This window comes from Gigantopelta aegis, chromosome 11, assembly GCF_016097555.1.
Source record: "Gigantopelta aegis isolate Gae_Host chromosome 11, Gae_host_genome, whole genome shotgun sequence".
In the NCBI taxonomy this organism is placed as follows: domain Eukaryota; kingdom Metazoa; phylum Mollusca; class Gastropoda; order Neomphalida; family Peltospiridae; genus Gigantopelta; species Gigantopelta aegis.
In genome coordinates, this window is record NC_054709.1 from 17,349,129 (window position 1) to 17,493,307 (window position 144,179).

Genomic DNA, 144,179 nt, shown 5'->3' on the forward strand with positions numbered 1-144,179 from the left:
ATCGACTAGTTAGAGAAACTTTTTGGATACACCAACTGAGAACCAAAACGCCACATGGACTTAATGATAACGTTATATTTCATGTAAACACATCTTAGGCATTCAGTAATGTTATAAATATCCAATGCAGTACAGTGACATTACTTTGTGTTTCCATGTTCCATAATTAATTAAATAATCTTGTCTTTATAGTAAAAGAACAAAATTGCTATAAAATGCATTTATACACTTATTATTACCTTTTTCTATTTAAAATGTGACATTGTTCTTTAAAATTTCAATATGTTCAGTTAGTGGTCTAATGTCTGTTTTGACGGCTACTTTTCAATGCATTAACCTGCTGTTTTTAGACTACTGTTGTATCTACGCAGATCCTGTACAAATTGATAAAACAATATTACAATAATGAAAATGAGAGTGTATAAAAAATAAAAAATACTCTGTTTGACCAAAAAATTGGTTCGTTTTAACAGTTAATTCGTTCTATCCATTAAAATTTATTAATACTATATAGGGGAAAATCGGGACTTTACAATCAGTTCGTTCTACCCGGTAGTTTGTTGTAAGCGTATTCGTTGTAAAAGTACTTTACTATACTTAAAAACAGGCGTTTAAAGGAAGCTATCACGCTTGCTCCTCTTCACTCCCCATCACTCCCCCATCACCCCATCACTCCCCCATCAATCCCCACCACTACCCCATCACTCCCCCATCATCCCATCACTCCCCCATCAATCCCCACCACTACCCCATCACTCCCCCATCACCCCATCACTCCTCATCACTACCCCATCACTCACCCATCACTCCCCATTACTACCCCATCACTCCCCCATCACCCCCATCACTCTCCATTACTACCCTCAGACCAGTTCAAGGAGAGTAATTTGTAGCTCCCCTTAGCATGTAAAATTTAAACAGTATCAATATAAAAGATTAAAGTTTGTTTTGTTTAACGACACCACTAGACATTTATTAATAATCGGCTACTGGAAAAGAAAGAAATGCTTTATTTAACGACGCACTCAGCACATTTTATTTACGGTTATATGGCGTCAGACATATGGTTAAGGACCACACAGATTTTGTCGCCACTATATGGGCTACTCTTCCGATTAGCAGCAAGGGATCTTTTATTTGCGCTTCCCACAGGCAGGATAGCACAAACCATGGCCTTTGTTGAACCAGTTATGGATCACTGGTCGGTGCAAGTGGTTTACACCTACCCATTGAGCCTTGCGTAGCACTCACTCAGGGTTTGGAGTCGGTATCTGGATTAAAAATCCCATGCCTCGACTGGGATCCGAACCCAGTACCTACCAGCCTGTAGACCGATGGCCTACCACGACGCCACCGAGGCCAGTTCGGCTACTGGATGTCAAACAGATGGTTATTTTGGCACAGTCATAGAGAGGAAACCTGCTACATTTTTCCATTAGTAGCAAGGAATATTTTATATGCACCATCCCACAGACATGATAGCACATACCACGGCTTTTGATATACCAGTCGTGGTGCACTGGCTGGAACGAGAAATAGCCCAATGGGCCTACCGACGGGGATCGATCCCAGACCGACCCTGGTATCAATATGGTGATATCTTAAGTGGCTCTCCATAACCTATGCTTGGGGAGCAATTAATCACTTTTCTTGTTTATCATGTCGACTGTTTCTTTTAACGCCACCACTAGAGCAAATTGATTTATTAATGGGCTGTTGGATGTCAAACATTTGGTAATTTTCACACATAGTTTTAAAAAGGAAACCCGCTACATTTTTTTCATTACTAGCAAGCAGAACACATCAAATGATGGTTGTCTGTATTTATATAGGCTCCTTATATATGATGATTATGATGAATTAATTGTTTATTAAAGAGTGAAATGACAATATACATAAAATTATACAATACAAACACAAAATATATTTCCACCTAGCCTAAATAAGCTTATTCGACACCTAAAACATTTTATTATATGAATATAAAAATATTGTTACGATATAAAACTCTAAAGAAAACAAAATAATATACAAATATATATATATATATATATATATATATATATATACACACACACATATACATATACACACACACATATACATATACATATACATATACATACACACACACACACACACACACACACACACATACACACACAGACACATATATATATATATATATATATATATATATACACACACACACATTCAAGCGATGATAAACACCAAAACCGTTTTACATACTGCATGAATGGCGTATTTTAATAAAGATTTTAAAATATCTAAAAATTAATAACGGTGCTTTTTTTTAATGTGATCCCCTATATTGGGATAACATTTCTGTTTTCTGTTTTGTTTTTGCAAAGGCGGTGTTCATATAATTTGGCGCCCAAAATAAATGCTTTTAATGATGAACCCTACAACTTCCGTTGTTTTTATAAGCGGTGATACCCCCCAAAATTAAAAGTTTCTAATAGTTTATAAAGAATTGCCGATAAAACAAATGACAGTAATTAAAAATCATCAGTTACGACCAACTAGATCTGCAATTGAGAACAAAATATCAGACGAGTTAGTGGACACAAAAGACAGAATGACCGTTCTGATCACGTGAAAAATTTGACGTCAAATAAGTGTTTTTTTTCAGTCGGAGATTGCCGAAATGATGAAAATAAAGTGTTGTTATTTTATTTTATTTTTTATTTTTTATTTTTTCACCACCAAATTTACAGCATACATAAAGCAAATAATAAACATACATATAAGAGAAGCATACATAAATAATAAAAGCAAAAACAAAACAAAAAACATGTTATAATAATGGTCTCCCATTTATAGATACTAGTATACGTATATCAATATATTTCCTGTGGAAAAGAAAAAAGATATATACCGATGATCAACTTGTAATTAGTTATAAACTAAAAACATATACAATAATATATATTTTATACAATTAATTTTGTCCAAATATTCCATTTTTCCTCAAATTTAGTTGTCCTGTTATTTATTGTAGCAATATATTTATCTATATAATAATACATGTTCAGATTGTTCAGGAAACCAGTTAACGTTAGTTATTGACTTTTGCATTTTGACTTATATATGTATTGTTTCGCAATTAAAAGTATTAAATTGACAATATTATCTTTTTTAGAATAATTAGGATTGCCTAAAATAATTGTTTATGCATTTATTTGGAGTCTAATTTTAGTTTTCAAGAATATCCAGTTGATAACAGTATTCCAGAATGCTTGAACATGTTTACATAACCAAAAAAAGTGCATTAAATCTTCACTAAACGTATGACAAAATTCACATTTATCTGATTTGTTAATACCATATATAACCAAATGCTTATTTGTTGTTAAAATAAATAAAAATATCTTGTACTGAAAGTAACGGAGCCCTGTGTCGGTGGTTAGCTTGATAGGGATAAGATATACATTTTCCCACCATTTGTCACAGAGGTCAATATCAAAAATATGATTCCATTTTATTTGTGCGTTTATTTTGTATTTAGATGTGTGTTCATTTATGTACTCTTTGTAGAAATTTTTACAAACGTTTGTTTTAAGAAGTTCTTTCAAACAATTAGGTATTATTGGCATTTGTAATGTTACTAATTCTGTATATATAACCAATTTATAATATTTTTTGATTGCTAAAATCAAACCGTTGTAGACTGTAAATGGCGGTATGAGGTCATATTTCATACAAAATTCATCATATGTGAGCCAACTGGTATTATTAAACAGATATTTTAAAAACAAAATTCCTTTATTTGCCCATGTCTTGTAATAAACATATTTATTATTGATTTTAATAAAAGAGTTATACCAAATTGGTAAGTTTAGTATGTTTGTTTTATCACTTGTAGATTCACATTTTTCTAAAAATATTGACCATATAAATAATAAATTTTTCCAAAACGGATTTGTGCATACCTCTGCTTTTGCCTTGCTGTAAGCTGACCCAAAAGTTAAAAGTAATTCCGCTTTCGACTGTAAACAATTACTCAATAAACAGGCAATGTTTTGGTTTAGATATACACTTTTCTATTGCTCTTAAGCCACCATTTTGATAATCTCGAATTGATGGTTTTCTAGCAATTTTATCAGGCTTTTTATTCCAAATAAACTGAAAGAAATAAGTTTCTAGTTTTTTAAAGAAAGCATCTGTTGGGTTTGGGAGTGAAGAAAATAGATAAACAAATTTTGATAAAGCCAGACTTTTGATTACAGCAATTTTTCCTAATGCTGATAAAGAACGTTTTGACCATTGTTCGAGTAACTTTTTAACTTCTTTTAGCTTTCTATTATAATTCAGTTCTTGCATTTGATACAGATTAGTAGAAGAGAAATGGACACCAAGAACTGTAAATTCAGTAGTCCATTTTAATTTATATATTGGACACATTTTTCTGTGATAATTACGATCATTGCTTAATGTTATTATATTTGTTTTATCAATGTTTACTTTTAGACCTGATATATTTGTAAAATATTGTAGTATTTCCATAGATGCTGTAAGGTTTTTTTCACACCAGTCAAGTAGTAATGTTGTGTCATCGGCAAACTGTGATATTTTAAATTCATTACCACATATCTCAATTCCTTTTATATTTTTGTTTTTTCTTACCAAGATCCCAAGAATTTCAACACATAGAATAAAAATATAGGGGGATAAAGGATCACCTTGTCTACATCCTCGGCCAAGTTTAAAACGTTCAGTAATAGTACCATTTATGGATAGACATGATTCGCATTCATTAAGTGTTGTTATTGCTCAAATAAAATATAACTTTAATTGTTTCTATCAAACATACAAATAAATACTGGTATGGGATACAACAGAGGCTGTTAAAATGGTGTTAAATTACGTTACGGTAACTATCAATAAGCTACCGACGTTTTTTTCACACCGCGGCTTGTTTTCTTTGATGTCGATATAAAAAAAATTCAGTGTGAAAGAAAAGTGTGCAATATGAAGTAGCGAAGCTGGGTACTGTAAAATATAGTTGGATGTGGGAAAAGAAAGTGGGGTGGAGAAAAATAAAGAGGGCGGCAAAACACGGTAGCGGAACGGCAAAATGCAATAGCGGGCCGCCCGCCCCGCTTAAATGGAGCAGCGAGAACACAACAGAAACGAAACTATATATAAAACCATTCGACCCTTTGTCCGCCCCAAGTACCTGATTATAACAATGCCCTTACCAACCGAAGAATGAAACGATATTGTTCGACAGTACGACATCAACAAAATATGAAATTACTCCATGGTGGATACAGGAATCTGAATAAAGTGGGGTGGGGTGCAATATATAACAGGAATTTGAAAAAAAAAGTGCGAAATGTTGTAGTTAGATAAATTTCATATCTGTCACTCATTAGTATTACATTTATGTACTGGATCTGTAGATTTATTTTTGTAAAAATCGGAATATATCGCTTAAATTAATAAATAAATAAAATCAGAATACATAGCTTAAAATACTGGGTAAACAGAAAATAAAAAGGTACCGATTCCAAATCAATTGATTTCATTGAAATTGGGCGGGAAGAAACCTAGAATAAGGTAATAACGTTGAAAATTCATTTTGACGTCGTCTACTTTGAGGTTAAAGAAGTGACGTCATTAATGCTGTATTTTTACAAGATATAATTAAGATAGAGCCCAAATATCTGATATTAATTTTTTTAAGGTTATTACACATGTACCTGTTATTTACCCCAAAATAAGAAAAAAACTCAAGTTGTCAGTTTTTGTATGTGACGGCTCATATATATACTCTTCAAAAAAAGAAACGCAAAAGGGTACAAATGGGTTATAACTCCGATTTTATGTTTCCTACCGGTTCATGCTGAATATAAGGTCATTGCATGTCCCAAACACATTCCCACGGTTACATTCGATAAAACGCAGCTACTGTACAATAAAGTTCCAAAATGTGAATATTCGCAAAAACGCAGCCACGTGCAAACCATGTCACCACTGCACGTGCGTTGTCTGCACGTGCAACATGAACACCGACAGTATAAAGGTGCAGGGTGTTCGATTGCCTGGCCTCTGTATCTGGCCGACAGTTGACAATCCAGGACATGCCACGTCTCAGTGAACCGCAGAGAAACAATGCCATCGGCCGACTAGACGCAGGCGAATCCAGAACGGCCGTTGCCAGGGCATTCCATGTGTCCCCAAGCACCATCTCCAGACTGTGGGACCGTTACCAGCAACATGGATCAACACGTGACCTCCCTAGATCCGGTCGACCACGGGTCACTACCCCCGGGCAGGACCGCTACATCCGGGTACGCCACCTTCGGGAACGATTGACTACTGCCACCTCCACAGCCGCAGCAATACCAGGTTTGCGCAGGATATCCGACCAGACCGTACGGAACCGCCTACGTGAGGTAGGAATTCGTGCCAGACGTCCAGTTCGAGGTGTCATCTTAACACCACAACACCGTCGACTCCGACTGCAGTGGTGCCAGATTCATCGACAATGGCCTCAACTGCGATGGAGACAGGTGTGGTTCAGTGACGAGTCCCGATTTCTGCTCCGACGTCATGATGGAAGATGTCGCGTGTATAGGCGTCGTGGTGAACGTTATGCGGCAAACTGCGTGCAGGAAGTGGACAGATTCGGCGGGGGTAGTGTCATGGTGTGGGCAGCCATATCACGCACTGGCAGAACTGACCTGGTCCACGTGCAGGGCAACCTGAATGCACAGGGCTACATTGACCAGATCCTCCGGCCACACATCGTTCCAGTTATGGCCAACGCCAACGCAGTGTTCCAACATGACAACGCCAGGCCTCACACAGCACGTCTCACAACGGCTTTCCTACAGAACAACAACATTAATGTCCTTCCTTGGCCATCGATATCACCGGATTTGAACCCAATTGAGCATCTATGGGACGAGTTGGACCGACGCCTCCGACAGCGACAACCACAGCCCCAGACCCTGCCCGAGCTGGCAGCAGCCTTGCAGGCCGAGTGGGCCACCATCCCCCGGGACGTCATCCGTACTCTGGTTGCTTCAATGGGCAGGCGGTGCCAGGCAGTTGTCAACACACGCGGAGGCCACACCCGGTATTGACTTCAGATGACCTTGACCTTGGTGGTGTGTCCTATCACTTACTCACAATGGACTAGAGTGAATTGTGAACAATCCTGCAACATTTGGTAATTATTGGACTCACCATTCAATAATTAAATCAATTATCCAAACGTTACGACAATGTGGTTTTGCGTTTCTTCTTTTGAAGAGTATATATATATATATATATATATATATATATATATATATATATATATATATATATATATAGGGTGAGAGAACCACATACATATACCACGTATATATAAACATGCTTTAACGCGTAAATGGATCTCTATCACTAATCCAGATATCCACCGTCTAATCAGAAGCATGAGCCGACGTTATACAGCTGTCAACATGCAATGCGCAAGGTGCTCAGACACGTTACTGACAGTTTTCAGATGTTCTATTATGGACACCCAGTTACCATTTAACGACGTGACACTCAGACATTTCATTTTGTATTGAAAATCTCCTGTTACTTATACTGACAAATGATGTCCCAATTTTATTTTGTAAGTCACGAGTTTTCTTTTATTTAAGCACATTTAGCAAATTGCTAAACCTTGTTTGGGTACGTATATGCAATGTAAATCTTCATATAAAGGAAACGAAGAAAAGAAAAAAAGGTAAAATAAATGCGACTGACCAATCACTGCGTGGATCTTCTGCGATGACGTCTGCATCTTGTGGGTGACCATCTCGACAAACGTGTAGAGCCCATATCCACGGTCACACCTCGTGTCGTTAATTTGGTAATCTATCGTGTGGTTCCCACTAGTCAAAACTGTCGTAAAAAAAAAGAAAAAAAAAAGGGGGTAGAGAATATGTTTAAAGCATAAGCACATAACAAAACAAACAACACCTCCAAAACATCCCCCCCCCCCCAAAAAAAAAAACCCCACAACAACAACAAAAAACAACAACAACAACAAAACAACAACAAACAAACAAAAAACCCCAACAAACAAACAAAAACAACAACAACAACAAAAACAACATTCCCAAAGAAACAAGCCCCTCAACCCCCCCCCCCCCCCCAAAAAAAAAAAAAAAAATACAAACAAACAAACTCAGCCAAAACCCCCAAATAACAGTCACAACCAGCACCACCCCAAAAGAGAGAAGAAATAACACAACCCACCTACCCCACAAGCCCCCAAAAGCCCACAAGAATAACACACACAAGCAATATTATTATACATTTGAGGTCTAACATACTGTTAACGACGGATGCGAATGCAGAATTTTTCTAAGTAGAGCGGATTCAACAAAGGATATAGTACTGCAGACAATGTATTTGTTTTGTTTTAATAGAATATTTCTTGTCGATAGATAAAAAACGTACTGTATTTTGACTAAAAAAGAGATTTAACACTGTGGATAGAGGACTAATGGCAAACAGTAGTATAGAGTAGCATTCGTAGGAAATATCGCATACTTATTTACAATGTGTATTCTAGAATAAAATCGTGTATATCGTTTGACAATTCAAAAGCAGAGTATTTTATGTGTAACATCTGTGTCAGACAGGGTGGACACATTAATTATTTCCTATTTTTGTAATGACTTTATAAAAAAATCTGTGTTAATGGCTTATAAGAATGTACAGAGGATAGTCTGGGATTGTACATAAAGTTGTTTTTATTGTTTAATGCTGATGACAAGGTAATCATGACTGGAAATGTTGACTCCATTCAACAGGCACTTGGTATTTTTAGTTTATATTACAATGAATGGAAGCTCGGTAAAAATACCGACAAGAGCAAGATAATTTTATTTTGTAAACATAAACATAACATAATACCCAAATTTGCATTGCATGGCGAAGCTAAAGAAGTGGTTATTAGAAACTCATATTTGTATATTACATTTAGTTATAACGGTACATTTTGTACAACAAAGAAGCAGTTAATAGAACAAATAACTAAAGTTATAAATCGAGTATTTATAAAAGCAAGAAGACTTAGTAGATATACAAATTAAATTATTTGATAGTCTGGTGTTACTGATTTTACTGTATTGTTGTGAAAGCTGCGGCTATGGATAATTAGAAGATACTGAAAAGGTGCATTTAACATTATGCAAAATAACTCAACCCCAAATCTATGATATATGGTAAATTTGGGAGGTTTTCAATAAAATACAACATATATAAAATGGAAGAAAACTATTGAAAGGAAAGAAAGGAAAGGAAGGAAATGTTTTATTTAACGACACACTCAACACATTTTATTTACGGTTATATGGCGTTGGACATACATGTATGGTTAAGGACCACACATATATTGAGGGAGGAAACCCGCTGTCGCCACTTCATTGGCTACTCTTTTCGATTAGCAGCAAATGATCTTTTATATGCACCATCTCATAGACAGGATAACACATACCACGGTCATTGATGTACCAGTCGTGGTGCACTGGCTGGAGCGAATGAAAGGAAATAACTATACATGTTTTTATTAAGTATGCATGGAAATTATATTTTAAATCAATATGGATTTATTTGGTTATGCCAGTTTGATACAAGTGTAAATAGAAAATGGTTGTCACAAAAGACAGAATATTTTAAATTATGATTTCTATATACAAGTGTGGAACAGTTGTCTTCAAACCTCACCAAAGGCAATTATTTATATATTATTTGTAACTGAACATATATATTATGAGACATACCTGGATACTCTTCTTTTGAAATACAGAAATATATTTGCAAGATTTAGGCTATGTGATCATAATCCACCAGTTGAAACAGAAATATGGTGGAATTTAACAAGATACTAACTGTATGCTGTATCTTTAGCAAACGTTGTTTGAATGCAATACATTAAATGACCGTAGAAAACACTATTTATCTAACTACTACTGTAAAAATCCTAGTGCTACTAAAATGAAGATATCGTTTAACAGACACAGTTAGAAATAGTAATAAATATTTGTCAGTATATAAAACAAGGTCTTGAAATGATGTGACAAAAACATGATTATTTTACAAATGTATGTGCATGTACATGTACATATATATCAATTTGTCTGACTGAATGTATTTAAGATATACTTATGAGTAGCCTATATTCAAAGGTAAGTTTTAAACACGATATATACGCGAAGACAAACTAGTAGAAAATGCAGATGTGTCCTGTTTGTTGGCGTGTGTATCCACGTTTAGGTCCTACATGAATGTATAGACTAGACGAACGTTCCAAAAAGTCACATAGAAATGAAGCATTAGACAGTTTTTGGTAGAAGTTGGTAACAAGCAGATTCTATATGATTTGGATGTACCAAACTTTCTTTTGTGATTTTAACCCCATAATTAATGAAATTCAAAATGGCGTCAAACTGTAGTTTTCTTGTAATTTGTTGTTGTAGAAAGCCACGTTTGCCAATGTTGTTGCATCTACATACACGTTTCTAGTGTTATTGACATGCTTGATAATCTTAACAGTTAACTGACTTCACAAACAGTATCAGATTAGTTCAGTTTCTCAACTCAACATTGTCTGTTCCAGATTTTAAGAATAGTAGTTCAAGGACGTCTCTAACTGGTAAATGCAGATGGCATATTTAGTCACATACATGGACTACACCATTGGTTTGAGATGCCCAGATATATACAGTTATATTGGATTACCATTGACACAATTATCTTGATCAGAGAAAGTTGCTGCATCTGCATACTGCAGTGCAGATTAGTTTGGCTTTCCGACATCTACAGTGGAGAGTCCTGTATGCCGTTTGACATGAACAATATATGACCTCGTGACAGGCTTCTGGGATGACAGCTAATGTCATCAGGATTATCTGTAGCGTCCCTCCCTGCCTTTTCCAACCCATCTCTTCTATTTCAGGTAGATCTCGTCCTGGGCAGTGGGCCTGATTCCAGATAAGGGTCTGATTGTACACACGCATAATATGAAATCGGAAAGCATGGCATAGCCTCAGGTTTTCCTGCTTTGGAGAACAGAATAACAGCGAGCCATGTCTACAGATCCACACTGTACACCATGCACACAAAGTTCTCTGTTGTGACAATCTTCTCGTCTGTTAGTTTTCCCTCACCTAAGCCAGAAAAAAAGGGTGTAGGTTTTCCAGAAACACTTTCCAGGCAGATCGTTTTGTGTGGTTGCACATAAAGGTAGTGTCATACCCAGTGAGTGCATGAAAAGGCAAGAGAGATGCTATGGCTTCAGTGGGTAACTGGTCGAAGATGTCCTTGATATGAATATATTTTCGATTATTAGCTGTGCCTATCATCCAAAGTTTTTGACATAAAAAAACAAGTAAAATGTGACACAAGCAAAATACAACACAATTGCTGCAGTTATTATTGGTTCCATGCAGTACAAGTCTGAGGTCAGCTTCTTTGTGTGTTGCAATACGAGTCTATAGATCAGTGGTGGTTATATCTAATGACAGCTCTTTTCTTTCATCAGAAAACCCTCAGGCAACGATAATCGTCTTATCAGGTGGTACATTTGTAATGAGCTGTTCTGATAAAAAAAAAAAAAAAAAAAAACATTGCCAAATTAGCCTTGTTATCGTTAAAACTTGGAAGTTTTGTCCGCTAATGTAAAGAGGCACAAAATAACACGACGAATTGGGCGAATGGTCTTGGTGCGTCGCTTTGTGGTGCCGGTTTTATGGATTCTTGCCAATATCTGTCAAAAACAACATCTATTCCCTTGTATGGTGACCTCATATGCAACACTGACGTTTTTGCTCCAGCAGGCTTGCCAAGAGCTACAAGTGCCTGTCCATCTATTACTAGACATGGTGGCATTCCTCCAAGATCGAGAGTTTGTGGGCAATTAATATATGCTGTGAGCAAGTCAGCCAGGAAATATTTTGTGACCTTGAAACTGAATAAAATTAAATGTCACCTTTGTAAGTTGTAATACCGTGATTAAAGTCCTATTATTTAATATACAACATATACACCAGTCACAACCACAATTCATCAAAATACGGTAACATCGTGTAAATATAAGCGAAATACAGCATTTTTGGTGCTATGACCGTGACCTTGAAATATGACCTTGAAAATATTTAGGAAAAAAAATGGCACCAAAACTTTTCAGAATGCTACTGTAATAAGCTTTAAAATGATTTATGTTGCCAACTTTCTTCATTAAATCCCCACGGAATTACAACTGGCCAACTAAAAGGTATGTGACCTTAGTGATACGGTACATATTATGAGACATTACAAAAACTGGGATCATATTTTGACTGAAAATTCAGCTTGTTAACAACCATTTTTAGATCCAGCATACTCGAATTATGTAAAATAGCTACAGCCGTTACTTTTACCAAAAATTGCTTCAAGCTTTCACATTTTGGGAAAACTCGTCCAGTCTAGTAATGTGTTGCGCTCGCTTGATATGCGGTCGGTGTGGGATCGATCCCCGTCGGTGGGCCCATTGGGCAATTTCTCGATCCAGCCAGTGCACCACGACTGGTATATCAAAGGCCGTGGTATGTGCTATCCTGTGTGGGAAAATGCATATAAAATATCCCTTGCTGCATTAGGAAAGATGTAGCGGATTTCCTCTGATGACTATGAGTCAGAATGACCAAATGTTTGACACCCAATAGCCGATGATTGATTAATCAATGTGCTCTAGTGGTGTTGTTAAACAAAACAAACGTCTTTTTCATAAGTTGAAATGATCGAGTTAACAAAGTCTGGGTGAAAGCCTGCAAATCATTGAAATGTACATAGATGTAATCTAAGTCGATGAAGAAACAAGCAAAACACTATTTTACTAAACCGATAACAGATTTAATAGTCATTTCCTACCCTGCATTTTTGCAATGTTTGGCCATAGTTAAGGTATGTAGGTAGGTACAAAAAACAAATCTAGTTGTTATGCCGAAATTTTCTGTAATTTGAAGCATTTAAGGACACTTCAAAAATAAAGAGAGAAAGAAAGGAGAATTGAGAAAGGAGTGGGGAAGTCAATTTTCCAGTGCTGCTGGTAGTACTAAACCAAATAACTTCCGACTGGGTCAAAGTTCGAGGTTGATAGAGAAGTGAACACCACAAGTCTTGTGATTGGTGATAAATGTGAGTGTGTTGGTTGTAAACAAATTACTTTCATCTGGATAAAAAAATAATGCAATTTTATTTCATCTAGTACCACTGAGTCAAGTAGCATTGTGCTTGAAACATGTATGGGGTATCTGTAAAAAAAAGTACTCGAATTTTGTGCAGAACTAGGGTAGTCATAGACTCTACCCGTTATCTCAGAAATGAGCAGCTTCAACCCCATTTCTTTTCTGATTCACTTTAATGGTGAGAAGTAGTAGTATTTATATCTGTGGCATTTATGTCGATTGATACACTGCAGGTAGGAGTTGTAGCCACATATGTTACTATTGTCGTCTATGGGATTTGATTTGGTAGTATACCCCCATGCTAGGATAGGCTGGGACAGGCAAAGATAAAAAGCGAACAACCGTGGCGTTCTGTAGAATGTTCATCGTATGAGTCGCCGAACAAATCGACCAAAATCAGCTGCAACTTGACGTGGAAGCAAGGAATCATGCTAGAAAAGAATCCACCCAGGTGGTGCAGGCTGTCGAAAGGAGAAACGCCTTTACATTCACTCAGTCCTAATGGCCGCATACATCCACTTAGAAAACTCAATTTCACTGACAAAAAACAACATGGAGGACTCCCAAGTCGAGCACGACAAAAGTACAAGGCACGTGTGCATCGCATTTTCTCTTTCTCTCTCTCTATCTGTGTGGTCCCTAACCATATGTCCGACGCCATAAAACCGTAAATAAAATGTGCTGAGTGCGTCATTAAATGAAACATTTCGTTCGTTCGTGTGCAGGACATTACAATGAGGGGATGTCTGTATTTTGGTGAGTGACGTTTTCAAGGATTTGGGTTAAGATACCCTAGAAAATATATTAAAATAAAATTCTCTTGGAGCAGGGGGGGGGGGGGGGGGGTCGATCCCTGATACCTCCCCTCCCCGCACACGCCTGAGTACGTGCAGTGGCAGAGATCAAACTGAAATGTCTTACTGCTGCGAGCTGTAGACTGGGAACCTAATTCTGGATAAATACTATTGAATATAATGGTCAAAACCTCTTACATATATGTATGGTAATTATGTGGTCAATCTTGGGAGATGGGGCGGGTGGTGGTGGCGGCTGTGGGCCACTAGGGGCGCTGTTCAGTTGGTACTATATTAGAAAATCTTCAGTTACCCAATACACGCAAAACATGCACAATCCTGTCTTTTTAGTCATTCTGACTCGTAGTCATCAGAGGAAACCCGCTACATTGTTCCTAAAGCAGCTAGGGATATTTTATATGCACTTTCCCACAGACAGGAAAGCACATACCACGGACAGACAGGCAGACACACAGAGAGAGAGAGAGAGAGAGAGAGAGAGAGAGAGAGAGAGAGAGAGAGAGAGAGAGAGAGAGAGAGAGAGAGAGAGAGAGAGAGAGAGAGAGAGAGAGAGAGCTTGTAATGAGATACATTCTGATTTACCTGATAACGATTCGTTCTTTATTGTTTTTTCCAAAGTAATATTAATGGCTGCCTCGACTTCCACTCTACTCATCCGTCGAGATCCCGTGAACGGCGCCAGTACCGCTATTGTGAAAATGTACCCGGAAACGCACGGCAGGAGGAGTATCACAGTGAAGAACCATAGCATGACTGCAACAAACAACAACAAATTACCAAAATTGTCCAGCAATACGCGTATCCTATATGTTTCACTATTTAACAATTTAAAGTAGATCATCCGCGTTTATTAAACGAGTGGATTGTTATTTTTTTATGAACAGAGGTATTTGTGTGTGTATAAGAGAGAGAGAGAGAGATAGAGAGAGAGAGAGAGAGAGAGAGAGAGAGAGAGAGAGAGAGAGAGAGAGAGAGAGAGAGAGAGAGAGAGAGAGAGAGAGAGAGCAAGAGAGAGAGAGAGAGAGAGAGAGAGAGAGAGAGAGATAGAGAGAGAGAGAGAGACAGACAGAGAGAGATAGAAACATATCGACAGAGACAGATAGACAGAGAGACAGATAGATAGAGAGATAGATAGAGATAGAGACAGACAGAGAAAGAGAAACAGAGACAGATAGACAGAGACAGAGAGGCAGTTAGAGAGACAGACAGACAGAGAGAGAGAGAGAGAGAGAGAGAGAGAGAGAGAGAGAGAGAGAGAGAGAGAGAGAGAGAGAGAGAGAGACAGAGACAGAGATAGAGCGAGAGAGAGAGGATAAAATAGTTAAACTGGAAAAAACCCCTCAATAACTACTTTTGATAGGTAACCGTCAATATTCAATTATGATACAGTATTTTACCCCATCTTGAACCTAATTACAGTTTGACCCTATAATCATAATATTATATACATGACTGCAGATCATAGTAGACGTAATTTGATGACAATTAAAAACAGTTTTATTGATACAGTCATTTCAAGTTAATTGTAAAATTACTTCTAAATTTTTCATCGAAGAGCAATACAATGATTTAAATTTCGTTTTGTATGCCGGAAGATTCTAGAAACCCCATAAATGATTGAACAGCAGTTTTCACAGTATAATATCAAAAAGAAGAAATGGTTTTACTAAGAAAACTCTAATACATGTATAACGTCTAAGTATTGACTGCTGTCGTTTGATCTTGCTTCATCCTAGTCAGGGGCGGTTCCATAAAATATTTTTGGGATGGGCACTAAAAGAAAAGGGCATATGGCCAAAACGAAACCCATACAAGAACCCCCCCCCCCCCCCACACTACACACACATATATAAATACAAAACCCAGAAAACGTAGGCACTTAAATATATTTAGGGGTAGTGTGTGTGTATGTGTGTGTGGGTGTGGGTGGGGGGAGGGGGGTCCCATGGTCTCCGCTACTGTATCCGCCTATGCTATTTATTATTATAAAACATATCGGCCCGAATTTACGAAAGGTGATCATCGCTCGTTTATCTTAGATGCGTGTAAGTCTTAAAGGGACATTCCTGAGTTTGCTGGAATGTTTAAGATGTTATCGACTAACAGAGACGTTTTGACGACTGTAAAATATTAGTGGCTGTATATTAAACGTGTTTCTGATCGTCCTAATATTTGTAGTAGGTTAAATTCATTTTATTTCCTAAAAACGATTTTTTCGTACGTACGAAATTATTTTAAGACAAACTCCAGTTTGGGCTTCTTACAAATATTAAGACGACCAGAAACACATAGAATATACAGACACTTATATTCTAAACAAGAAAATATATTTAATATGTATGTCTAATCGTAGAAATATTTTATTAGTCGGAAACATCTTACAATGCAGCAAACTCGGGAATGTCCCTTTAAACGCGGCTAAAATCACATTTGTACGCGTGTGGCTAAACACCTGCGTTTATCGTATATTATGAAACTAAGACGACGTGTAGTTTGCTATCCGCGTGTAACTTGTACGGGTCATTATTTAATTGGAGGCACAAATGCCATCCGAAAGTTTTGATTGGTATAAAATGATAAAACAAATTAATAATTAAAAACAAATGTGTTGTTGTTGTATTATTGTTTATATTAACTATCTTAATAAGACTCTTTAAACATTAAAAACATAGTTAAACTATTTTTATGTGTCCGAATTCAAGGTTAATAAATTTCAATGTCTCTTAAAATTTTAATAAACGATTTTATGTTAATTACATACATTTAAAGTAATGCAAATTTAATAAGCAATGTATTTGTGATTGGAAATAATTATTTTGTATCTTTATATTTGACAAAAAAACAAATAAACATTTCCCAAATATAATTGTCATTACCGTTACAACCTCTCTAAATATTGTAATAATTTTCCCAAATATAATTGTCATTACCGTTACAACCTCTCTAAATATTGTAATCATTTAAGAAAGACGGATAACTCTCAATACAAAATCACTATTTTGCACGATAACATGTTGGCAATATTTGTGTTACTGCCAAATATAAGCGTACGAGACAGGGGGCAGGGGACAACTCCCCTCCACTAGTGATGGAGCAAAACCTCAAATTCGGGCAAAAATGTGCTAACTTGAGACCTTTTTACCACGTATTTTAATCATTCTACCTTCAAAATTAGTTGTATTCACTGTAAAAATGCGTTGTGGTCGTTTTCAACCATATATAGCTGTTTGACAGTTATGCTAATATGAAAAAAAAATTGTTATCCAGATTCGGGCATTTTGTTTAATTCGGAGAAACGTCGGCCTGCCCTCTACAAATATGGGAGCCCATACGTCTATGCTGCCAAACGGCTATATAGGGCTGCAAACGAATCATTACGCATTCTTGCAACTAATTTTGTGGGAAGATTCATTTAAATAGATGGTAAACATGCCTCAGTTTATTACATTTTTCTCGAATATTTCTATAAGTTTTGCCCATATTTAAGGATTAACTCCAGCGCTGTGGGGGGTGGGCAGTTTCACCCCCAACACACACACACACACACACACACACACACACACACGCACATACACTGCCTCTTCTTACCCCTGTCTTGTACGTTTATGTGCTCGTCTTTAGACATAATTTCTTGACATCTTCCTGAGCACTCGTAATGCATCCATCAGCACGGTTCAGTTCGTTTTGTTAATGACAAGTGCCGATTACTTTGACTTAAACAACCCCTTTCGTGCGTTTAAGTATTTCAATACATTTTAAACGCAGGTGTATAAATTGGTGATCTTCATTGTACGCGCGTAACATAAACGTGCTTCGTAATTTGGTTACTTAGATATACACTTCTGTTTTAGATAGTTACACGTGGTTAAGGGATAAACACCTTTCGTAAATTCGGCCCAGAATGTTTAACCTTTCTCAGTAATATTTTCGGATTTTCGTATAGTGTTTAAAACATATATTGCGATATGTGTGTTTCAAAACACGGACATGATAATTAGTAAGATATAGAAGATATTTCATGTTTTTGTCAAATATGATTTATATCTCGTCGAGTGAAGTTTGCAGACATATTTCACGAGTCACGCTTGCGCGACGAGTATGATATAATTGCAAACTTCACGAGATGAGATATAAATCATATTTGACAAAAAACATGAAATTTTCTATTTATTATATAACTTTTGGCAATTGATCTTTATTTTCAAAATGCCAGCAGCAAAATAGTTCCGGCTTTCTTACAATGAAGATAACACTTTCTACAGTGACGATAACACATTTTAGAGTGAAATAGTAGAATGTTTACTCTAAAATGTGTTATCGTCACTGAGTAACTGATAACACTTTTATTTCACTGATATTTTAAGATATTTCACTAAATGTTATATAATAAAATACAATATTTAATTAACAGTTAAACTTATACACCTTTATGCTTAGTTTATAAGAAGAAGAAGAAGAAGAAGAAGAAGAAGAAGAAGAAGAAGAAGAAGAAAAAATATAGAATGTAATTAACAAAAAGAATGAAAAACACCTTCACTCAAACTCACCCCATAATACATAGATTATAAACATACAAGCAACGTAACCGTAAGTTTCAGGTAACCGAAAAGTGAAAATTGACGCGAACCATTTTTGGGTTACGTAAAACCAAATTCAGGTAACCGATTCCGTTTCTACGTAACCCGTCATGACCATATATATATATATATGACGTACTAAATTTAATGCGCGAACGAAAAATAAATGGGTTACACAAAACTAGATTTACGCGAGCGACGCGCGAACGAAACAATCGTTCTCGCAATTCTCAGAGGCCTGCATTTTGTACTTGTACCTGTATTGTTCTGTAACTTCATCGTTCCATTCATTCTTCTGGTTGGAGAAGGTATGCACAAGTCAGCATTATTCCTTTGTTGAACGCATACAAATGAAAAACACAGGGCCAACAATTTTCCAAATTGTTCGAGCGAATAATTAGATTTTGAAAGCGACCAATGAATATCCTTAATTAAGCAAATCTAGTTTAACCTAACGTTCGTTTTAATAAACGAAGCTAAATAAGTATAATCGATCGCGTTAGATTTTTTTTGATTTTTTTTTAATGCAAAAAAATATACAGAATAAAGAAATTAGAAAACAAATGCGAACACCATCCGAGAAATAAAATGTAACAATGTATGTTGATTTAATTTTAATAGCACACGTAATAACGTGTGTGTGTGTGTGTGTGTGTGTGTGTGTGTGTGTGTGTGTGTGTGTGTGTGTGTGTGTATATATATATATATATATATATACACACACACACACATACATACACACAGACAGGAGACAGACAGACAGACAGACAGACACACACACACACACACACACACACACACACACACACGCACATATACATACACACGTCGATAAATTTAGCGCATGTTAACATTAATAACGGGGGGGCGGGGGGACGTAGCCCAGTAGTACAGCGCTTGCTCGATGCGCGGTCGGTATGGGATCGATACTCGTCGGTGGGCCCATTGGACTATTTCTCTTTCCAGCCAGTGCACTTCTTCTTTTTTTTACCGGATTAATAATAATAATAATGTTAATAATGTTAATAATAATAATAATAATAATAATAATAATAATGTTAATAATGTTAATACTAATAATAATGATCACGATCATCATCATAATATTTTTGTTACTAATAACAATAAAATAATGTTTTGAGGAAAAAAGTCTTTATTATTGTAATAAATGTATTTGGGTATGTTTTCCCTAGGATGCGTTACTTTACGTCTAATACACAAAATACTACTTAGGAAAAATGGGTCAACCTATCCCTCTGTGCCTCTCTGGTTTGGTCTATTATTATTGATTCGCCTGCACCCTAAGATTTTAGCTTCATGTTAATTAACGCCGTTTAACGCTAGAGAAAGACCTGTAATCGGTTTAGAAGTGACGAGGACGTTACTCTAGTTGAAATAAATAAATTCTACGCTTGGCCGCTCGTCTATGTTTATTTGATTGTGAAAATTATATTTGTTATGCATAATCCATTAAGCCAATGACGTTAGCGTTGACAAATCGTGTTAGGGTGAACTCAACCAATTAGAAACACGTTTGATCAATATTTGAATTTGCTGAATGCATAAACATATTTTATATTTTGTAGTTTTATATGATCATCTCTCTCTCTCTCTCTCTCTCTCTCTCTCTCTCTCTCTCTCTCTCTCTCTCTCTCTCTCTCTCTCTCTCCCCCCCCTCTCTCCCCCATTTTGTCGTTCTCGTTATCTCTCCCCCTACCTCTCGTTACAGCCAGTGCTCCACAACTGGTGTAACAAAGGTCGAGGTATGTCTGTGGGTTGGTTTCTCTCTCTCTCTCTCTGTCTGTCTGTCTGTCTGTCTGTCTGTCTGTCTGTCTCTGTCTCTCTCTGTCTGTCTGTCTCTCTGTCTGTCTGTCTGTCTGTCTGTCTCTCTCTCTCTCTCTCTCTCTCTCTCTCTCTCTCTCTCTCTCTCTCTCTCTCTCTCTCTCTCTCTCTCTCTCTCTCTCCCAACTAATGCCCCACGACTGGCACATCAAAGTGCATACCACCGCCTTTGTTACGCCAGTTGTGGAGCACTGGTTATAACCAGAAATAGTCCAATGTGCCCACAGAGGGTCACCACTTGAGCGAGGCCGATGACCAGATAAATGTAAGTATCAGAAATGACCCCAAAAGGAAAGTTTCCTTTATTTTCTGCTAGTTTAACATGCATCTGACTAATAGAGATTCTTTTGTGTTTATAGATATTTTAAAAGGTTTTCGGCATTTTCTTTCTCATGTTAGTCTCAGACTACCAACTATCAGCACAAAGCTGGCCAACTTTTTGATGTCACGACTTCTATGTCTGTCTAGTTGGTAGTATTAGCGCTCTTACAACTCGATTCTCGTCGTATATAACAACTCGTCGTAAATCGGGAGTTGGAGAACCTACAACGCAAGTGTCGAGTTGGTCAACTTCGTCGTGACAGTTGACAGTGTGACCCTAGGATTAGATTATGAATATCTCTATAACCAATGCATTTTTGAACATCATAATGATTTGTAGTATCTCAATATCGATTTTTGTCTAAAACATTTTCGTACGTACGAATCTATCATTTTTTCCAACGGCCAAGCAAATTTGAAATAAATTGGCTGAAGGATATTCCTAATGTATTTATCCGTATATTGCTCTATATTTAAAACGTGTTAAGGTAAGATAGTATTTTTAAAAACCGGAAAAAAAAGAATTTTTGTGTATTTTGTTGAAGGAACAGACAGAAGACTTGTAAGGATTGAGGGTGCGGGACGTAACACAGTGGCAAATAGCTCGCCTGATGTGCTGTCGGTCTAGGATCGATCCCCGCCAGTGGGACCATTGAACTATTTCTCGTTCCAACCAGTGCACCACGACTCGTACATCAGAGACCGTGGTATGTGATGTCCTGTCTGTGGAATGGTGCATATAAAAGATCCCTTGCTACTAATGGTAAAATGTAGCGGGGTTTCTCTCTAGAATTATACGTCACAGTTAACAAATGTTTGACATCCAATAGCCGATGAATGAATACATCAATGTGCTCTAGTGGTGTCGTTAAAACAATTAGTTTTTTTGCTAGAATTGAAAACAACTCAGGATAATCCCTTTAATATCGACTCAAATTGTTTTAGAATAAGATTATCTCTGTATTCAACACCGTCCTCGGTGGTGTAGTGGTTAGCCCATCGGACATAAAAAAAAGAAGAAGAAATATTTTATTTAACGACGCACTCAGCACATTTTATTTACGGTTATATGGCGTCGGACATATGGTTAAGGACCACACAGATATTGAGAGAGGAAACTCGCAGTCGCCACTTCATAGGCTACTCTTTTCGATTAGCAGCAATGGATCTTTTATATGCACCATCCCACAGACAGGGTAGTACATACCACGGCCTTTGATATACCAGTCGTGGAACGCACTGGCTGGAACGAGAAATAGCCCAATGGGCCCACATACGGGGATCGATCCCAGACCGAACGCGCATCGAGCGAACGCTGTACCACTGGGCTACGTCCCGCCCCTCCCATCGGACATATAGCTGGTAGGTTCTCGGTTCGCAACCCGGTACCCGCTCCCTCTCACGACTCAGTGGATAGGTGTAAGTACTCTTACTACCCACTAATCCACTGTCCTGAACAGACAACCCAGATAGCTGATGTATGCTCAGGACAGCGTGCTTGAACCTTCGATATAAGCACGAAAATAAGCATAAATGAATGGATGGATGGATGGATGGATGAATGAATGGATGAATGAATGAATGAATGAATGAATGAATGAATGAATGAATGAATATATCCAATATGCTGTTTTCCGGTTTTGGTGGGGTTTTATAAAATAATTTGAATGTTTTATAATTTCTTAATTTGTGTTTGTGTTTTGTTTTGTGTTTTTCTTTTTGTAAATTAGTTTTGTTGTTATTGTTTTTTGTTGGTCTAGTAGCTCAATTTGTTAGTTGGAACTACACGCACCGTGCATTAACAGCACAAATACAGTAAAAGTCTCTTTAATGTCGTAAACTGATTATAATGGCTGCTTGTTTATTATCCTCTTTGTTCCTCGTTAGTATTGAAAATAATTGCGAATTTGTTTTTCGCATAAGCTGTTCAACAGACTGTAACTAATAAAAAAGAAATCTCATAGCTTGACATAATTATTTACACGAGGTAAATAAATGACACGAGGTATTGTTATTAAAAGTGCAAAAATACAAGACAGAGTTATTGGATATAATGAGAGGCGGACCCAGTGGGGACCAGGGGACCCGTTCCCCTATCCAAGTGCATTTTTATACCACCCTCCCCCCAAAAAACAACAACCCAACAAAAAAACCCCAAAAACCCCCACCCACTAACTCAACACTTTCCAATGGGTTTCCCTTTTCACGAGTTGACCTGTATGCTCCTTTCACCTTAGCCCCCCCCCCCCCCCCCCCCCCCCCCCCATGTTGCCTTACCATAAATTTATCACCCAGGTGACAAATCGTGCAGGCAATGCTACACAATTTGTCACCCAAGCAAGGGAGACAAATTGTGTAGCGACTGGGATAGGATCAAACCTCCTCGGCAAACACATTGGATTTCCCCGTCCCAACCAATACCCCACGACTGGTATGTGCTGTCCTGTCTGTAAGAAGGTACATATAACATACCCCTGACTGCTAATGGAAAATGTTGCGGGTTTCCTCTTAAACCCACGAGATAGAATTACCAAACGTTTGACTCCCAATAGCTGAGCCAGTGCACCACGACTGGTACATTAAAGGCCGTGGTATGTGCTGTCCTGTCTATGGGATGGTGCATATAAAAGATCTCTTGCTGCTAAATCGAAAAAGAGTAGCCCATGAAGTTGCGACAGCGGGTTTCCTCGTTCAATATTTGTATGGTTCTTAACCATATGTCCGACGCCATATAACCGTTAATAAAATGTGTTGAGTGCGTCGTTAAACAAAACAAACTTTAAATTCGATTTGGCGTTGACATATATGGTTAGGGACCACACGTATAAGAAAGAAAAGGAAAGAAAGAAATGTGTTATTTAACGACGCACTCATCACATTTTATTTACGGTTATATGGCATATGGTTAATGACCACATAGATAATGCCAGAGGAAACCCGCTGTCGCCACTTCATGGGTTACTCTTTTCGATTAGCAGAAAGGGATCTTTTATATACACCATCCCACATACAGGTTAGTACATACCACGGCCTTTGATATACCAGTCGTGGTGCACTGGCTGGAACGAGATATTGGGCCCACCGACGGGGATCGATCCCAGACCGACCGCACATCGAGAGCTGTACCACCGGGCTACGTCCCGCCCACGTATAAGAAAAAACACGTACTGCCGCAAATTCATGCCATACGTTTGTTTTAAATATTTGTATTATCATTATTTTGTAGTGACACCACTAGAGAACATTCATTTATTACTCATCGGTTAGTTCTTGTTCCAGCCAGTGCACCACGACTGGTATATTAAAGGCTGTGGTATGTGCTATCCTGTCTGTGGGGTGGTGCATGTAAAAGATCCCTGGCTGCATTAGGAAAAATGTAGCGGGTTTCATCTGATGACTACGAGACAAAATTACCAAATATTTGACATCCAATAGCCGATGACCGCGACTGGTATATCAAAGGCCGTGGTATGTGCTATCCTGTCTGTGGGATGGTGCATATAAAAGATCCCTTGCTGCTAATCGAAAAGAGTAGCCCATGAAGTGGCGACAGCGGGTTTCCTGTCTCAATATTTGTGTGGTCCTTAACCAAATGTCCGACGCCATATAACCGTAAATAAAATGTGTTGAGTGCGTCGTTAAATAAAACATTTCCAATAGCCGATGATTAAAAAAATCAATGTGTTCTAGTTATGTCGTTAAACAAAATAACCGTCTTCCTTAAAGTCAAGTTGTGAGTGTATTTGGGGTGTGAATGTTAGATGTAAAATAAAAACAATATATCTATTCGGTTTATCCCAATCTTTATTACAATACTTATATAATTTAATCAGTAATGAATTCGAACAAAATACTGGCATACAATCTTAATCAATTAACATTTAAAAAAATTAATACTGCTGGTCGGGACTTTTAAACAGGTTTTTCGTCAATGTGATCAAACTCTTTAACATGAATCTTATAATCCCACCAATCCAAAGAGATTCAAACACTGTGTTGTTGCAGATGTATTGATATTATATTATATTTCAATCTAATTAAAATTAGCTCATCTATTACATGTGGATCTAACAGCAGCCCGTTGGAGCTCATGTCCAGTTGACCTTTCATTCGACCAATCAAAATCTTACTTGCAAAATCATGCCAGTGATTTGAAAAGAATTTGAAAACATTCGGGATTATGCCGATGGTATACCAAAAATGATTCGGGCGAATTACAAAGTATGCCAGAAACTAATTTCAATATAAAATTTTATATAAAATTCGTTTCAAGACGAACAAAACAAAAACCGTGATGGTATAGCCATCAAATCTGTTTATACTAGTATACAATCCAGAGTTTATTACTGCACTTTTCCCCCCTGTTTTTTCAATGTTGAAATAGACCAACAAGTTCGACTATTGCATAAATAGTCTCGACCGATATTTTTAGAATTTGTTATAACGTTATAAAAGGCGAGTGTAATTGGTCGATATTTAAATTGTTATTTATAGATGAAATGTTACCTGGACATGGGAGTCCACGCAATGCTGTTAGATCTACTGGTGAGACCAGTAGAGCTAATTTTAATCAGATTGATTATATTTTAAGTCATAATTTCACCGAAATAGCTAAATACTAATAACAGCACAAATCCAGGTAATTTAATTGCATAACGCTTACCACCATATAAATATAAATATAAACAGCTATAAAAACCAAAAACATAAACAATATCAAGTTACTCAATTTTCTTCGTGTTGTTTGTAAAAATAAAAGTATAATATATATAGAGGTTATTACCAGAGTGTTTTTCGGTATCGTCAATATCATATATTAGGAATAAAAATTGTATTATGCGAGCCTTTGGCGAGCATAATACATTATTTTTATTCCTAATATATGATATTGACGATACCGAAATACACGAGGGTAATAATCTCTTTATCATATAATCTCAAGCTTAATACAACATGTTTTTGTAAACTGTACACGCAACTTTAATTCCAGTCCACCATTACTAGATATTCAAATGACGTAAGAATACATAGCGCGGTGTATTTTTGAATGGAAATGACGTCAAACTCGAATGACGTCATTTTGGATGTCCTTACATCAAAATAAAGTTATGCTTAACGTTTTTTTGTTTTCTGAACGCTGGGCAGCTTTCAGTGTCAAATTGCCATTGAAATCTTTTTATTTGATGACTATGAATGCATACGTCAATCATGGAGTGTCACCCAAGTACGTTTTTTGCTTAAATGTTAATAAACCTAGTGCCGTGACCTCGATTAATTTACATCTAATTTGCAAAGTTATCAAATTCTTAAAGTATGTGATCTGAAAAATATCACATACTTTGATTGCACTGAAAATGTAAGATATTATATGATAAATAAATAAATAAATAAATAAATAAATAAATAAATAAATATATATATATATATATATATATATATATATATATACACGTGTGTATATATATATATAGATATATATATGTGTGTATATATATATGTGTGTGTGTATATATATATATATATATGTGTGTGTGTGTGTGTGTATATATATATGTGTGTGTATATATATATATATATATATATATATATATATATATATGTGTGTGTGTGTGTGTGTGTGTATATATTATCACAGGCCAAGAAATACAAATACAATAGCATTATTATGTTTTAAGTAATGTTATTAAATTGCTTGTACGTAAACAATAATTACAATATAAAAATACAAAATATATATACTTTAGTAATCATATAGTCACAATAAAGCCAACACCAAGAACCTAAATATTTCTAAAATAATAACATCAACACTTAACAAGTATGTTTAAAGTAAATTAAGACCATAATTATACCTTTAAATACCTATTCGATATCTATATTTTTTTTTTTTTTACATGTGCATGGAAATCAGTACAAATCTTAGATTTTTCATCATCCAAATTACCAAAAATATATAGTCATTTAAAGGGACATTCCCGAGTTTGCTGCATTGTGAGATGTTTCCGACTAATAAAATATTTGTACGATTAAACTTACATATTAAATATATTTTCTTGTTTAGAATATCAGTGTCTGTATATTCAATGTGTTTCTGGTCGTCTTAAAGGGACATTCCCGAGTTTGCTGCAATTTTAAAGATGTTATCGACTAACAGAAACTTTTTACCGACTGTAATTACAGGATTTTGTCTTCAAATAATTTCGTACGTACGAAAAAATAGTTTTTAGGAAATAAAATGAAATTTAACCTAGAACAAATATTAGAACGATCAGAAACACGTTTAATATACAGCCACTAAGATTTTATGCAGAAAAATATATTTGATATGTAATTACAATCATCAAAAAGTCTCTGTTAGTCGATAACAACATTAAAAAGTCCAGTAAACTCAGGAATGTCCCTTTAACACCTAAGCTCGTCTCACTTTACAATAATATAATTCACTGAAAATGCAAAATGCAAACACAACTACGATTTTGATGACTAAAATTATATACGAAATGTCTGTATATGGGATGTGTTTGCGATTGTGTCCTGATATTTGTAGCAGTCATTATTGATTTTTTCCCTTATATATATATTTTTCAAACATACGACATTATTCGAAGGTAAAATCTGATTTGGGATACAACGAACATTAGGACAACGACAAACACCTTGTTTATACCGACATTGATATTCTAAACAGGGCAATATCTTTAATATGTAATTTTAGTCATCAAAAGGGATCAGGGCCAATATTTTCGAAGCTATCTTAGCGTAGACCTGTTCGTCGTAAATGTTTTACCTTGGCGGCAAACTCAGGATAGTCCCTTTAATACTTTGTAATACACACCAGTGAAATAGTAACTCATCCTTCTTCATAATTCACTTAACTACAGAATACAAACATAACTACAGTTTTAATAAACTAGTGTGATATCACAATAAACCGTTTTCACCAACGGCGTTCATACAACATAGACGTCTGCCGCCATATATTTCCATATTTTGTAATAAAAACCATCTAACCAGTAATTTCCTATAATTTACTTTGAACCAGTATACACAGATGTCATCTGCCATTGAAACCCATGTTAAATTGCCCAACTTCAAAGGAGATTGTCAATAGAACGGGTTTTCGTTGGCACTAACAACATATACCATTGCGAATATACATGTACATTATATAAGCATTTATTTTCACTCCGAAATTGAGAACATTTCAGTCTCCGTTTTTTTTTAGCTATATGGCCGCATCTGGCTGTAGTACCGGTTCGAACAGGTGGTTCATTAACCGATTCACTCCGGCTGTCTCTTGCGCTATACACCCATGTCCCAAAAGGTCAATGCACAATATTTCAAAATAACATGAGCAAAATAGAGCCAGAAGTCTTACCATTAAACATATACTAGCATATTGTTTTAATTCTTCACAATTTCCTAGAAGTGAATATGTGAACCACAGCATGTGTCACAATTAGGACTACAGTGGGCCGTCATCAATGAACTCCAGTGTTTACAATTGTCGCAAATGAAAATAATGATAATGGGATGACAAAAAAGAATTTCCCCTTCGTGTCTTGTGATATCATAATTTATCATAAGCAAGCCTCGGATTTTATACTTTTATCAACTCGTGCTAATAAATTGTGATATCACAAGACATCCAGGGAGTATCCTCTATATACATAGTGTATAATATACTGATTGAATCTGAACGACAAAACCGTTATCCACGATCTAGACCGTATCTCTGCACCATGCAGAGACCAGTGGGTGTTTGGCAACACAGTAATTGATTCCATGAATCTCCATCTAGTGCCTCGTCTACAGGAAATGTTGTGTGTCGCAGTTCCAGCCACACATGCTACTAGTGTTATGATGTCTAATGCGATTTGATTTGGTGGTTTACAGCCTATAGTTTTTAACAAGGGCTGGACGTAGCCCAGTGGAAAAACACTCGCTTGATGCACGGTCGCCCTAGCCAGTGCACCACGACTGGCATATCAATGGCCGTGGTATGTGCTATACTGTCTGCGGGATGGTGCACATAAAAAATCTCTTGCTACTAATGGAAAAATGTAGCGGGTTTCCTCTCTATGACTGTGTCAAAATGACCAAATGTTTGACATCCAATAGCCGATTATTAATACATCAGTGTGCTCTATTGATGTCGTTTTTTTTAGAACGGGTATAAACCAGATACACTAGATTTAATATGATTTAAAGTTAAAGTTTGTTTTGTTAACGACACCTCTAGAGCACATTGATTTATTAATCATCGGCTATTGGATTTCAAACATTTGGTACTTTTGACACATAGTCTTAGAGAGGAAACCGCTACATTTTAGGATTACTAGCAAGGGATATTTTATATGCACCATCCCACAGAGAGGATAGCACATACCACGGCCTTTGACACCGGTGTCGTGGTGCACTGGCTGGAAAGAGAAATAGCCCAAAGGGCCCATTAACTTGGATCGATCCCACACCGACCGCGCACCTAGCGAGCGTTTTAAGCAGGGGACTAATAAATCCAATATGACGGGCAAGAAGAAAGTCAGGCTGGTGTTAATTATGACGTCATCTATCGAAGCTCATCTTCATAAATCAAGGCTAATATTCGTTCCTCGTATTCAGCCTTGATACATGTAGTCAAGAAATCGTGCCACAAAATGCTTAAATTTCATTGGATGCGATGAGATCTGATTGCAACGAATCGCAACGCTCCTTATAGATTCCCTTGTTATTGTAAACAAAGATGGCAGCGTCAGTGTCCGGTGTTTAATTTTTGATATTGCTTTCAAGATTGTCACATGTTACCGATTCTGTGATTGGTCAGCGATGTCATCGTGTAAGGGACATAATCGGTGTTGCAAATTTTCTTCCAATAGAGGGCGCTAGTAGTGGATATCAGTAATCTTGACTACATGTATCAAGGCTGAATACGAGGAACGAATTTATGAAGATGACAGAAGCTAGGATCTGTCAAACTTTATGCGAATTCGTGATCTTCAGTTGATGCTGGAAAATCCACGTTCGGTAGAGGTTCCGTGAAGCCTTTCTTACCTTGAAGGAAAAACGTTGTGATTGTTCCAAGTCCCTGAAAAGAGAAAAACACTGTTTTGACGGAATCTGGACTTGATGCAGATTTAAATAGAAAAATTAATAACAATGTAATCGCAGTTACAATCAGTAAAACAAGTCAACGTTTTTTTATGTATATTTAGTGGATATGAATCTACTGTACATATAATTAAGTACAATAGTGAATCAGTGGCTAATTGATCGTAACTAAAATCGGTAACATACGCAAGCCTAATTTTTATGTATATTGATATAAACATCTTGTGCATAAAACTACAAAAATGAATAACAACGTGATCGTATTTAAAATCAGTAAATCAGACAAAGTTGTTTTGAGTGGTTCTGAACATACAACTACGAACATAAATGACCCAGTAATCGTAGATAAATTAGTAACAGGCAGTGAGCAATGTTTTTACGTATATTGATTGGGTCCACTGGCGTAGCCATGGTTTTATATTGGGGGGGGGGGGGGGGACCAACACTATGCATGCATGTATGTATGTATGTATGTATGTATGTATGTATGTATGTATGATTTTATAAAATTTAATACAGTGAAAACAATGAAAAAAGGTTTGATAGGGGGAGGGGCACTACCACCATGCCCCCTCAATATGCCACTGCTTGGGTCTGAATCTACGCTACACGTAACTACAACAATGATTGACCTATTAATCATAATTAAATCAGTAAAACTGGCAAAGTTGATATGGATTTTGTGATTTATATTGTATGTTGCATTTTGGACGATCGCTTTGTTAGGTTTGTTTCCACCGCAGTATTATTAAGTAATTATTAATTTAACTGTCATTAAATAATGGCTAATTTTGTTTGAAATTTCTTTCATAAAGCCCATGGTCAAGTAAAGTTAATGGCTAATTTTGTTTGAAATTTCTTTCATAAAGCCCATGGTCAAGTAAAGTTAATGGCTAATTTTGATTGAAATTTCTTTCATAAAGCCCATGGTCAAGTAAAGTTAATGGCTAATTTTGATTGAAATTTCTTTCATAAAGCCCATGGTCAAGTAAAGTTAATGGCTAATTTTGATTGAAATTTCTTTCATAAAGCCTATGGTCAAGTTAAGTTAATGGCTAATTTTGATTGAAATTTCGTTCATAAAGCCCATGGTCAAGTTAAGTTAATGGCTAATTTTGATTGAAATTTCTTTCATAAAGCCCATGGTCAAGTTAAGTTAATGGCTAATTTTGATTGATTGAATTTCTTTCATAAAGCCTATGGTCAAGTTAAGTTAATGGCTAATTTTGATTGAAATTTCTTTCATAAAGCCCATGGTCAAGTAAAGTTAATGGCTAATTTTGATTGAAATTTCTTTCATAAAGCCCATGGTCAAGTTAAGTTAATGGCTAATTTTGATTGAAATTTCGTTCATAAAGCCCATGGTCAAGTTAAGTTAATGGCTAATTTTGATTGAAATTTCTTTCATAAAGCCCATGGTCAAGTTAAGTTAATGGCTAATTTTGATTGAAATTTCTTTCATAAAGCCTATGGTCAAGTTAAGTTAATGGCTAATTTTGATTGAAATTTCGTTCATAAAGCCCATGGTCAAGTAAAGTTAATGGCTAATTTTGATTGAAATTTCTTTCATAAAGCCCATGGTCAAGTAAAGTTAATGGCTAATTTTGATTGAAATTTCTTTCATAAAGCCTATGGTCAAGTAAAGTTAATGGCTAATTTTGTTTGAAATTTCGTTCATAAAGCCCATGGTCAAGTAAAGTTAATGGCTAATTTTGTTTGAAATTTCGTTCATAAAGCCCATGGTCAAGTTAAGTTAATGGCTAATTTTGATTGAAATTTCTTTCATAAAGCCCATGGTCAAGTAAAGTTAATGGCTAATTTTGATTGAAATTTCTTTCATAAAGCCTATGGTCAAGTTAAGTTAATGGCTAATTTTGATTGAAATTTCGTTCATAAAGCCCATGGTCAAGTAAAGTTAATGACTAATTTTGATTGAAATTTCTTTCATAAAGCCCATGGTCAAGTTAAGTTAATGGCTAATTTTGATTGAAATTTCGTTCATAAAGCCCATGGTCAAGTAAAGTTAATGGCTAATTTTGATTGAAATTTCTTTCATAAAGCCTATGGTCAAGTTAAGTTAATGGCTAATTTTGATTGAAATTTCGTTCATAAAGCCCATGGTCAAGTTAAGTTAATGGCTAATTTTGATTGAAATTTCTTTCATAAAGCCCATGGTCAAGTTAAGTTAATGGCTAATTTTGATTGAAATTTCTTTCATAAAGCCCATGGTCAAGTTAAGTTAATGGCTAATTTTGACTGCAAACTTTCAACCAGCACTAAATGTATCTTTTTCTTATAGTATTTGTTTGTTTTTGGTTGTTGTTTCCCCCCAAAGATTAGGACTGATAATAAACAGACAATTTCGAATACAGTGACACCCTTCTAAACTGGTCACCCTTGGGACCAAAACAAATGTCCAGTTTAAATAGGGATCAGGTTTAGAGAAGTTAAATTCTGTTCTGGGTTTTAAAAAGGGACTCTGTAAAATGTCTGGTTTTGAGGGAATTCCGGTTTACAGAGGGTCCGGTTTTGAGGGAATTCCGGTTTACAGAGGGTCTGGTCTTGAGAGGTTTCACTGTAATATGATATACACACTAACTCCTGATGTGTAAAAACTTAATTTTTTTCGTTGCAATTCATGAAAATATGGTTTTCACACAATGTATTAAAAAAACCCTCTATATATATTAAATTAAAAATATAACATGTAATTTAAAGAATTAAGATAGAAATACTCATTAGGTACTCGGTATCCCACTACGAATATGTCCTGCTTCATTGCCCCAAGTATAACGAATTGATGAATATTTTATTTATTAAATGTGTAGAATTATGGGATGGTTTTATAACTGCTAAAGATCCGGGAAAAAAATGTCATATATCTAATCCAGTCATACTTTGTACTGATTAAGTGCCAAAACCTGCTAATTAATTTGAGACAAGCGTCATGATGTTTTATTCATTAACTGAATAAATTTATATATATATATATCATATGTGTATGCTACTGTATTATTAAATGCATTTAGGGGTTTTAGTTAGATAATCTTTTATATAATTGTATTCCATGTTAAATATTTTAACTGTCTTTTAATGTAATATTTATATATTTTACCTGTGTCGATTATTAATATATATTTTTACATTTTTATTTAAAAAAAATATATTTTATAGTCTCTCATAACTCCATATGGAGCATCTCAGTGCTATTTTAGATTTTATGGTGCTTAGTGATAATTTATATTTTAAATGAGATGATACCTTAATAAACAATTTGTCTGTCTGCCTTGTTTGTTTATCTTGTTTGCCTGCACATTAAAAATGTTTTTAAATTATTATAAAACAAGTCGGAAGCGAACAAACAGAGATGTCAGTTTGAAGAATAAAGATAAAACACTGCCCACCCCCCCCCCCCCCCCGACACACAGAATCTCCCGACACCTATGTTAATTATAAATCTTTTATTACTTACCTTCAAAACGACATCCCCTCTTACTTTGAGATAGTATCCACCGAGTTCATCCAGTAACGTTTTTGTGTCAGGGCTTACGTGAATTCTCAGTGCTGAACAGGAAAAACATACACAGTGTCATAAATATGTAAATAGATACCAGTAAACCAATAAATCAATAAATCAATCAGTCAGTCAATCAGTCAGTGAGTCAGTCAATCAGTCAGTGAGTCAGTAAGTCAGTCAACCAATCAGTGAGTCAGTCAACCAGTCAGTGAATCAATCAGTGAGTCAATCAGTCAGTGAGTCAGTGAGTCAATCAGTCAGTGAGTCAATCAGTGAGTCAATCAGTGAGTGAGTCAGTCAGTCAATCAATCAAAATTTAATAACTAATAAATAAATAAATAAATAAATAGGAGATCCGTAACAGGATGTTATCACTCTTGAACCATGTGCAGGAGGACTGCCACTCCTATAGAAGATCCTTAACAGGATGTTGTATCACTCTTGAACCATGCGTAGGAGGACCGCCACTCCCCTAGGAGATCCCTAACAGGGTGTATCACTCTTGAACCATGTGCAGGAGGACTGCCACTACCAAGACAAGCTTAGAAAACCCAAACTTGCACATGATAGCTAGAGCTCAACGTAATAGCATGCACTCATAGATTACTGTAACTCAGTGATGCTATCAGGTATATGCTAAAGCTGGGCATAGCCTGCCCCGAATTACCTTAACACAGTGATGCTATCAGGTATACACTAAAGCAGGGCATAGCCTGCCCCGAATTACCTTAACACAGTGATGCTATCAGGTAATATATGCTAAAGCAGGGCATATCTTGCCCCGAATTACCGTAACACAGTAATGCTATCACGTATACGCTAAAACAGGGCATATCTTGCCCCGAATTACCGTAACACAGTAATGCTACCAGGTATACACTAAAGCAGGGCATATCCTTCCCGAATTACCGTAAAACAGTAATGCTACCAGGTATACACTAAAATAGGGCATATCTTGCCCCGAATTACCGTAACACAGTAATGCTACCAGGTATACACTAAAGCAGGGAATATCCTTCCCCGAATTACTGTAACTCAGTGATGCTGTCGGGTGACCATTCTCTGGCTAAGATGTTTTGACGATTGATTTGACTTCTATGGACCTTTTATGAACAAGTTAGCCCCCATGTCCCTCCCAAAAATTCTGGCATTTTTCATCAGAGGGGCAAATCCAACATAGCTGCTGGCGCCGTCTTGAAAAATTAACTTTTGAACCAAAGCATCTAGAATCATGTATGAAGACACTTGTTCAATTAAGTCGACCACAAGGAGAATGGAAACGGAATTGAGGTTCTGGGTCTTGTTCCACGAAGCAATCTTAGCTCTAAGATCACCTTAAGTGCATAATTACCTTATGCACTTAAGATGATGGTAGCGCTAAGATCGCTTCGTGGAACGGGGCCCAGGACCCTAGCTACTACATGTTACATATAGCAAATAGACGTTACATACCCGGTAACCTTAATCTGAAAATAATGTAACATACTGACACCAGAAAGAAAGAAATAGAGCAATTACAAAGTGAAAAGAAAATATAGACTAAATAAAGATATACGGGCAGGATAACAGACAAGTAGATATATATATACTTCCCAAGCTGTATTTATGATTAACCCTCCCCCCCACCCCCACCCCCCAAAAAAAGACAAAAAACCCCAAAAAGACAAAAAAAAAAAAAAAAGTAATAAAAGTACTAATTGCTTCAACTGTAGCGTTCTAGAATTCTCAACCAAGGTTCCCAGTTGTATTTTGTATGCAAACAGTTTTCATAATATATGTAGCATGTAAGGTATAAGCAAGCCAGTGTTCGACCTTAGCAGTAACCCGAAGTGTTATGGCTACCAATTCTCACTCGGGCTAGCTACCAGATATCTAAATCCGATAGTCCGCCGGGCTACTCAATATTTGTTTGCACATCCAGTTACTCTGCGATCAACAAGACGCTTAAACACTAAAAAACAAAAAAACCTAAAACATGTTTAAATAAAAATAAAAGATTTTGCCGTCTCTATTTTTAAATTTATTAAAATTATGGGGTTATCAGTTTTTACTGAGGGTTACCAGATTTCATAACTTGGTAGCAAGTGTTTAACAAACTCACATAGTCCAGAAGACTCCATTCTGGATGCGTAGTTGACGGTGTTCCCAAACAGACAGTATCGCGGCATAGTTAGTCCAACAACACCGGCCACCACGGGACCTGTAAAACAATAGACACAAATATACTGGAAGGAAGGAAATGTGACGCCAGTAAAACTCAGCTTAATACATACACATTGTACCCGTGTGTACACCAATTCTCAACTGAGGTTTACTACATATTATAAGTGTCATGCCAATAAAACCCGCTTTAATGCATACCAGTTTGTACAGCAATTCTCATCTGAAGTTAACTGCATATCACAATATGTTCACTGCTAGTGAAACCAGGTTTAATGAACATAATGTACACGCCTATAAAACCCAGCTTTAATACATATCAACATGTACACCAATTCTTATCTGAAGTACGTTGCATCATATCACTATATGTACATGCCAACAAAACCCAGTGGAATGTATACCAGCTAGGGTCTTCATGAGTACTCGAATACTCGGGCCCGGGCCGAGTCTACATGTAGCTAGACTCGAGTCCTTTCACAGGACTTGAGTACTCATGCAAGGAAGAGCGCACTCATTTATTTATTTACTTATTTACGTCATATATGATCTGAGTGGCAGATAAACCACTCACTGCTTGATTGGACTTTGGTTTTAATCTTAGCTTATGGTCTCATACCTCTGTAGTTTTATTGACTGGTTAACTATATACTTGAGTTTTAGCCAAGCACACATGTTACACTACACCTTTTATACCTGTGAGTTTTCTGTTTCTCCTAATACTCTTGAAAAAGTCTGTATTATACAGACGAAACGTCGAGTTTTAACTCTGTGTTGTGTTTTTTTTTTGAAAGTGGATGGTTTTAGACAAAGACTTTTGGTTTTAATTTACGTCATTTTGCCATATATACATGTATGCTTGCCGTGAACGCTCCGGAAATAATTTAGTGGCTAATTGGGGCCGCTTAGCGCTATGCAAATCAAGGGCAGACAAATATATTTCTAATAGAGGCTATAGGGATAAGAGATAATGAGATATGGAGAAAAAACAAAATTCGAATGTATGGAATGCAATACAATGGCATGATTTGCCATCCATGTTAAGTAAATCCATGAAAAGAGTTTTGATCATAGATTTAACAAGGTGTTGTTATGACTTAAAATTAAAAAAACATTATTGTAAAACATACAAGAAGGTATATAATAAATACAGACCTTCGCATATTTATTGCACAAATTATGGTATATATTCTTGTGCAAAATAAATTTGTGCAATAAATATGAAGCGGAAACAACAGTTCTGTGTGTATGTATGTGTGTATATATATATATATATATATATATATATATATATATATATATATATATATATATATATATATACTAGTGGAAAAAAGTAACTGTGTATGGTTATCATGTTGATAAAAACATAATTTCAAGACATGAAACGATAAAGTGATCATATAGCATTATTTATTAGGCAATTAAGCAAAACGTCAATTCATTTAAAATGTCACAGCATCCGTCATTTCATCGGTATTGGGGATGAAAGACATGGGGGGTAAAAAAAACAGTTCACAAAGTTAATAGCGCGTATGGCCACCGTTTGCGTCGATGCAGGCCTGGCACCGTCGCCTCATAGAGCCTACCAAATTGTTGAAGAATGCGTGGGGAATGCCGTTCCAGATCTGTACTAACGTCTGACCAAGCGCTCTCAACGTCAGCGGCTGGTTAGGCAGTGCACGTACACGACGATGCATCTCATCCCAGACGTGCTCGATTGGTGCAAGATCGGGTGAGACCGCAGGCCACTGCAACACATCGATGTTCTGCTGTGCTAGAAAATCCATTACCACCCGGGCGACGTGAGGTCTAGCATTGTCATGCTGAAGCGTGATGTGACGTTGCTGTCCTTGCACAAATGGGATGACGTGAGCCTGAATAATGTCGTCACGGTAGCGTACAGCGTTCAAAATTGCCATCGATGACCACAAGAGGTGTTCGTCCAGTTGACGTGATGCCACCCCAAACCATGACACTGCCTCCGCCAAATGCACGTCGCTCCACAACACAGGCGTCACTAAAACGTTCTCCAACACGACGATACACTCTTGAACGGCCGTCACTGCTGTCCAAGTGAAACCTGGACTCGTCCGTAAACAGTATACCCGCCCAGTCACGGCGATTAAAGTGCAAGTGTCTTCTACACCAAGCCAAACGTGCTACACGATGACGTCTTAGCAAAACTGAACGGACAGCCGGGCGTCGCGGACGGATACCATGTTCACGTAATCGATTCCGTACAGTTCTGGGATTAATGGCACGCAATCCAGGAATGGTCCGCGCTGTCAGACTTGCCGTTTGGAATCGATTCCTGAGGTGCACGAGTCTGATGTGGTTGTCCTGCTGTCGTGACGTCACGCGTGGACGGCCTGCACGTTGTTGGTCTCTGATATTACCAACATGTTGATAACGTCTCCACAAAGCCTGAATACTGTTTATGTGTACACCAAATTGCGTAGCGACAGCGTGATGGCGCATACCAGCCTGGATCATGCCAATTGCGCGAAGGCGGTCATTTTCGTTTAGCCTGGGCATTGCTCTGCTACAATTTTCAACAGAAATAACCTGCTTTTCTGTACCCCCGGTTGGCATGCAATGACCCGACAGTTGAAAAGTCGACAAAAACTTGAAAAGTAACATGTTGGGAGAAAAAAATGGGAAAAACATGTTCATGTCCCAGAAGCAAAACTGCACGTGCAAATACGGCATTGACCCAGCTATTGTGTGGCGGTGCGTTCACTGGTAACATGTACAAAACATCAGGCTAAAATATTGAGCGGTTTTATTTTCATCAGATTTTTTAGGTTACACAGTTATTTTTTTCCACTAGTATATATATATATATATATATATATATATTTAGGATTCGTCACAAGTATTTTTTAATATGGAAAATATCATCCGAGTCTATGTTAACGATTAACTAGACGAGGTTGATGTTTTACATATTAAAAAACACGAGTAGCGAATTCTATTTATCCTATAACACTTCTAAAATAACAATTTAATTAGTTGTTTAGTAAATCACAGTACTAAAGTCGCCGCCATCGATAATATGATGTCATCACGATTAGCAGATTAGTTTGACGTCACGCATTTTAAACAAATCTTTGAAAACGTTACGCTCAGGTACACGGGTCTTGTTGGCTTGTAAGCAAATGACCCATCCACAGCAACACATTACCTAGAGACCTTACAAATTTGCATACCATTATTAACCGGGTTAATAAAGTAAATTATCACATGGGTTTATGCCATGGATATCATGGCTAAGTTATAGGATAAATATATATATATATATATATATATATATATATATATATATATACATATATATATCAATAAAACCAGGTTTAATGCATACCTGTGTGTACACCGATTCTCAGCTGAAGTTGCTTGTTGGATCTGTGAGCTATCTTGAAGTTCACTATGGAACTGAGCAGTTTGAGCGCCATGGAACAAATCTCCCCTGCATGTAAAATCCCGTTTCTGATAGGAAGACCACTGGCAACCATGTATGCATCGCCGATCGTTTCTACCTACAGGTAAGAAACAGAGAAAAACAAGCATTCTTAGAGTGCGTACTGCTAAAGCATTACATTTACATTTCAACTTATTTTCATGCTTATATCCAATTCAGGATCAAGTACGCTATCCTGGGCCCACACCTCAGCTATCTGGGCTGTATGTCCAGGACAGTGGGTATTTTAGTTGCTAGTTGGTTAGTGGTTAGTGAGAGAGAAGAAGGTGTAGTGGCCTTGCACCTACCCATTGTGCCCTTAAATTAAGAACTTGCTCTAGGTTGGAGCCGGCACAGGGCTGCGAACCCTGTACCTACCAGCCTGTAGTCCGATGGCTTAACCACTGCACCACCGAGGCCGGTTCTGCTAAAGCAACACATGTCCTCTACTTAGCCCCACACATTTTTATGTCTCCAAAGTTCATGAAACATAACTCTATGAAAAGTGGGTAAATTGCCATGAAAGTCAAACTTGATTTGCAAGAGAACATGGTAAGGCTATAAACTAAATGTCAGCTCAATATCTTGAGGCATTGCAAAACAAAAGTTCGGAAAACTAATTTTTGTATCTCCATGACTCTGTCAAAAATGTCTGTGTGGTCCTTAACCATATGTCTGGCGCCATATAACCGTAAATAAAATGTGTCGAGTGCATCGTTAAATAAAACATTTCTTTCTGTCAAAAATGGGTAAATCGTCATGAAAGTCAAACTTGATCTGTAATAGTATATGATAAAGTAATACACAAAATGACAGCTGAATAGTGTGAGGCATTGTGGAAAAAACCCCATCGGAAAACTATATGTGGGATATACAGACGGACAGACAGACAGACAAACAGACAGACAGACAGACAGAAAGACAGATATGAAACCTATACTGTAGCAGATCCAGAAACCCAATGGTATGAGGAGGAATGCCAAGGGAACTTTGGGGGAGGTTTGGAGAGGGATCGTATAAAAAGAAGAAAATATAATAAAATTATAACTGTCGCAAAATTTAGGGCCCCCCCTCTAGATCCGCCTCTGCTATAGTCCTCTCTGGTTGAACCGGTAGGGGACTATATAATACTGTTTATCATTGGTAGCTGCATTGTGTTGTCATGCTCCCTCCCTAATCGCATCCCCTTTTGTAAACCACCCCCTGTTATACCGGTATTTGTCTCTAATAAGGAAAATATTTAGTACAGGTGAATACAATTTGAGATCGGTTAAAGCAAGAAGATAGTTAAATGTTGTAAATGTTACTTATTTATAGGATATTAAACAAGCTTCCATTTTGTATCACGTTGATGTCCTAAGTAAAACAATTTTTAAATTTTCAAATTATTTCATGAAGGACATAAACATGTCCTATTTATTACTCATAATCGATCTTAATTGATATCACTCAACTCATTTGACTGACATTCCTGTAAGGTTGTAGTGCACCAATCGATGACGTCAAAGTGTTATACCCCACTACAGGCGTAACGCCAAGTGGGATGTATCACTTTTTTTTTTTTTTTTTTTTTTTTTCTTGTCCCCAGGTCATTTTGACGATGCCAGGGTTGGGGTGCCCTGATTCATCGCCTCACAGAATATGAATTAGATTATACACGCTAAATACTGTAAGTACATACACTTTGTGGTAGTGTGCTGATTATAGTAATCGTAATACTTATACAAATAATGTACCTGGTGATATATTTAATATTAATGCATATGTACATGTAGATAGTAGTATTATAAATGACTAGTTAATAGAAATATATTTAAATAGGCTGGTTGATGTAATGAGGACATAAAATAAATATATAAGTTTAGAAAGAAAGAATGTTAAAAAGAGAAGTTATAGTAGGTAATTATAGTGATAAGTGATAATGTCAAAATTCGCGTCAAGCGCTCGCTTGATAATTGTTTCTATTATCTTCCATCAAATTACTTTCTTGACTGAAGAGTCGTTTCCATGGTGCCCAGATTGTATTATACTCTTCATATTTACAGTTTTTAAAAAGAATATATTTTTCTATTTCGTATTTATTTTAAAAAAAAAATTTGAGCAGATATTATATTTATTTCATTTTTTTCCATTTTCGTCTTGTATATATAATATTTAATGTTTATTAACAGCCAGTTTATAAATATGTCTTTTATATCGCCTATTTGTCCAAACAAAATAATTGTTTTATTTAATTTTATTCGAATTCCTTTTTTGCTTAAAATCCAATTTACAACAGCATGCCACAGATCAGTCACTTTATTACAATAGTAAAATAAATGTGTTAATGTTTCTGGTGAATTGCCACAGAACGTACATTCATTAGTATCTATGTATTTAATTTTATGTAAAAAAGTATTAGTTGTTAGTATCTGGTGTATAATTCTGTATTGAAACCATATCAAAGTTGTATCTTTGAGACTTATAAAAGGCACTCTATAATAGTTTCCCCATTCTTTTGAGTCAAACGCAAAACCTTGGTTTCTACATCTTATTTGTGATGTTGGTGTAATAATTTCGTGATTTAATAGTTTATACATGTCTTTAATACCTGTTTGACTTTTAAGAATAATATTAAATTTTACCGGAAATACAGGATTAGTTAGCAATGTAAAGTGACCATTTCTAACGTTGTCTGCTTTATTTATAAATGCCTTAATGCCGTTTATAAGCGATGAATATTCTAAAAAGTGTGAATTTACGTTATATATATTTTTTAATTTCTCAAATGTAAAGAAATTTCCATCTTCATCAAGTAGATCGTTTATAAATATTATTCCCTTATCTAAATATTTTTTATAACAGAATGTTTTGTATTTATTGTTATATTGCTGTTGTACCAAATATTTGAGCTTAAACTGTCTTCTATTTTTTCCAAAATTTGTTTTTGTTGAATTAACTCCCAACTGTAAAAGACATCTTTCCAAAACATGTTTTTTAATTTCTTTCTTTTTATATTCAAATAATAATCTCCATTTATTACAAGGTCTCTATTGGATAAGTTAGTAGTAGATTCAAACAGTTTAATCCATTTTGAGTTACCTAAAAATAGTCTCCTGAGCCATGAAGCTTTTAAAGCCATCATGAAATTATATATATTTAACATTTGTAATTCACCATCTTTGAATTCTTGAGCTAATAAGACTCGTTTTATTTTATCGGGTTTATTTTGCCAAATGAATTTATGAAATAATCTATTCAAATTTTTGGATGGGTTTGGTAGTGAAATTAGTAAATATGTAATTTTAGGTATTATTAGTGTTTTTAATACGGTTATTCTTCCTAAGACAGTTAACTTCCTTATTGACCATAATTTTATCAATAGTTTAATTTCATTAATTTTTGTGGGGTAATTCGCTTTAACAATTAATTGTAAATTTACTGTAAACGTTATTCCGAGCATCTTAAATTCTGTTGTATTCCATTCCAATTTCCATCTTGAATGGTGATAAACATCTTTTGAGGTGTTTTTTTACTGCCTATCCAAATAGGTTTTGATTTTGTATAATTTATTTTTAATCCAGATACTGTGGCATAATATTCTAATATTGTTAAAGTATTAAACAGAGACCCAGGAGTTCCATCCAATATAAAAGTTGTATCGTCTGCGTATTGGGATATTAGATATTGTTCACCATCCATTGTTATTCCATTTATGTTTTCGTTATTTTTTATTAATATAGCTAGAATTTTAGCGCAAATAATAAAAATATAAGGAGAAAGTGGATCACCTTGTCTACATCCTCTTTCTAATTTAAATGTCTCTGACAGAAAGCCACTTTGAATCACCCTCGACATTGAATTATTATACAGAGTTTTAATCCAGTTTTTAATTGAGGCTTTGAAAATAAAAATGGCTAATGATTTTTCAATAAATGTCCATGATACAGAGTCGAAAGCTTTTTCAAAATCTACCAAAAGCAGGAGACCTGGTATATCGAGGACGTCCGTGTATTGCATGATATCATATATTAATCGAATGTTTTCACCAATATATCTACCTTTAATGAAACCAGTTTGATCGTTGCTAATTATTTTTTCTAGCACTGTTTTTATTCTATTGGCAATGCAGCCTGAAGCTAGTTTATAAGTACAGTTAAGCAATGTTAAAGGCCTCCAATTTTTTAAAAACTGTTTTGGTTTATTTGGTTTGGGAATACAGGTAATAATACCCAACTTTTGGACTTCAGACATTTCTTTGACCATATAACTATAATTTATTGATCTAATGATAAAATAATCTAAATCAATCCAAAAGAACTTGAAGAATTCAGCAGTGAATCCATCAGACCCAGGACTTTTTTAATTTTTCATATTTATTAAAAATGATAGCACTTCTAAATATTTTATTTCTCCTTCCAGTGCATTTGCTTCCTCGTTAGTTAGCTTATTGTAATTAAGTCCATTTAATTTATCTATAATCTCGTCACTTACTTCACTTGAGGGCGCAGAGTACAGTTTTTTTTATAAAATGTTTGGGTTTCTAAAATAATTTGTTTCTGCTCTGTTATTTCTACACCATTTTCTAACTCTAGTCTTGATACTAACTTGCTGTAATAATTTCTTGATTCCATATTGCAGAAGTATTTCGTTGGCTTTTCTCCCTCTTCAACCCATTTCGCTCTTGATCTTATATAATGTCCCTTTAATTTTTCTTCTCTTAATTTCTCTAGTTGTAGTTTTTTTTCTTCTATTATATTTATATTAGTCATTTCTTCGTTGCATTCTAATATTCAAATTTCATCACATATTTGTTTTTCTAATTCATTTTGTTTCTTTTTTCTGTAAGCAGAATATGAAATCGTTTTGCCTCTTATTTCCATTAATAAAGTTTCATAAAAAAGTTGGTCATTTATTACGAATTGTATCGCTTCATTGGGTATTGTACTTATACTTTCTCTTAAATAGACAGGAACTGCGTATTGCGTTTTAACATTTTCAATTGTATTTTTAATAACTTTTACATATTCTTTATCTCTTAACAATGCGTTGTTAAATTTCCAAAGTCCACTTCCTTTTTCAACCTCATTTATTTTCAAGTGGGCAACTACACAAGAATGGTCAGATCGGTAACTATTTTCGATTACAATTTTTTGTACGTATGGTATTAAATTATTTGAAAGTAAAAAGAAGTCTAGTCTGGCTTGTTTTGCTGGATTTTTCTTCCTCCATGTATATCGTTTTAAATGTGGATAAAATTCTCTAAACGGATCTTTTAAATCTAACATTTCTGCCGTTTCTATAATTGTATTACGTGAATTAGGATTATTAATATATTTATAGTGTTTGGTATCTAAATTCTGATTCAGTACTAATTTAAAATCTCCGCAAACTATATATTTATCAGTTTAGAAGTCTTCTAAATTGTTAAAAATATTTTCATAAAATTTAAGATTATCTCTGTTTGGTCCGTATAAGGTCGTAAGAATAATTCTCTCTCCTTCTATAGTGATATCTATCAATATGAAGTTGCCCGAATTGTCTTTTTCTATTTTGTGTATTTCGTATTCAAAGTTATTATTAAACATAATGGCTACTCCTCTTGCATTTCCAACGTAAGAATTAAACACACATTTATATCCCCATTGTGTTTTTATATATGGTTCTAGTTCTACTCTGAACTGGGTATCTTGCAGACAATAAATATTATAATTTTTACATTTTAAGTAATTAAGTACGTCTTGACGTTTTTTAGGATCTCCTAGTCCCTGACAGTTTACCGTCATTATTTTTTACACACGCCATCTTAAATGATTAAGTTTACTCTTTTTATAGGTGGAATTTTCTATATTTCGAATTTGGTTATACTGGATCTGATAATTGGCACCATTCCCTATCCAGATAATACTACTACTATAAGCAAAATTCGAGTATTGGCTATAAAGCTTGACGTGCCTTTGACAAAGATAAATAGGAGTTTGAAAAAATACGTGAAGAACAGATAGAAATGGAAAAGAAGTGTTGAATACAAAAAAATATTAAACAAATCCACACCCTTGCAAACATCGACATGCGTATTCAAACATAGAGAACACAGCAGTGAATTCAAACACACACATTCACACACTACACTAAATACAATAGAAAACAAAGGTATTATCATGGGGAATTAACTCCCCCAACCCCAGAATGTTTGATAGGTTATATAACCAGAAGGATTCCAAACTTAATTTAAACCAAATAAATTAAAATATCAATCGTTCGTCTAACACCCATATTCAGTTGTGCATAAATCCAAGAATGGAATTAAATATCTACATGGACACTAATAATGAATATAACTGAATTTAGGATATACATGCACATATACAACCATAAATATTACATATATACATAACTATTACAGGGCTTCTAGAAAATGGTAGCCTCACTCGCGTGTTGGCGATTCTCATGGTAGAGTTATTAAGTAATTGGGGATGTATCACTTTGATATGCACCAAGATATTTTTTAACCATATGGGTAATAAATCACTTTATGTGTCCATAGCTATATACAAATGTATATATCACACCCAGATTTAATTTGCTCATGTGCATTTTATAAAGTAAAGTAAAGTAAAGTTTGTTTTATTTAACGACGCCACTAGAGCACATTGATTTGTTTTTATCTTATCATCGGCTATTGGACGTCAAGCATATGGTCATTCTGATACTGTGTTTTAGAGGAAACCCGCTGTCGCCAAATAGATTACTCTTTTACGACAGGCAGCAAGGGATCTTTTATTTGTGCTTCCCACAGGCAGGATAGCACAAACCATGGCCTTTGTTCAACCAGTTATGGATCACTGGTCGGTGCAAGTGGTTTACACCTACCCTTTGAGACTTGCGGAGCACTCACTCAGGGTTTGGAGTCGGTATCTGGATTAAAAATCCAATGCCTCGACTGGGATCCGAACCCAGTACCTACCAGCCTGTAGATCGTTGGCCTAACCACGACACCACCGAGGCCGCTTTGTGCATTTTATATAACTATGGTGTATTATGTATGTTATTTATTCAGCTGATGAGTTGTAAAATTCAAGGCAAATAACAAACTTGAACTTGAACTTCGTCTGTTGCCCCCTAACATGACTCAAAGACAATGTGGGTACCCCTCCCCCAAGTAAATTCCCGGGTTCGTTAAAGCTTGGGAAAGTGTGCAATGTAACATGGCACTACAGTAGTTCAAAATAAAATGATATGCATAATGAAAATGGAAAGATAATGGTATTGCACACACACACACACACACACACACACACACACACAGACACACACACACACATAAATAAGCCATTAATATTCATTCGCTAAACACATCTGTTATGACCAATTCTGGGCTAATAATCAACTAAAACAAGTGCATTGTAGATTGCAAATATAATATGCAGAAATCAATTACTTGCACAGCAATACTTTTCATTGTGACACATACCTTGTAGACGTCAAATGAGTTAATGATGTAGTCAAACATTGTGTAGAGGTTGTTTAGTAGATTCACCACCTTAAAGGAAAAATATAGAAAAAACAAAATGACTGAACAAACAAGTGTATTGTCAATCATGTTCCGCGAAATTATGCTCAGAACAATGAAATCTCTAATCTAAGAATTTGACCGTTCAAATGATAAACCTCATCAGACATAAGGCCAGAGCGAGTTTTAATGACTCAATGGGTAGATGTAAAACCACTTCATGGGCTACTCTTTTCGATTAGCAACAAGGGAACTTTTATATGCACCATCCCATAGGCAGGATAGCACATACCACGGCCTTTGATGTACCAGTCATGGTGCACTCGCTAGAGCGAGAAATAGCCCAATGGGCCCACTGACGAGGATCGATCCTAAATCGACCGTGCATCAAGCGAGCGCTTTACCACTGGACTACGTCTCGCCCCATAGAAAAATGGGTGCCACAGATGGGGAATGATATGCTCAACTTTCTCAAACATCTGATATCGTAATTGATTTTACAGTGATTCAATTGTGCATTCCATCACAGCTGTATAATAATATTTCATTGAGCTCTATCCTGTAAAAGTTTGAGCCAGTCTTGGCAGTGGCAGTCCTCCTATGGGCGGTGCAGGAGGATGAAACATGCTGTTACGGATCTCCTAGAGTGGTGGTCCTCCTATGGGCGGTGCAGGATGAATCATGCTGTTACAGATCTCATAGAGGAGTGGCAGTCCTCCTATAGGCGGTGTAGATGATGAAACATGCTGTTATGGATCTCATAGAAGTGGCAGTCTTCCTACGGGCGGTGCAAGATCAAACATGCTGTTATGGATCTCATAGAACAGTGGCGATTCTTCTATGGGTGAGGTAGGAGGATGAAACATGCTGTTATGGATCTCATAGAGGAGTGGCAGTCCTCCTATGGGCAGTGCAAGAGGATGAAACATGCTGTTACGGATATCCTAGAGGAGTGGCAATCCTCCTATGGGCAGTGCAAGAGGATGAAACATGCTGTTACGGATATCCTAGAGGAGTGGCAATCCTCCTATGGGCAGTGCAAGAGGATGAAACATGCTGTTACGGATATCCTAGAGGAGTGGCAATTCTCCTATGGGCAGTGCAAGAGGATGAAACATGCTGTTACGGATCTCCTAGAGGAGTGGCGGTCTTCCTGAGCATGAGCTGCTGATAGTGGGTCATGGAAGCAATCGTGACTTTGCCTAAAACATCTGTTCGATTCTGCCTTGTGCAGAGATACTATTTTTATTACAAAATATCGTACTGTCGTTCAGATTTCGTTTGTGTGGGTTTGGCGTGGTGCGGGTGTTGAATGAAAAAAAAACGGATGTGTAAAAACCCCCAAAACATTCCGAAGTTATTAACAAACAGTTATCGAATATGAGCGGCCTTTTTTATATTTTTTTTTTTTGTTTCTTTTGTTGTGTGGGTTGGTTTACGATTGATCCTCGTCGGTGGGCCCATTGGGCTATTTCTCGCTCCAGCCAGTGCACCACGACTGGTACATCAAAGGCCGTGGTATCTGCTATCCTGTCTATGGGATGGTGCATATAAAAGATCACTTGCTGCTAATCGAAAAGAGTAGCCCATGAAGTGGTGACAGCGGGTTTCCTCGCTCAATATCTGTGTGGTCCTTAACCATATGTCCGACGTCATATAACCGTTAATAAAATGTGTTGAGTGCGTCGTTAAATAAAACATTTCCTTCCTTCCTTCCTTTTAATCACGCCAAAAACCATATACCGTATATCTCCGTGTATTAGCCAACTCTGTTTATAAGCCGAACCCTCAGTTTTCCTCTCAATAGATGGCACAAAATGGTTGGGCTGATGTATAAGCCGACTCAACTTTTATGTAGTTAAAACGGGCAAAAATATAGCCATATCGAATCGAGATATTGTCGATCGCGTGCAACAGTGAATCGCGGGAATTTGTTTTGGTGAACCGATTAAAGTACAATGTAGGAAAACTATTTTAATTAAGATTGTACAAAAAAGAATAAAGGTTTATTTTTAAAATCCCCTCTTGTGGGATAACATTATTCTCTTCTTTTTATTTCTCGATTGGATTGTTAGCATGGACATTGCTAGCTGATAAATGTAGTTTCACTTTTATACGGCGGTGTAAATATTATTTAACACCCACGACAAATAATTGCAATGATAAACACAACCTATTCCGTTCTTTTTATAACTTGTGAAATCTCTAATAAAACATAGTTTCTAATAATGTCTTAGGAATTGCAGAATCAACAATGACGGTAACTAAAAACCATCAGTTTTGACAAATTAAATCTGCAATTGAAGACAAAACATCAGCGGTCATAAAAATACTTAATGACCGTTCCCATTATGTGACACATTTGGCGGAAAATACTGGTGCTACTTGTTAGTGGCTTTTACCGGAAATTGTCGACACAATACAAATAAAATAAATTTCATTTCACAAATAAAATACAACTTTTATTGTGTTTATCAAACAATCAAATGGACACTTGTATGGGACTTAATACAGGCTGTTAAAAATACTGATTAAATAACGCAATGGTAAGTTTTGAAGCCGAGTTTGACTAACACGTTTTCGTTAGAATCGTATTTCTGTACACGCCGATATTTTGTCGTATTTTCTTAGACATTTTTTGTTGACTCCGTGTAAAGGTCGACTCCTCTTCTCTTGATGGTATTTAGAGGCTTGAAAAGTCGGCTAATACACAGCGATATACGGTACATTAAAAACGACCCATTTTTGTTTTATTTAAAAAAAAAAAAAAAGTATTATTTGTTCATCTGCGTCGAAACCCCCATTAATATGCAAATTGTCTTTTTTTGTCAATATATACTACTCAAAAGAAGTTAAGGGTCAGACGATATTTTCGACATTATTTTCTGAATGTCAATTATATTAGCTAGACCATAATGTCACGCATGGTATTGTTCCATTTTGACGAAAGTGGGTCTAAGCAACCCATAAATGAATTAAAATCCACTGTCATTGACACTGTCGACTAGTTCTAATGGCGAAAACATGCTTACATTTGCACGTAAATTAGGGCGAAAGCGAAAGGTCTGCTAAGTGCCCATAACTTGCTTTTTCACAAAGCGCTTCATTTGCACGCTTTGCACGTGTATTCCATGTTCCCAATGCTGAATTTCCGTATAATTGGAGCTTGCGTTCGTGTACGGTGCACACTCCAAATTCGACAATGGTACGACTTCAACTGACTATCGAAGATCGAGGAAGGGCTATTGCTTGGCTTCAGGATGGCAATACGCAAAGAAATGTTGCTCTGAGACTTGGTGTCAGTCAGAGTGTCGTTGGCCGACTGTGGCAATGGTACCAAGCAACGAATTCTGTTCGAAATCGTCCACGTTCGGGAAGACCCCGAAGCACTACAAATAGAGAGGACCGCTACATCACCAATATGGCTCTACGTCAACGCACAACCACTGCACGCCGATTACGTGACAACCTGCGGACTGCGACTGGAACTCGAGTGTCTGATCAAACCATACGCAATCGTCTGAGAGCCAATAATCTACGCTGCCGTCGCCAGGCTGTTCGACCACCACTCCTACCACGTCACAGAACGGCCAGACGTCACTGGTGCACGCTTCATCTGCAGTGGCAACGTGTTCAGTGGGGTCGAGTGATGTTCACTGATGAGTCCAGGTTTAGTCTCCAGTTCAACGACGGTCGGGTTCGTGTCTACAGACGTCCTGGGGAGCGCTTCGCTGACGTTAACGTTAGACAACGTCACTGGTTCGGTGGTGGCAGCGTCATGGTGTGGGGCGGCATCTCTATCCACCACAGGACCCCCCTCTATGTGGTGGATGGCAATCTGAATGGAATCCGCTATCTGAATGAGATTATCCGGCAGTTGGTTCTCCCAGGCCTTCAGCAGATTGGCGGCTGGGCAGTTCTGCAGGATGACAATGCCAGACCCCACCGCGCCAGGGTGGTAACGGACTTTCTCAGACAGCAAGGTATCGCCAGGATGGATTGGCCAGCATATTCGCCTGACTTGGCCCCAATAGAGCACGCCTGGGACGAATTAGGCAGGAGAGTTCGGGATAACCATGCCCCTCCGGCCAACCTTCATGATCTGAGTCAACTTCTTATGGCAGAGTGGCAGGCCATTCCCCAAGAGTTCTTCAGACGTCTGATCAACAGCATGAGGCAACGATGTGTCGAGTGTATTCGCGCCAGGGGTGGATTCACACACTATTAAACGAATGTTCCAATGTGTAAAATCCATGTTTGACAACCTTCAACTTTGACAGCATGTCATGTGACTTTCTTGTATACAGTGACGTTTATTTGTGGTTTTTTGTAAATATGGAACAATAAAAAAAAAAATTGGTATAGTTTACATCATCAATCTAATACACTCTGAAACTTATTTGGTTATAAATTTTTGACCCTTAAATTCTTTTGAGTAGTGTTTCGGGGAACGTGACTCCATCATCAATATAAACTTCGCTCGGCACAGTCTAGACCCCCACCCCTCTGCTAAATGTCCTGCACATTTGTCTGACGGGTACGTATATATCCAAACTTACCTGGTGAGGCGTACTTTCTGCTGCCAGTTTGGTGAAGCCAACTATATCCGAGAAGAAAACCGTCACAGACGCAAAGGATTCTGGGTTAACTTCTTTTCCAAGTTTTAAATCTTCCGCCACAGATCTATAAAATTAAAGGTGAGGTATTACATTTGCAACAAGACACCACTAGAGCACATTGACCAATTAATCTTTTGTTACCAAGTTTTCAGAAGAAGCTGAAAACCTCTACATTTTGTTTTACATTACCAGGTCAGGTCAGGTCATAGGGTTTTACGTGCACATTCAGAACAAGCTGTTGTAGCGCACGCCTATCGTAGGCACAAGAGCCAGGAAAGGTGGGGGAAGGGGAGCGGAGGGACCGCCTGCATTGGCAGGTGCAAGGGAGCACCAGCAGATCGATCAAATCGGTAGCAGGCGCGTGGTGGTGGCGGTGGTGGTGGTGCTGCTGCTGCTATGGAATTTGAATGGAGCAGTTAAATGCCAAAGAGAAAAGGATGCTCAATTTTGATTGAAGGAATTTTGCGCAATTTTGAACGGTCGGTCAAAAGGTAAATGGCCGAGCTAATATAGGTTTTGATGTTAGTGAATCGAAAGTAGCTCGTTAATTTTAGACCTCTACGATGCTGTGGTGTCTCCCTAGGTTGCCCATAGGGCCCTTATAAAGGGCCTGACCGCTTACATTACCAGCCAGGGATCTGTTATATAGCGGGCGGGACGAAGCCCAGTGGTACAGCGCTCGCTCGATGCGCGGTCGGTGTGAGATCGATCCCCGCTGGTGGACCCATTGCGCTATTTGTCGTTCCAGCCTGTGCACCACGACTGGTATATCAAAGGCCGTGGTATGTACTACCCTGTTAAACTGCCCAACTTCAAACGAAGATTGCCAATAGAACGGGTTCTCGTTGGCACTAACAACATACACCATTGCGAACATACATTATATAAGCATTTATTTTTACTCCAAAATCGGGAACATTTCTGTCTCAGTTTTTTTGCTATATGACCGCATCTGGCTGTAGTACCGATCCGATCAGGTGGTTCCTTAACCGATTCACTTCGGCTGTCTCTTGCGCTATACACCCATGTCCCAAAAGGTCGAAGCAAATATTAAACAATAACATGGGCAAAATACAGCAGAAGGCTTACCATAAACATACATATTGTTTTAATTCTTCACCATTTCCTAGAAGTGAATATGTGAACCATAACATGTGTCACAGTTAGGAACTATAGTGGACCGTGATCAATGAACTCCCACCCGGAAGTGATCTCTGTAATGAGACCTTATATCCCAGTGTATTTTCTTACTTTGACCGTATATCCGAGTATATATCTTTACTTTGGCCTTATATCCCAGTGTATTTCCTTACTTTGGCTTTATATTCCATTGTATATCTTTATTTGACCGTATATCCCAGTGTATATCTTTATTTGACCTTATATCCCAGTGTATATCCTTACTTTGACCTTATATTCCATTGTATATCTTTATTTGCCCTTATATCCCATTGTATATCTTTATTTGACCTTATATCCCAGTGTATATCCTTACTTTGACCTTATATCCCAGTGTATATCTTTACTTGACTTTATATACCACTGTATATTCTTACTTTGTTTCGACTTTGTATCCCATTGTATATCTTTATTTTGGCCTTATATCCCAGTGTATTTTCTTACTTTGACCTTATATCCCAATGTATATCCTTACTTTGACCGTATATCTCATTGTATATCTTTATTTGACCATATATCCCAGTGCATATCTTTACTTTGACCTAATATCCCAATGTATATCTTTACTTTGAACTTATATCCCAGTGTATATCCTTACTTTGACCTTATATCCCATTGTATATCTTTATTTGACCTTATATCCCATTGTATATCTTTATTTGACCGTATATCCCATTGTATATCTTTATTTTGGTCTTATATCCCAGTGTATATCTTTATTTTGGCCTTATATCCCAGTGTACAAATGTATATCTTTATTTGATCTTATATCCCAGTGTATATACTTACTTTGGAATTATATCCCATTATATATCTTTATTTGACTTTATATCCCAGTGCATATCCTTACTTTGACCTTATATCCTATTATATATCCTTACTTGACCTTATATCCCATTATATATCTTTATTTGACTTTATATCCCAGTGTATATCTTTACATTGACCTTATATCCCATTATATATCTTTCTTTGAACTTATATCCCAGTATATATCCTTACTTTGACCTTATATCCCATTATAAATCTTAATTTGACCTTATATCCCAATGTATGTCCTTACTTTGACAATATATCCCAGTGTATTTCCTTACTTTGGCTTTATATCCCATTGTATATCTTTATTTGACCTTACATCCCAGTGTATATCCTTACTTTGACCTTATATCCCATTGTATATTTTTATTTTGGTCTTATATCCGAGTGTATATCCTTACTTTGACCTTATATCCCATTATATATCTTTATTTGACCTTATATCCCAGTGTATATCTTTATTTGGCCTTATATCCCAGTGTACAAATGTATATCTTTATTTGACCTTATATCCCAGTGTATATACTTACTTTGGAATTAATATCAAGTTTATATCCTTACTTTGACCTTATATCTCAGTGTATATAATTAATTTGACCTTATATCCCAGTTTATGTCCTTTCTTTGGAATTATATTGCAGTGTATATATTTATTTTGACCGTATATCCCAGTCTATATCCTTACTTTGACCTTATATCCCAGTGTATATCTTTACTTTGACCGTATATCCCAGTGTATATCCTTTCTTGGGAATTATATCTGAGGGTATATCTTTAATTTGACCTTATATCCCAGTGTATATCCTTACTTTGGCAGCAGCCAGGACAGTACTTCCTCTGTTCTCTTCTTTTCCTCCGTGAGTCTCTGGGTTCGTTCCTCCACCATCTCCTCCAGTTGCTCGGCGTACTTGGACATCATGTGAATCATCTGGTCCACGATGTTCGGGTTCCTGCAGGACAAGGCGCTGTGTAACATGGTGCGACAAGACACAGCGCAGAGTAGGAAGGCATAGCGTAGCGTAGCGTAGCATAGCGTAGCATAGCATAGCATAGCATAGCATAGCATAGCATAGCATAGCATAGCGCAGCATAGCGCAGCATAGCGCAGCTTAACGTAGCATAGCGTAGCATAACATAGCTTAGCTTAGCTTAGCTTAGCTTAGCTTAGCTTAGCTTAGCTTAGCTTAGCTTAGCTTAACGTATCATAGCATAGATTGCTTAGTTTAACGTAGCATAGCATTGCTTAGTTTAACGTAGCATAGCATAGCATAGCATAGCATAGCATAGCATAGCATAGCATAGCATAGCATAGCATAGCATAGCATAGCATAGTATAGCACTGCATAGCTTAGCTTAGCTTAATTTAACGTAGCATAGCATAGCACAGCATAGCATTGCTTAATGTAGCATATCATAGCATTGCATAGCTTAGCTTAGCTTAACGTGTCATAGCATAGCATTGCTTAGTTTAACGTAGCATAGCATTGCTTAGTTTAACGTAGCATAGCATAGCATAGCATAGCATAGCATAGCATAGCATAGCATAGCATAGCATAGCATAGCATAGCATAGCATAGCATAGCATTGCATAGCATAGCTTAGCTTAACGTATTATAGCATAGCAATGCTTAGTTTAACGTAGCATAGCATTGCTTAGTTTAACGTAGCATAGCATAGCATAGCATAGAATAGCATAGCATTGCATAGCTTAGATTTGCTTAACGTAGCATAGCATAACATAGCATAGCATTGCATAGCTTTGCTTAATGTAGCATACATAGCATAGCATAGAATAGGATAGCGTAGCACAGAGTAGGATAGCGTAGCATAGCATAGCATAACATAGGATAGCGTAGCATAACATAGGATAGCGTAGCATAGCTTAGCATAACTTAGCATATTGTAGCGTAACTTATTGTAGCATAATATAGCTTAGTATACCTTAGCGTAGCATAGCACAACATAGTATAGCATAGCGTATGATAGCATAGCATAGCGAATCATAGCATAACATAGTGTAGTGTACACATGTAGTATAGCATACAATAGCATTTCATGGCATAGCAGAGCATAATATTACATAGCATGGCTTAACTTAGCTTAGTGTAACGTAGCGTTGCATTGCATAACATACTAAAATGGCATAGTACAGCCTGTATTGTAATAGCATGGCATATCATATCATAGCAAATATTACAATAGTATAGCACATATTAAATTAATGTGCCTGTATCCACCCACGGTTGAGGCACTGTAGTACTGTGTAACACAGCATAACAACATAATAACAATTACAGTATACGTGCAGGGATGTATCCGTGTGTCTGTCTGCGTGCATGCGCGTCTGTCTGCATGCGTGCGTGTCTGTGTCTATGTGCGTGTGTGTGCGTGCATGTCTTTGTGTCTGTCTGCGTGCGTGCGTGCGTGTCCATAACAAAAAGAAGAAAGAAATGTTTTATTTAACGACGCACTCAACACATTTTATTTACGGTTATATGGCGTCAGACATATGGTTAAGGACCACACAGATATTGAGAGGAAACCCGCTGTCGCCACTTCATGGGTTACTCTTTCCGATTAGCAGCAAGGGATCTTTTATTTGCGCTTCCCACAGGCAGGATAGCACAAATCATGGCCTTTGTTGAACCAGTTATGGATCACTGGTCGGTGCAAGTGGTTTACACCTACCCATTGAGCCTTGCAGAGCACTCACTCAGGGTTTGGAGTCGGTATCTGGATTAAAAATCCCATGTCTCGACTGGGATCCGAACCCAGTACCTACCAGCCTGTTGACCGATGGCCTAACCACGACGCCACCGAGGCCGGTCTGTATGTTCGTGTGCGAGCAAAGTTGTGTTTGTCATGCATGATGTGTCTGTCTGTCTGCGTACATGCGTGTCTGTTTCTGCGTGTCTGTGCCTGTCTGTGTGTGTGCCTGCGTGTCCGTGTGCTGTTAGTCATGCATGATGTGCTTACTTTCCCTTGTTGAGTTTCTTGGTCAGATTGAGGACGTTTTCAAACGTCGGCCTACTCGCGGCAACCTCATCCCAGCAGATACGGATCACCTCAGCCAGGATCGGTTCCTCTATGTACATTTGAGGAACATGGGGGCGACAGGGCGGTATCTCGCCATTCTTCACCTTCTGAACAATATCTGAATCAGGAAATTTAATTATTTCAAAATTGTAGGTGTTCAACTAGTAGTTGTTCAATATTTCAAAATTGTAGATGACCGAAAATTAGTTCATGTAATTTGTACCTGCATTACATGACTTGTATTTGCGTACTATATATAACCAGTGGGTTAACGAATCAGGAGACAGCTAGTAGTTCAATATTTCAAAATTGTAGGTGACCGAAAATTCGTTCACGTGATTTGTACCTGCATTACGTGACTTGTATTTGCGTACTGTAACCAGTGGGTTAACGAATCAGGAGACAGCTAGTAGGTCGATCAATATTTCAAAATTCTAGGTGACCGAAAATTCGTTCACGTGACTTGTACATGCGTTAGGTGAATTATATTTGCATATTATAACTAATGTGTTATGGGGATTATTTAGTTTGTCATTCCCAGTGTGTAACCCACTGTGTCTCATATAAAAACCATCGATCGATATGCGGGATTTGAAAAACAAACTTTCCCCAGCACCATGTAAAAGCATATTGTCGTCTTCAGGATTAAAACTCGTCAAATAAAATATATATATATATATATAAATAAATAAAATAAAACAAAACAAAACAATTAAAAAAAACTAAAAATAATAATAAATTTCATTACAAAGCAATGTTTTTAAGTTAAAATGACTTCAGGTAACTAGAAAACAATATTTTCACTCCCCCCCCCCCCCCCCCCCCCCGCGCCTAACTTTATTATTTATGCTATTACTAATAATGAAAGTTTTTTTTTTGCCATTTGCAATACCTTTTCAATATTATTTAGTTTATTGAAAATGCATTCTAGAACAAATAAATAGAGAGTATTATACGAGCTTGTGTGTTGTACTGATTTTACGAAACGAGTGTCAGGATTATTGTATTAACCGAGCAAAAGCGAGGGCAATACATAAATCCTGACGCGAGTTTCGTAAAATCAGTATGATTCACACGCGAGTGTAATAATTTATTTATTATCCAAATATTACTTTTATGAATATCAAGTTAGGACTATATCAAACCGTTTGAAACGTAACTAAAAACAGACGACGTCATTTTCCGAAATCATTAATGACGTCAGTTTTGATAAGCGTTTACACTAAGGACATCGCTTCACAAAATTACGTCATTCAGGGTGCACGTGAAATCATTATGACACACGTGCCCCTATCCAGAAAGGTTCAGGCACTCAGGTCTCCCACCATTATATAAGAAATCACGCGGACCCAACCGGAGACAATCAAAATCAAGCCATGCCTGCTAATTATTTGACGACTCGATTAACCAGTTGTGTTTTAAACAATCGGCATTTGTTGTCTAATAAGATAACGGAATAACTTATAATTAACCACTGATCTTTTTTTAATTAGGACCAAGTCGTCTGCATTTAATGCGCTAGTTAGTTTTGTTGTATCTCCTACCAGTGTCTCACATTAATTAAATAACCATTGCAGAAATAGAACAATATAACATTTTAAACACTTAAAAACAGTGTAGACAATAAACTATCATTCTAATATAACAACATCATTAGGATAAAGTGTAGCCGCAACTCTCTTTGACATATGCATATTAAATACGGTAATTTAAACGTACTGTATAAGGCAGCACACATGATAATATAATTATTAAGTAACACACACAGTCCAGTTGGAGAATAGGCACTAATGAGGTTTTCGTCACACTCCTGTTGGCAGTGTGGCATATACATGAGAGGTCCTTTTCAGCGTTCGAAATAAGCAATTGTTCGTTTGTCCTGACAAGTGAAAGTATACTCGGACAAGCGAAATGTACCTTGGTGGTTGTCCTATGGACAAGTGAAAATGTTCAATGCAGTTTCATTTTCAGCAAGCTTGTACTTTAATAAAACTATTTATTTGGACAAGTGAAAATATTGGCAGACAAGTAGTAAATTAATGGCTAATTTTGTAATTCAGACGCCAGGAAATCATGTTTAAGGCCTTCCAAAAAACATTTAAACGGGGAGACCCTGCCTTTGGACCCCCTAGACTTCTCGGGCACTACGCTTAGTAGTCACAAATTATTTATTAAAAAATAGTGCCCCCCCCCCCCCCCCCCACCGATTTTGGTCATGGTACTGCCCTGTAGTAAGCACAATACAACAAATGAGATAGTATGCATGTTGATGTTTTTATAATTCGTTACAGGTTACAGGGCCCAATTTAACACAATGTCGTAAGCCTAGGTCTGCACGTAACCGTAAATCTACGACTATATCACAAGTTTTATTATTATTGTTAGGTTTCCAAGCCTTTTCGGCTGAGAACCTATTGTTTTTGTTGAGATTCTTCTTCTTCTTATTATTTTTGTCGCCTCTGCTGTGTCATCTTGTAAGAAAGGTTCTGGGCCGATTTAGTTGAAATTTGGTAGGTAGTTTGGGTACTTTGGGGGGGGGGGGGGGATTGATTGTATCAAAAACATGTGTATAGGTCATATGTATTGGCTTCTATCACGAATTATGTATAATTTCTGTTTGTGAATCTGACAGGTGAAATATCTTGAAATTGTATATTTAATTATTATTATTATTATTATTATTATTATTAATATAATACAACAAATATAGTTAGAAGTACATGTTTCATTTTCTTTTGTCCTTAAAATGCTCCATCTTCTGTTTAATGGTGTAATTGGCTGCATGAAATAGTTGCCAAACACATGTAAATTTAACGTATATTCCCGGTATAACTGCTAGCCGAAGACGTCAAAGGGACATTCCTGAGTTTGCTGCAATTTTTAAGATGTTATCGACTAACAGAGACCTTTTAACGATTGTAATTATCTATCAAATATATTTTTCTGCATAAAATGTTAGTGGCTGTATATTAAATGTGTTTCTGATCGTTCGAATATTTGTACTAGGTTAAATTTCAATTTATTTTCTAAAATATATTTTTTCGTACGTATGAAATTATTTGAAGACAAAATCCAGTCTGGGCTTCTTACAAATATTAAGACGACCAGAAACACATTAAATATACAGACACTGATATTCTAAACAAGAAAATATATTTAATATGTAAGTTTAATCGTAGAAATATTTTATTAGTCGGAAACATCTTGTCGGGAACAATGTAGCAAACTCAGGAATGTCCCTTTAACGATGTTCTATGAAGATTCCAAGAAATAACATACCTTTCACAGTTTGGTCGTCATTCTCTCCAGTCAACATATCTCCATATGGCCAGGTTCTGGTAACTATTTCTTGCAGAATGATGGCAAAAGCATAGACGTCGCCTTTCTTCGTTCCCTTTGGGTAAATCATTGGGTTACGCAGCAGTTCCGGGGCTGTCCACAGATTTTCTGCATACATGGAAGAAAGAAATGTCTTACTATCGGACATTGGGACTATAGTTTTAACCGTGAAAATTGACAACAAGTTTGGTTAATCTACAAACCTGTCTGGATAAAGTTACAAGAGAGAAGGAAGGAAATGTTTTATTTAACGACGCACTCAACACATTTTATTTATGGTTATATGGCATCAGACATATTGTTAAGGACCATGCATAGATATTGAGAGAGGAAACCAGTTGTTGCCACTTCATGGGCTACTCTTTTCGATTAGCAGCAATGAATCTTTTATATGCACCATCCCACAGACAGGATAGCACATACCACAGCCTTTGTTACACCAGTTATGGAGCACTGGCTTTACAAGAGAGTGAAACAAGAGTCTGTGATGTTGAACCTGGGAAATATCTTCAACAAAGTAGACTAGCGCTCATCTCCATAACCATGTTTAGAATTGTAAAAATTGCATTTCGTTGTATTATGCTAATCTCAGACTGTCAACTGTCACGACGAAGTTGGCCAACTCGACGGTTGAGTTGTAATTCCCCCAGATCCAGATTTACGACGGGTGCGCTCAGATTAACAACTAATGAATTATATGACGGGAATAGAATGAATGAATGAATGAATGTTTAACGACACCCCAGCACGAAAAATACATCGGCTATTGTGTGTCAAACTATGGTAATGCAAATAAATAAAGTGATGATCAACATCAATATAAAAATTCAAGACTTAAACAAAAATAGTGTAAAGAACTGTGCAAAAACACAAATATCACAGAATTTTACGGATACTGAATTTTACTCAAAACTTCAATTTTGTGCTGTATTGGCCATTCTCAAAGAGAATGTTACACCCCTGCACCACGGTGAGGTTACAACACACGCAGGGGATGACGGGAATAGAGTATTACGAACACTCAGACTAGCAACTGGACAGTCTTGTCTGTTTAAGTTCCTTTGAACTTTAAAGAAGAAAAGAAGACGGTCAAAAGTTATCAACCTTTAGTGCGCACTAGTGGAAAAATCAACAAGACCGGAAGTACGTCATAGACGTGTGTTACCAACTATGGTAGACCTAATGTATCATAACATTGACACCAGAAAGTTGGCATAGCAGTAGAAACACCGAGATGACCAGAAACACTAATTCGGACATATGAAAACGGATAATCGAAACGACAAAATCTAAGTAATGTTTGATTTCTTTTATCAAAAACTGATATAATAGTGAAAAATAGGTCGTAGGGTTTAAGAAATTAGCAACTGTTACTTTAAAAGGGCTGCCACACGTAAAGCGTTTCGTGGCTAATATATTATATAAATAATAAATATCACTTCTGAGAATGCCGTCATATTTAAAGGCGGTGCCACACGATACGAGTTTTTTTTTGTACGAGAAAAGAACAGCCCTGAGAATAGCCGATTTGTTCATCCATTAAAGGCTTTTGTAGGAGATATCGCTGGCACTTTAATTTGCGATATCTCCTGCGATATTCTCCTAGGAGATATTGCTTCTTTTGCTACGTCACTGTATGTTTCAGCACTAAACATATCATTAGTGATGTCACGCCACTGTCGTTCTGCTAGTTAACGAGTCTACCGCTGCCAAATATAGTGACATTCAACCCACATTACTGACATTGTTTACAACTGTCGCAAATGAAAACAATTATACTGGATGATAAAAATACCACCCCCCCCACCCCCCCCACCCCATCCCCCAACTCATGTCTTGTGATATTATAATTTATCGGTAAGCCTCGAATTTTATACTTTTATCAACTCGTGCTGATAAATTATGATATTACAAGACACTTGGGGAGTATCCTCTATATAACAAGACAAACTTTACGATTTCATTGGATGGGAATGGGGAATGAGAAATTGTTTAACGTGCACATTCAGAGCAAGCTGTTGTAAGCACATGCCTGTCCTGGGCACAAGTACCGGCCTCAGCCGGTTCCTCCGTCCAGGACAGGAAAGGGTTGGGGTGGGTAAAGGAGCACCAGCAGTGCAACCGTAGCCGGTAACAGGCGGGAGGTGGTATGTTGCTATGTAATTTGGAATGTCCCGTAGGATTAAGCTAAAGGGAAATGGGTGCGCATTTTGATGAAGGAAGTTTGGCGCAATTTTGATGGTCGTTCTAAAGAATAAAAGGTAGGGAGCTATGTATAGGTTTGGTTTTAGCAGGCATTTCATTGGATGCCATGCAATCGGCTATATTCTCGTATGAGGCATTGTATCGTGTTGCCTTAAGTCACAAACTGTGCCGATCTGCGAAACTAGTTTAACAATTAGTATGGCCTGTCAACGTTACCGAATCATACGAGGCCGAATTTATGAATCTTGTTTTTTCTTATATATATATATATAAGATATTTAAGCATTGTAAATGTACGTAGTTACATAGTTACCCTGTAGATAAACTCGACCCATCATGATTAGCTATCGGTAATGGTATGACTGCGAAACATCTCTATTATCAGGTGCAGGCATGGTCGAACGAGGGGTGGGGTGGTGGTGGTGGTCTTGTGGTAGTGTTAAAGTCCCCCTCCATAATCTTAAATCAAACATATTGTTGGTAGTAAATCTTAAGGCAGAGATAGATTTTACTTGTAGAATGCAGGAAATTGCATTTTAGGACATCTAGTTTTAGAAAACAAATTTACGGGGAACATACCGAATCCCTCAAAAAACTTTGCTTTGCGCCCTCGATCTCTGTCAGCCCCAATGTCTGCTTCGTTCCAATGTACCTGAAGAACATTATTAATGCACTGCTTTCCTGGGTTTTGTTTTCTAAATGGATGAGCATTCACTTAATTTACTTACATATAGGCGTACATATAGGCAGGCCGATGTTAGTCTCAATTAAACGAACATGCCCGAATCTGTACAGCAAACCGGCCTCGGTGGCGTAGTGGTTAGGCCATCGGTCTACAGGCTGGTAGGTACTGGGTTCGGATCCCAGTCGAGGCATGGGATTTTTAATCCAGATACCGACTCCAAACCCTGAGTGAGTGATCCGCAATGCTCAATGGGTAGGTGTAAACCACTTGCACCGACCAGTGGTCCATAACTGGTTCAACAAAGGCCATGGTTTGTGCTATCCTGCCTGTGGGAAGCGCAAATAAAAGATCCCTTGCTGCTAATCGGAAAGAGTAGCCCATGTAGTGGCGACAGCGGGTTTCCTCTCAAAATCTGTGTGGTCCTTAACCATATGTCTGACCGCATATAACCGTAAATAAAATGTGTTGAGTGCGTCGTTAAATAAAACATTTCTTTCTTTCTTTCTGTACAGCAAAATGTATTCATATTAGCATTACGTCAAAACTGGCTATACCTGCATGTATAGGGTTGTTGCAACTTTTATAATTGTGAGTACAATGATGGAAATGTGTTGTAAAAAGAAAGAAAGACATGTTTTATTTAACGACACACTCAACACATTTTATTTACGGCTATATGGCATCAGACATATGGTTAGGGACCACACAGACATTAAGAGAGAAAACCCGCTGTCGCCACTTCATGGGCTACTCTTTCCGATTATCAGCAAGGGATCTTTTATATGCACCATGCCACAGATAGGGTAGTACATACCATGGCCTTTGATATACCAGTCGTGGTGCACTGGCTGGAACGAGAAATAGCCCAATGGGCCCACCGTCGGGGATCGATCCCAGACCGACCGCGCATCGAGCGAGCGCTCTACCACTGGGCTACGTCTCACCCCTAAATGTGTTACCGATAATACGGAATTTTGTGAGTAGAATGATGGAAATATATGGTGAAAAGGTTTCAGGCAAAATCAGTTTGTCCAAATATCTCTACCTTTTTTTTGCCCGAATTTGTGGATTTGTTCCAGCACTGGAAGGGCAGATGACATCCCCCCTCCCCTCCCCTGTTTCTTCGTACACTTATGTTAACTTACTAAATGTGTTTACCGATAATACGGAATTTTGTGAGTAGAATGATGGAAATATATGGTGGAAAGGTTTCAGGCAAAATCAGTTTGTCCAAATATCTCTACCTTTTTTTTGCCCGAATTTGTGGATTTGTTCCAGCACTGGAAGGGCAGATGACATCCCCCCTCCCCTCCCCTGTTTCTTCGTACACTTATGTTAACTTACTAAATGTGTTTACCGATAATACGGAATTTTGTGAGTAGAATGATGGAAATATATGGTGAAAAGGTTTCAGGCAAAATCAGTTTGTCCAAATATCTCTACCTTTTTTTTGCCCGAATTTGTGGATTTGTTCCAGCACTGGAAGGGCAGATGACATCCCCCCTCCCCTCCCCTGTTTCTTCGTACACTTATGTTAGCTTACTAAATGTGTTCAAAGACGGCTCCCTGGACTCCAAGTTAGTTTGCGTGATGTTCCTCATGGCGACTTCAGAGATTTTGCATATCCAGTGACTGTCAACGACGACGTTGGGAGACTTGAGACAGCCGTGAGATTCCACCATAGAGCTGTGAAGGTACACCATCCCCTAGAATGTACAGATTACACAGTGTCAGGGGTACAACTGTCCTATATTTAAGTATCATTCTGCTTGCACACAAATTTGGAACAGTAGCTTATACATACACTCTCAGTGACGATAACACATTTTAGAGTGAAAATTTAACTATTTCACTCTAAAATGTGTAGAAAGCTGGAACTATTTTGCTGCTGCCATTTTAAAATAAAGGTAAATTGCCAAAAGTTATATAATAAATAGAAAATTTCATGTTTTTTGTCAAATATGATTTATATCTCATCTCGTGAAGTTTATAATCATATAACACTTGTCGCGCAAGCGCGACTCGTGAGATATGACTGCAAAATTCACTCAATGAGATATAAATCATATTTGACAAAAAACATGAAATATTCTCTATGTATTCTCGTGGGCAATAAATAACCCCAGAATTGTATACAAGGGTCAGGGTCATTGTGTGTTTCATAGCAACCTCACACATGCATTGTTTGACGACACCACTAGAGCACATTGATTTATTAAACATCGATTATTGGATGTCAAACATTTGGTAATTCTGACACATTTACATCAGAGGAATTAAACCAGTTACATTTTTTCTAATGCAGAAAGGGATCTTTTATGTGCACTTTCCCACAGACAGGATAGCACATACCACGTCCTTTGATATACCAGTCGTGGTGCACTGGCTGGAACTAGAGCACATTGATTTATTAATCATCGGTTATTGGATGTAAAATGGTAATTCTGACATATTATATAGTCTTAGAGAGGAAACCCGCTACATTGTAGCAAGTGATCTTTTATATGCACTATCCCACAGACAGAATAGCACATACCACGGCCTTTGATATACCAGTCGTGGTGCACTGGCTAGAATGAGGAATAGCCCAATGGGCATCAAATGAGTGCATTACCACTGGGCTACGTTCCGCCCCCATGCAACAGCAATAAGATGAGAAACCTGGGCGGTGCTGGCAGAATGGAGTTCAGTATACGTCACAAACCTTTACTATGTCTGATATGAAGGATACTTTGAAGATCCAGTCTAGTTTGATGTCATCATTGACTAACACGTCGTGGAGACTACCACGTGACGAGTAACACCAGACCAATGAAAACCCTACAGATTCAGCTACAGCTCCAATCAAAAGATTCATGTTAGGGTGAATCAATAGCCGTATCTAGGACCAATCAAAAAAAAAAAAAAATATATATATAAAATCATTTATATACTGACGTTCAAAAGAATTTTACATACATAAAATTTGAATAATTTCATAAATATTGTTGTTAATAGAAAAGAACCAATTTGGAAACCACCTTACAAACACTGCATACATCATAAAGTGCATCGTAGCATTTAGAAAGAAAGAAATGTTTTTTTTTTAACGACACACTCAACACGTTATTTAAGGTTATATGGCATCGCTACATATGGTTAAGGACCACACAGATATACTGAGAGAGGAAACCCGCTGTCGCCACTTCATGGGCTACTCTTTTCGATCAGCAGCAAGGTATATTTTATATGCACCATCCCACACACAGGACTGTACATACCACGGCCTTTGATATACCAGTTGTGGTGCACAGGCTGGAACGAGAAATAGCCCAACGGGTCCACCGATGGGGATCGATCCCAGACCGACTACTCATCGAGCAAGCGCATTACTACTGGGTTAGGTGCTGCCCCTCGTGGCATTTAGATGTTGAACTTCATGATATGTACAAACACCATCTAAAATTAGCTGCTTGCAAATGAAAAAATTACCGGGATATTTTTAGGAGCTGGGACGTTGCTGGGTCCACCTGGTCCCCATTGGTTCCGCCTCTGACAGCCTTAGGTATTTTATACACCCTCCCCCAAGCCCCACCCCGATCCCCACCCTGAGCCCCTCCCCCAAGCCCCACCCCCGAGCCCCGATTATTTTACAATCCCGATATATGTGAACAATTTTAGAACATTTCTAAACGAAATTGCTAACTTACTGCATTAATTTCCATGATTATCTCCTTGGTAACTAACACGTTAGTCTTAATCAGGGACTTCACTGTAACCATCTGTCCATCGTAGATGGCAAAGGAAATACCCAGTCTGGCCTCCTTGCTACTCACACTGCCCCGCCCCGAGTGGCGGTCACCCGAGTGGATACTCGCCGAGGAGGACTTGCTGTCCAGCAGGCTCTGAAAAGTTAAAAACAAACACAGAAACAAGTTAAAGTTTGTTTTGTGACCATTCAGTGCTCATCAGTAAAACATACGGCTAAAGGACAATAAAAGAATTGGGGGCGAGACGTAGCCCAGTGGTAAATCGTTTCAACACCCTCCCCTTGTATCCACCCATACATACCCCGCACACCTTCCCCTTGTATCCACCCATACATACCCTGTGCACTCTCCCCTTGTGTCCACCCATACATACCCCGCACACCTTCCCCTTGTATCCACCCATACATACCCTATGCACTCTCCCCTTGTGTCCACCCATACATACCCCGCACACCTTCCCCTTGTATCCACCCATACATACCCTGTGCACTCTCCCCTTGTGTCCACCCATACATACCCCGCACACCTTCCCCTTGTATCCACCCATACATACCCTATGCACTCTCCCCTTGTGTCCACCCATACATACTCCGCACACCCTCCCCTTGTATCCACCCATACATACCCCGCAAACCCTCTCTTGTATGAACCCATACATACCCCGCGCACCTTGCACTTGTATCCAACCATACATAACCCGCACACCTTCCCCTTGTATCCAACCATACATACCCCGCACACCCTCCCCTTGTATCCAGCCATAGATACCCTGCGCACCCTCCCCTTGTATCCACCCATACATACCCCGCACACCTTCCCCTTGTATCCATCCATACATACGCCGCACACCCTCCCCTTGTATCCAGCCATAGATACACTGCGCACCCTCCCCTTGTATCCACCCATACATACCCCATGCACCCTCCCCTTGTATTGAACCATACATACCCCACACACCCTCCCCTTGTATCCATCCATACATACCCAGCACACCTTCCCCTTGTATCCACTCATACATACCCCGTCCACACTCCCCTAGTATCCACCTATACATACCCAGCACACCCTCCCCTTGCATCCACCAATACATACCCCACGCACCCTCCCCTTGTATCCACCCATACATATCCTGCACACCCTCCCCTTGTATACACCCATACATACCCCGCACACCCTACCCTTGTATCCACCCATACATACCACGCAAACCCTCCCCTTGTATCCACCCATACATACCCCACACACCCTCCCCTTATATCCACCTATACCTACCTTGCGCACCCTCCCCTTGTATCCACCCATACATACCCCACACACCCTCCCCTTGTATCCACCCATACATACCCAGCACACCCTCCCCTTGTATCCACCCATACATACCTCGCAAACCCTACCTTTGTATCCACCCATACATACCTCACACAACCTACCCTTGTATCCACCCATAAATAGCCCGCACATCCTCCCCTTGTATTCACCCATACATACCCCGTACACCCTCCCCTTGTATCCACCCATACATAGCCCGTGCACCATCCCCTTGTATCCACCCATACATACCTCGGACACCCTACCCTTACATCCACCCATGCATACCCCGCACATCCTCCCCTTGTATCCACCCATACATACCCCACGCACCCTCCCCTTGAATCCACCCATACATACCTCGCACACCTTCCTTTGTATTCATCCATACATACCCCGTGCACCCTCCCCTTGAATCAACCCATACATACCCCGTACACCCTCTTCTTGTATCCACCCATACATACCCCGCACACCCTCCCCTTGTATTCACCCATACATATCCTGCACACCCTCCCCTTATATCCACCCATACATACCCCGCACACCCTCCCCTTGTATCCACCCATACATACCCCGCACATCCTCCCCTTGTATTCACCCATACATATCCTGCACATCTTCTCCTTGTATCCACCCTTACATACCCCGCACACCCTCCCCTTGTATCCACCCATACATACCCAGCACACCCTCCCCTTGTATCCACCCATACATACCTCGCAAACCCTACCTTTGTATCCACCCATACATACCTCACACAACCTACCCTTGTATCCACCCATAAATAGCCCGCACATCCTCCCCTTGTATTCACCCATACATACCCCGTACACCCTCCCCTTGTATCCACCCATACATAGCCCGTGCACCATCCCCTTGTATCCACCCATACATACCTCGGACACCCTACCCTTACATCCACCCATGCATACCCCGCACATCCTCCCCTTGTATCCACCCATACATACCCCACGCACCCTCCCCTTGAATCCACCCATACATACCTCGCACACCTTCCTTTGTATTCATCCATACATACCCCGTGCACCCTCCCCTTGAATCAACCCATACATACCCCGTACACCCTCTTCTTGTATCCACCCATACATACCCCGCACACCCTCCCCTTGTATCCACCCATACATACCCCGCACACCCTCCCCTTGTATTCACCCATACATATCCTGCACAGCCTCCCCTTATATCCACCCATACATACCCCGCACACCCTCCCCTTGTATCCACCCATACATACCCCGCACATCCTCCCCTTGTATTCACCCATACATATCCTGCACATCTTCTCCTTGTATCCACCCTTACATACCCCGCACACCCTCCCCTTGTATTCACCCATACATATCCTGCACACCCTCCCCTTGTATTCACCCATACATACCCTGCTGCTATGCAGAGAGCGATGACTGTTAACTGCCATAAGACAATCGGAGTTTATTTTCCAATCCTCTCTCTCAAGCCACATCTGCTTCACTTTGCGCCTAATAACGGAATTAAAGCTCATATTATAACTACATACGTTGAGTAATATTACTGTTAAACATTGTGTGTGTGTGTGTGGGGGGGGGGGGGGGGGGGGGGGAGAAGGAAAAAAAAAAGAAGAAAAAAAAAGAAAAAGAAAAAAAAAAGGCCTCGGTGGTGTAGTGGTTAAGCTATCGGTCATAATTAAGGCTGGTAGCTACAGGGTTCGCAGCCCGGTATCGGCTCTCACCAAGAGCATGTTTTAACGACTCAATGGGTAGGTATAAGACCACTACACTCTCTTCTCTCTCATTAACCACTAACAACTAACCACTAACCCACCTCCCAGATAGCTGAGGTGTGTACCCAGGACAGTGAGCTTGAACCATAATTGGATATAAGTGCTTACGAAAATAAACGAACGAAAGGAAATGTTTTATTTAACGACGCACTCATAACATTTTATTTACGGTTATATGGCGTCAGACATATGGTTAAGGACCACACAGATATTGAGAAAGGAAACTCGCTGTCGCCACTTCATGGGCTACTCTTTTCGATTAGCAGAAAGGGATCTTTTATATGCACCATACCACAGACAGGATAGTACATACCACGGCCTTTGTTACACCAGTTGTGTAGCCCATGAAGTCGCGACAGCGGGTTTCTTCTCTCAATATCTGTATGAATTTCGGCGACAGCGCAGCTTATCACCTTGTCATAGGTCATGATGTTGTTCTGCAAGATTCTCACTTGTGCGCTGAAGTTTATATCGTGAGCAAAGTGGCATTTGTGTCACTTTGCTAAGCAACATTCTTATATCGTGTGCGCTGGACTTTATATCGTGACCGGCCTCGGTGGCGTCGTGGTTAGGCCATCGGTCTACAGGCTGGGTTCGGATCCCAGTCGAGGCATGGGATTTTTAATCCAGATACCGACTCCAAACCCTGAGTGAGTGCTCCGCAAGGCTCAATGGGTAGGTGTAAACCATTTGTACAGACCAGTGATCCATAACTGGTTCAACAAAGGTCATGGTTTATGCTGTCCTGCCTGTGGGAAGCGCAAATAAAAGATCCCTTGCTGCCTGTCGTAAAAAGAGTGGCCTATGTGGCGACAGTGGGTTTCCTCTGAAAAAAACAGTGTCAGAATGACCATATGTTTGACGTCCAATAGCCGATGATAAGATAAAAAAAAAAATCAATGTGCTCGTTATATAAAACAAACTTTACTTTTTTTTATATCGTGAGCAAAGTGGCATTCATGTCACTTTGATCAGCAAGATTCTCACAGTATGCGCTGAACTTGATATCGTGAGCAAAGTGGCATTCATGTCACTTTGCTCAGTAACATTCTTACTCTGTGTGTTGCCGGACTGCACGACCACGAGAGACATAAACTCAGTAAAATTGCCCTCACACGAGAACTATCAGCTGAGCAAAACGTCCAAGTAGCTCTCGTGTGCCGTAGGCGAGCGCGTCACAGTGTTGTACTTACATCCACAGGTAATAGCCCACCACGGACAGAAAGACGACCACGATGAGACCCGCGTGTTGTACTTACATCCACAGGTAATAGTCCACCACGGACAGAAAGACGACCACGACGAGACCCGAGTGTTGTACTTACATCCACAGGTAATAGCCCACCACGGACAGAAAGACGACCACGACGAGACCCGAGTGTTGTACTTACATCCACAGGTAATAGCCCAACACGGACAGAAAGACAATCACGACGAGACCCGAGTGTTGTACTTACATCCACAGGTAATAGCCCAACACGGACAGAAAGACGACCACGATGAGACCCGAGTGTTGTACTTAATCCACAGGTAATAGCCCACCACGGACAGAAAGACAATCCGACGAGACCCGAGTGTTGTACTTACATCCACAGGTAATAGCCCACCACGGACAGAAAGACGACCACGATGAGACCCGAGTGTTGTACTTACATCCACAGGTAATAGCCCACCACTGACAGAAAGACGACCACGATGAGTCCCGCGAACACCGACCCAGTCACAAGAGGTGTCACTGGAAAAACAAAACAATATGGAGAATAATCTTGTTTAAAGATATTCCCAATCTCTGTCTCTGCCTTTCGTTGTTTCTCTCGCTCTCTCCCTTCCTCTCTCTATCCCTTTCTTTCTTTCTCCATCTCTCTCTCATTTCTCTCTCCCTGCCCCTCCTACCTCCCTCTCTCTCTGTCTCTGAATTCCTATGTCACTGTCTCTATCTCTCTCTATACCATAGTTTGACACCCAATAGCCGATGTATTTTTCGTGCTGGGGTGTCATTAAACATTCATTCATTCATTCTATCTCTCTCTTTGTCTGCCTTTCTGGCTATCTATCTCTCACTATCCATCCATCCATCCATCCATCCATCCATCCATTCAATCTGATATAATCGGTCTAATACATCTCCCTCCCTCCATCCCCCGTTCTCTCTCTCTCTCTCTCTCTCTCTCTCTCTCTCTCTCTCTCTCTCTCTCTCTCTCTCTCTCTCTCTCTCTCAACAGAATTTTTCTTTCTATCAAGTATAAAGACATCTGTGCATGTGTTTGTTAGTAGTTATTTACCGTCTTCAATACACAATTCTCCATTCCACCCACAAACCGGTTCGTCGAGGGGTATCTTCTTGCTTCCACCAGGCCAGATGACGCCCCCAGTAGCACCGGCATCGCTTTTTATAAACGAGAATCCTTTACCCCTAAAACAAAAATCAAACAACACTTAGTTATGTCATGCTTAGACAATATCACACCGAGTAAACGTATTGAATATTAATGTATGGAATATTAATGTATGGAATATTAATGTACGGAATATTAATGTACGGAATATTAAATATTGGGGAATGTCCGAGTAACTCTCCATTCCTGAAAAATAATGGAGACGAGGCCCACTAGGGATATTCACCTACTTAAAATACACCAATAGATAATGACTGTATGTCTATCTATCTGTATATATATATATATATATATATATATATATATATATATATATCAATATTTGATCTATATTACTCTTAGTAATGGAGAGTTATGGAATCATCGCTCCATTATTGAAAAATAATGGAGCCTTGAGACAAGACAGTGGCGTCACAGGTGTATTTTAATGTAATATTAAAGTACGGAATATTAACATATGGAATAATGAGGAAATTTGTGAAGGCAATAAAGGATTTTAATATCCCCTGTGCCAGTGCGTGTCATTAAACATATGTTTCATTGAATATATGTATGTTTAAGTCAAAACATACATAAAATAGAGATATTCAAAATATAAAAATACATATATAGCCAGTGCCAGATCTGTCCACATCTGCATGCAAGTTAAACGTTGCCTTAGAACCGCGTGGTTGTTGGACCGGTACGAATATGGTCGACTAACTATCGTTCTATTTTTGTGGAACGTAGTTGGTCTGATTGATAGCGTTCCAGCCCAGCAATTGCGGGTGATTGGGTGCCACAGATTCGGGTCTCGGTAGCGGCATGAGGAAATTTGTGAAGGCAATAAAGGATTTTAATATCCCCTGTGCCAGTGCGTCATTTAATATATGTATGTTTAAGTCAAAACCCGACATACATGCAATAGAGATATTAAAAAAACCCTCAAACCCCCCCACCCCCCACACACATATTAACATATGGAATATTAACATACTAACATATTAACGTATGGAATATTAACGTACGCATTACATTTAATATGGGGGTTTTTCCTTTTCTTTTTGAGGAAAGGGGCGGGGGGGGGGGGGGGGGGGGCAAGTTGTTTTTCAAAATCTTCCTTCCAATTCACATATTTTATAAAGAAGAAGTAGTAGTAGTAGTATTGGTATTAGTAATAGTAGTAGTAGTGGTATTAGTAATAGTTTTAGTAGTGGTCGTGGTGGTGATGGTAGTAGTAGTAGTTTTTTTTTTTTTTTTTTTTTTTTGTAGTAGTAGTAGTGGCAGTGGTAGTAATAGTAGTAGTAGTAGCGTTTGTTGCAGTAGTAGTAGCAGTAACAGTGGCAGTAGTAGTAGTAGTAGTAGTAGTAGTAGTAGTAGCAGCAGTAATGGCTGTAGCAGTAGCAGTAGCAGTAGCAGTAGTAGTAGCAGTAGCAGCAGCAGCAGCAGTAGCAGTAGCAGCGGAAGTATTAGCGGTAATTGTAAACTTAGTAGTAGCAGTAATGGCTGTAGCAGTAGCAGTCGTAGTAGTCATAATAGTAGTAGTAGTAGTAGTAGTAGTAGTAGTAGTAGTAGTAGTAGTAGTAGTAGTAGTAGAAGTAGTAGTAGCAGTAGCAGTAGCAGTAGCAATAGTAGTAGTAGTAGCAGTAGCAGTAGTATTAACGGTAGTTGTAAACTTAGTAGTAGTAGTAGTAGTAGCAGTAGCAGCAGTAGTAGCAGTAGTTGTAAACTTAGTAGTAGAAGTAGCAGTAGTATTAGCGGTAGTTGTAAACTTTGTAGTAGTAGTAGCAGTAGCAGTAGCAGTAGCAGTAGTATTAGCGGTAGTTGTAAACTTTGTAATAGTAGTAGCAGTAGCAGTAGTATTAGCGGTAGTTGTAAACTTTGTAATAGTAGTAGCAGTAGCAGTAGTATTAGCGGTAGTTGTAAACTTAGTAGTAGTAGTAGCAGTAGCAGTAGTGTTAGCGGTAGTTGTAAACTTAATAGTAGTAGTAGTAGCAGTAGCAGTAGTATTAGCGGTAGTTGTAAACTTTGTAGTAGTAGTAGTAGTAGTAGCAGTAGCAGTAGTATTAGCGGTGGTTGTAAACTTTATAGTAGTAGTAGCAGTAGTATTAGCGGTAGTTGTAAACTTTGTAATAGTAGTGGCAGTAGCAGTAGTATTAGCGGTAGTTGTAAACTTTGTAATAGTAGTAGCAGTAGCAGTAGTATTAGCGGTAATTGTAAATTTGTAGTAGTAGTAGAAGTAACCGTAGTATTAGCGGTAGTTGTAAACTTTGTAGTAGTAGTAGCAGTAGCAGTAGAATTAGCGGTAGTTATAAACTTTGTAGTAGTAGTAGCAGTAGTATTAGCGGTAATTGTAAACTTAGTAGTAGTAGTAGTAGCAGTAGCAGTAGTATTAGCGGTAGTTGTAAACTTAGTAGTAGTAGTAGCAGTAGCAGTAGTATTAGCGGTAGTTATAAACTTTGTAGTAGTAGTAGCAGTAGTATTAGCGGTAATTGTAAACTTAATAGCAGTAGTAGCAGTAGCAGTAGTATTAGCGGTAGTTGTAAACTTAGTAGTAGTAGTAGCAGTAGCAGTAGTATTAGCGGTAGTTATAAACTTTGTAGTAGTAGTAGCAGTAGCAGTAGTATTAGCGGTAGTTATAAACTTTGTAGTAGTAGTAGCAGTAGTATTAGCGGTAATTGTAAACTTAGTAGTAGTAGTAGCAGTAGCAGTAGTATTAGCGGTAATTGTAAACTTAGTAGTAGTAGTAGCAGTAGCAGTAGTATTAGCGGTAGTTGTAAACTTTGTAGTAGTAGTAGCAGTAGCAGTAGTATTAGCGGTAGTTGTAAACTTTGTAGTAGTAGTAGCAGTAGCAGTAGTATTAGCGGTAGTTGTAAACTTAGTAGTAGTAGTAGCAGTAGCAGTAGTATTAGCGGTAGTTGTAAACTTTGTAGTAGTAGTAGCAGTAGCAGTAAAAAGTAGTATTAGCGGTAGTTGTAAACTTTGTAATAGTAGTAGCAGTAGCAGTAGCAGTAGTATTAGCGGTAGTTGTAAACTTTGTAATAGTAGTAGCAGTAGTATTAGCGGTAGTTGTAAACTGTGTAATAGTAGTAGCAGTAGCAGTAGTATTAGCGGTAGTTGTCAACTTAGTAGTAGTAGTAGCAGTTTTAGTAATATTAGCGGTAGTTGTAAACTTAGTAGTAGTAGTAGCAGTAGCAGTAGTATTAGCGGTAGTTGTAAACTTTGTAGTAGTAGTAGCAGTAGCAGTAGTATTAGCGGTAGTTATAAACTTTGTAGTAGTAGTAGCAGTAGTATTATCGGTAATTGTAAAGTTAGTAGTAGTAGTAGCAGCAGCAGTAGTATTAGCGGTAGTTGTAAACTTAGTAGTAGTAGTAGCAGTAGCAGTAGTATTAGCGGTAGTTGTAAACTTTGTAGTAGTAGCAGTAGCAGTAGTATTAGCGGTAGTTGTAAACTTTGTAGTAGTAGTAGTAGTAGCAGTAGTATTAGCGGTAGTTGTAAACTTTGTAGAAGTAGTAGCAGTAGCAGTAGTATTAGCGGTAGTTGTAAACTTAGTAGTAGTAGTAGTAGCAGTAGCAGTAGTATTAGCGGTAGTTGTAAACTGTGTAATAGTAGTAGCAGTAGCAGTAGTATTAGCGGTAGTTGTAAACTTTGTAGTAGTAGTAGCAGTAGTATTAGCGGTAATTGTAAACTTAGTAGTAGTAGTAGCAGTAGCAGTAGTATTAGCGGTAGTTGTAAACTTTGTAGTAGTAGTAGCAGTAGCAGTAGCAGTAGTATTAGCGGTAGTTGTAAACTTTGTAGTAGTAGTAGCAGTAGCAGTAAAAAGTAGTATTAGCGGTAGTTGTAAACTTTGTAATAGTAGTAGCAGTAGCAGTAGCAGTAGTATTAGCGGTAGTTGTAAACTTTGTAATAGTAGTAGCAGCAGTATTAGCGGTAGTTGTAAACTTTGTAGTAGTAGTAGTAGCAGTAGCAGTAGTATTAGCGGTAGTTGTAAACTTTGTAGTAGTAGTAGCAGTAGCAGTAGTATTAGCGGTAGTTGTAAACTTTGTAGTAGTAGTAGCAGTAGCAGTAGTATTAGCGGTAGTTATAAACTTTGTAGTAGTAGTAGCAGTTGTATTATCGGTAATTGTAAAGTTAGTAGTACTAGTAGCAGCAGCAGTAGTATTAGCGGTAGTTGTAAACTTAGTAGTAGTAGTAGCAGTAGCAGTAGTATTAGCGGTAGTTGTAAACTTTGTAGTAGTAGTAGTAGCAGTAGCAGTAGTATTAGCGGTAGTTGTAAACTTTGTAGTAGTAGTAGCAGTAGCAGTAGTATTAGCGGTAGTTGTAAACTTTGTAGTAGTAGTAGCAGTAGCAGTAGTATTAGCGGTAGTTGTAAACTTAGTAGTAGTAGTAGCAGTAGCAGTAGTATTAGCGGTAGTTGTAAACTGTGTAATAGTAGTAGCAGTAGCAGTAGTATTAGCGGTAGTTGTCAACTTAGTAGTAGTAGTAGCAGTAGCAGTAGTATTAGCGGTAGTTGTAAACTTAGTAGTAGTAGTAGCAGTAGTAGCAGTATTAGCGGTAGTTGTAAACTTAGTAGTAGTAGTAGCAGTAGCAGTAGTATTAGCGGTAGTTGTAAACTTTGTAGTAGTAGTAGCAGTAGCAGTAGTATTAGCGGTAATTATAAACTTTGTAGTAGTAGTAGCAGTAGTAGTAGCGGTAATTGTAAACTTAGTAGTAGTAGTAGCAGTAGCAGTAGTATTAGCGGTAGTTGTAAACTTAGTAGTAGTAGTAGCAGTAGCAGTAGTATTAGCGGTAGTTGTAAACTTTGTATTAGTAGTAGCAGTAGCAGTAGTATTAGCGGTAGTTATAAACTTTGTAGTAGTAGTAGCAGTAGTATTAGCGGTAATTGTAAACTTATTAGTAGTAGTAGCAGTAGTAGCAGTAGTATTAGCGGTAGTTGTAAACTTTGTAGTAGCAGTAGCAGTAGTATTAGCGGTAGTTGTAAACTCAGTAGTAGTAGTAGCAGTAGCAGTAGTATTAGCGGTAGTTGTAAACTTTGTAGTAGTAGTAGCAGTAGCAGTAGCAGTAGTATTAGCGGTAGTTATAAACTTAGTAGTAGTAGTAGCAGTAGCTGTAGTATTAGCAGTAGTTGTAAACTTTGTAATATTAGTAGCAGTAGTATTAGCGGTAGTTGTAAACTGTGTAATAGTAGTAGCAGTAGCAGTAGTATTAGCGGTAGTTGTCAACTTAGTAGTAGTAGTAGCAGTAGTAGTAGTATTAGCGGTAATTGTAAACTTAGTAGTAGTAGTAGCAGTAGGAGTAGTATTAGCGATAGTTGTAAACTTAGTAGTAGTAGTAGCAGTAGCAGTAGTATTAGCGGTAGTTGTAAACTTTGTAGTAGTAGTAGCAGTAGCAGTAGTATTAGCGGTAGTTATAAAGTTTGTAGTAGTAGTAGCGGTAATTGTAAAATTAGTAGTAGTAGTAGCAGTAGCAGTAGTATTAGCGGTAATTGTAAAGTTAGTAGTAGTAGTAGCAGTAGCAGTAGTATTAGCGGTAGTTGTAAACTTAGTAGTAGTAGTAGCAGTAGCAGTAGTATTAGCGGTAGTTGTCAACTTAGTAGTAGTAGTAGCAGTAGTAGTAGTATTAGCGGTAATTGTAAACTTAGTAGTAGTAGTAGCAGTAGCAGTAGTATTAGCGGTAGTTGTAAACTTAGTAGTAGTAGTAGCAGTAGCATTAGTATTAGCGGTAGTTGTAAACTTTGTAGTAGTAGTAGCAGTAGCAGTAGTATTAGCGGTAGTTATAAACTTTGTAGTAGTAGTAGCAGCAGTAGTATTAGCGGTAATTGTAAACTTAGTAGTAGTAGTAGCAGTAGCAGTAGTATTAGCGGTAATTGTAAATTTAGTAGTAGTAGTAGCAGTAGCAGTAGTATTAGCGGTAGTTGTAAACTTAGTAGTAGTAGTAGCAGTAGCATTAGTATTAGCGGTAGTTGTAAACTTTGTAGTAGTAGTAGCAGTAGCAGTAGTATTAGCGGTAGTTATAAACTTTGTAGTAGTAGCAGTAGCAGTAGTATTAGCGGTAATTGTAAACTTAGTAGTAGTAGTAGCAGTAGCAGTAGTATTAGCGGTAGTTGTAAACTTTGTAGTAGTAGTAGCAGTAGCAGTAGCAGTAGTTTTTTGTGGTAGTTGTAAACTTTGTAATAGTAGTATTAGTAGCAGTAGTATTAGCGGTAGTTATAAACTTAGTAGTAGTAGTAGCAGTAGCAGTAGTATTAGTGGTAGTTGTAAACTTTGTAGTAGCAGTAAGATAAGAAGTAGGAATAAGAGTAAGTAGGAGTAGGAGTAGGAATATGAATAGGAGTAGGAGTAGGAGAGGCAGGACGGGAATCATCGCTCACCCTGGTTCACTCCTGGCGACAGGCACGTAGTTATCTCCCTGTATGTTATGCAACATGAAGGACACGTGACGACTTCCATCGGCATCCACGATCAGTTTCCCCGTGACACCTTCATGTAAAACACAGCAATACATAATACATAAAACAAAGTCATCACATTCAATTCAATTCTTTATTCACCGTAAGCATAGCGGCTTATTGGTATGAACAAACAACAATACTAGTAAACATACAATATCACATGTACATACAATTAGGATAATAAATAGAACACACACACACACACACACACACACACACACACACACACACACACACACACACACACACACATGTACATATATATTCTCAATAAGGAGAATGTAAATTATAGTTTTATAGGTAGAGTATTATATACAAATTGACATTCAAATGCAACATATTATATATCTTGATAATTCCAGTATATTTAGACTAAGGAAGTTCGAATTTTAAATGCTTTAAATATATATTTTCCCAATTTACACAATATATTTTTGTTTTTACTGGTCAGCAACTGTATAAACTTTAGCATAGATGGCCTATTCCAGTAGTATTTCTTTATATAATTTTCTCTTAAATCTCTGTACAATGTACATATTAATACAAAATGATATTCATCTTCTACATCTCCGCTATTAAAATAAATGCATACTCTATTGGGACGACTTATTTTCTTATATCTACCAGTTTCTATTGCCAAAATATGTGAAGATAGCCTTAATTTCGTAATACATGTTTTATAAAACGTAGTACAACTTGGTAGTGCAATTACATAAAACAAAGTCATCACATAAAACGTAGTACAACTTGGTAGTGCAATTACATAAAACAATATCATCACATAAAACGTAGTACAACTTGATAGTGTAATACATAAAACAAAGTTATCACATAAAACACAGCACAACTTGGTAGTGTAATACATAAAACAAAGTCATCAGATAAAACGTAGTACAACTTGGTAGTACAATTACATAAAACAAAGTTATCACATAAAACGTAGTACAACTTGGTAGTGTAATACATAAAACAAAGTTATCACATAAAACGTAGTACAACTTGGTAGTGTAATACATAAAACAAAGTTATCACATAAAACGTAGTACAACTTGGTAGTGCAATTACATAAAACAAAGTCATCACATAAAACGTAGTACAACTTGGTAGTGTAATACATAAAACAAAGTCATCACATAAAACGTAGTACAACTTGGTAGTGTAATACATAAAACAAAGTTATCACATAAAACGTAGTACAACTTGGTAGTGTAATACATAAAACAAAGTTATCACATAAAACGTAGTACAACTTGGTAGTGCAATTACATAAAACAAAGTTATCACATAAAACGTAGTACAACTTGGTAGTGCAATTACATAAAACAAAGTCATCACATAAAACGTAGTAGAACTTGGTAGTGTAATACATAAAACAAAGTCATCACATAAAACGTAGTACAACTTGGTAGTGTAATACATAAAACAAAGTCATCACATAAAACGTAGTAGAACTTGGTAGTGTAATACATAAAACAAAGTCATCACATAAAACGTAGTAGAACTTGGTAGTGTAATACATAAAACAAAGTCATCACATAAAACGTAGTAGAACTTGGTAGTGTAATACATAAAACAAAGTCATCACATAAAACGTAGTAGAACTTGGTAGTGTAATACATAAAACAAAGTCATCACATAAAACGTAGTAGAACTTGGTAGTGTAATGCATAAAACAAAGTCATCACATAAAACGTAGTAGAACTTGGTAGTGTAATGCATAAAACAAAGTCATCACATAAAACGTAGTACAACTTGGTAGTGTAATACATAAAACAAAGTTATCACATAAAACGTAGTACAACTTGGTAGTGTAATACATAAAACAATATCATCACATAAAACGTAGTACAACTTGGTAGTGTAATTACATAAAACAAAGTCATCACATAAAACGTAGTACAACTTGGTAGTGTAATACATAAAACAATATCATCACATAAAACGTAGTACAACTTGGTAGTGTAATACATAAAACAAAGTTATCACATAAAACACAGCACAACTTGGTAGTGTAATACATAAAACAAAGTCATCACATAAAACGTAGTAGAACTTGGTAGTGTAATACATAAAACAAAGTTATCACATAAAACGTAGTAGAACTTGGTAGTGTAATACATAAAACAAAGTCATCACATAAAACGTAGTAGAACTTGGTAGTGTAATACATAAAACAAAGTTATCACATAAAACGTAGTAGAACTTGGTAGTGTAATACATAAAACAAAGTTATCACATAAAACACAGCACAACTTAGAAGTGTAATACATAAAACAAAGTTATCACATAAAACACAGCACAACTTGGTAGTGTAATACATAAAACAAAGTTATCACATAAAACGTAGTACAACTTGGTAGTGTAATACATAAAACAAAGTTATCACATAAAACGTAGTACAACTTGATAGTGTAATACATAAAACAATATCATCACATAAAACGTAGTACAACTTGATAGTGTAATACATAAAACAATATCATCACATAAAACGTAGTACAACTTGATAGTGTAATACATAAAACAATATCATCACATAAAACGTAGTACAACTTGGTAGTGTAATACATAAAACAAAGTTATCACGTATGTAATGTTCTGGCTCAACAAACTCATTTCTAAAATGATAGTGGCTTTTATTCATGCTGAAGGAAGGAAGGAAATATTTTATTTAACGACGCACTCAAGACAATTTGTTTACGGTTATATGGCGTTGGGCATATGGTTAAGGATCACACAGATATTAAGGGAGGAAACCCGCTGTCGCCACTTCATGGGCTACTCTTTTCGAACAAGGGATCTTTTATATGCACTCTCCCATAGACAGGATAGCACATACCACGGCCTTTGATATACCAGTCGTGGTGCACTGGCCGGATCGAGAAATAGCCCAATGGGCCCACTGACTAGGATCGATCCCAAACCGACCGCGCATCAAGCGAGCGCTCTACCACTGGGCTACGTCTTGCCCCTTATTCATATTGAGAACATAAGACTTGTCATATGCTTGGCCATGCCTTATCCCCAAGGTACACTTCCAGATTCCATTATATTAGCACTTCCAGTAATAGAAACTACACGATAATAGTTTCTATATCGCTATTGGTATTAATGCTAAATATATTACAGCGTAAAACATAGCAAGCATATAGAGAATAACTAGTTAACGACGTCGGATATCTGCTTTATCATGTGAAAGTAAGAATGGGAATTTCTCATTCGGCCTGAAGAGGATAAAGCAGGTATCCGACATCGTTAACTAGTTATTATTGTTATCCTTCAGAACATAAACATTAAGAGGAAAAGCTATTATTTCTTCTGTTATTTCAACCTAGAGGTCAAATGAGCGATTTTGTAACGTAGCTATTAATGTGTGTGACGTCACATGTGGCCAGTAGTTTACTTTGTGAATTAGTTCATGTTTGCTTTGTGTTTCTTTTATTAAATGGAAATATGTTCCCTTAACCAGTGTACTCATACAATGGTTGCAATAAAGGTTGTATTGTACTGTACTGTACTGTACTGTACTGTACTGTACTGTACTGTACTGTACTGTACTGTACTGTACTGTATTTTATTGTATTGTACTGTAGTAGCGGGAGATGTCTTTGCTTTATATGTTATCATATATTCTGCCAATAGACGTTGTGGTTGCAGGATAACATTTTATAATACAGTGCAAAAGATAGCACAACTTCGTAACGTAACACATAAAACACAGTTATCACGTAACATATAGCACAACTTGGTAATGTAACACATAAAACACAGTTATCACGTAATGGCCCTGTCACACTGTAGCGTATCGTACTAGCGTATGAAAAATATCACTCATACGCTGGTATACGCTGACATACGCTACTCATACGCTACGCATAGGTTAAATACGGTAAGTATACGCACAATTCTGCATTTTCAGGGGTTTCTTGTGCGTATGAAAATTATTTTATGAACTTTCATACGCAACTCATACGCTTCTCTCATACGCTATAGTGTGACAGGGCCATAACACATAACACATTAACTTAGTAATGTAACACATAAAGCACAGTTATCACGTTACACATAACAACTTAGTAATGCAACACATAAAACACAGTTATCACGTAACACATAACACAACTTAGTAATGTAACACATAAAACACAGTGATCACGTAACACATAACACAACTTAGTAACACATAAAACACAGTTATCAAGTAACACACAACACAACTTAGTAATGTAACACATAAAACACAGTTATCAAGTAACACACAACACAACATGACTCGACCCCCCCCCCCCCCCCCCCCCCTATAAACTTCGCTCGCCACAGTCTAGACCCATACCTGCTACAATCCCCGCACACGCGCCTGAAAACCGATACCTTAAACAGTAATCAGTTATTTAATTAAACAGTAATCAGTTATTTAATTAAACAGTAATCAGTTATTTAATTGTTCTCCATTTAATGTTTAATACATTTGATTTAAAAGAAAAGTATGTACAACTGGTATAGATATATGCATTGATGAACAGGCTGTTGTATGGTGTAGTGACGGCAATTCCGACGCGAGGACAAAATGGTTTTACGTATAGCTTTTGGCAAAATAAAAATGTATCTATATATGTGAGGGCCGAGGATTACTAAGGCCCTTACAATATTATTTAGTCCCGAGGATTGGAATTGCCTTATCTACACCCCATAACAGTGATCAATTCGTTTTCTTGCTCATTTAATCATAGTAACAAAACATCAATTTAGAAAGCTACGGTTTGTTTATTCTTCATTCATAAACATTTCACCTGCACACTCATTTAATCATACGCAGCAAAATGTAGTTCACATTATGCAACATAAAAATGTAACAATTTAACCAAAAATATAAAGTTAAAGATATTAAAGTATTTTTAAAACAATGTTCCAACGTGAAATGGCAAATTTGGGTCATAAGTAATTCAACAGAATTCTGAAAAGCATGAGTTATGATGTCAATCGTCGTAAAACATGAGTTATGATGTCAATCATGGTAAAAAAATGAGAGAGAGAGAGAGAGAGAGAGAGAGAGAGAGAGAGAGAGAGAGAGAGAGAGAGAGAGAGAGAGAGAGAGAGAGAGAGAGAGAGAGAGAGAGAGAGAGAGAGAGGGGGGGATTCATCACAAGTGTTTTTAATATGGAAAATATCAATCGAGTCTATGTCGAGACAAAATACCGATTAACTAGACGAGGTTGATATTTTACGTATTACAAAAACACGAGTATCGAATTCTATTTATCAAATAACACTTCTAAAATTACATTTTAATTCGACTTTTAGTAACTCTCAGTAATATAGTGGCCTCCATCGGTAATATGACGTCATCACGATTAGCACAAATTAGTTTAAGGTCATGCATTTCAACAAAATTTTATAAAAACTTTACGTTGAAGTATGCATATACCTTTAAATTTGCATACCATTATTAACCGGGTTAATACACTAAAATATCACATGGGTTTATGACATAGATATCATGGGTAAGTTATAGGATAAATAAATAAATAAATAAATAAATTTATATACATATATATATATATATATATATATATATATATATATATATATATATATATATATATATATATATATATATATATATATATATGTATGTATGTATGTATTGATGTATGAATATCTATATATTGTATGTGTGTCGAGGTTGACTGTTACATACATAGATATTAACGCACTGGCGCAGGGGATAATTAACTCCTTTCTGGCCTCACAAATTGTCCCGTGCCGTTGCTGGCACTCGAACCTGTGGCACCGAATCGCCCGCAGATTGGTGGACTAACCACGATGCGCTCTGAGCTATCGAATCATCCATAAAAAGGTTGTTCTTTAACTCAACCACATGCATGGGGCCCACAATCTACGCTGTCGATCCCGCTTACGTGCACGAAACAGTGGGCATACCTGGCACTGGCTAGTATGTATTGATGTATGAATATCTATATATTGTATGTATGTCGAGGTTGACTCTTACATACATAGATATTAACGCACTGGCGCAGGGGACAATTAAATCCTTTCTGGCCTCACAAATTGTCTCGTGCCGTTGCTGGGTCTCGACCTGTGTCACCGAATCGCCCACAAATTGCAAGACTAACCACGATGCGCTCTGAGCTATTGAGGCATCCATAAAAAAGGATGCTCTTTAACTCAACCACATGCACGGGGCCTACAATTTACGCGGTTGATCCCGCTTACGTGCAGGAAACAGTGGGCAGACCTGGCACTGGCTAATGTGTATTGATGTATGAATATCTATATATTGTATGTATGTCGAGGCTGACTGTTACTTACTGTATGTGTGTGTGTGTGTGTGTGTGTGTGTGTGTGTGTGTGTGTGTGTCTGTGTGTGTGTGTATATGTATGTATGTATATATATATATATATATATATATATATACGTGTGCGTGCGTGCGTGCGTCTCTGTGTGTGTCTTTCATTGCTCACCTTCTTCAGATATCCCGTACACGAAATCGGCGATGTCCCGACCCTTGAGACAATTCCCGCCCTGTTTGAGACACCTGTTGAGAGCCATTACGTACAGGTTAACGGCGTCAGCCACCAGAGCGACATGTAGTCCATACTGTGCGAAAAAAACCAAGTAGGAATCAGCTAGCGGCGCGGATCCATGTGTCTGTGAAGGGGGGGGGGGGGGAGGGAAATGGAAAAATGATAAGAGGTGTTTAACAGGAATTTTTTTTGACATCGGCGAAATAAATAGGGACTTGCACCCTTCAACGCACCGCAAACACCCCCAACCCCCTCTAACGCAGATCCGCGCCTGTCAATTGATAGACCTCGCCATAAAAACAAACTGAAGGGAGTGATTAATTGTTCTCCTAACTGAAATTATTATGTTTTATTTAACAACGCACTCATCAGATTTTATTTACGGTTATATGGCGTCGGATATATGGTTAAGGACCACACAGATACTAAGCGAGGAAACCAGCTGTCGCCACGTCATGGGCTACTCTTTTCGATTAGCAGCGAGGGATCTTTTATATGCACCATCCCATAGACAGGATAGCACATACCACGGCCAGTGGGGCACTGGATGGAGCGAGAAATAGTCCAATGGGCGGACCGACGGGGATCGACCCCGAACCGACCTCGCATCAAGCGAGCGCTTTACCACTGGGAAGGAAGGAAATGCTTTACCACTGGGCTACACCCTGCCCCAAAATTATTACGAGCCTATTAAACTGACATGCGCCAGACCCTAGTTTCAACCGTAAAAGTAGACACTAAGTTTGGTTAATCTACACATTTCAGGAGCGAGATTTAGCTCAGTCGGTTGGGTGCTTGCTTAAGGTGCTTGTGTTGCAGGATCGAATCACCTCTGGATCCATTTAACTGATTTGTTTGTTTTTTCTCGTTCCAAACAATGCACCACACCTAGTCAAAGACTGTGGTATGCGCTTTTATGTCTGAGATGGACTGCTAGTGTTGTGTTAAAGGTGTAGCACCTCATAGTGTGTGAAGGTGTGAGATGGACTGCTAGTGTTGTGTTAAAGGTGTGTGTGAAGGTGTGAGATGGACTGCTAGTGTTGTGTTAAAGGTGTAGTACCCCATAGTGTGTGAAGGTGTGAGATGGTTGTGTTACTGTGTAGCACTAGTGTGTGAAGGTGTGAGAAGCTGTGTTGTGTTAAAGCAGCACCCCATAGTGTGTGAAGGTGTGAGATGGACTGCTAGTGTTGTGTTAAAGGTGTGAGATGGACTGTAGTACCCCATAGTGTGTGAAGGTGTGAGATGGACTGCTAGTGTTGTGTTAAAGGTGTAGTACCCCATAGTGTGTGAAGGTGTGAGATGGACTGCTAGTGTTGTGTTAAAGGTGTAGTACCCCATAGTGTGTGAAGGTGTGAGATGGACTGCTAGTGTTGTGTTAAAGCTGTAGTACCTCATAGTGTGTGAAGGTGTGAGATGGACTGCTAGTGTTGTGTTAAAGGTGTAGCACCTCATAGTGTGTGAAGGTGTGAGATGGACTGCTAGTGTTGTGTTAAAGGTGTAGCACCCCATAGTGTGTGAAGGTGTGAGATGGACTGCTAGTGTTGTGTTAAAGCTGTAGCACCCCATAGTGTGTGAAGGTGTGAGATGGACTGCTAGTGTTGTGTTAAAGGTGTAGCACCTCATAGTGTGTGAAGGTGTGAGATGGACTGCTAGTGTTGTGTTAAAGCTGTAGTACCCCATAGTGTGTGAAGGTGTGAGATGGACTGCTAGTGTTGTGTTAAAGCTGTAGTACCCCATAGTGTGTGAAGGTGTGAGATGGACTGCTAGTGTTGTGTTAAAGGTGTAGTACCCCATAGTGTGTGAAGGTGTGAGATGGACTGCTAGTGTTGTGTTAAAGCTGTAGTACCTCATAGTGTGTGAAGGTGTGAGATGGACTGCTAGTGTTGTGTTAAAGGTGTAGCACCTCATAGTGTGTGAAGGTGTGAGATGGACTGCTAGTGTTGTGTTAAAGGTGTAGTACCTCATAGTGTGTGAAGGTGTGAGATGGACTGCTAGTGTTGTGTTAAAGCTGTAGCACCTCATAGTGTGTGAAGGTGTGAGATGGACTGTTGTGTTAAAGGTGTAGCACCTCATAGTGTGTGAAGGTGTGAGATGGACTGCTAGTGTTGTGTTAAAGGTGTAGCACCTCATAGTGTGTGAAGGTGTGAGATGGACTGCTAGTGTTGTGTTAAAGGTGTAGTACCCCATAGTGTGTGAAGGTGTGAGATGGACTGCTAGTGTTGTGTTAAAGCTGTAGTACCCCATAGTGTGTGAAGGTGTGAGATGGACTGCTAGTGTTGTGTTAAAGGTGTAGCACCTCATAGTGTGTGAAGGTGTGAGATGGACTGCTAGTGTTGTGTTAAAGCTGTAGTACCTCATAGTGTGTGAAGGTGTGAGATGGACTGCTAGTGTTGTGTTAAAGGTGTAGTACCTCATAGTGTGTGAAGGTGTGAGATGGACTGCTAGTGTTGTGTTAAAGGTGTAGTACCTCATAGTGTGTGAAGGTGTGAGATGGACTGCTAGTGTTGTTTAAGGTGTAGTACCCCATAGTGTGTGAAGGTGTGAGATGGACTGCTAGTGTGAGATGGACTGCTAGTGTTGTGTTAAAGGTGTAGCACCCCATAGTGTGTGAAGGTGTGAGATGGACTGCTAGTGTTGTGTTAAAGGTGTAGCACCCCATAGTGTGTGAAGGTGTGAGATGGACTGCTAGTGTTGTGTTAAAGGTGTAGCACCCCATAGTGTGTGAAGGTGTGAGATGGACTGTTGTGTTAAAGGTGTAGCACCCCATAGTGTGTGAAGGTGTGAGATGGACTGTTGTGTTAAAGGTGTAGTACCCCATAGGTGTGAAGGTGTGAGATGGACCCATAGTGTGTGAAGGTGTGAGATGGACTGTTGTGTTAAAGGTGTAGTACCCCATAGTGTGTGAAGGTGTGAGATGGACTGCTAGTGTTGTGTTAAAGGTGTAGCACCCCATAGTGTGTGAAGGTGTGAGATGGACTGTTGTGTTAAAGGTGTAGGTGTGAGATGGACTGCTACCCCATAGTGTGTGAAGGTGTGAGATGGACTGCTAGTGTTGTGTTAAAGGTGTAGTACCCCATAGTGTGTGAAGGTGTGAGATGGACTGCTAGTGTTGTGTTAAAGGTGTAGCACCTCATAGTGTGTGAAGGTGTGAGATGGACTGCTAGTGTTGTGTTAAAGGTGTAGCACCTCATAGTGTGTGAAGGTGTGAGATGGACTGCTAGTGTTGTGTTAAAGGTGTAGCACCTCATAGTGTGTGAAGGTGTGAGATGGACTGCTAGTGTTGTGTTAAAGGTGTAGCACCTCATAGTGTGTGAAGGTGTGAGATGGACTGCTAGTGTTGTGTTAAAGGTGTAGCACCTCATAGTGTGTGAAGGTGTGAGATGGACTGCTAGTGTTGTGTTAAAGGTGTAGCACCTCATAGTGTGTGAAGGTGTGAGATGGACTGCTAGTGTTGTGTTAAAGGTGTAGCACCTCATAGTGTGTGAAGGTGTGAGATGGACTGCTAGTGTTGTGTTAAAGCTGTAGCACCTCATAGTGTGTGAAGGTGTGAGATGGACTGCTAGTGTTGTGTTAATGCTGTAGCACCTCATAGTGTGTGAAGGTGTGAGATGGACTGCTAGTGTTGTGTTAAAGCTGTAGCACCTCATAGTGTGAAGGTGTGAATGGTGTGAGATACCCCATAGACTGCTAGTGTTGTGTTAAAGCTGTAGCACCTCATAGTGTGTGAAGGTGTGAGATGGACTGCTAGTGTTGTGTTAAAGCTGTAGCACCTCATAGTGTGTGAAGGTGTGAGATGGACTGCTAGTGTTGTGTTAAAGCTGTAGTACCCCATAGTGTGTGAAGGTGTGAGATGGACTGCTAGTGTTAAAGGTGTTACCCCATAGTGTGTGAAGGTGTGAGATGGACTGCTATAGTGTGTGTAGCAAGGTGTGAGATGGACTGCTAGTGTTGTTGTTCAAGGTGTAGTACCCCATAGTGTGTGAAGGTGTGAGATGGACTGCTAGTGTTATGTTAAAGGTGTAGCACCCCATAGTGTGTGAAGGTGTGAGATGGACTGTTGTGTTAAAGGTGTAGCACCCCATAGTGTGTGAAGGTGTGAGATGGACTGCTAGTGTTATGTTAAAGGTGTAGCACCCCATAGTGTGTGAAGGTGTGAGATGGACTGTTGTGTTAAAGGTGTAGTACCCCATAGTGTGTGAAGGTGTGAGATGGACTGCTAGTGTTGTGTTAAAGGTGTAGTACCCATAGTGTGTGAAGGTGTGAGATGGACTGTTGTGTTAAAGGTGTAGTACCCCATAGTGTGTGAAGGTGTGAGATGGACTGCTAGTGTTGTGTTAAAGGTGTAGCACCCCATAGTGTGTGAAGGTGTGAGATGGACTGCTAGTGTTGTGTTAAAGGTGTAGCACCCCATAGTGTGTGAAGGTGTGAGATGGACTGTTGTGTTAAAGGTGTAGCACCCCATAGTGTGTGAAGGTGTGAGATGGACTGTTGTGTTAAAGGTGTAGTACCCCATAGTGTGTGAAGGTGTGAGATGGACTGCTAGTGTTGTGTTAAAGGTGTAGCACCCCATAGTGTGTGAAGGTGTGAGATGGACTGCTAGTGTTGTGTTAAAGGTGTAGCACCTCATAGTGTGTGAAGGTGTGAGATGGACTGCTAGTGTTGTGTTAAAGGTGTAGTACCCCATAGTGTGTGAAGGTGTGAGATGGACTGCTAGTGTTGTGTTAAAGGTGTAGCACCTCAGGTGTAGTACCCCATAGTGTGTGAAGGTGTGAGATGGACTGCTAGTGTTGTGTTAAAGGTGTAGTACCCCATAGTGTGTGAAGGTGTGAGATGGACTGCTAGTGTTGTGTTAAAGGTGTAGCACCTCATAGTGTGTGAAGGTGTGAGATGGACTGCTAGTGTTGTGTTAAAGCTGTAGCACCTCATAGTGTGTGAAGGTGTGAGATGGACTGCTAGTGTTGTGTTAAAGTTGTGTTAAAGTAGCACCTCATAGTGTGTGAAGGTGTGAGATGGAGATGTTGACTGCTAGTGTGTGAAGGTGTGTTAAAGGTGTAGCACCTCATAGTGTGTGAAGGTGTGAGATGGACTGCTAGTGTTGTGTTAAAGGTGTAGCACCCCATATAGTGTGTGAAGGTGTGAGATGGACTGCTAGTGTTGTGTTAAAGGTGTAGTACCCCATAGTGTGTGAAGGTGTGAGATGGACTGCTAGTGTTGTGTTAAAGGTGTAGCACCTCATAGTGTGTGAAGGTGTGAGATGGACTGTAGTGTTGTGTTAAAGCTGTAGTGTTGTGTTACCCCATAGTGTGTGAAGGTGTGAGATGGACTGCTAGTGTTGTGTTAAAGGTGTAGTACCCCATAGTGTGTGAAGGTGTGAGATGGACTGCTAGTGTTGTGTTAAAGGTGTAGTACCCCATAGTGTGTGAAGGTGTGAGATGGACTGCTAGTGTTGTGTTAAAGCTGTAGTACCCCATAGTGTGTGAAGGTGTGAGATGGACTGCTAGTGTTGTGTTAAAGGTGTAGCACCCCATAGTGTGTGAAGGTGTGAGATGGACTGCTAGTGTTGTGTTAAAGGTGTAGCACCCCATAGTGTGTGAAGGTGTGAGATGGACTGCTAGTGTTGTGTTAAAGGTGTAGTACCCCATAGTGTGTGAAGGTGTGAGATGGACTGCTAGTGTTGTGTTAAAGGTGTAGTACCCCATAGTGTGTGAAGGTGTGAGATGGACTGCTAGTGTTGTGTAGCAAAGGTGTAGGTGTGACCTGCATAGTGTGTGAACCTCATAGTGTGTGAAGGTGTGAGATGGACTGCTAGTGTTGTGTTAAAGGTGTAGTAGCACCCCCTCATAGTGTGTGAAGGTGTGAGATGGACTGCTAGTGTTGTGTTAAAGGTGTAGTACCCCATAGTGTGTGAAGGTGTGAGATGGACTGCTAGTGTTGTGTTAAAGGTGTAGCACCTCATAGTGTGTGAAGGTGTGAGATGGACTGCTAGTGTTGTGTTAAAGGTGTAGCACCTCATAGTGTGTGAAGGTGTGAGATGGACTGCTAGTGTTGTGTTAAAGGTGTAGCACCTCATAGTGTGTGAAGGTGTGAGATGGACTGCTAGTGTTGTGTTAAAGGTGTAGAACCTGGATAGTGTGTGAAGGTGTGAGATGGACTGCTAGTGTTGTGTTAAAGGTGTAGCACCTCATAGTGTGTGAAGGTGTGAGATGGACTGCTAGTGTTGTGTTAAAGGTGTAGTACCCCATAGTGTGTGAAGGTGTGAGATGGACTGCTAGTGTTGTGTTAAAGGTGTAGCACCCCATAGTGTGTGAAGGTGTGAGATGGACTGCTAGTGTTGTGTTAAAGGTGTAGCACCCCATAGTGTGTGAAGGTGTGAGATGGACTGCTAGTGTTGTGTTAAAGGTGTAGCACCCCATAGTGTGTGAAGGTGTGAGATGGACTGCTAGTGTTGTGTTAAAGATGGACTGTAGCACCCCATAGTGTGTGAAGGTGTGAGATGGACTGCTAGTGTTGTGTTAAAGGTGTAGCACCCCATAGTGTGTGAAGGTGTGAGATGGACTGCTAGTGTTGTGTTAAAGGTGTAGCACCTCATAGTGTGTGAAGGTGTGAGATGGACTGTTGTGTTAAAGGTGTAGTACCCCATAGTGTGTGAAGGTGTGAGATGGACTGCTAGTGTTGTGTTAAAGGTGTAGCACCTCATAGTGTGTGAAGGTGTGAGATGGACTGCTAGTGTTGTGTTAAAGGTGTAGCACCTCATAGTGTGTGAAGGTGTGAGATGGACTGCTAGTGTTGTGTTAAAGGTGTAGTACCTCATAGTGTGTGAAGGTGTGAGATGGACTGCTAGTGTTGTGTTAAAGCTGTAGTACCCCATAGTGTGTGAAGGTGTGAGATGGACTGCTAGTGTGTGTGTTAAGGTATAGTACCCCATAGTGTGTGAAGGTGTGAGATGGACTGCTAGTGTTGTGTTAAAGGTGTAGTACCTCATAGTGTGTGAAGGTGTGAGATGGACTGCTAGTGTTGTGTTAAAGGTGTAGTACCCCATAGTGTGTGAAGGTGTGAGATGGACTGTTGTGTTAAAGGTGTAGTACCCCATAGTGTGTGAAGGTGTGAGATGGACTGCTAGTGTTGTGTTAAAGGTGTAGTACCTCATAGTGTGTGAAGGTGTGAGATGGACTGCTAAAGGTGTAGTTGTGTTAAATGGACTGTAGTAGTACCCCATAGTGTGTGAAGGTGTGAGATGGACTGCTAGTGTTGTGTTAAAGCTGTAGTACCCATAGTGTGTGAAGGTGTGAGATGGACTGCTAGTGTTGTGTTAAAGGTGTAGTACCCCATAGTGTGTGAAGGTGTGAGATGGACTGCTGTGTTAGTGTTGTGTTAAAGGTGTAGTACCAAATAGTGTGTGAAGGTGTGAGATGGACTGCTAGTGTTGTGTGTAAAGTGTGTGAAGGTGTGAGATGGACTGTGTTAAAGCTGTAGTATCCCAGAGTGTGTGAAGGTGTGAGATGGACTGCTAGTGTTGTGTTAAAGCTGTAGTACCCCATAGTGTGTGAAGGTGTGAGATGGACTGCGGGTGTTGTGTTAAAGGTGTAGCACCTCATAGTGTGTGAAGGTGTGAGATGGACTGCTAGTGTTGTGTTAAAGGTGTAGCACCTCATAGTGTGTGAAGGTGTGAGATGGACTGCTAGTGTTGTTTCATAGATATAGTACCTCATAGTGTGTAAAGGTGTGAGATGGACTGCTAGTGTTGTGTTAAAGCTGTAGCACCTCATAGTGTGTGAAGGTGTGAGATGGACTGCTAGTGTTGTGTTAAAGCTGTAGTACCCCATAGTGTGTGAAGGTGTGAGATGGACTGCTAGTGTTGTGTTAAAGGTGTAGCACCTCATAGTGTGTGAAGGTGTGAGATGGACTGCTAGTGTTGTGTTAAAGGTGTAGCACCTCATAGTGTGTGAAGGTGTGAGATGGACTGCTAGTGTTGTGTTAAAGCTGTAGTACCCCATAGTGTGTGAAGGTGTGAGATGGACTGCTAGTGTTGTGTTAAAGGTGTAGCACCTCATAGTGTGTGAAGGTGTGAGATGGACTGCTAGTGTTGTGTTAAAGGTGTAGCACCTCATAGTGTGTGAAGGTGTGAGATGGACTGCTAGTGTTGTGTTAAAGCTGTAGTGACCCCATAGTGTGTGAAGGTGTGAGATGGACAAGAATGCTAGTGTGATCAGAAGCAAATACCATTCTGTGATTAAAAAGAGAAACATCACGTTGACAAGAACGTGCATATCCAAGATTCACCATTCTGTGATTAAAAAGAGAAACATCACGTTGACAAGAACGTGCATATCCAAGATTCACCATTCTATGATTAAAAGGAAAAACATCAAGTTGACAAGAACGTGCATATCCAAGATTCACCATTCTATGATTAAAAGGAAAAACATCAAGTTGACGAGAACGTGCATATATAAGATTCACCATTCTGTGATTAAAAAGAGAAACATCAAATTGACAAGAACGTGCATATCCAAGATTCACCATTCTGTGATTACGGAGAAATATGACAAGAACAGGTCTATTCAAGATTTAATCTTCCTGTCATTAAAAAGAGAAACATCAAGTTGACAGGCCTACTCAAAAACAAGCCTCTCTTTAGGGGTTTGGGGGTAGGGGTTTTATATAATGTTTGTTTGCTTTTATTACTGATTTGTTGTTTGTTTTTTTATTTGTTTTGTTTTGTGGGATCTTTTCTGTGGGAAAACACCGGCCTCGGAGGTGTTGTGGTTAAGTCATCGGACTACAGGCTGGCAGGTACAGAGTTCACAATTCGGTACCAATTCCCACCCAGAGTGAGTTTTAATGACAGTTGCTAGATGTAAGGCCACTACGTACACCCTCTTCTCTCTCACTAACCACTAACAATTAACAACTATAACCCACTGTCCTGGACAGACAGCCCAGATAGCTGAGGTGTGTGTGTGTGTGTTTGTGTGTGTGTGTTTGTGTGTGTGTGTGTGTGTGTGTGTGTGTGTGTGTGTGTGTGCCCAGGACAGCGTGCCTGAACCTTAATTGGATATAAGCACGAAAATAAGTTGAAATGAAATGTGGGAAGACATAGAATTACCTCCAAAGACTTCGCCGAAGGGAATGCTTGAGTTGTATGAGTCTGGGATTCGCTTAGCCATGTTGGCATAATCTAGAGCCACGAACGCGTACTCCCCATTCATCAGTCCGTTTCTGTGAGCTGCCAGCATGAAGTGAATGATGTCCTGACCGTAGGCACACAACACAAATACTGAAATAGAAATGAGAATATTTCAACTAGCAACACAAATACTGAAATGGAGATGAGAATGTTTCAACTATCAACACAAACCCTGAAATGGAGATGAATATCTTTTAATTATCAATACAAACATTGAAATGGATATGAGAATGTTTCAGCTATGAACACGAATACGGAAATGGAGATGAGAATGTTTCAACTATGAACACTGTCACGGGGATCCTATAATACCCTTAACTGAATGAAAGACGATTATCAAAATATCTCTCCTAACTGTATATCTATTAGATCTCTCTGTAACGGGCGGTTATACCCGCTGGCTCGTCTAGGTATGATCAGAGATAAGATCTTATATAAAGTACATATTTATTATAGCACGTTTAGTTCACTAGAAAACACAACAAAAACACAATACACTTTGGAATCTGTATTAACCTACGCTGACAAATGTACTGCCGCAGTAGTTAATTAACAACAACAAATAATAACAACCCAGAACTGATCACTTAATTAGTTAATCTCCAGGAGAACTTAATTAATAAAGGAATTACAACTCTATTCCTAACTGGTTAATCTACTCGTTCAGTAACGTGTGATAATTGAGAAACGCTTCCAGGGGAACTTAATTAATAAAGGAATTACAACTCTATTCCTAACTGGTTAATTTTTAATTAACCCTTACTACTCATTCAGTAACCTTGTAACAGAATTAATACTGGTACCTATCACAATAAAGACAATAACCGACAGTTTACCTAGGTCCTCTAGGATGACTGGATAATCTTTATATATATATATATATATATATATATATATATATATATATATATCAGAACGGTGAGCCTACAGTATACTGCGTCAGATGACCGGCAGCACCGTCTAAATAATATTGGTATAATACAGTATTAAAATATTTAAAGTCACATCAATCACATCAAGGTTATACAACAGAGCAGAAATAAAATTATTTACCAGTCCGGACGGACAGCGATCCCCTGGAGCCTTCCTTATGTTTCTCCCCGATATCTCTAAAACCCTAGCTATTTATTAAAAATCCGAACCTCGCCTGGGGATACAAGGCGGTCCTCCCCCTATCAAGTGAATTTCCACAGCGACCAAGACGGCATATCTTTCTCTTAGATGACCAGACTGGCTGTCGCCACTTCGCTAGAGATTCCATGGTCGCGCGGAGGTATTACGTAACTACTGGCCACATGGCCTCCGCACCTGGGCTGGGTGTGTATTGGAAAGTACAGCTCGACGACCGTCGCGCGGAGGTATTACGTAACAAGTTGCCCACCTGTGCTAAGTGCATAATGGAACTGCACACGGCCGTCTAACACAATTAATATCGCCACAGGCGAAAACAAAATTAAGAGCATGTTCCGTCACAAACACAAACACTGAAATGGAGATAAGAATGTTTTAATTATGAACACAAATACTGAAATCAAGATGAGTATGTTTCAACTATCAGCACGGATAATGAACTGGAGATGAAAATGTTTCATCTATCCAAACGAATACTGAAATGGAGATGAGAATGTTTCATCTATCAACACGAATACTGAAAAGAAGTTGGGAATGTTTCAATTATCAACACGAATACTGAAATGTAGATGAGAATGTTTGAACTATCAACACAAACACTGAAATGGAGATGAGAATGTTTCAACTATCAACATGAATACCGAAATGTAGATGAGAATGTTTCAACTATCAACACGAATACCGAAATGTAGATGAGAATGTTTCAACTATCAACACGAATACCGAAATGTAGATGAGAATGTTTCAACTATCAACATGAATACTGAAATGTAGATGAGAATGTTTCAACTATCAACATGAATACCGAAATGGAGATGAGAATGTTTCAACTATCAACATGAATACCGAAATGTAGATGAGAATGTTTCAACTATCAACATGAATACCGAAATGTAGATGAGAATGTTTCAACTATCAACACGAATACTGAAATGGATATGAGAATATTTCAGCTATCAATGCAAACACTGAAATGGATATGAGAATGTTTCAACTATGAACACAAACCTTGAAATGGAGATGAGAATATTTCAACTAGCAACACGAATACCGAAATGAGAATATGTTAAATATCAACACAGACAGTGAAATGGAGAAAATGTTTCAACTATCAACACCAATACTGAAAGGGAAGGAAGGAAATGTTTTATTTAACGACACACTAAACACATTTTATTTACGGTTATATGGCGTCGGACATATGGTTAAGGACCACACAGATATTGAGAGACGAAACCCGCTGTATTAGCAGCAACAGATCTTTTATATGCATCATCCCACAGACAGGATAACACATACCACGGCCTTTGATATACTAGTCGTGGTGCACTGGCTGGAACGAGAAATAGCCTAATGGGCCCATGGACGGGGATCGATCCCAGACCGACCACGCATCGAGCGAGCGCTTTACCACTGGGCTACATCTCGCCCCTAATACTGAAAGTTAGGAGACAGGAATATTTGAACTATCAACGCGAATACTGAAATGGAGATGAACATGTTTCACCTATCAGCCTTAATATCGGAATGGAAAGAAAGAAATGTTTTATTTAACGACGCACTCAACACATTTTATTTACGGTTATATGGCGTCAGACATATGGCTAAGGACCACACAGAGTTTTTGAGAGGAAACCCGCTGTCGCCACTACATGGGCTACTCTTTCCGATTAGCAGCAAGGGATCTTTTATTTGCGCTTCCCACAGGCAGGATAGCACAAACCATGGCCTTTGTTGAACCAGTTATGGATCACTGGTCCGTGCAAGTGGTTTACACCTACCCATTGAGCCTTGTGGAGCACTCGCTCAGGGTTTAGAGTCGGTATCTGGATTAAAAATCCCATGCCTCGACTGGGATCCGAACCCAGTACCTACCAGCCTGTAGACCGATGGCCTAACCACGACGCCACCGAGGCCGGTAAAAAATATCGGAATGGAGATACAGACAGATGAGAATGTTTCAACTATCTGGTTGAAAATCGGATATTAACCTTGGCTACGTTTATTTGAAATACCAGCGGGCGGGATTTGGCTCAGTCAACTGAGTGCTCGCTTGTTTGAAGTGTTTGCGTCGCAGGATCGAACCACCTCGGTGGATCCATTCAACTGATTGGGTTTTCCCATTCCAACCAGTGCACCACAACTGGACAAAGGCTGTGGTATGTACTTTCCTGTCTGTGGGAAAATGCATATAAAAGATCGCGTGCTACATTAAAAAATGTAGCAGGTTTCCCCTACAAACTACATGTCACAATTACTAAATGTTTGACATCCAATAGCCGGTGATTAATTAATCAATGTGCTCTGGTGGTGTCGTTAAACAAAACAAACGTTTTATTCAAATGCCACACTAACCTCGTGTTTGTTTGGCTTCATTGGGCAGCAGTTCGTTGAGCTTTGACGTTTCTAAAACCATCCTCCGAACAACCATACCAACATTCATAAATTCCAGCTGAAAAGTAGAATGTTTTAAAGATTAAACAGACCCTGGTTTTCATATTTTTAAAAACGCACGTGCATCTGAGAAGTAACAGTTATGGAGTCGAGTTTTTGTCCACAGACTCTTGAATCACTCAGTTGTAACTCAGACTTGTAGATTAACCAAACTTAGTGTCCATATTCACGGGTTGAAACTAGGTTCTGCGCCTTTAACTAGACAAAACCAGGAGATGACATGATAAATGTTTTCATTTCCATTTACAGCTGTTTCAATTTTATAGTTGTATATTGATGAACACAACTTGTTAGGCCAAGAGAATGAAAGTTATAGATTTGCGTCCGAACAATTTTAAAAACATATGAGGCTTTTTTTCATTTTTCATTATTTTTATTGATCTATTATTTCCATAGTAGATTCAAGTCCAAATGTGGTCGACACATCAAGAGTTCGGCAATTTTCGTCAATGTTTGGAATATACTGCTTCCTTCTTGAGGATTCAATGCTCTACTGGGCTACACTTCAGAATTTATGACAGAGATGGCACGAAGGACCTCGTAGACATTACCACTATTAACGTTTGTGCCTGTTTTGTGCAAATAATGAAACATTTTGTAAATAATGAAACGTTTCAGCAGTACCTTTCACGGCATGCGGGCGGTGGACGCAAATCTATAACTTTCATTCTCATGGCCTTACTAATGGGAAAATGTAGCGGGTTTCCTATCTAAAACTATGTCAAAATTACCAAATGCTTGACATCCAGTGAATCAATGTATTCTAGTGGTGTTGTTAAACAAAACAAGAAAACGTTACCGTCAGCGAGGCCACAGCTTTCATCCACGCCGCCTGCAGACCGGTAACCAAGGTAACGCGTTTCCACCTGTAGACTTGCATAATGCTCATGAAGAAAACGCCTATCTCGTTAAAACTTCCGGTCGTGCGCACTAGAGTTCCATAGTCCTCACGATTGGTCAGCTCGTCGCTCCAACAGCCGAAGCTGATGACTGGAATACGCCATCTACTGGCCAGCAAGCCAACTGATTCGCAAACGTTGTCGCACGATGGACCTGGAACAGTAATTATCAATAATTAAATTTCTGTTAAACTCATTAAAACATAACGTCATCCCATTGATCCAGGGCCCGTGCTTATAAAATTTAAAGTATAGACTTTAATAAAGTCCAAACTTTAACGTAATGCTATTTGAATGGCGTTGCCATGATGTTAAAGTCTGGACTTTATTAAAGTCTAGACTTTAAGGTTTATAAGCAGGGGCCAGACGTAGCAACCGGAGTTTGTTCATTTCTCGATGAATGTGAAAATTACGTCGTCAGGGGACGTCATATCTGATGACGTTATTTTGTATGGGAACGTTTTCTTAAGGCCACCGCAGACACTTGCAACTTTGTTGAACCAGTTATGGATCACTGGTCGGTGCAAGTGGTTTACACCTACCCATTAAGCCTTGCGGAGCACTCACTCAGGGTTTGGAGTCGGTATCTGGATTAAAAATCCCATGCCTCGACTGGGATCCGAACCCAGCCTGTAGACCAATGGCCTAACTACGACACCACCGAGGCCGGTAAAATTCGTTTCAAGACGAAAAAAACAAAAAAACAACCGTGATGGTATAGCCATAAAATCTGTTTATACTAGTATACAATCCGGAGTTTATTACTGCACCCCCCCCCCCCCCCCCCCGACACTGTTTTTTCAATGTTGAAATAGACCAACAGGTTCGCCTATTGCATAAATAGTCTCGCCCGAAAATTTGCATGCTCCCGAATAACGCTATAAAAGGCGAAGTGTAATTGGTCGATATTTAAATTATTATTTATAGATGAAATGTCACCTGGACATGAGAGTCCACGCAATGCTGTTAGATCTACCGGTGAGACCAGTAGAGCTAATTTTAATCAGATTGCCAACAGTCTTAACACACTAGGAGATTATTGTAAACGCTGGCACCTCCAAATAAATATTAAAATATCCAACACCATGATCATCCAAAGAGGTAGACAGAGCAATATTCATAATTTAACATTAAAGGGACATTCCTGAGTTTGCTGCACTGTAAGATGTTTCCGAATATTAAAATATTTCTACGATTAAACTTACATATTAAATATATTTTCTTGTTTAGAATGTCAGTGTCTGTATATTCAATGTGTTTCTGGTCGTCTTAATATTTGTAAGAAGCCTAAACAAGATTTTGTCTTCAAATAATTTCGTACGTACGAAAAAATACTTTTTAGGAAATAAAATGAAATTTAATATACAAATATCAGAACGATCAGAAACACATTTAATATACAGCCACTAATATTTTATGCACAAACATATATTTGATATGTAATTACAGTCGTCAAAACATCTCTGTTAGTCGATAGTATCTTATAAATTGCAGCAAACTCGGGAATGTCCCTTTAAACTCGGAAGGATTAAACAGCACGAAAGAAAGAAAGAAATGTTTTATTTAACGACGCACTCAACACATTTTATTTACGGTTATATGGCGTCAGACATATAATTAAGGACCACACAGATTTTGAGAGGAAACCCGCTGTCGCCACTACATGGGCTACTCTTTCCGATTAGCAGCAAGGGATATTTTATTTGCGCTTCCCACAAGCAGGATAGCACAAACCATGGCCTTTGTTGAACCAGTTATTGACCACTGATCGGTGCAAGTGGTTTACACCTACCCATTGAGCCTTGCGGAGCACTCACTCAGGGTTTGGAGTCGGTATCTGGATTAAAAATCCCATGTCTCGACTGGGATCCGAACCCAGTACCTACCAGCCTGTAGACCAATGGCCTAACCACGACGCCACCGAGGCCGATTAAACAGCACGACTGAGTATACAGTTATCAAGGCAACTTCACACCTACCAGAACAGCACTAAAAACTATTAAAGCACTCTTATGGTTCATAGGTCATTTAACGGGATTAACCCTCCCACCTGCTACATGTATACGGTATATAATACATTATTTGACATACTAAATGTATTCATTGTTGCTGAAACGTTTCACCGAATATTTGATAGACAATTCAAATAAAGGGAACTAACTCCTGTGGACATTTCAGTTGGTTTCGCCGGTTTATTTCCTCCCGTTCGAAACATCCGCCCCCCCCCCAAATCCCCCCCCCCCCCCCCCCCCCCCACCGTCAAGCCATCGGACATAAGGCTGGTAGGTACAAGGTTCGCAGCCCGGTACCGGCTCCGAACCAGAGTAAGGGACGGTCCATAAATATCGATGTGTTTCACAATCCGAACAATGTTCGGAAGGGGGGGGGGGGGGGATTGCTTTTCAGGTAAAACATCGGTCCATCGAAGGTCAATGTTTCGTACACATTATATCAATGTTTTTATGTTAGGATTAGGGAAGGGGGGGGGGTGAGGGAGGGGTCAAACCCAATCCTAACATTGTTAGGATTATGAAAACCATTGACATTTATGGACCGTCCCTAAGTTTTAACGACTCAGTGGGTAGGTGTAAAACCAGTATACGCTCTTCTCTCCCACTAACTACAAACAACTAACCCACTGTCCTGGAGAGACAGCCCAGATAGCTGAGGTGTGTGCCCAGGACAGCGTGCTTGAACCTTAATTGGATGTAAGCAGGAATTTGAAATGAATGAAATGTACGGGCAGGTTCTGATTCGGGGCGCCAGAATTTGTAGCTAATCGGACGGAATATCCGCCTGGAATGTCAGCCAATTTCGACTCCCTGTACTAATAGCTAATCACTACCCTCCCCCACCCACACACCCCTCCCACCCCCCCCAAAAAAAAAAAAACCCCCAACAACAACATAATAATAATAATTTTAAAAATCATGGAGTTGCGTGCCAATGTTAGCGTGCTTGAACCTTAATAGGATATAAGCTTAAAGTTTGTTTTGTTTAACGACACCACTAGAGCACATTGATATATTAATCATCGGCTATTGGATGTCAAAGATTTGGTCATGTTTGACATATAGTCTCAGAGTGGAAACCTGCTGCATGTTTTCCATTCGTAGCAAGATATCTGTTATGTGCACCATCCAACAGACAGGATAGCAAACACCACAGCCTTTGATATATCAGTCGTGGTGCACTGGCTGGAACGAAAAATAGCCCAATGGGCCTACCTACGGGTATCGATCACAAACCGACCGCGCATCACGCGAGCGCTTTACCACTGGGCTACGTCCCGCCCTTTGGATATATAAACATTTACATGTATATCGATTGAAATGAGAAATTACCTATTACAGCATGGATTGCATTTGATGCGTTCCTCATCTGGTGTGTAACCATTTCGACGAACTCGTAAAGACCAGTTCCCCGATCACACCGGGTGTCGTTAATCATGAACGCAAACGTGTGGCCTGACCGCATCAACTCTGAAAACACACCAACAGAAAGACGGTAGGAAGGAAATATTTTATTTAATGACGCACTCAACACAATTTATTTACGGTTATTTAAAGGAGACAGGACACCAAACCATATATACGGCGTAATGAATTGTTTGCCGTCATAAACCACAACACGCAACTACTGCGCTCCCCTTATTGACTAAGTTAAGCGTGCCAGTCTTGGTTGGGTGTTTTTTTCGCCGATTTCCGATGTTTGCCGGAAACTGTCGACAATTGATGAGCTAGACCCGTGACGTCATCGATGAGAGGAAAACTAAAGAAACTACCAAGCAGCATGGACGAACTTAGCGATTCGAGTGACAAAGAATTGTGTCCAGTTTGTGTTTTTACCCCAAACCTAAGACGCGCAGCTGACCGGTGCCTCGCAGCGAGCCGGGCGTTAGATTAATGCAGTCTTTGACGCTAACTTAATCCATTACACACTACATGTCTTTTGGTGTCCGGTCTCCTTTAACGTCGGACATATCGGACATATGGATAAGGACCACACATATATGAGAAAGGGAACTTCATGGGCTACTCTTTTCGATTAGCAGCAAGGGATCTTTTATATGCACCGTCCCACAGACAGGATAGTACATACCACGGCCTTTGTTAAACAAGTTGTGGAGCACTGGCTGGAATGAGAAATAGCCCAATGAGCCCATCGACGGGCATTGTACCACTGTCAAAAGAAATAGTTAAAGTTTAAGTTTATTTGACTCCACTAGATGACATTTATTTATTAAACATCGGCTATTCGATGTCAAACATTTGGAAATTGTGATATATGCTCTTTGACAGGAAACCCGTTACAATTTTCCATTAGTGGGATGTTATCTTTTATAATTATATGTACCATCCCACAAACAGAATAGCTCATACAACGACTGTACCTGTCTCTAACTCTCTATCTCTCTCTCTGCCTCTTCCAGGCTGTCTCTCTCATTCTGCCTGTCTCCATTCTCTCTTTTTCTCCCTCTTTCTTTCTCTCTCTCTCTCTCTCTCTCTCTCTCTCTCTCTCTCTCTCTCTCTCTCTCTCTCTCTCTCTCTCTCTCTCTCTCTGTCTGTGTCTGTCTGCCTCTCTCTCTCTCTTTCTCTCTCTCTCTCTCTCTCTCTCTCTCTCTCTCTCTCTCTCTCTCTCTCTCTCTCTCCATCCTCTCTCTCTCGCTCTCTCTCTCTCTCTCTCTCTCTCTCTCTCTCTCTCTCTCTCTCTCTCTCTCTCTCTCTCTCTCCACATGACTGTACATATTTCGTTTTAATGTACTTTTAAAAAATACTCCGGTTATAAAAATAGGATATATAAAAAAAATTGGAGAAAAGAAGAAAGAAAACTATTTCCATTACTTGCCAACGACGGGTCTAGCTCCAGCTTGGTGAGGGTGACATTGAGGGCGGCTTCCACCTCAATGAGGCCCATTCTGCGGGGCCCTGTCAGGGGCACGAGAACCGCCATCGTGTAAGTCAGGGTTGAAGCGCATGGCAGCTGGAGCGCCAACAAAGTCAGTAGCAACATAACTGCAACAACAAACAACAACATATCATTTTGTTGTTGCTGGCCACAGACCACAATTAATTTCACTATATATTTCTATATAGCCTTAGTGGCTTTAACATTTTTATTAATATCAGCAGGCTCGTTGATTTTGGTATGTACCTTTGCCTGCCTGGGGGACACATACCCTGAAAAGGACAACCCCTGTTGTCCAGCTCTTTCTCCCAGCATATTTGTTTAAACAAACACACCCTCTAAACCTGGCCGGAGTACACCCATTTTACACAATAAAGCATTACTTTTGCATGGGCCGGAATTACCACAAACAAGTCTTCAATGTCAACAAGTTACTCATATTTACAAACTACATGGTCTCCCGTGTCAACTTCAGTCTAATAGTTGCCACTTCATAGCTGTCTGCCATGAAATAATCACAGTCAAACCACAGACTACTTGCGCGGACAGATTTCCGGACAACCAAATGGGAAGATAACTGTAATCTAAGGCCTTTCTCGTTGATTTTGTTTGCTGAAATGTGTTTGTTTGTACGAAAATGAATAATTTGAACAAAATGAAAGTAAAGTGTGATTTTAAATGTCAAAAATAACTCTAATAGTGATATATATGTTGTAGTTTTTAAAAACTAGGGTCTGTCACTTTAAAAGCAGTTTCTACTAAGATTGGAATTATGAGCTACATTCTTGTTAGTGCAGGGAATCCCTCTAGCAAATTTAAAATGGCGGGCAATATTTTTTATGTTGTATTTGTAAGATTTATTTTGTTAATAATGCTACAAATACTTCAATCCGGATTTAGTGATTACAGTAGGTTATACACTTTTGGTTTGTATGTCCATTTGTTGCACTATTTCGGTTGAGAAATGGTTAAAACATGGTGCCACACGTTTTCAATACCAGCTATAAATGTCTGAGTAAAATTAAAAAGCAAAATATTTAGATCGCCTTTCTCTTGGAGGTGAGTAGGTGCAGTGAGTAGGCGGGCGGGGGTGGAGGTGAGTATTAATTTTATAAAATCATACATACATACATACATAGTGTGGGTTGCCCCCCCCCCCACCTCCCACACACACACACACACCTCCCACCCCAATATAAAATCCTGGCTACGCCAGAGGCTTGGTGAGTGGAGAGGGCAAAAGGGAATCCGGGACAATGAAGACGGATCAAACGCATATTTTCTTCATTTTTTTCCAATATATTTTCCAGGGGACATGTCACGTCTCCCCCTATAAACTTCCAGGGGACATGTCTCGTCTCCCCCTATAAACTTCCAGGGGACATGTCTCGTCTCCCCCTATAAACTTCGCTTGCTACAGTTATGACCCCCTACTAAAATTGAACCAGAGGGCTGCAGAATACAATTTTTATTCCAAATATACTCTCTCTCTCTCTCTCTCTCTCTCTCTCTCTCTCTCTCTCTCTCTCTCTCTCTCTCTCTCTCTCTCTCTCTCTCTCTCTCTCTCTCTCTCTCTCTCTCTCTCTCTCTCTCTCTCAATATTTATATATATATATATATATATATATATATATCAATAGAGGATAATAAACGAGTTACCAGTTATTATCAAATTTATGTCCCGAGTGAAATAATTTTCAGTTGTCACGAGCTTTAGCGAGTGACAAATTAAAATTATTTCATGAGGGACATAAATTTGATAATAACTGGTGCCGAGTTTGTTATTCTATTTATTACCGGAGCTATTTTTTTCTCTAAAAGCCTTTATTTTCGACACACGCCACTTTACTCACTGTTCTGAGTATTTCTATAACAGACGTTCATAGATAATTTTCAAAAACAAAAGTTCTCTTTATTCTGGTACAAAATATCTAATGAACTGCATTAAAATGACATTTTGTTATAAATTTAACATCAAAATCAGACAACCGTAAATGAAAACTCTTTAAACTACATGACGTCATTGTGTGCGTTTGCCAAATCGTGATGACGTCATATTTAGTACCGACAAGGTCATTGGTTTGTAAGCGTCAAATTATCCAATAGTATTGTTCGTTAGACCAATGCATGATAATTTCTAAGTGAGAAATTATGATTTTTATTTTCCCCGTTATGAGTGCCTGCTGGGTAATAAATATATATTCTGAACAAAAAAAGAAACTTCCGATTTGTACATATAGTATTTGTTGTGTTAAAGAATTCATTGTGTAATGAAATTATATAGGTAGTATTAGCCTTGAGCTGTATTATCAGGATTCGGTCAATTTGTTTTACTTGTCTTACTGACATTGTTGTCAAGTGAACGAAAACGCTTCAAAATTTGTAAACAAATTAACGTTTTTTACATTGTAGCATTTTTAGTATGCCAAGAATACCCAATAATTTACGCGAACGGGCGATTGGCATGCTTGATACTGGCATGTCGACAGAAGACGTTGCAAGGCATGTTGGGAGTTCTAGTCGAGCGATACGAAATCTTCGCGTAAGATTTCGAACGACAGGAAGCACCAACGACTTGCCACGTCGTGGACGTCCGCGTGTTACAACGCGTGGTCAAGACCGCTATATCATGAACACGCATTTGCGCAATCGATTCCAAACTGCCACTGCTACTGCTGCTAACACACCTAGGCTTCATAATAACTGAATCAGTGGGCAAACTGTTCGTAATCGTCTGCGGGAGAACGGTTTACATGCACGACGTCCTTACGTCGGATGCGTTTTAACGCAACGTCATCGTCTAAATCGTCTTAATTGGGCACGTGTACACACTCGTTGGATACGGCGACGCTGGAATACCGTTCTTTTTTCGGATGAATCCAGATTTTCTTTACAACGTGGTGATAGCAGGGTGCGCGTCTACCGTAGGAGAAATGAATGCTATGCTGACTGTTGTGTTCTTGAACGAGATCGTTTTGGGGGTGGGGGTTGTGTCATGGTCTGGGCAGCCATTGCCCATGGTTATCGTTCACCACTAGTCGTCATTGATGGCAATTTAAATGCTCAACTTTACCGCGATGACATTCTCGCTCATCACGTCATTCCTCTGTTCCATAACAACGCCAACATCTCGATTTTTCAGCATGATAATGCCACCTCTCATACAGCTAGAGACACTGTACATTTACTTAGGACAAATAACATTGATTTCATTGATGACTGGCCCGCTAAAAGTCCTGATCTCAACCCCATCAAGCATGTCTGGGATAGTCTGGACAGACGATTGAGGCGTCGTCCCAACCCACCCGCTAACGTCAACGAACTTCGTCAAGCGCTCATTCAGGAATGGAACAATATTCCACAGGCAGAAATCAACACTTTAGTCAATTCTATGCGCCTGCAATGCACTGCAGTGGCCAATTCAAAAGGTGGTCATACCCGTTATTAAGTGGGTTGGGTTTTTTTTAACCCCTACCACACTTGGTCAAAATTTCTCCCAGTTTCTATTAACCTATGACCATGCACCAAACGATGCATCATGGAACACTCTTTAAACGCATATTATAAGTTGTAGATGCATCACGAGGGGTATATGGCTTTTTATGTACCCTCTGTGTGTTCGTTTACCCCGAGCCGAAGGTAAAAGAGCACACAGAGGGTACATAAAAAGCCATATACCCCGAGATATGCTTCTACAACGAATTTATCTTGCCGACATGTTAAACCATATAGCCAAATAAGCAAAATAACGCCAGACAATAATTGTTAACAATTTATTAACGGAGCCATACCACGCGGACGCGAACGAAACCACTTGCCAGTGACGAAAAATAGTTCCATCGATAAACGAGTTTTTAACTTCAAATGTTTGTAATACGAAATTGTCTGAAACAGATATTAATAAAAACAACAACTTTGTTTTATCAGAAATGTATGTAGTAAAAAAATTAAAATATTAAAAAAAAAAAAAAAAAAAAAAAAATGTTGCTAATCGCGCATTAATACAATAACACCACGGCCGTAATTAGGTGGCCGAGTTCAACATTGCAGCTTTTAAAAGTATTGAAATAGTGTATTTTATAGTAAAAATAAAATTAATTAAGTGTACTTCATTGATTATCAATGTTATTTTTAATCTAATTATTGCTTTAGCATTAACTGGGGTGGCTGGAAACTTGGAAATTACAGACGGGGTATAAGAGAATTGGCTCCGCCCACAGGGGTATAAGGGATTTGTCCAACGGCAAACAACTAATGAGATTAAAGAATTTTACATGAAGGCGAGATAATCTACGATTTTGAGATAATTGAATTTTAAAGTTTAAAACTCTGTAGTAATGCAATCGTGAACTATTATGTATTAATACCTATGCAAGAGTGTTTTACCAACAACCCTTAATAGCTTGCCATAATTACAGAGTTGTATGTCATCGTGTTACTGTGGCATTGACATAAACGACTTTTATGACATTGCCTCACATCACACGTTATTTACCTCTATTTTATGTTTTTTGATAATATACTCTTCAAAAAAAGAAACGCAAAAGGGTACAAATGGGTTATAACTCCGATTTTATGTTTCCTACCGGTTCATGCTTTGTGAATATAAGGTCATTGCATGTCCCGAACACATTCCCACGGTTACATTCGATAAAACGCAGCTACTGTACAATAAAGTTCCAAAATGTGAATATTCGCAAAAACGCAGCCACGTGCAAACCATGTCACCACTGCACGTGCGTTGTCTGCACGTGCAACATGAACACCGACAGTATAAAAGTGCAGGGTGTTCGCTTGCCTGGCCTCTGTATCTGGCCGACAGTTGACAATCCAGGACATGCCACGTCTCAGTGAACCGCAGAGAAACAATGCCATCGGCCGACTAGACGCAGGCGAATCCAGAACGGCCGTTGCCAGGGCATTCCATGTGTCCCCAAGCACCATCTCCAGACTGTGGGACCGTTACCAGTAGCATGGATCAACACGTGACCTCCCTAGATCCGGTCGACCACGGGTCACTACCCCCGGGCAGGACCGCTACATCCGGGTACGCCACCTTCGGGAACGATTGACTACTGCCCACCTCCACAGCCGCAGCAATACCAGGTTTGCGCAGGATATCCGACCAGACCGTACGGAACCGCCTACGTGAGGTAGGAATTCGTGCCAGACGTCCAGTTCGAGGTGTCATCTTAACACCACAACACCGTCGACTCCGACTGCAGTGGTGCCAGATTCATCGACAATGGCCTCAACTGCGATGGAGACAGGTGTGGTTCAGTGACGAGTCCCGATTTCTGCTCCGACGTCATGATGGAAGATGTCGCGTGTATAGGCGTCGTGGTGAACGATATGCGGCAAACTGCGTGCAGGAAGTGGACAGATTCGGCGTGGGTAGTGTCATGGTGTGGGCAGCCATCTCACACACTGGCAGAACTGACCAGGTCCACGTGCAGGGCAACCAGAATGCACAGGGCTACATTGACCTGATCCTCCGGCCACACATCGTTCCAGTTATGGCCAACGCCAACGCAGTGTTCCAACATGACAACGCCAGGCCTCACACAGCACGTCTCACAACGGCTTTCCTACAGAACAACAACATTAATGTCCTTCCTTGGCCATCGATATCACCGGATTTGAACCCAATTGAGCATCTATGGGACGAGTTGGACCGACGCCTCCGACAGCGACAACCACAGCCCCAGACCCTGCCCGAGCTGGCAGCAGCCTTGCAGGCCGAGTGGGCCACCATCCCCCGGGACGTCATCCGTACTCTGGTTGCTTCAATGGGCAGGCGGTGCCAGGCAGTTGTCAACACACGCGGAGGCCACACCCGGTATTGACTCCTGATGACCTTGACCTTGGTGGTGTGTCCTATCACTTACTCACAATGGACTAGAGTCAATTGTGAACAATCCTGCAACATTTGGTAATTATCGGACTCACCATTCAATAATTAAATCAATTCTCCAAATGTTACGACAATGTGGTTTTGCGTTTCTTCTTTTGAAGAGTAGAAAGAAATGTTTTATTTAACGACGCACTCAACCCCTTTTTATTTACGGTTATATGGCGTCAGACATATGGTTAAGGACCACTGATAATATGACGTCTGGTTCACATTGACTCCACATTATTTTCGTTTCATTATTTACTACTTTCCATTTGCTATAATATAGTGGATGAATAATTATAATTATAATAATAATCAATAATTCGATCGAATGTGAGGTGTGTAACTATTACACACACACACACACGCACACACACACACGCACGCACACACACACGCACACACACACACACACACACACACACACAAGTTTGCACTTCTTTAAATGTAATTCTCAAGTATTATGAAATATATTTACTAACATTACCTACAGAATTATGCTATTAAGAAATCATTTTTGTTACTATGGTTACCTGGTAGTCTTCGCGAATGACTGCACCCGGTGACGGGCCGCTTACGCGTGCCGTCTGCGGGGACTTCGAGAGTAACTGTAGCGTGAGGTCGTGTGATTAAGAACCGCTTCTGTTTTCGGTGGATAACTAAAGTTCAAAATGTTAAAGTGTGCATTTTTAACGACACCGCTAGAGCACATATATTTATTAATCATCAGCTGTTGGATGTCAGGCATTTGGTAATTTCGACATTATAACCATAGAGAAGAAACACGCTACATTTTGTTTCCATTAGTAACAAGGGATCTTTTATATGCACCATCCCAGACAGGATAGCACATACCACGGCCTTTGATATACAGTCGTGGTGCACTGGATGGAGCGAGAAATAGCCCAATAGGCCCACCGACGGGGATCGATCCCAGAACGACCACGCTTCAAGCGAACGCATTACCACTGGGCTACGTTCCGCCCGTGGGTAATTAAGAATTCAAAAAGAAAATGTCGGTGTGCCCATTGGGCTGTTTCTCATTCTAGCCAGTGCACCACGACTGGTATATATCAAAGGCTGTGGTATCTGTTATCTTGTTTGTGGGATGGTGCATATAAAAGATCCTTCGCTACTAGTGGAAAAATGTAGCGGGCTTCCTCTCTAAGACTATATGTCAAATTATTAAATGTTTGACATCCAATAGCTGATGTTTATTAAATTAGTGTTTTCTGGTGGTGTCGTTAAAGAAAACAAACTTGTTTGGGGGTTAAACTAGTAAATATTATTTACTGTTTATCATTGTTTGTTGTAATATATTAAAAATGTGAGAATTCCCTCATTCGGTATTTCATGGAAAAAGCCGAACTAAAGAATAGGAATTCCCCTTATTCCGTGTATTAATTTCACGAAGAAAGAGTTCATTTGTTATTGCACAGAATTTTATATTAATGAAATTATTAGTCACTTGAAGTTATATATATATTTTAATAAATTGCAAAGTTCTGTGCCAGTTATGTGTTACAAATTTGAATTGTTTGGCGCATATGTTTGTTAAAATTTGTTTAAAATGTTTTTAAAATACGTCTTTAATGGTTTAACTACTACAGTAGCAATATCCGATATATGTTAACAATTTGACTGTTTTTCACTGTATCCTATATTATTAATCAACTAGTCGCAATATGTTACAAGCGGTCCGCATCATACACGTCATAACAGGGCTGTAACTGTATTTGCCCCGGTCTCTAACACGAATTGTATTTCCGGTATATTTTTGTGTTGGGTAACAATGGGAAGACTGCTTCACTTTGTTAGGAATAATCATCGAAATACTCATTTTTCTTTATTCGGAAACTTTTTATTTTATTTTATTTTTTTTATTATAACACTATAAATTCGCGATTTTTTAAAAAGTCGATTTTACATTAGTGCTGTAATGATTATATCCATGTTTGCCTATTACTGCCAAATTATTTACAAAACAATTTGTTTAGGAGGGTGGGACGGACTATAGATTTAATTTCTATATTTTCGGTCACTGACCAAATCTTTAGCTTTTTGGGACGGAACTACTTCTACAATAGTTATGATCAGTAAATGGATGTTGTATTGCTCCAAATTACTTGTTCTTTTACTTACACTTTTATAATATATATATATATATATATATATATATATATATATATATATATATATATATATATATATATATATATATATATACTACTCAAAAGAATTTAAGGGTCAAAAATTTATAACCAAACAAGTTTCAGAGTGTATTAGATTGATGATGTAAACTACACCAAAATGTTATTTATTGTTCCATATTTACAAAAAACCACAAATAAACGTCACTGTATACAAGAAAGTCACATGACATGCTGTCAAAGTTGAAGGTTGTCAAACATGGATTTTACACATTAGAACATTCGTTTAATAGTGTGTGAATCCACCCCTGGCGCGAATACACTCGACACATCGTTGCCTCATGCTGTTGATCAGACGTCTGAAGAACTCTTGGGGAATGGCCTGCCACTCTGCCATAAGAAGTTGACGCAGATCATGAAGGTTGGCCGGAGGGGCATGGTTATCCCGAACTCTCCTGCCTAATTCGTCCCAGGCGTGCTCTATTGGGGCCAAGTCAAGCGAATATGCTGGCCAATCCATCCTGGCGATACCTTGTTGTCTGAGAAAGTCCGTTACCACCCTGGCGCGGTGGGGTCTGGCATTGTCATCCTGCAGAACTGCCCCGCCGCCAATCTGCTGAAGGCCTCGGAGAACCAGCGGCCGGATAATCTCATTCAGATAGCGGATTCCATTCAGATTGCCATCCACCACATAGAGGGGGGTCCTGTGGTGGATAGAGATGCCGCCCCACACCATGACGCTGCCACCACCGAACTGGTGACGTTGTCTAAACGTTAACGTCAGCGAAGCGCTCCCCAGGACGTCTGTAGAAACGTACCCGACCGTCGTTGAAATGGAGACTCATCAGTGAACATCACTCGACCCCACTGAACACGTTGCCACCGCAGTTGTAGCGTGCACCAGTGGCGTCTGGCCGTTCTGTGACGTGGTAGGAGTGGTGGTCGAACAGCCTGGCGACGGCAGCGTAGATTATTGGCTCTCAGACGATTGCGTATGGTTTGATCAGACACTCGAGTTCCAGTCGCAGTCCGCAGATTGTCACGTAATCGGCGTGCAGTGGTTGTGCGTTGACGTAGAGCCATGTTGGTGATGTAGCGGTCCTCTCTATTTGTAGTGCTTCGGGGTCTTCCCGAACGTGGACGATTTCGAACAGAATTCGTTGCTTGATACCGTTGCCACAGTCGGCCAACGACACTCTGACTGACACCAAGTCTCAGGGCAACATTTCTTTGCGTATTGCCATCCTGAAGCCAAGCAATAGCCCTTCCTCGATCTTCGATAGTCAGTTGAAGTCGTACCATTGTCGAATTTGGAGTGTGCATCGTACACGAACGCAAGCTCCAATTATACGGAAATTCAGCATTGGGAACATGGAATACACGTGCAAAGCGTGCAAATGAAGCGCTTTGTGAAAAAGCAAGTTATGGCCACTTAGCAGACCTTTCGCTTTCGCCCTAATTTACGTGCAAATGTAAGCATGTTTTCGCCATTAGAACTAGTCGACAGTGTCAATGACAGTGGATTTTAATTCATTTATGGGTTGCTTAGACCCACTTTCGTCAAAATGGAACAATACCATGCGTGACATTACGGTCTAGCTAATATAATTAACATTCAGAAAATAATGTCGAAAATATCGTCTGACCCTTAAATTCTTTTGAGTAGTTATATAAAAGATCTATTTTGTTTTGACGCATGGGTATTGTAAGTGACAATTCATTCAACACATGTGCATATACTACTCTGGAGAACAGTAAAGTTGTGAAATAAAAGAGTTCAGTTCAGAAAGTTTTCGTTTTATGTGGATTGCAGTATATATAAAATAACTGGTTACTGTCTTAAGTTATCGACTTTATCCTGCTCACATTCTGTAACATTCTCTTTGAGAATGGTCAATACAGCATACATTTTTTTTTATAGTAAAAGTCAGTATCTATCTATGATATTTGTATGTTTGCACAGTTCTTTACACTGTTTTCATTTAAATCTTGAATTTATAAATTGATGTTGATCATCACCTTATTTGTTTACATTACCATAGTGTGACACCCAATAGCCGATGTATTTTTCGTGCTGGGGTGTCGTTAAACATTCATTCATTCATTCATTCATTATCCTGCTCAGGTGAAATGGCGAATGGCGAATAAAACCGATATCATAGACCTTAACAAGTTATTCTCTATGTGGACGTTCTTATATTATTGTATGGCATGGCTCTTGTGACCGGGTCATCGCTGTGGAACAACCAGTCACAAGAATCAAAAGTTATTCACAACATACGTTGAACACGATATTCATCTATAACGGGTCATCTCGTACATGGGTGTGTAATGAATAGGTTTCCTCTAAATATAGTTGTCTGTCCTTCTTCTTTTACTTATTTTCACGTTCAAGCACGCTGTCCAGGGCACACATCTCAGCTGTCCAGGACAGTTGTTAGTTGGTTAGTGGTTAATGAGAGTTAAGAGGGTGTAGTGGTCTTACACCTATCCACTGAGTCGTTAAAACTCGCTCTGGTTGGGAGCCGGTACCGGGCTGCGAACCCTGTACCTACCAGCCTTATGTCCGATAGCTTAACCATGACACCACCGATGCCGGTAATATAGTAGTCAATTTCCTCGTGACATTCAGACAGGAAGTATGAAATAGTCTTGAGCACGAATCACTCATTCCCGCATACATGACTCGTTCATTTATCTTCAAGAAGGATCTTCGACCTCAGTGTGAGCGTTGTCAGTGTACTCCTGACGTTACGCCACATTTTGGTGGAGTGCAATAATTTGAGAGAAACTAGAAGAAAAAAAAATCTCTGGAAGAAGAAATGTTATGAAGTCATTTTGAGTCCATCCTGAACTTTTGTTGCAATTTCTTCGTGGTGCTGAATTTTATTCTAATTTTTAATTTTACCTATCTGTGATATTTGTAAAAAATAAATCACAATAGGCCTACTTAACAATGTGTTTAACTTTAAAGGGACATACCCCAGTTTTTAAACACTAAGGCATATTGTTTACTTTTAGAGACGTTTTTGATAACTGAAATAATACTGTACTTAGATTTTATTTTTTAGATTATCCATTTTCGCACATTCGAAGTGGTTTTGGTCATCCTGGTGTTTTTAATATCACAAAATACATTTCTCATATTTTTAGAAACGCACGTGCGTTTGAGAAGTAACAATTAAGGAGTCGTGTTTTTGTCTATTTTTAGAGGGTATTTCACCATTTCAAAGTCACAGTCTCATATTTCACTCAGTTGTAACTTTATCCAAATGTGTTACAGGTTTGTAGATTAACTGAACTTAAAGGGACATTCCTGAGTTTGCTCCATTGTAAGATGTTTCCGACTATTAAAATATTTCTACGATTAAACTTACATATTAAATATATTTTCTTGTTTAGAATATCAGTGTCTGTATATTCAATGTGTTTCTGGTCGTCTTAATATTTGTAAGAAGCCCAAACTGGATTTTGTCTTCAAATAATTTCGTACGTACGAAAACACAATATTTCAGGAAATAAAAGGAAATTTAACCTAGTACAAGTATTAGAACGATCAAAAACACGTTTAATATATAGCGACTAATATTTTATGCAGAAAAATATATTTGATATGTAATTACAATGGTCAAAAAATATATATTAGTCGATAACATCTTAAAAATTGCAGCAAACTCAGTAATGTCCCTTTAAGTGAAATTAGGGTCTGTCCTTTTATGTTTAGGGATGTTTATTTCGTTGTTGATACACTTTTTTTTTCTTCTTTTCTTTTCATTTACAATAGTTTGACACCCAGTAGCCGATGTATTTTTTTTTGTGCTGGGGTGTCGTTAAACATTCATTCATTCCTCAATTCATTCAGACGAGAATTATAGGATATTAAACGAGCTTCCATTTCGTATCATGTTTATGTCCCGAGTGAAATAATTTTCAATTGTCACGAGCTTTAGCGAGTGAAAATTAAAATTATTTCACGAGGGACATAAACATGATACGAAATGATAGCGAGTTTAATATCCTATTTATTACTCATAATCTATCTTAAATTATATTACTCATCTCGTTTCGTTGACGTTCCTGTAAGGTTGTGCGCCAGTTGATAACGTCGTCGTGTGACGTTAAACGTGTTACATCCCACTTGGCGTTCTAGTGGGAATATCACTTTGATATGTACCAAGATATTTTTAACCATATGGGTAATAAACGTGTTTATGTTATCAATGCGAGAAAAAATTTAGTGGATATATTTCAGGGCACCTGGCTATAGCAGACGACAACCTCGTGGCAACATTCAATATTAGTAAAATTTGAGGTTTCGCTCCAGCCCTAGGGGATCAGTTGCTCCCCCCCCCCCCCCCATCCCCTGTCTGTTACGCTTATGCTGGCCTAAGTTCAGCCAGCGAACGTTTCGCTAACGTTCGCGAATTATTTGATTGGTTCTCGACGTTGCCATTTGGTTTAACGTGAAGCGCATAAACCAGTCTAGCTGACGTTTTTCTGCTCGGGATGACTGAACGTAGCTCTCGTAGGCGGGGAAAAAACATTTTAGTTTTCAGTCACATGTTGCTTGCACATTTTGCTGTTAACAATACCATACTGCATGACAGGAGAACAATATACACACACTTTTGTTTGTAGCTACAAATATAACATATTTTCTAGATATGGGTCCGAAGTGGGGGGGGGGGGGGGCGGATTCGCGGATCAAGGTTGCCAAGAGTACTATTCCAACAACTCTGAAATTAATGTACACCCTTAGTTGAAAATCAAATATATAACTCCCCCCCCCCCCCCCTCCCCCCATCGAACATCTTGTTCGCCAGGACAAAATGTAAAACAGACTTTTGCATACGGATACATATACATATTATTATTTGGCCTGGAATGAAATATTACTTCAGATGCACTCAAACCGGGACCAATGTAATCACCAGAAAAACCCTATTTACTAAGATAATAATACATAATTGTTTTAACGTTAGATGAAAAAAGAAAAAAAGATAGAAAAGAAAAGAAAACTAACACTAGACCGCCTGCGCTTGGCAGCGTTCGGTCTACTAAACGCTCCTAATTACCCGTTAGTTTTCGTGAAAGTTTGCTTCCATCTTCCTTCTTTTTCCTGAGCGCACCAACACGGAATTGATACATCTCGCAGAAGAGACGTTGAAGAGATGTCACTGTGAAAGTCTGCTGCTTACAGTTGAAATTAAGAGTAACCGCGTAAAGATAACTAGAGTCACGTGGCTTTCATTGATTAAAATATTATTTCCTGGTAACAATTTAATACGTGTGCTGATTAATTCTGGTAGTCTTGATGAAGATCGGTTTATGAGGAATCATGGCGTAATGTAATTAATCTTGTTAATAGTTATCGCGTCATCTGAAATATTCTATTACTGTTTAACTTACAGCTGCTTTGGAAACGGAATTTATTGCATGGCTATTGCCTGGTTTCCATAAATGCTTCAACGTGTCGCCGACCGAATGCAGATTGACGCAGACCAAAGCAAAATGTCTATGGCAACAGTATCAAACTACAACAGAGAGGCGACGAATCGGGGAAAGTTGAAATCTGCGTTGATCTTCCTACAGTAAATATTTTATGGAAACCAGGGGCTTAATTCACAAACCTCTCTAATGCTCTTTTTTTTTTTTTTTTTTTTTTTTTTTTTTAAAAACGTCGCTTAGACCGTGCATATATTTTTGCTTAGCACGAAAGGGTTCGCAAAGTTGCAAGGGTTTATAAAATAGGCCCCATGCTTATAACGTTTGCCTTCAGAGCGATTTTGGATGGAAGCATTTCAGTCGATTGAATGATTTTTTCATCGCCTTGTGAATAATATAACACAATTCGTAAATCAAATTTACGTGATGTCCTGTCAGTGAAAAAGGTTTTACTTGTTTAGCATGTTTTGCTAGGTTCAGACTATCAACTGGCTCGACAGAGTTGGCCAACGTTCTGCTCTCAAGACTTCAACGGTTTTCTAATTACTAGTCTGATTCTCGTCGTTTAACCCATTAGTTGTTAATCTGAGTGTAGCCGTCATAAGTCGGGAGTTGGGGGAAATTACAACAACCGTCGAGATGGCCAACTTCGTCGTAACAGTTGACATTCTGAGCCTAGCATTAGAGAAAAGATCAGTGGTGAGGCCGGTGTGTGTGTGTGGGGGGGGGGGTTGGGGGGGGCGGGGTGGAGGGGTGTGGACAAATAAAATTCGTATCATCATAATCATCAGTATAATAATTATTGTAATGAAATACCTTCATCAGTATAATCAGTGTATTCCTTTCCCCGGGGAGGGGCGGGACGTAGCCCAGTGGTAAAGCGTTCGCTTGAGGCGCGTTCGGTCTAGGATCGATCCCCGTCGGTGGACCCGTTGTGCTATTTCTCGTTCCAGGCAGTGCTCCACAACTGGTGTAACAAAGGCCGTGATATATACTATCCTGTCTCTGGGATGGTGCATATAAAAGATCCCTTGCTGCTAATCGAAAAGAGTAGCCCATGAAGTGGCGACAGCGGGTTTCCCATCTTTATATCTGTTTGGTCCTTAACCATATGTCCGACGCCATATAACCGTAAATAAAATGTGTTGAGTGCGTCGTTAAACAAAACATTTCCTTCCTTCCTTCCTTTCCCTGGGGATAAAACGTCTGGCGATGTGAAAGAAATCTGTGTGCACTCAATCGCAGCATTCTCGCTCCAGCCAGTGCACCACGACTGGTACATCAAAGCCCGTGGTATGTGCTATCCTGTCTATGGGATGGTGCATATAAAAGATCCCTTGCTATTAATCGAAAAGATTATCCCATGTGAAGTGGCGACAGCGGTATTCCTCCCTCAATATCTGTGTGGTCTTTTACCATATGCACGATGCAATGTAACCGTAAATAAAATATGTTGAGTCCATCAATCGCCGAGAGAACAACGACTATGCATTCTTTGTAATTAAAAAAGAAGAAAAAAAGATTGAAGATGAATATCACTTTTCACTTGTTTGTCCTTGTTTTCGTGATATTAGATCACGATTTTTGAAGAAATATTACTATATTTTGGACTTCTTATAAGATATTTGTAAATTTATTACCATTAAAATCAAAGCAAATTGTATTAGATTTATCAAAATTTATTTATGTTGCAATGCAAAGACGTAAAATGTTAATGTCATAGTTCTTTTACCACTACTATATTATCAACAGCATTACTACTTCTAACATTATTGTTAAGTAAACATTAATTCTTATATACATTTTCTTGATTTGTGTAATTTTCTAATTTTTAAAATGTAATTAGGTACCATATTTTATTTAAATGTATATTTGTAACAATATTGTATAAATAGCCACGCAATATGTTTTAGCCAATGGCTGATTTCAGCTTCGGCATAATAAAAAGATTGATTGATTGATTATATAAAAAAAAAATCATTTCAACATATGTTCGTACTTACATCCAATTGAGGTTCAAGCACGCTGTTCTGGACACATACATCAACTATCTGGGACAGTGGGTTACTGGTGAGTAGTTAGAGGTTAGTGATATATATATATATATATATCTTTCACTAATTGCTATTCCAAGATTTTGTCCATTTCCAATTCACCCACACAAACACCCCCCATTCTGTCCAGGACCCAGTCACTAGGTAAGTCAGAGATTGTGCCCGGGAGAGACGTGCTTGAACCTTAATTGAATATCGGCATGTTAATATGTTATCCAGTGTGAGAGAAGTTGGTATAGTGGTCTTACTCCTACCCACTGAGTCGTTAAAACTCGCTCTGGGTGGGATCCGGTACAGGGCTGCGAACCCAATACCTACCAGCCTTATGCCCGACGACTTAACTACGACACCACCGAGGCCGGTTGTTTAATTAAATATAGCGCTGAGATTAGCATGTAAAGGACACCTGATGCACCCATAATCCTTGCTGAACAACCGCACATCGGAGCGTAGTACGGGAAATTAGTGGCGTCAGGTGATGTCGTTGCATGTTCCTCGTGACATAATACGCATTAAAATTATTCCCGAGAGTAAGAAAATCATTTGTCTGTTCCGGTTTTAAAACGATTATGTAACACTTCTCTGGTAATTATCCTGTGATAGCCTTCTGTAGTCATTATCTAAGGAGGTCGGGAAGTAATTCGGTGGTTAAGCGCTTGCTTAATGCATGATCGGCTTAGGATCGATTCCCGTCTATGGGCCCATTTGGCTATTTCTCGTTCTAGCCAGTGCACCTTGACTGGTATATCAAACACGTGCTATACTGTATGTTGGATGGTGCATATAAAAGATCCATTGCTACTAATGAAAATCTGTAGCTAACGATTAATAAATCAATGTGATCTAGTGGTGTCGTTAAACAAAACTAACTTCTAACGTTCATTATCTCATGATAATTAGTTATCTAAAACACAGGTTGTTGCGATCCTGCTGCTGTTGTGTCATGTTTCAAACTCGTAGCCAAGTGGTATAGCGCTCGCTTGATGCGCGGTCGGTTTGGGATCGATCTCCGTCGGTGGGCCCTTTGGGCTATTTCTCGCTCCAGCCAGTGCACCACGACTGGTCTATCAAAGGCCGTGGTATGTGCTATCCTGCCTGTGGGAAAGTGCATATAAAAGATCCCTTGCTGCTAATCGAAAAGAGTAGCCCATGAAGTGGCGACAGCGGGTTTCCTCCCTCAATATTTGTGTGGTCCTTAACCATATGTCCGACGCCATATAACCGTAAATAAAATGTGTTGAGTGCGTCGTTAAATAAAACATTTCTTGTGTCAAACTAACGTTATCTTGTTATAATAGCAGTGGCGGGATGCAGCTCAGTGGTAAAGCGCTCGCTTGATACGCGGTCGTTATGGGATCGATCCCCGTCGGTGGTCTCATTAGGCTATTTCTCCTTCCAATCAGTGCACTACGACTAGTATATCAAAGGCCGTGGTATGTGCTATTCTGTCTGTAGGACGGTGCATATAAAAGCTTCCTTGCTACTAATGAAAAAAAAATGTATCGGGTTTCTTGTCTAAGACTATATGTCAGAATTACCAAATGTTTGACATCCAATAGGCGATGATTAATAAATCAATGTGCTCTAGTGGTGTCGTTAAACAAAGCAAGCTTTAACTCACTAGGTGGACTCAATCTTTTTCCCATCACAACCAGTGCCTCATACTGTGTATGTCAAATGTTGTGGTATGTGCTGCTTTGAAAGTATATATAAAATAGTGCACGCTGCTAATAAAAATATGTTGCGCGTTTCCTCTAAAAATATACCTGATTTATAAAATGTTTTATATCCAATAGCTGATGATAATGACTCAAAGTTCTCTGGTGGTGTCATTAAAACAAAACTTTAGTTTAGTTAATTTAATCATTGGTTAGAACTGGGTAAAAAAAAGAAGTTCGAATTCACCGAAGAAGGTGGTTTCTACTATCCATTGATCCTCAGATGAGTGCCCTACCCACTGAGCTATACCCCTAATATGTGTTGCGGCTACACAAGGTTCAAGAACGCCATCGTGCTCACACATCTCTCTCCATGACAGTTATAAAGTTTGTTTTGTTTAATGACACCACTAGAGCACATTGATTTGTTAGTCAACGGCTATTGGATGTCAAACATTTGGTAATTTTGACATATAGTCTAGTGCCCTACCCACTGAGCTATACCACTGATATGTGTTGCGTCTACACAAGGTTCAAGCACACCATCGTGGTCACACATCTCTCTCCATGAGTTATAAAGTTTGTTTTGTTTAACGACACCACTAGAGCACATTGATTTATTAGTCATCGCCTATTGGATGCCAAACATTTGGTAATTTTGACATATAGACTGAGAAAGGAAACACGCTGCATTTTTCCATTAGTAGCAAGGGATCTTTTATATGCACCACCCCAGAGACAGTATAGCGCATACCACGGCCTTTGATATACCAGTCGTGGTGCACTGGATGGAGCGAGAAATAGCCCAACAGGCCCATCGACGGGGATCGATCCCAGACCGACCGCGCATCAAGCGAGTATTTTAGCACTGGGCTACGTCCCGACCCCTTCATGACAGATTTATCAGACATACGAACATAAGTTATTTGTTATCAGAAAATATTTATTTCAAAGAAATATCACCAGAAGTTAACTTTATGTTATATTTCTTTTATTTTCATATTCATATTAACACTTACCAACCTCCCCTGCGTGTGCTGTAACCTCACCGTGGTGCAGGGGTGTAACATTCTCTTTGAGAATGGCCAATACAGCACAAAATTGAAGTTTTGAGTAAAATTCAATATCCGTAAAATTCTGTGATATTTGTGTTTTTGCATAGTCTTTTTGTTTAAGTCTTGAATTTTTATATTGATGTTGATCATCACTTTATTTATTTGCATTACCATAGTTTGACACCCAATAGCCGATGTATTTTTCGTGCTGGGGTGTCGTTAAACATTCATTCATTCATTCACTTACCAACCTGGGGCCCGTTCCACGAAGCGATCTTAGCGCTACGATTACCGTATGTGCATAACTACCTTATTCTTATTCTTTCATTATATGTATTGGTAACATATGATGACTACATAAATTTTATTATATTCGGTCACTTATATATTCTTTTTAAAAAGGTTTCTCTAGATAACTAAATCAATCTAATTAAACACGATATGCTTAATGTATACAGTAATCAACCTCTGATCCAGGCGATGGGCTTTAGCGGTGTGTACGTCCTCATTTTAACATGACTGGAAAATCCACTGTACACTTCATTGTTAGTGGGGATATTTAATATCTTGGTCAGCTGGATGAGTTTATTATGTAATGCAAGTTAATGTAATTTTGACTGTGTTGGGTCCTCTTTTTCTACCTTGCGCCAACAACTATGATTACTATAGCAGCCTTTTTTAAACCTTGCACCCCTCCAAAAAACTCCTGATAACATTCATTATATTATGTATATGGACTACTTCAAGAATATAATAATAATGATTCTTATTATATAACATTTAGTTATAAATATCTTAAAATATCAGTGAAATAAAAGTGTTATCTGTCACTCAGTGACGATAGCACATTTTACAGTGAAAATTTCACTATTTCACTCTAAAATGTGTTATCTTCACTGTAAGAATGCCGGAACTATTTTGCCGCTGGCATTTTAAATATAAAGATAAATTGCCAAAAGTTATATAATAAATAGTAAATTTCATGGTGTTTTTTTTTTATCAAATATGATTTATATCTCATCTCGTGAAGTTTACAATCATATCACACTCGTCGTGCATGCACGACTCATGAGAATGAATGAATGAATGAATGTTTAACGACACCCCAGCACGAAAAATACATCAGCTATTGGGTGTCAAACTAAGGTGATGATCAACATCAATATAAGAATTCAAGATTTAAATAAAAACAGTGTAAAGAACTGTGCAAAAATACAAATATCACAGATAGATACGGACTTTTACTCAAAATTTCAATTTTGTGTTGTAGTGGCCATTCTCAAAGAGAATGTAACACCCCTGCACCACGGTGAGGTTACAGCACGCGCAGGAGATATGATTGCAAACTTCACTTGATGAGATATAAATCATAATTGACAAAGACATGAAATATCTTCTATATATTACCAAATTTGCATACACTTGTACAGTTAAAATCAGTTGTATATATTTAACCATTGAATATTCTATTAAAACATATTACTGAGTTTTAAACCTATACCAACAAATAAAACCCCACATTTTGTATTGAAAATTTCTGTGTAAATAAAAAAGTCTCATAACAAATCGCCATCAAATTATATAGATTAATCTCATTTATAATAGAGGGGTGAATACAAACTGCTAGAACAGCCTTAGATGCATTGTTATCGAAGTAATCGATAATGCTGCACGCTGACATAGGTAGAACTGCGCGTTCCCGGCGTTGGCTGTTCCATCAGTTGTCTTCATACCCGCATTGTAAAATAAAAATTGATGGATTTGTGATGAAACCTTTTCATTTACACTGATTAAAAAAAAAAAAATTATTTGAGTTGGTATGGGTTTAAAAGTTAACAATATATATTTTTATATTAATTTTAACTTGATTCATTATAGAGATATATGCCAATACATCGGTTCCATTTTCACGCACACGGACTATAGGCGTGAACATACACTAGCAATCCGACTGATCAAGCCGTAACATTCAAATAAGCGCTTTTATTTCATTTCACTTTGGTGGTCTAATTACCGGGGAAGTGCCGTCATTGTTCAAAAGGTAACCGGCCTCGGTGGCGTCGTGGTAGGCCATCGGTCTACAGGCTGGTAGGTACTGGGTTCGGATCCCAGTCGAGGCATGGGATTTTTAATCCAGATACCGACTCCAAACCCTAAGTGAGTGCTCCGCAAGGCTCAATGGGTAGGTGAAAACCACTTGCACCGACCAGTGATCCATAACTGGTTCAACAAAGGCCATGGTTTGTGCTATCCTGCCTGTGAGAAGCGCAAATAAAAGATCCCTTGCTGCTAATCGGAAAGAGTAGCCCATGTAGTGGCGACAGCGGGTTTCCTCTCAAAATCTGTGTGGTCCTTAACCATTTGTCTGACGCCATATAACCATAAATAAAATGTGTTGAGTGCGTCGTTAAATAAAACATTTCTTTCTTGTTCAAAAGGTAAAACGGCGTGCTGCTATATATCTATATATAGTAGATAATGACAATGTTGTTAGACCGGCCTCGGTGTTGTCGTGATTAAGCCATCGGAGATAAGGTTGGTAGGTACTGGGTTCACAGCCCGGTACCGGCTCCCACCCAGAGCGAATTTAACGACTCAATGGGAAGGTATAAGACCACTACACCCTCTTCTATCACACTAACAACTATAACTAACCCACTGTGCTGGACAGACTGCTCAATTAGCTGTGTGCCCAGGACAGCGTGCTTGAACCTTAATTGGATGTAAGCACGAAAATAAGTTGAAATGAATGAATGCCATCGGACATAAGGCTGGTAGGTACAGGGTTCGTAGCCTGGTACCGGCTTCCACCAAGAGTGAGTTTTAACGACTCAATGTGTAGATGTAAGACCACTACACTCTCTTCTCTCTCACTAACAACTAACAACTAACCCACTGTCCTGGACAGACAGCCCTGATAGCTGAAGTGTGTGCCCAGGACAGCGTGCTTGAAACTTAATTGGATATAAGCACGAACATAAGTTGAAATGAATGAATGAAGAACTAAGAACCGGCCTCGCTGGTGTCGTGGTTAAGACGTAGCACAGTGGTAATGCGCTCACGTGATGCGCGGACGGTTTAGGATCGATCCCTGGCGGTGGGCCCATTGGGCTATTTTTAGTTCCAGCCAGTGCACTATGACTGGTATGTCAAAGGCCATGGCGTGTGCTATCCTGTCTGGGGGATGGTGCATATAAACGATCCCTTGCTACAAATGGAAAAATGTAGCGGGTTTCCTCTCTAAGACTATATGTCAAAATTGCCAAATGTTGATATCCAGTAGCCGTTGATTAAAAAATCAGTGTGCTCTAGTGGTTTCGTTAAACAAACTTTAAGAAACCTTTTTTTCTCACTAACCACTAACACTCTCTCTAACCACTAACATACTCTCCTAGACAGACAGCCCAGATGAATGAATGAATGACTTTAGTCTCATAAACTGTGGGATTATAAAGCAGACTAAAACACCCACACCCAAGGAAGCGCGCGCGCGCACACACACACACGCACACATACACACACACATACGCGAATTAAAAAAACAAGAATAAAAACGTTTTATGCACTATGCATTAGTATTTTAATGAACAACACCTACAAACCTTGTTACATTGTTTTATAAATACATTGACACAATGAGCTTTCTCAAATGATGAAATACATAAGTTAGTAAAGACAATATTACCGAGATGATATTATCAAAAATATTAAAAAAAACGAACTACCTATTTTGTGTACAAATACGTTACTAAGTTTGTCTGTTATACAATAAAGTAATTTAATTAATAAAAAACAATATTACACTAAACAACATTATCAGTCATTATATCAATGAACTTTATTTCGTAAAGACAATATTACACTAAACAACTTTATCAGTAATATATAAATAAAATTTAGTTAACAAAGACAATGTTACACTAAACAATATTATCAGTAACTATATAAATTAACTTTATTTTAGTAAAGACAATATTACATTAAACAACTTTATCAGTTTAGTATAAATAAACTTCAGTTAACGCAGATAATATTACACTAAACAACATTATCAGTAATGTATAAATAAAAGTTATTTAACAAAGACGATATTACACTAAACAATATTATCACCCATTAAAACCTTTTGTAGGAGATATCGACGACACTGTAAGTTGCGATATCTCCTGCGATATTCTCCTAGGAGATATCGCTTATTTTTGTTACGTCACTGTGTACGTTTCCACGCTAAACCTATCATTAGTGAGCCAAATATAATGACATTTAACTCACATTACTGACATTGTTTACAATTGTCGCAAATGGAATTTTTTTTATAATTGATGATAAAAAGAATACCCCCTCGTGTCTTGTGATATCATAATTTACCAGCACTCGTTGATAAAAGTATCTGGGCCCCGTTCCACGAAGCGATCTTAGCCCTAAGATCAACTTAAGTGCACAGGGTAGCTATGCGCCTAAGATAATCTTAGGGCTAATATCGCTTCGTGGAACGGGGCCCTGGACTTGATACGTAGCTGGGGGCGGGACGTAACCAGTGGAAAAGCGCTCGTTTGATGCGCGGTCGATCTAGGATCGATCCCCGTCGGTGGGCCCATTGAGCTATTTCTCGTTGCAGCTAGTGCACCACGACCGATATACGGAATGGTGCATATAAAAGAACCATTGCAAGTACTAAAAAAAAAATGTAGCGGGTTTCCTTTCTAAAGCTATATTACAAAATTACCAAATGTTTGACATCTAATAGCCGATGATTAATACATTAATGTGCTCGAGCTAGATTATTAGATTGATTTAAGTAGCCTGTACAACCCAGTGGCTGATCCAGAAAATCCATTGAAGGGGAGAAATGACATGAGGCGGAATGCCAAGGGAACTTTGGGGGAGGTTTTGTAAAAAAAAATAAAAAAATTAATATATAATAAAATTATTAGTGTCGAAAATTGGGGGGGGGGGCGGGCCCCTGTTCCACCCCCCCCCCACCACGATCCGCCTCTGCAACCGCAACAATTCATCTCCGACAAACATTTGTTGGATATCGATATAATTTTCGGGTACCCTACTAATAGAATAATTAATGATTGGACAGTGACTGCATAATCCCCATCAGCGCTACAGCATAAATCTTCCAACGCCTTCTCACCTCCCCTCCACTTTGTCTTTCGGCGGACCGTTCAAAAATAGCGCACAAATTACTTCATGGAAAATACGCAACCTTTCTTTTTTTTACTTTTTTTTTACCATAGCACCAACCCCGCTCCCCTCCCGCCCGCTCTCTTGCACCTGCCTGTACGGGCGGTCCCCTATCCCACCCACTCTATCCCTTTCCTGTCCTGGACAGAGAAGCCGGCCAAGGCCGGCACCTGTACCCATGACAGGCGTGCGCTGCAACAGCTGGCTCTGAATGTGCACGTAAACCCCTATGACATGACACGACCCACCTCCTATTTTGTTATGTATTCTTACGCAAGTTCCTTGTTAAGAGTTGTTAATAAGTTGCGCATGAGCAGTTGCAATATGTGATAGGTCTATTCATTTATCTCTTGCAGTTTCGCTAGGTACGTCGTGTCTGGCAATACAATCTTCATCTATCACAGCTACACGTCCTCGCACATTTCAGAATCGTCTGCGAAATGTGGACTGGGCAGTGGGTTTGTGAATCCGTCTTTTCCGAACAGGAAGTACGTCATGTACGTTCCCTGACCCTAGAATAGAGAATTTCATATTTGTAAGCATGACATGGTTTGGACCAGGAAGTAGTCCAAGATGGATTCACAGATCCCTGACCCTAAAATATATAATTTAGATTCTGTATGCATGGCATGGTTTGAAATAAGTAGTCCAATTTGGTTCGTGAACATTAAAATATATAATTTCGATATCGAATGCACGGCATGGTTTGAAATATGAAGTAGTCCAATTTGGTTCGTGAACCTTAAAATATATAATTTAGATTCTATATGAATGGCATGGTTTGAAATATGAAGTAGTCCAATTTGGTTCGTGAACATTCAAATATATAATTTCGATATCGAATGCACGGCATGGTTTGAAATATGAAGTAGTCCAATTTGGTTCGTGAACATTAAAATATATAATTTCGATATCGAATGCACGGCATGGTTTGAAATATGACGTAGTCCAATTTAGTTCGTGAACCTAAAAATATATAATTTCGATATCGAATGCACGGCATGGTTTGAAATATGAAGTAGTCAAATTTGGTTCGTGAACATTTAAATATATAATTTCGATATCGAATGCACGGCATGGTTTGAAATATGACGTAGTCCAATTTGGTTCGTGAAACTTAAAATATATAATTTCGATATCGAATGCACGGCATGATTTGAAATATGAAGTAGTCCAATTTGGTTCGTGAACATTAAAATATATAATTTCAATATCGAATGCACGGCATGGTTTGAAATATAACGTAGTCCAATTTGGTTTGTGAACATTAAAATATATCATTTCGATATCGAATGCACGGCATGGTTTGAAATATGACGTAGTCCAATTTGGTTCGTGAACCTTAAAATATATAATTTCGATATCGAATGCACGGCATGGTTTGAAATATGAAGTAGTCCGAAGTATGCCATACAGGTTCAAAATATATAATTTCATATATGTATGCATGACATGGTTTTAAACAGGATGTAGTCCAAAGTACAGTGTATATCATACGGGTATACTGACTCTAAAATATATAATTTCATATCTGTATGCATGACATGGTTTGGAACAGGAAGTAGTCCAAAGTACAAACCTATGTTATACAGTTTAACTGATCCTGAAATGGAGACTTCCAATACTTGTATGAGGGTACGCTAAGGTTTTCAGCTACTGGTCAATACACGAATAAACAATGGAAAGAAAGATGGACAGACGGATAAATTGAAGGATAGATGGATGGAGGTAGCGAAAACAGACAGACGGACATACGAAGAAATGAGTGAATAGATGGATCACTGGCATGGGAGAGAACCCATATGGGAGGGGGGCTGTCGGCAACCCACACTATGTATGCATATATATATGTATGTATGTATGTATGTATGTATGTATGTATGTATGTTTGATTTTATCAAATTTAATACAGTTTTAAAAAAGATGTTTGATTCGGGGGGGGGGGGGGGGGGGGGCATGGCCCATGTGACCTCCTGGCTATGCCACTGGGGTGGATTGATGGAAGGATAGTTGGTTGGATGGATGGATGGATGGATATATTGATGAATGAATGGATGAAAAGATTAATGGATGGATGGAAGGATAGTTGGATGGACGGATTAACTATCGGTATATCAGTAACTGAACAACGTAAAATATAAACAAAAATATTTCAGTTTACATGGAAGGTGACTTCTCCTTTCTTGATACAGTGATATCCACCCAGTTCATCAAGCAACTGTTTACATTCTTCACTCACGTGGATTCGCAGAGCTAAATAAATAAATAATATACATTCATATTAGTTTGTTTGTTTTGTTTAACTACACCACTTGAGCACATTGATTTATTAATCAGTAGCAGTAGCAGCGCGTATGTCGCCAGTAATCGGTTCCTGTGTATATACATTGGCAGTGACAGACTGTGACAGACTGTGACATAAGCGAGGCGTGACGTGGCTAGGATGCACGTTCTGGTTACTTTCCAGGCGATGTTTACGCTCTACGCCACACTACGCTAGCTCTGCACATGCAAGACAACAAATAATCGAGGTTTGCAATAAGCAACATTGGACAATTATTGTACCATAGGCGGATTCAGAGGGGGTGGAAGTGAGATGGGTTGGTTGGTGGTATCATTTCCATCTCATCCTTTAGAAAATTTAAAATCATAGGTGACAGATGGGCGCTTCTCTGTGCTATAACCTGGATATAGTCTGTCACCAATCAGCTTAAATTGCAGCCGAGCTACGCCTTGCTACGTTGAAGTTACGCGTCGCTTACGTGGTAGTCTGTCACCGACATTAGAGAGAAAACCCGCTACATTTGTTTCCATTAGTAGCAAAGGATCTTTTATATGCAGCATCTCACACACAGGATAACACATACCACGGCAACTGATATACCAGTCGTGGCGAACTGGTTGGAAAGAAGCATAGCCCAATTGGGCCCACTGACGGGAATCGATCCCAATCCGACCACGCATCAAGCGAGGGTTTTTACCACTGGGCTACATTCGCTATTTAGTTTATCACACAAAGTTTAAATTCATGTTTTTAACAAGTAAACAAAAGGAATATGAGATTAAGACAGAACAACTTACCAAATCCGGAGGCTTCCATGTTAGACGCATGGCTGACTGTTTCACCGAACAGACAATACCGCGGCATCGTATGACCCACAACACCAGCTACGACAGGTCCTGAAAAACAACACACAGCTGGTATGCAATACCAGCTACCACTGGTTGGAAATAACAGACACGAAACTATTACAACACTGATAATCCCAGATCCTGGAACAAACAACAATACCGAGGCTTTGTATGTCCCACACATGGGGCCTAATTCATTAAACTCTCGCAACTTTGCGATCTCGCAACTTTGCGATCTCGCAGTGCAATGCTAAAAGACTTGCAAAGAGGATGCTTTGTTGTCTAACAAAGCCTAAGAGACCTTTGTGAATTAGGCCCCAGCTACCACAGGTCCCGAAAAGAAACAGGCTGTATGCAATACAAGCTACCACAGGAATTTGGAGATAAGGAGCACTAGCTATCAAATATCCCAGAAATAAGAGGAAGGAAGGAAATGTTTTATTTAATGACGCACTTAGCACATTTTATGTATGGTTATATGACGTCGGACATATGGTTAAGGACCACACAGATATTGGGAGAGGAAATCCGCTGTCGCCACTTCATGGGCTACTCTTTTTGATTAGCAGCAAGGGATCTTTTATATGCACCATCCCACAGACAGGATAGTGCATACCACGGCCTTTGATATACCAGTCGTGGTGTACTGGATGGAACAAGAAACAGCCCAATGGGCCCACCGACGGGGATCGATCCTAGACCGACCGCAGAAATAAGAGAAACGAAATGATAACAACAGTAACTACTACAGGTCCTAAATATCATAATCAAGATGTGACCAAAACACTTGCGTCCACAGGTCCTGGAATAACAAACGATACATGATTAAGGACATTAGCTGCCACAGGTCCTAGCAATATCAGACAAGAAACGAAAACAGCGTTAACTACCACAGGTTCTAAAAATATCAGACAAGAAATGATAACCAGGGTTGGAAATTAGCAGTCGTCCGGTCGCCTTGGCTTAGGGCGACTAAGAATTTTACAAAGGCTATGACACTGGGTAGTCCGTTGGGCGACCATCGATTTTATGGTCTGGTGAGTATGGTACCAGTTTAAAAAAGAAAGACACTGAAACTGAATTGAATGTGACAAAACACACCGATCTGGTAGCAGAATACATAGCGCATGCTCTATATTTTGACAGCGCCAGACTGCAACCAGACTGCAACCATGTCTTAATCTAGTATGGGAGATATTTTCCCTTCGAATTCCATATGAATATAATGAAATTACCTTGCAGCTCTGGGTTCTACTACTTTTTTGAAAGTGGAAATTCCGTCACTGTTTCGAATTTCTAATGGCAAGGCATTCCACAGGTCTATTGTTAAATGTAAAAATTACATTTTAAGTACTAGTTTATATACTACAGCTTCGTGGAACAGGGCCTTGGACAATAGATCATCCACATTTTGTGTTTTATGAGGACTGTTACTGCCCAGGAAATAGATCATCGATATTTTGTGTTTTATCTGGACTGTTACTGCCCAGGACAATAGATCATCGATATTGTGTGTTTTATGAAGACTGTTACTGCCCAGGAAATAGATCATCGATATGTTGTGCTGTATGAAGACTGTCACTGCCCAGGAAATAGATAATCCATATTTTGTGTTTTATGAGGACTGTCACTGCCCAGGAAATAGATAATCCATATTTTGTGTTTTATGAGGACTGTTACTGACCAGGAAATAGATCATCCATATTTTGTGTTGTATGAAAACTGTTACTGACCAGGACAATAAATGATCCATATTGTATGTTGTATGAGAACTGTTACTGACCAGGACAATAGATCATCGATATTGTGTGTTTGATTAGGACTGTTACTGCTCAGGACAATAGATCATCGATATTTTGTGTTTGATGAGGACTGTTACTGCTCAGGACAATACACCATCGATGTTGTGTGTTTTATGAGGACTGCTACTTCCCAGGAAATAGATCATCGATATTTTGTGTTTTACGAGGACTGTCACTGCCCAGGAAATAGATCATCGATATTTTGTGTTTGATGAAGACTGTTACTGCCCAGGACAATATATCATCGATATTTTGTGTTTATGAGGACTGTCACTGCCCAGGATAATAGATCATCGATATTTTGTGTTTTATGAGGACTGTTACTGCCCAGGACAATAGATCGTCGAATTTTGTGTTTGATGAAGACTGTTACTGCCCAGGAAATAGATCATCCATATTTTGTGTTTTACGAGGACTGTCACTGCCCAGGAAATAGATCATCGATATTTTGTGTTTTATGAGGACTGTTACTGCCCAGGAAATAGATCATCGATATTTTGTGTTTTATGAGGACTGTTCCTGCCCAGGACAATAGATCATCGATATTTTGTGTTTTATGAAGACTGTTACTGCCCAGGACAATTAATTCGTATTTTATATTTTGGAAGACAATGCTTGTTGTAAATTAGTTACTTTTACATGTTGAGACAATAGATTTGGCGACAGACCGTTCCGACTAAACGGGAAGACCCAGGAAAAAGTTTATGGAGGGGATCAGCGGCAAAAGGGTACATACAACTTCTGAAAAAAGGGCATTTAAATAAAAGTTTGACATACGTGAAATGAAAAGTGTAAATACACTGCTAAAAAAGGAGGCATTTGACTTATTTCTTCGGACTGGTCTCCGTGGCGTCGTGGTTAGCCCATCGGTCTACAGGCTGGTAGGTACTGGGTTCGGATCCCAGTCGAGGCATGGAATTTTTAATCCAGATACCGACTCCAAACCTGAGTGAATGCTCCGCAAGACTCAATGTGTAGGTGTAAACCACTTGTACCGACCAGTGATCCATAACTGGTTCAACAAAGGCCATGGTTTGTGCTATCCTGCCTGTGGGAAGTGCAAATAAAAGATCACTTGCTGCCTGTCGTTAAAAGAGTAGCCTATCTGGCGGCAGCGGGTTTCCTCTAAAAACAGTGTCAGAATGACCATATGTTTGACGTCCAATAGCCGATGATAAGATAAAAAAAAATCAATGTGCTCTAGTGGCGTCGTTAAATAAAACAAACAAACTTTACTTAATTTCTTCAGGGTGGGGGCGAGTGGGCAGGTCCTCCTTTCCCCCTCTCTCTTAGATCCGTTCTAGGGCTGATTCACATAAGTACGTACCACTATGGATGCCAATCCTGAGCTTCATCTTTTTGTTTGGTCTGTGCACAATCTTGAAACTGAGCACCGAACTGAGAAGGTGAAGGGCCATAGTGCAGATCTCCCCAGCGTGGTGGATTCCGTTACGTATTGGAATACCGCTGACCACCATGTAGGCGTCTCCGATAGTCTCCACCTGTCAAACAGTGATAGACAGCGTCAAACAGAGATATATAGAGTCAAACAGTGATAGACAGTGTCAAACAGTGATAGACAGTGTCAAATAGGGATGGATAATGTCAAACAGTGATAGACAGTGTGTGTCAAACAGTGATAGACAGTGACAAACAGTGATGGACAGTGTCAAACAGTGATGGACAGTGACAAACAGCAATAGACAGTGTAAAACAGTGATGGACAGTGTCAAACAGTGATATACAGTGTCAAACAGTGATGAACAGTGTCAAACAGTGATAGACAGTGTCAAACAGTGATGGACAGTGTCAAACAGTGATATAGAATGTCAAACAGTGATGGACAATGTCAAACAGTGATAGACAGTGACAAACAGTGATGGACAGTGTCAAACAGTGATGTACAGTGACAAACAGTGATAGACAGTGTAAAACAGTGATGGACAGTGTCGAACAGTGATATACAGTGTCAAACAGTGATAGACAGTGTCAAACAGTGATGGACAGTGTCAAACAGTGATAGAGAATGTCAAACAGTGATGGACAATGTCAAACAGTGATAGACAGCGTCAAACAGTGATAGACAGCGTCAAACAGTGATAGACAATGACAAACAGTGATAGACAATGTCAAACAGTGATGGACAATGTCAAACAGAGAGAGACAGCGTCAAACAGTGATAGTCAGTGTTAAACAGTGATGTGCAGTGTCAAACAGTGATAGACAGTATTAAACAGTGATAGACAGTGTCAAACAGTGACAAACAGTGATAGTCAGTGTCACACAGTGATAGACATTGTCAAACTGTGATAGATAGGGTCAAACGGTGATAAACAGTGTCAAACAGTGATATATAATATCAAACAGTGATAGAGAGTGTCAAACAGTGATGGACAGTGTCAAACAGAGATAGACCGTGACAAACAGAGATAGACAGTGTCAAACAGTGATAGATAGAGCCAAACAGTGATAGACATTGTCAAACTGTGATAGATAGGGTCAAACAGTGTTAGTCAGTCTCAAACAGTGATAGACAGTGGCAAACAGTGATGGACAGTGGCAAACAGTGATAGTCAGTGTCAAACAGTGATAGAGAGTGTCAAACAGTGATAGTCAGTGTCAAACAGTGTTAGTCAGTGTCAAACAGTGATAGACAGTGACAAACAGTGATGGACAGTGTCAAACAGTGATATACAGTGTCAAACAGTGATGAACAGTGTCTAACAGTGATAGACAGTGTCAAACAGTGATGGACAGTGTCAAACAGTGATAGAGAATGTCAAACAGTGATGGACAATGTCAAACAGTGATAGACAGTGACAAACAGTGATGGACAGTGTCAAACAGTGATGTACAGTGACAAACAGTGATAGACAGTGTAAAACAGTGATAGACAGTGTCAAACAGTGATATACAGTGTCAAACAGTGATAGACAGTGTAAAACAGAGATAGACCGTGACAAACAGAGATAGACAGTGTCAAACAGTGATAGATAGAGCCAAACAGTGATAGACATTGTCAAACTGTGAAAGTGTCAAACAGTGTTAGTCAGTCTCAAACAGTGATAGACAGTGGCAAACAGTGATGGACAGTGTCAAACAGTGATAGTCAGTGTCAAACAGTGTTAGTCAGTGTCAAACAGTGATAGAGAGTGTCAAACAGTGATAGACAGTGTCAAACAGTGATAGTCAGTGTCAAGTAGTGTTAGTCAGTGTCAAACAGTGATATAGAGTGTCAAACAGTGATAGACAGTGACGGACAGTGTCAAACAGTGATATATAGTATGAAACAGTGATAAATAGCGTGGTTGATCCCGTTACGTACTGAAATACCGCTAACAACCACGTACATTGTAGGCATCTCATAAAGTATACACCTTTTAATAGTCAGGGAGTCAAACAGTGCTAGACTGTATTTCTGTGATGTCGTAAACAAAACAAATACTGCCACTTCTCGCCACCAATAAACCATCAATAAAACATGGTGTTAATTACACAAACAAATACTGTCACTTCTGTCAAATACTGATGCATTTCTCTATTTGTAACTTGTCTTTAATGAAACTAAAGTTATTTTTCTGAAACAAAACATTTACTATTTTAAGCCAGTGCACCACGACTGGTATATCAAAGGCCGTGATATGTGCTATCCTGTCTGTGGGATTGTGCTACTAATGGAACAAATGTATAACGGTTTTCCTCTATATTTCCAGGTGGTTAGTATTTCCTCTCTAATACTATATTTCAAAATTATCAAATGTTTGACATCCAATAGCCGATGATTAATAAATCAATATGCTCTTGTGGTGTTGTTAAACAATTTTAAACAAATCTTTTACTATTTTATTGTCTTCTGGAAATAACACATTGTATGCATTAAAGGGACATTCCCGAGTTTGCTGCATTGTTTAAGATGTTATCGACTAACAGAGACATTTTAACGATTGTAATTACATATCAAATATATTTTTCTGCATACAATATTAGTGCCTGTATATTAAACGTGTTTCTGATCGTTCTAATATTTGTACTGGGTTAAATTTCATTTTATTTCCTAAAATATTATTCTTTCGTGCGTACGAAATTATTTGAAGACAAAATTCAGTTTGGGCTCCACACAAATATTAAGACGACCAGAGACACATTGAATATACAGACATTGATATTCTAAACAAGAAAATATATGTAATATGTAAGTTTAATCGTAGAAATTTTTATTAGTCGGAAATATCTTACAATGTAGCAAACTCAGGAATGTCCCTTTAACGTGTTGATTACTTACTTTGTAGACATCAAATTTCTTTATAATCGTATCGAACGTTGTATACAAGGAATTCAGCAAGCTAACAACCTAAAACACACAACACAATTAAAACATAATGGTTTCAAAACAAAGCGTAGCAAAATATAGAATAATACATGCAACCAAGGGTGTGCATACTCCAAAGCGCAATTAAAATATTCCAATACAGTATCAGTAGAACGTAACCAAAAGCAAGACACAGAACCTGTCGAGCGTTATTAAAATATTTCATAATATAGTGCCTGTTTGGCGTTATTAAAATATTTCATAATATAGTGTCTGTTTGGCGTAATTAAAATATTTCATAATATAGTGCCTGTTTGGCGTTATTAAAATATTTCATAATATAGTGTCTGTTTGGCGTAATTAAAATATTTCATAATATAGTGCCTGTTTGGCGTTATTAAAATATTTCATAATATAGTGTCTGTTTGGCGTTATTAAAATATTTCATAATATAGTGCCTGTTTGGCGTTATTAAAATAGTTCATAATATAGTGTCTGTTTGGCGTAATTAAACTATTTCATAATATAGTGCCTGTTTGGCGTAATTAAAATACATCAAATATATTACCTGTATTGCGTAATTAATATTGCAAAACATTGTAATTGAAAATCATAATAAAATGTTTTATCAGGGCTTCTAGATTATGGTAGCTCCACTCCCATGGCTAGTGATATTCAATGTTGGGCTAGTGAATAACTACTAATGACATGCCCGACGGCTAGTGAATTTTTATTTGTCAAATATTGCAGTTAAGTCTTATTTTGCAAATATGAATATCCTGCCCCCCCCCCCCCCCCCCCAACCCCCAATCTTAGTGTTTTTTAAACTCAATCTCCCTCTTTATGTGACATATCTGATTATTACTATTATTTAGTAAAATTGTATTAATTTAAACTAAAGTAGGGCTAGTGAATTTTTAATTGTGACTAGTAAAACATTTTAAATCACTGATCCCATGGCTAGTGGATTTCATAAAAATTCTAGAAGCCCTGAGTTTTATATAATCTTCAAAAAAAGTAATTTTAATATCAACTATTAGACCGAACATACATTTTGACCACAGACATCCTAGTAAAGAACGTTCAGGTCTGTTTATCAACACACTGTAATACTGAACTACCGGTTGTAATGTTTGCCCAATTAATTCACTATTATCATATAACCATTCCCCACAGCTAATAATACCTTACAATTTTGGCAACTATTTCTGCCTAACCTGCTTGTGCCATTTTTGGAACACAAACTAGAATAGCAGGCAATAAGACACATGCTTGAATTGACTGCTCCAATCGATCAGGGGCCGAGCTGTACTTTGGGATGGTGGGTGTTCATTGCTGCTAACGAAGTGTTAAAAATTACAATGACACAACATAATAATAAAATAAGAACAATAACATCATTTTTATCTTAAGTTAGTAATATTTTTGAAAATTATTTATAACAACGTGTGCAGAAATCACAATCTGAAGTACGCCATTTAGGGGATAGTATCACTGTGTTTCGTTGTTAACAATAAGGATTTATTACACAATTTTGTGATAAATCCTGTGTGTTACTATCTCTATTCTAATACTACACCTATTAGGAGTATCTGTAAGCATTTTTATTGTGTTTTCATTAAAGAAATCCTACATATTTTATAAACCTAGTTATCGTCTCGTCCCTAAATCCTCCTTATAGTTAACAACGAAAAAAAAAATATTATTCCCTAAATATAATATGATATAATAAAATAAATATAATTAAATGAAATGAAATGAAAAAAAAAATATGAAAAAAAAAATACACAGACATATTATATTTAATATCTACACTACCTGGTGCGGTGTACTTTCTGATGCAATCTTGGTAAAACCGATAATGTCAGAGAAGAAAACGGTTACAGACGCAAACGATTCAGGTTCAACAATCTGTCCGGATTTTAGGCTCTCCGCCACAGTCCTAAAGTACAAATATGCAAAACGTCCGTTAAACCTTCATATTTGATCAATCTAATTAAAATTAGCTCCACTATTACATGTGGATCTAACACCAGCCAGTTGGAGCTCATGTCCACCAATCAAAACCTTACTTGCAGAATCATGCCAGTGATTTAAAACTAACAACACTGTGTAGTCCCCAATGTCCAGGTAACATTTCGTCTGTAAATAATAATTTAAATATTGACCAATCACACTTCGCCTTTTATAACGTTATTTGGGAACATACAAATTCTAAAAATATCGGGCGAGTCTATTTTAGTGGCCGCAGTACAGCGAACCATACCAATACGTACGGGTGGGTTATCAGTCTTCAATTTTACATTAAAAATTATTTATTTATTTATATAAAAAAAAAAACTAAATCAGTCTTCAGTTTTACATTACAAATTATTTATTTTATAAAATAAAACATGTTTTAAGGCATTCGTAATTCACACGAAACATGTCGTATACCCTCAGGATAATTCGGAATGTTTTCAAATTATTTTTAAATCACTGGCAGGATTCTGCAAGTAAGGTTTTGATTGGTGGACATGAACTCCAACTGGCTGGTGTTAGATCCACATGTAATAGTGGAGCTAATTTTAATTAGATTGATATTTGATCAGATACTATAACACATTATAGTCACTAATTCTAGCTACCAGGAAGGAAGGAAGTGTTTTATTTAACGACGTACTCAACACATTTTATTTACGATTATATGGCGTTGGACATACATGTATGGTTAAGGATAACACAGAAATTGGGAGAGGAAACCAACTTCATGGGCTACTCTTTTCGACTAGCAGCAAGGGATCTTTTATATACACCATCTCACAGACAGGATAGTACATACTACGGCATTTGTCACATCAGTTGTGGAGCACTGGCTGAATCTAGAAATAGCCCAATGGGCTCACCGACAGGAATTGATCTTAGATCGATTGCGCATCAAGCGAGTGCTGTACCACTGAGCTACCTCCCGACTCCAGAATGAAACAAGGGGACACACAGAAATATTGACGCAATTTACTTCACTACTGGCGTAGTAGGGTCTGTTTAAAGTACCACTCAGCTAGCATTGCCACCATTTTGTGTTGATATGTACCAAACCAACATTGCTCATGTTATATATAAAGTATAATTTGCAAGGCCGTTTTTACAATTTCCGATCGTTCTGATCGCTTCTCCTCTATTGATCTGCACTACCGACTTCTTTTTTGTACTTAATTGCTACCGCATATCTGACGTTTTTGTTTTTGTTTTTTTTGCGCTCAGTTCCATTCGACTACAGTACACATATCGTGCAAAATATTGCGTAAAAATATGAGTTAAATAAATACAACTTCAATGGAAGCCGCCAGCTTTGTCACTTATCATAAAAAATTACTATTATACACGGCGGCCGTGTATATAGACCTTACTAAGTTGCTTGCTAAGTGTAGAGTCGATCGGGAGTACCTCTAACTCATTAGCAAGCTGCTAAGTCACTTCTTTGTGTTACGTCGTGCAGTCAAGATGGCACGTAGAATGTTGCAGTTGGCGGGGTTACGACAAGCAATGCGACGGGAATGTATTTTGATGGATCGTAAGAACCCTTTAGATGTGTTTTCCGACTCTGAACTTATAAAACGCTATAGATTTTAATGAGTATTACGGATATAGTTGCCGTGGATACTGAACACGAAACAAGACGAAACTGCGCCCTTCTGTCCTATCAGCAAGTCCTCATAGCTTTGCAATACTATGCGTCTGGGACATTTCATATCATTGTTAGCGATCTTCTACATATATCACAATGTACAGCTTGCAGATCGATCCACCGTGTATCCACTTCCCTAGCACAGAAGATAGATGACTTTGTGAAATTTCCAAATAACGCCGAGGCTCAAAGAATTAAGGACGAGCTTTTCCAAATAGGACAGTTCCCTTGTGTTATCGGATGTGTAGATGGCACACATTTTTCTGGGGGTGCGTCGAGTGTATCTTTAAATTCCTCGTACTTTTGCGCCGAAAATAAATTTTCATTTTGCGAATAATTAGACTTTCTGCTTTTTTTGTTGTTGCTACATTTAACTCACAACTCATATCGAATGTTCAATAAAGATGTAACTATTATCCTATCACAAAATTACCAACATTACATTTGAAATGGACATGTGTGTAAAGAAATTGACATGGTGTTGTCAAGGATTGGACTGTGCCAATATGTTATCAGGCAACTATGGAGCAGCATGTTTAACATGTTTTTATGAATTACATTTTAGCTACCAGCCCTGTAGCAATCAACTAGGCATTTAGAAGCTTGCTAACATCTAGGAACCAACTAAGTTAGATGCCTTTTATGAATTTGGCCCCCGGCTTATGAAAGCTGGTTATCTATACTTCAGTCGTATTTTGGAGGGAAAAAAAAAAGAAGTGTTTTATTTAACGACGCACTCAACACATTTTATTTACGGTTTATATGTCGTCAGACATATGGTTAAGAACCACACAGATTTTGAGAGGAAACCCGCTGTCGCCACTACATGGGCTACTCTTCCGATTAGCAGCAAGGGATCTTTTATTTGCGCTTCCCACAGGCAGGATAACACAAACCATGGCCTTTGTTGAACCAGTTATGGATCACTGGTCGGTGCAAGTGGTTTACACCTACCCATTGAGCCTTGCGGAGCACTCACTCAGGGTTTGGAGTCGGTATTTGGATTAAAAATCCCATGCGTCGACTGGGATCCGAACCCAGTACCTACCAGCCTGTAGACCGATGGCCTGCCACGACGCCACCGAGGCCGGTTACATATTTTGGAGGAAAGTACAGCGAAAGACCACCACACTGCATTTAAACTTTCCCAGCTACTTTAGTTAATAGCGGCCGTTCAAATATTACGTAACGCTGTTTTGATAAAAAGTAGACACCCTCCTTTTTGGAGCTTGGCGTAGCCCAGTGGTAAAGCGCTTGCTTGATGCGCGGTCGGTTTGGGATCGATCTCCGTCGGTGGGCCCATTAGGCTATTTTTCGTTCCAGCCAGTGTACCACGACTGGTATATCAAAGGCCGTGGTATGTACTACCCTGTCTGTGGGATGGTGCATACAAAAGATCCCTGGCTGCTAATCGAAAAGAGTAGCACATGAAGTGGCGACAGCGGGTTTCCTCCCTCAATATCTGTGTGGTCCTTAACCATATGTCTGACGCCATATAAAAGATCCCTTGCTGCTAATCAAAAAGAGTAGCCCATGAAGTGGCGACAGCGGGTTTCTTCCCTCAATATCTGTGTGGTCCTTAACCATATGTCTGACGCCATATAACCGTAAATAAAATGTGTAGAGCGCGTCGTTAAATAAAACATTTCCTTCTTTCCCCTCCTCCTCCTCTGTAAGGGTCCGTAACGCTAGACCATACACACACCAAAATATTACGTAAAGATTTGAGCCCCATCCCCTAATTCACAAACAGGTTATGCGATAGATGTAATATAGTTTGAACTTGCTGTTCTGTGATTCAGGAAAGCGCAGATATATACGCATTTCAATTCGATTTATAATCCTTATTGTGTAATACGTCTAGATATAACTACATGCGTTAAACATTGTCGCTGTGACAGAGTGTTTATGACCCCCCCCCCAAAAAAAACCCCAAAAAAACAACAACAAAAAAAAAAAAAAAAAAAAAAAAAAAACCCACAACAACAACAACAACCCAACAACAACAACAAACAAACCCAAAACAACAACAAAAAACAAACAAACAAACAAACAAACAAAAAAAAAACAAGAAAAGAAAAGAACAAAAAAAACCCCAACGTTTAGTAATAAATTTTTTTTAAATGTGTTACGTAACGCTGTTAAATACACCTACCCACCCCCTGAAACGCTAGGTAACGTTTGGACCTACACACACCCACCCCTTCGAGCGTTACGTAATATTTGAATGACCCCATACATGTTATAACTCATATCGGGCTTGTACCTAGCCCAAAATAATTCGGGGGAGGGGGGTGGGAGTGTGTAAAATAAATCCTGAATTGAAATAATATTCTTATCCAGCTAGACAAAAATACCTTATCAAAACTAAATCTAGCACTTATTCGTAATGTTAAGGGAGCCAACTGGGTATGATCCTTACATTTACCAACATCACAGAGCTGGGCTCAGAATACCAACTGCCAGAACAATGTTTGTCAATGTTCTGCCGTCAAGACTTTACCACAGTCAAGTTGTTAGTCTGAGCGCTCTTATTCTAGTCGTATATCGTTTAACTGGAAATTTGTTGTTGTTGGGTTTTTTCGTGGATTGCAAGAGTAAGAATTTAAAAATTTAAAAGCGTTAAAATATCTGAAAACAAATTATATTAAAAAATATTCATTGTGACCGCGCTATGGTGGTTGGTAACTCATTAGTTAATTAGTTGTGCACCCGCTTTAATATGGGAGTTGGGGAAATTAAACGCAACCATAGAGTTAGCCAACTTTCTGCTGGCAGTTGGTAGTGTGAGCCTAGCATTAGACACGTCGTCCGTCTATTTCATTTCATTTGAACTTATTTTAGTGCTTATATCCAATTAAGGTTGAAACACGCTGTCCTGGGCACACACTTCAGCTATCTGGACTGTCTGTTCAGGACAGTGGGTTAGTTGTTAGTTGTTAGTGGTTAGTGAGAGAGAAGAGAGTGTAGTGGTCTTTCCCCATACCCATTGAGTCGTTAAAACTCGGTCTACGTTGGAGACGGTGCCGGACTGCGAACCCTGTACCTGGTTTACCAGCCTTATGTTCGATGGCTTAACCACGACACCACCGAGGTCGGTACGTCAGTCCATAATCATTACAGACTGTAGCCCGAATAATTTGACTGTAAGAGAGCTAGACGGACATTTGGACAGTTATATACGCTGTAATGAGAGCGTATATAACTGTCCAAATGTCCGTCTAGCTCTCTTACAGTCAGAGTACTCGGGCTATACAGACAGCTGCATTATGGCGTAATGTCAGTCTTTCTGGGACTGCCATCACAAACTTACTTAGGAAGGAGCCACGAAAGGACTTCTTCAGATCTCTTCTTCTCTTCCACCAGTTTTGCGGTTCTCTCCTCTATCATCTCCTCGAGGTGGTCCGAATACTTGGACATCATGTGCATCACGTGGTCCATGATGTTCTTATTTCTAGAAGAAAAAAAGTCATGTACATATCCATCATTGAAAACAATTATCTTAAAATCAGAACACTGGTATATACTGGACATAATATTCATCGCATTTCACACTCTTGTGGGGGGTTTTCCTTTTGTTTTGTTTTTCTTTTCTTTGGGGCGAGGGGGGATGTAGCCCAGTGGTAAAGCGTTCGCTTGATACGCGGTCGGTCTGGGATCGATCCCCGTCGGTGGGCCCATTGGGCTATTTCTCGCTCCAACCAGTGCACCACGACTGGTATATCAAAGGCCGTGGTATGTGTTATTCTGTCTGTGGGATGGTGCATATAAAAGATTACTTGCTGCTACTCGAAAAGAGTAGTCCATGAAGTGGCGACAGTGGGTTTCCTCACTCAGTGCCTGTGTGGTCTTTAATCATATGTCTGACGCCATATAACCGTACAAATTTCTTTCCTTCCTTCCTTCTTTTCTTTACTTATAGGGTGTATACTACCAAATCAAATTCCATAGACGAAAATAGTAACATGTGGCTAAAACTCTTACCTGTAGCGTATCAATCAACATAAAGACCACGCGCCATTAAAGTGAATCAGAAAAAGGGGGTCAAGCTGCTCATTTCAGACATAACGGGTAGCGTCTATGACTACCCTAGTTCCGCACAAACTTTTAGTAGTTTTTTTACAGGTACTCGATAAATGTTTCAAGGACAAGACTACTTGACACAGTGGTACTAGATGAAATGAAATTGCATACATTTGTTTGCCTAGATGAAACTAATTTTTATATACAACCAAAACATGCATCACCAATCACAGGACTTGTCGTGTTAACTTCTCTATCAAATGTTCAGTGCACCTCGAACTTTGACCGAGCCGGAAGGTATTTGGTTTAGTACTACGTTTAATGCTGATCAGCAATATATGACCAATCTGAACTTTATTGGGGAATATGTTCAATGTAAAGAGGGTTGGTACCAGTCGCTCTTCTTTATATTGTAATTATTATTATATTCAATCTCTTTGTGATTTTTTAAAAATTAATTTATCGATGTACAATTGTCACAACTTGCATACAATTGGTAGCGTAGTGAAGGATTTTAAACTAAAAGACCTCAGAAAATGACGTCATTATGTCAAATGGGACGTCATTACGTAAAGCAGATAATGGGAAAAAC

At 38.8% G+C, this 144,179-nt stretch overlaps 4 protein-coding genes across 4 annotated transcripts in view; all 4 read right to left on the reverse strand.

Annotated features, from left to right (window-relative positions):
• Positions 1-17,678, reverse strand: part of LOC121385054 (atrial natriuretic peptide receptor 1-like) — a 56,254-nt gene extending 38,576 nt beyond the window's left edge. The window contains exons 1-3 of the mRNA XM_041515590.1: positions 17,642-17,678; positions 14,636-14,806; positions 7,768-7,905 (exon numbers count right to left, since the gene is read on the reverse strand). Of these exons, the coding sequence (XP_041371524.1) occupies positions 7,768-7,905; positions 14,636-14,806; positions 17,642-17,678 (346 nt within the window). The remainder of the gene's footprint in view (positions 1-7,767; positions 7,906-14,635; positions 14,807-17,641) is intronic.
• A 12,092-nt stretch (positions 17,679-29,770) lies between these two features.
• Positions 29,771-84,649, reverse strand: LOC121385055 (atrial natriuretic peptide receptor 2-like). Its single transcript, XM_041515591.1, has 16 exons — positions 84,562-84,649; positions 77,998-78,106; positions 71,535-71,665; positions 70,906-70,987; positions 68,872-68,971; positions 66,102-66,296; positions 63,956-64,118; positions 59,463-59,630; positions 56,124-56,301; positions 53,957-54,097; positions 51,093-51,216; positions 46,495-46,563; positions 38,946-39,120; positions 35,520-35,618; positions 33,374-33,465; positions 29,771-29,878 (listed from the first exon to the last, which is right to left on the reverse strand). Exons 1-16 carry the CDS (start codon positions 84,647-84,649, stop codon positions 29,771-29,773), a joined length of 2,022 nt encoding a protein of 673 aa, XP_041371525.1.
• An 8,532-nt stretch (positions 84,650-93,181) lies between these two features.
• Positions 93,182-116,397, reverse strand: LOC121385056 (atrial natriuretic peptide receptor 3-like). The gene is made up of 8 exons (XM_041515592.1): positions 116,325-116,397; positions 109,633-109,758; positions 103,140-103,310; positions 101,640-101,777; positions 98,196-98,449; positions 97,298-97,394; positions 93,731-93,901; positions 93,182-93,201 (listed from the first exon to the last, which is right to left on the reverse strand). The coding sequence occupies exons 1-8, from the start codon at positions 116,395-116,397 to the stop codon at positions 93,182-93,184; spliced, it is 1,050 nt and encodes a 349-aa protein (XP_041371526.1).
• A 10,388-nt stretch (positions 116,398-126,785) lies between these two features.
• Positions 126,786-143,011, reverse strand: LOC121384944 (guanylate cyclase 2G-like). The gene is made up of 7 exons (XM_041515430.1): positions 142,878-143,011; positions 137,716-137,839; positions 135,871-135,939; positions 132,916-133,090; positions 129,736-129,834; positions 128,816-128,907; positions 126,786-127,166 (listed from the first exon to the last, which is right to left on the reverse strand). Exons 1-7 carry the CDS (start codon positions 143,003-143,005, stop codon positions 127,059-127,061), a joined length of 795 nt encoding a protein of 264 aa, XP_041371364.1. The 5' UTR covers positions 143,006-143,011; the 3' UTR covers positions 126,786-127,058.
• Between the last annotated feature and the right edge of the window lie 1,168 nt (positions 143,012-144,179).

What these genes read in the sequence shown, in the direction of transcription:
- LOC121385055 (XM_041515591.1), bottom strand. Translation starts at nt 84,649, where the DNA reads ATGGCTCTCAACAGGTGTCTCAAACAGGGCGGGAATTGTCTCAAGGGT. An exon ending in GTACGGGATATCTGAAGAAG is followed by an intron (nt 78,107 to 84,561) that starts GTGAGCAATGAA and finishes TTTTACATGAAG; the next exon opens with GTGTCACGGGGAAACTGATC. An exon ending in AATGGAGTCTTCTGGACTAT is followed by an intron (nt 33,466 to 35,519) that starts GTGAGTTTGTTA and finishes TTTCCTGTTCAG; the next exon opens with CACTGAGAATTCACGTAAGC.
- LOC121385056 (XM_041515592.1), bottom strand. Translation starts at nt 116,397, where the DNA reads ATGTATCAATTCCGTGTTGGTGCGCTCAGGAAAAAGAAGGAAGATGGA. An exon ending in TCATTCGCGAAGACTACCAG is followed by an intron (nt 103,311 to 109,632) that starts GTAACCATAGTA and finishes TTGTTGTTGCAG; the next exon opens with TTATGTTGCTACTGACTTTG. An exon ending in TGAAGCCAAACAAACACGAG is followed by an intron (nt 93,902 to 97,297) that starts GTTAGTGTGGCA and finishes TTTCTATTTCAG; the next exon opens with TATTTGTGTTGTGTGCCTAC.
- LOC121384944 (XM_041515430.1), bottom strand. Translation starts at nt 143,005, where the DNA reads ATGGACCACGTGATGCACATGATGTCCAAGTATTCGGACCACCTCGAG. An exon ending in CTTTCGTGGCTCCTTCCTAA is followed by an intron (nt 137,840 to 142,877) that starts GTAAGTTTGTGA and finishes TTTGTACTTTAG; the next exon opens with GACTGTGGCGGAGAGCCTAA. An exon ending in CAGAAAGTACACCGCACCAG is followed by an intron (nt 135,940 to 137,715) that starts GTAGTGTAGATA and finishes TGTGTGTTTTAG; the next exon opens with GTTGTTAGCTTGCTGAATTC.